This window comes from Peromyscus maniculatus, chromosome X (assembly GCF_049852395.1).
Source record: "Peromyscus maniculatus bairdii isolate BWxNUB_F1_BW_parent chromosome X, HU_Pman_BW_mat_3.1, whole genome shotgun sequence".
Taxonomy (NCBI): Eukaryota; Metazoa; Chordata; class Mammalia; order Rodentia; family Cricetidae; genus Peromyscus; species Peromyscus maniculatus.
Genome location: NC_134875.1, coordinates 128534740 through 128678918, shown reverse-complemented (window position 1 = coordinate 128678918; position 144179 = coordinate 128534740). Strand labels below are relative to the sequence as shown.

The 144179-nt window shown below is 39.7% G+C and overlaps 1 protein-coding gene and 1 long non-coding RNA gene across 2 annotated transcripts; one reads left to right on the top strand and one right to left on the bottom strand.

Annotated features, from left to right (window-relative positions):
- The first annotated feature begins 36729 nt into the window (after nt 1-36729).
- LOC121825674 (uncharacterized) lies at nt 36730-128010 on the top strand. The gene is made up of 15 exons (XR_006068034.2): nt 36730-37236; nt 61125-61270; nt 61392-61463; nt 63026-63215; nt 63309-63500; nt 70031-70145; nt 71808-71906; nt 76725-76808; nt 80950-81019; nt 82447-82614; nt 84551-84638; nt 104355-104427; nt 107954-108041; nt 112842-113057; nt 127835-128010. It is a non-coding gene; the product is annotated as an uncharacterized LOC121825674 (long non-coding RNA).
- Ppp1r2c (PPP1R2 family member C) lies at nt 108488-109372 on the bottom strand. The gene has a single exon (XM_006976876.3). The coding sequence runs from the start codon at nt 109270-109272 to the stop codon at nt 108721-108723; it is 552 nt and encodes a 183-aa protein (XP_006976938.1). The 5' UTR covers nt 109273-109372; the 3' UTR covers nt 108488-108720.
- Nucleotides 128011-144179: the final 16169 nt, after the last annotated feature.

The window sequence follows — 144179 nt, the reverse complement described above, 5'->3', positions numbered from 1 at the left end:
AGATTAAAACTACAAGTGTCCTGCTTTGTTGACTCCCATGAGAGGTCTTCCCCTTTCTGAACAGAGATGGAGGAGGAGTGGATTGGGGGGGGTAGATGGGAGGTGGTGGGGATGGAACAGGAGGAGAGGAGGGAGGGGAAACTGTGGTTGGTATGTAAAACTAAATGAAAAAAATTGATAAAAATCTAAAGATGTCCATAAAAACATTTTAAGTGGGGAATGTCATGAGGATAAATAAAAATGAGGTAGATTTAAAAATATGCAAAGGGCTTGAATAAACAGGATTCCAAAGAAGATGCACAAATGGCAAATAAATGCATGAACAGATGTTTCATATCATTAACCCCTAGGGAAATGAAAATCAAAACAACAATGAGAGCTTACCTCACACCTCTTAGGATGGCCATCAGAGTAAAACAGGGAGGAGATGACGGTTGAAATGACAGTTAGTGGACAGAAAGTATAGGAATTAGAACACTGTATACTATTTATTAGAATGTGAAATGGTGCTGTCAGTATGAAAAGCAGTATGGGGGATTAGAGAGATGGCTCAGCTGTTAAAACTGCTTGCTCTTCTTCCAGAGGACCTGAGTTTGGTTCTTATAGAAAATGATAGTATGAACGTTTCATGGTATTTGTTGACTGAAAGGTTTTTATTGTAGATATGACGGGGAGAACAGCCTTACCCTTTCTGAGGAGTGGATGGGGGTGGGTTAGGGGAGGAGAGGATGGAGCAGAAGAAGGGGAAGGAGAGGGAACTGTGGTTAGTATGTACAATGAATTAAAAAATAACACTAAATTAGGAAATAAAAAAAACCTTATGTAATGACTTAAAATGTACATGTTTGATAACTGGTATTGTGGTTTGAGAGTAAAATGCCCATCTCTGGCTCCAATGTTGGAACACTGGATCCCTAGCTGGTGCTATGGAACCTTTAGAAAATGGAGCCTCACTGAAGAAAGTCCACCACTGGCTTACAGCCCAGACCCACTTCCTCTTCCCTCTCTGTCTCCTGAGTATTGACAATACAGTGGGAGTAGCCAGCCTCCTGCTCCTGCCTGCCTTTTCTGTCTGCTCTCTTGTCTTCACCATGGTGAACTCCATCCCTTGGGAAGTAGAAAGCAAACTCCCCTCATCTCCTAAGAGCTATTTTTTTGTTAAATATATTTATCTAAATATATTTCTTTATTTATTTTACATCCCTGCCACAGTTTCCCCTCCTACCTCTCCTCCCAGTCCCTTCCCCATCCTCCCTGTTCCCACTCCCAATCCATTCCTCCTCTGTTTCTGTTTAGGAAAGGGCAGGCCTCCCAGGGCTATAAACCAAACATGGCATAACAAGTTATAATAAAACTAGGTGCAACCCTCATACTAAGGCTGGACATAGGAGGAAAAGGGTCCCAAAGTCAGACCAAAGAGTCAGAGACAGCCCCTTCTCCCACTGTTAGTAATACCACTGGAATCCCAAGCTACAGAACTGTAACATAGATGCAGAAGATGTAGGTCAGACCCACACAGGCTCCCTGATTGTTGGTCCAGTCTCTGTGAGTCCCTATAGGCCCTGGTTAGTTGATTCTGTGGGCTTTCTTATGATGTCCTTGACCCCTCTAACTCCTACAATCTTTTCTCCCCCCTCTTCTGCAGGATTCCAAGAACTCTACCTAATTTTGGCTGTGGGTCTGCATCTGTTTCCATCAGTTGCTGGATGACGCCTCTCTGATGACAGTTGAGTTAGGCACGGGAGATGGCCAGTTCAGGCTACATATCTGCTATTGCTAGGAGTCTAAGCTGGGATCTTCCTTGTGGATTCCTGGGCATTTTATAAAAGTAACAGAAAAGAAACCAAGACAATCTGAATTTAACTTTAAAGGCCAATGAAACTGTGTAGTGGATTGTGTGCTGCTACAATGCCACATAGTAGTATAATGCTAATCTGTCATTCTGTTTCTTGTGGTTTTGACACATGCAGAGAACAAGACAATATGAAGGCAGAACAGAGATATTTGAAGATGCTGATGTTACATGATGAATTCATTCAGGTCCAATGAATAGCTGACAGTCACTGGAAGCTGAAAGAGGCAAATACAAGATACTTTTCTACAGCTTTGGGAGAGAGCACGGCACTTCTCTGATCGTGGCTTGACACTAATTTCAGACTACTGCCTTCTAGGGTGGTGAAGGACTATGTACGTGTTCTATTTTAACCCACAGGTTTGTGATCATTTGTTACAATAGTCACAAGGTAGGAATAACATCTATTTTTTGTTCTTTTCTGTATCTCTCAGATTTGTAGTTTGATATATGTCATTAATTTTAGGAAATCTCAGGCATTATTTTACACTATCTTCAACTATTTCTCTTGAGTTCTTTTTTTCCTTTTCCTTGTGGAATTTCATTACAGATTTGTTAAACCATTTACTACTGGCATTTAGTCTTGCATCCTCTATTTTGCTTGCTAATTTTTTCAGTTTGTTTTATATTTCAGTTGAAACCTATTATCAAGATCACTAATATTTCTTTGCCTGTTTTGGGTCTAATTAGTAAGCACTTCAAAGACCATCTTCATCCCAGCTACATTGTTTTTTATTTTATTAAAAATTTTAAAATATTTTAAAAGCTTACATGCAATGATTTTTATAACATTTCAAAGTCCTAATAACATAATAGACTGATAATAAAATATAAGGTCTTCAAAATAATTTTTAAAATATTTTAATAGTATTAGTGTGTGTACATGATGCATGGGTGTAGGGGGGCTGCACATGCTGTCGTATATGTGTAGAGGTCAGAGTACCACTTTGTGGAGTCAGTGCTCTTTTTGTATACTTTTACAAGGATTCTGGAGCTCAAGTTCAGGTCGACTTGTACAGCAAGCATCCCTGCCTACTGAGGTATATCATTGGCCTTTAATTACCCTTTCCTCAAGAGAAGTAATTCTTTTTTATAAGCATTGTAAAGATGAAATGAGTATTGAATTAATCCAATAACAAACACTATTTTCCCATAAATATATTAGAATACCCGACAAAAGCAACTTACAGGAGAACAAATTTAATCTGACTCATAGTTTGAGAGGGAATAGTCCATTGTGGAAGGGAAGGCATGGAGGTGGAGTAGCTTCCCAGCTGTGGCAGCCATGAGTGTGATATAACTGCTTGTATTGTGCACAACAGACAAGAAGCAGAGAGTTGGAGCAGACGTTGAACTTACCTATAACACTTTAGGCCTGTGCCTAAATTGCTGTGCCCACCAGCCAAGCTCCATGCTCAAAAGGTTCCACAAGCCCTCAAAGGAGATCCACCTTCTGGGAAGCAAGTTTCCAATACATGAGCAACACAAGTGGAGATCTCATATTCAAATCATAACATTCACTCTCTGTCCCCAACAGCCTCATGGTTGTCTCATAATGCAACCAGCACTTCAAATGTCCCCATAGATTTACAGTTTCAGTACTGTTTAGAAGTCCAGAGTCTTTTCTGGAACTCAAGGTAATTTCTTATCTGTGAGCCCTGGGTAAATAAAAATCAAATCCCATACTTCCAGTATACAATGGCACAGGGAGAACATTCTAATCTTAAAAGGAAGAATTGGGGCATAGCAAGAGAAAAATCAAACCAGAAAAAGCCCCAAACCCAGCACGGCAGATGCCAAATCCTGCAGCTCTGCATCTGGCAGGCATCTGGAGCTTGTGGAGGAAACATCTGACCTGCAGTGGGCTTGAGTAACCCTATCTGTTTTGCCTTGAAACCTACAAATGGTTGACTTCACTCAGTTCCTGCGGCTTTCTTTGGCATCTCCAATATCTTGGGGTCTTCACTGCAACTCAGGTGTCATCTTCAAACCTTCATGCAACAGCATCTCAAGGCCTCCGTGAAGGTCAGTAGTCTGACCCTGCCACATGTTGCCTGACCTGAGACACTTCCTTAAAACTTTGTATGTGCCTCTGTGACTCTAGCTCTTCCATTCTATGTGCTCACAAAACCAGCACCACATGAAGGATACAAAGCTCTCTTGCCAGCTTGAAATATACCTTGGCCCCCTCAACCATAGCTAAGAGGATTGTGAGTGCTACCTGCCCTTTGGAACTGGAGGAAACATTTTCCTAGACAGTTCTGAATGAGAAGACCACTCTAGAGGCTATGTCTTCTCAGGTTCTCTCTTTATAAATGAAACTTTTCAAATTCATCTACATTTTCTTTGCCTACAACTTTCAGTGAGTGAAATCATACCTCTAGGCACCTTTTTAGCCTTGGAGCAAATTGCCTAGTTTCTCTTTGATGGCACCAATCAGACAATTACAGCCCTTTGTCTACATCCACTCTGTCCTCATCTTTTGCAGAGTTCATGGCTCTGTTCTTCATCAAGTGCCACAGTTTTCAAGACTTTTTGATTCAGCCTTTACTCTCTCTTACTATAAATCTGATTAAGAGCTCCAAGTCTGATTGCTCTGCTATCTTGAAGTGTTCTCCACCAAACAGCTTAGGCCACCACTTGTGAATTCAGCATTCCTCAGTCATTCAGGACACAAGCAGAACAAAAGCAGATTCCTTGTCAGGGTATAGTAGGAAGGCCAGCTTTCTGAGCAGCCTTTGCTATTGTGTTTTATAAGCATTCTGCACATCCCACCAGGATGGCCCATTAAGCTCTGCTTTCATCATTCCAAGGCTATCTTGAAGCTACACAACCTCATCCAGTTCCTCTCACAAACTAGTCATGAAGACCTAGACATCACATGGTCAGGTTTATCATAGCAGTCACCTCTCACTTCAGTTGCAGAGATTTTTATTCTTATATATCATACACTTCTCCCCCCACCTCATGTCCTCTTCTCGTGATTTTTTTATAACCTACCAACTTCAATTTAGTTACCCACATACTCAGAGGTGTGGGAAAATCCACTGGCGCATGGTCAACTTACCAGCTGCCAAATCCCAAAGAAAACTGACTCTCCCTTGCCCAACAGGTACCTCCTGCCAATAGCTCCTCAGAGGTGGAGCTTTGTGAGCCGCTCTCCATCCAATCATTCTGGAATATGTTGATCCGATTCCCATTTTCTAAATCACATAATACATGGTGGGAACTAAGAGAGGAAGGATGGATTCTCACTCATAAGCACAGCAATACAGTCCGTTCATTCTGACAGGGAAAGCGCTGTGGCAGGATGAGCCTGCAGCTGTGTTCACTGGTAATATTACATTTTTTTCCCACCTACCATCTCCATTATTTTTTCTACTAAATTCTAGTATCAGACCATTGTGGCTTACTCCTGTAAGCTCAGCACTTGCGAGGGTGAGGCAGGACGATCATGAGTTCAAGGCCAGCCTGAGCTTTATAGTGAAAACTATATATATAATGTCATATATTTAAATGTTTATATAAATATAATGATATATATATATATATATATATATATATATATATATATATATATATATATATATATATAACAAAGCTAACTGTCTTTTTTGACACTGTGTCTGTCATTTGCTTTTGTTTTGGGGGTGCTGGTATCAGAATCTAGTGCCTCAACATATGCTAGGCAAACACTACCATTGAGCTATATCTTGGACCCTTTCTTTTCAATTGATCACAATATTTTCCCTGTTACTTCCTAATTTGTTCATCTTATATTTGTTGTTGTTTTGCCTTTTGAAATGCCTCTGAATTAATTGAAAATGGAATATGTTATGCAATCAAATAGTAGATACAAAGACAATTATCTTCTGCTTGAGGGTGAGCATGCCATTCCTTCTGCTTTGCCTGCAGCATAAGAGATCACAGGAATGTAATAATGAGATGGGCTTTTTGGACTGAAGTTTACTTTCCACTGAGTTTGGGTCGCCTCTTTGCCATGCTTTCTTAATTCCCCGAGTTCTATCAAATTTTGATTTTTATATGGCAAACTGTTAATGTGGTGGTGGTAGATATATGAAAATAATGTTTTCACACCCTGATCAACACTCAGCAGGCATTATGAAGCCAGGCCAGAGGACTTGGCCTTCAGAAGTACTTGAGCCTGTCCTGACAAGTACCCAGGGACAGGTCGGGTTCCACTCCTTTCTCCCAGTGAACTCTGCTTTCTACCACCAGGTTGCAGTTTGTGTATTCAAGAGAGAAAGGCTTTCATCTGTTATGGGAGGTAGTATGTCCTAGTTTGCTGTCCAATCTGTGATAAACACCATGAGCAAAAGCACCTTGGGAAAGAAAGGATTTATTTCGGCTTACACTTCTACATCACACTCCATCGCTGAGGGAAGTCATGACAGGAACATACAGGAAGGGACTGAAGGGACTATGGGGGAGCGCTGCTTACTAGTTTACTCCCAGGCTCATGTTCAGATACCTTTATTATACTTCCCAGGACCCCTCCCAGGGGTGGTGCCTCCCATAGTGGCCTGGGCCCTCTCACATCAATCATTCATCAGGAAATCGCCCCATGAACTTGCCCATAGACCAATCTGAGGATGGCATTTTCTCAGTCCAGTTGAGGTTTCCTCTAGTTTGCTTGCTCGTGTCAAGTCAAACAAACCAAATAAAAACCACAACAACAAAAATACAACACATAGGAGCTATTTCCTGCCTGCCAGTCAGTCCTCCATGTGGACACTTTCTCTCCTATAAGCACGCACTGGGATACTGAAGAAAAAAACCCCAGCAAGGTGTGAACTTTGTGATGCCCCCTTGTCTCAGGACTTTATACTCTTACAGTTGCCCACATTCAACCTTTCACAGTTTAACCCTTCAAACTTATGGCTAAATTCCCTTCCTGGCTTATAATACCTTTGGTAGCTCCTGTGCCTGGTAAACAAATGCAATTTCTCTCTGTGAGCAACTTTCTCTTTCTCTAGGTTCCAGGTTATTCTTCTAGTGCCTTCAAAAGAAGTCACTAATTTGGAATTTGTTTATTGGGGAAAATTATAAAGGCCACTCCACGTAGTTAAAAGGAAGATTTATTTAGTGGATGACTTACAAATGAAAGAATGGATAGGTCGCGGGGGTCTGGGGAAGGTGTATAGCAATCCAGCGGTGTTCTCTGGAGCTCTGCACAATCAATCTCCACCATCCAGGGTCCAGGCGCAGAAAGAGGGCCCAGAGCGAGCGCTTACCCATCCAGCTCCTAGGTTTCCAGCACCTCCCCTCGCCCCGCCTCGTAGGCGTGACAGTTGCCAGAGTCTCAATGGGGGTTGGAGCTTCCAGATCCAAGCTGGAATGGCTACCCACTACATTTGTTTCTCTTTCTCTTATCATTGTTGAAAAGATGGAAGCAATGTTTTTCCATACCCAAGCTCAATTTTGTAGTGGGTAGTCATTCCAGTTTTGATCTGAAAGTTCCAACCCCCATTGAGGCTTTGGCAACTGTCACGCCTACAAGGCAGGGCCAGGGGAGGCACCTGGAGATCCAAGAGCTGGATGGGCGAGCGCTCTCTCTGTTCCTGGACCCGGGACGGCAGAGGCTGACCAAGCAGAGCTCCAGAGAACACCGCTGGACTGTGATAAACCTTTCCCAGACCCCCCGCAACCTACCTATCCCTTCATTTGTAAGTTACTCACTAAATACATCTTCCTTTTAACTACGTGGAGTGGCCTTAATAATTTCACCAATACAATTTTGTAGATGAAATTTTTCATACATTGACTCAGAGACCTAGATTTCGTCCTCTTGTGTCTACCAGGACTTCTATATAATATGTCTTTTATTTAGGATAGTGGTTCTCAACCTTCCTAATGTGGTGATCCTTTAATAAAGTTATTCATGTTATGATGAACTCCAACCATAAAATTGTTTTTACTGCTACATCATAACTGTAATTTTGCTACATTTATGAATGATAATACAAATGTCTGATATGCAGGATACCTGATATGTGACCTACAGGTTGAGAACCACTGGGTCATGATAAGTTACAGTGCTTTGAATAAAAATGGCCCCCATAGGTTCATATATTTGAATGCTTGATCCTTGGCTGTTGGAACTGTTTTGGGAAGGTGTAGCCTTGTTAGAGGAGCTGTGTCATTGGGTGTGGGCTTCGGATCTTCCAAAGCTCTTGTCCTCCAACTTTCAAACCAGATCTAAGTTCTCTGCTACTGTGCTAGCACCATGACTGCCTGCCAGCTGCCACTCTCCATGACATGAAGATCATGGACTAATTCTCTGAAAGTGTAAGCAAACCCCAATTAAATATTTTCTTTCATAAGTTGCCTTTGTCATGGTGTCTCTTGATAGCAATAGAAAAGTAACTAAGATTTAAGTCTTTGATGTTAATTTATTGTATATCATAATGTGTTCTCTCCAGGAAACAGACTCCCACATGGAAATTCATTTGCAAGAATGTTTGTTTGTTTGTTTGTTTGTTTGTTTATTTCTAGACAGGGTCTCATGTACCCCAGGTTGGCCTTTAATTCACTTTGTAGCCAAGGATGACCTTGAACTCCTGAACCTTTGATCCCCATCTTCTGAGTGGTAGAATTACATATGTGTGCCAGCACCTGGGGTTTATGCAGTGCTGGGGTTTGAGGCAAAGCATCATGTATACTATACAGGTATTCTAGCAACTGAGTTACATCCCCAGACCCACATTAACCCCATCATGATTTTTGCATGTGTGTTGTATGCATATATATGTATTTATGGATATACAAGCACGTGTACAGGTGCATGAGCACATGTAGGACAGAGGTTGACATAAGTTATCTTCTTCAGTCACTATCCACAATATTTTTTGAGATGTGATCTCTTATTGAACTTGAAACTCACTGACTAGGCAAGACTAGATGGCCGGGTAGTCCCAAAGTTCCTCTGGTTTCTACTTTCCCTGCAGTAGGATTACAGGCATGGGCCACCATGCCTACTGTTTTGTGTGAATGCTGGATATCTGAACTCAGGTCCACATGCTTGTGTGGTAGATACTTTTTCCACAGATTGAGCCATGTCTCTAGGCCTTCAAGTATCTTCCGCTTGTTGGTTTTGAATCAAAACTCTGGAAAGAGAAGATAAGATATAAAGCTGGGCAAGAGAAAAAGATTGCTTGTCATAGACGTGTGTGTGTGTGTGTGTGTGTGTGTGTGTGTGTGTGTGTATGTGTGTGTGTTTCCTTTTTATTTATTTTGTGTGCTTACTTTAAAAATGTTTTATGCAATATATTTTGATCATGTTTTTCTCTCCCCCCAATTCTCCCATTATTCTCTCTGCTTCTTTGTTACAGACTCTTAACAGTGAATCAAGTTATGCCATGGAAAGCTCTAGAACAGAAATGGCCCTGAAGAAATGTCTCTTGTGCAGTGAGAGGAAAGTTTTACATTTCCTCATTGTGTATGAAATGATCTCAAGTTATATGTTGTCAAGGCAGCTAAGGATAGTATATAAAGAGGACTGAGAGCTAAGGACTTCTATCTAATAGCAGCTGGAAGAAAAGTCCTTAAGAGTATCTGAGTTATACATCAGTTTCCACTACATCATATCAAAGAAAATAGCTTCTTTGTTTGTCTATTGGTGGCTTAGTCTAGGGCTTTTCATGTGCTAGTTAAGCACATACCACTGAACTCAAACACCAGCCCTCTTTTGTTTTTTATTTTGAGGCATGGTCTTGCTCTGCTGCTTAGGCTGGTCTTGAACTTGCCCGGTATCACAGGTAGGTCTTGATATTGTTATCCCATACCAGCCAGATAATAAGTATATTTTCATGCTGTCAAGTTATTCTTCACTAATGTTGCTCTAGGAGGGGTATATGTAACTTCAAGTATATTAATTTTATCATCTGCAAAGTAGTAATAATTAAAATATTTACTCAACAAAGTTATTATGAGAAATTAATGAGTAAAATACCTATTCTGAGAGGGGTGCCTGATTATATACAAAACACTAACTGTCTGTTAGCTCTTATTTGTGTGGTTTTTATTTGGGATTGGGAACACTAGTGCCTATTTCTCAACACTCAAGCAACCTGTAGAGGTGTTTTCACTAAAAATACAGATTTCTTGGGAGCTAATAATATATCTTAAGGAGCTAGGGCACTAAGACTGGCAACCAGAGTTCATTCCTCATAGCCCACACTGTAGAAGGAGAGAACTGACTCCTGAAAAGCGGTCCTCTGACCTCCCTGTGTACATATATTTGAACACATACCATAAGTAAATTCTTATAAAAATCATTAAAAATAAAAACATTTCTAATTTTATTTAAGTAATCCTGTGTTACTACCACTAATATTTCTTATTTTGTGGATTATTAGCTCATATTCTTTTACTACTTAGTGTTAATACATAAAGTTTTTCTTATGGATTCATGAGATTAAAACAACATTAAGAATATTCATCATTTATTAGCATATAAGTCGTATTTTCAGTTTGATAGTTATCTTTTAGCTTGCTTAAGGTAGAATATTATATTTTCTATATTTGATATAGTGGGCCTAATTACTAGACTAATATCAAAATTATACTAATGATGAAAACTATTGTAATCCTATTTTTAGTGATAACTAACCCCTGTTGAGTATTTAGCATCTTAATGTGATAGAAAGCACTCATTCATGCATGCATTACCTTAATCTTAATTGAGAGCTCTAGTAGCATGTTACCAAATGGTGAAGTGTAACAGTATTTCTATAATCTGTGAGTATATAATGTGCAACAAAATACCCATGGTAAAATAGTTTGAGGGCATGCACCTGTGTGTATGTTAATTCTCACCATAAATATTCCAGGTAAGATTGTGTCTATTCAATAGACAAGAAAACCAAACACTAGTGAGATTAAATAAATTATTCTAAGTGCTAAAGGGAGGAGCATAGATTGAAATTCAGGTTTGATAGTAGCCAAAGCAGCATTTCCCAGTGTATATTTCCTGAAGTATTATCAGCTGACATAGTACCTGCATAGATGTGTTCTGTGTCCTGCTCTTCTCCCCCCCCCCATACACACACACACACACACACACACACACACACACACACACACACACACACACACAATCTATGGTGGTTTGAATGAGATGCCCTCCATGGTCTCAGACATTTGAACGCTTGGTCTCTAGCTGCGACTGCTGCTTGGGGAGGATTAGAATGGATGGCTTTCTTGGAAGAAGTATGTCAGTGGGGGTGGGCTTTGAGGTTTCCTCCCCAAGTTGCTTTTGGTAGTGATGTATATCACAGCAAAGAAACCTTAACAAAAGCACTGCATTATATTACTAAATCTCTCAACAAGAGTGGGTGATCAATGTCTAGCTCTACAGGATTCATTATCAATAAAAATGAACACACACACACACACACACACACACACACACAGTGTGGGGGTTTCAAATTAGCTAGCAATTCAAAGTATGAAAGAAAAGTTATTATACTAGATAACAAAATAATAGGGTTTAATAATCTGGAAAAATGGACAGATGTAAATAAGATAAAAAATCTGACAAGGGTAAATGAAAAGTCCCTCAGTGTGGTTAAAACAGAAATCAATGGCATGAGTACAATTTAGGAAGAAGTTTGATTTCATGGTAGTTTATATGAGGAAGCCTGGGAATTTAATTGATTATAAACCCAATAGTAAAAACAATTGAAATGCCTTCAATAACAAGGGAATTATTATTTTAAACCTATACTAGAACACTGCAGTACAGTTAGAAGTTGGGGAGGCCTCCCAGAATAAGATATTCTTTCCAGTAAGTGGCAATCACTGGAAAAAGAGAGGGTAACCTGGACAGAAATATTTCAGGAAGAGAAATACACAGGCGAGTGTTAGAAGCATCCAAGGAAAACAAGGATGGCAGTTCCAGGATAGTTTTAGGTGGCAACTGTACTGAATGGGAGGCTGAACAGTCCTTTCCAATTTGGAAAATTTTAACAGACTTCTAAACTTGACCTGGGCCTCCATGGTGGGCTAAAATATAAAAAACAGAATTCACAGAATTCCTTCACTGACACCCAAACTGGCAGTGAAATATTCTGAAATTTCCCCTCTCTCCCTTTGGTCCTACAGGTAACAAGCATGGCCTGTGCCTCCAGGAAGACATGGAATTCAGTGTTTATGTTCCTCTCACAGTGGGTGCCAACTTGACCCAGAAAGGACCAGAAAGATCCAGGAAACGTCTTAGCCAGCATCTGACTGCAGGCCTATTAACACTTTGCTTATGGCTGGGGTATCTGAAGGTAGAGAGATGTCATCAAGCACAGTGGCCTTCTTGTTTGGGGACTCATTCTCCAGGACTAGGCAGATCTGAGTGAGATGAAACAGTGGTGTGCAAATGCCAAGGCTGGGGCGATAATTATAGAAACCTTTTCATTCTGCTTGAATGGAAGCCAAGGCACGGCCCTGCCAGGAGGAGAGTGTGAAGCTGCAGACGTGGCACTGGAAAAGCAAGTTGGCTTTTGCAGACAGGATGAGCCATCAGAGGTGTGGCAGTGTGCTGCATCTCCATTTCATGTTAGTGGGCACCCCCAATGCCCACAGTGCCCACTTCCTGTCTTCTAGCTCACATGGTCTATTTGTTCTATTTGTTGCTAAGCAGGCTGCAACAAAAACTGGTGGCTTTGTCAGGGAGACTCAATTTTTACTCAATATCCCAGTTACCCCTGTTTCCATGAGTCTTCTTGCCCCATCTCGGACTTCTCATTTTCCCAACCACTGGATTAGGTTCATTTTCTTAACATTCCAGATTTAGAATATGATTAATCAGAACTGTTGTAGAATATTATTTTAAGATGTTACTTTTGTTTATGCTGTGGAACATTTGTTTAATGATACAAAGATGTGTTGCATTCTTTTATGTAGAATTTGTTTTAACTCTGTGAAGCTGTGTTAGTATGACTGTCTAAAACACCTGATTGGTCTAATAAGGAGCTGATCCAATAGCAAGGCAGGAGAAAAGATAGGTGGGGCTGGCAGGCAGAGAGAATGTATAGAAGGAGAAATCTGGGGGAAAGAAGGAAGATCAAAGAGCAAGAAAAGAAGGGGCCAGCCACTCAGCTACACAATCAGCAACAGAGTAAGAAAGAAAGAAAAGTTCTACAGAAATAGAAAGGTCAAAGCCCAGAGGCAAAACTTAAGTAAATAAAAGCTGCCACGAAACAAGCCAAGCTAAGGCCAAGCATTTGTAGTTAAGAATGAGCCTCTCTGTGTGTGATTTATTTGGAAGCTGGTTGGTGGACTCCTCCAAAAGAGTAAAGAGTAAAACAACAACAAGAACCCTGAAAGTCCATGATTCAGGCATGTGCACAAAAAGTAACCTGGCTTTCCAGGTAAATATTATGGCTTTGAGTGAGGATAGATTTATTTTGCCTGAAGTATCCATTCATAAATGATAATTAGAAATTTATCTATCTATACTTTGAGTCTTCATAACTTTAACAAGAACCTCAGGACATGTTGCCTTAGTCCTGATTGAATCACCAAGCAAGGCAGTTGGAGACAAGAGGAGAAGGAAAGATGGGATTGACATGGGAGCAATAACCATAAAAGAGGAAGTAAGAGTGAGGGTGTATGTGAAGTGATTTTTTTTAAATGGAAATATGTCATCCAAAAGCAGCTTCTTTTACTGGAATTTTTGCTTTATACAATAGAAAAGCAAAAGTACAGTTTTATGTAACAGATATAACAGGGAAAGTAGAACAGTGACCCTGTGAAAATTACAGCATTAAAAGTAATAAGTCTGCCGTTGACAATAAATTACACAGATGCCATGCCATGCTATCTTGACTGTAAAGGTGATGTTTCTGCAGCTATTCCTGTATTCCCTCTCCTGCTCTTACTGCATTTTCCACATTATGTTTTCACAAAGACTTTTTCTAAATTTTGAGTATTTCTGAGGCTTTTTCCCTATAAAACCCAAGTCAGGTTCTTCTTCCCCAAAAAAGGCTCATGTTCCAGGTATGGTTACATGCTCAGTGTTGGTTACTGTTCTATTGCTATGAAGAGACACAGTGACCAAGGTAGCTTATGATAGAAAGCCTTTAATTGGGTACTGGGGGCTTGCTTACAGTTTCAGAGGGTGAACCCATGAACATCATGGTGGGGAGCATGGTATCAGGCAGTCAGGCATGATGCTGGAAAAATAGCTGAAAGCCTACACATGATTCATAAGTAGGAGCCAGCTGGCCAGCCAGAGAGAGACAGAAAGCTATAGACAGAGAGAGACAGAGACAGAGAGACAGGGAGAGATACACAGAGAAACAGAGGGAAAAAGGGAAACAGAGAGACAGAGTTCAAAATTTTCTACAAGTCGCCCACAATGACTGTTCTTTCAGTAGGTCCCACCTCTTAAAGCTCCCATCATCTTCTAGTAGTGCGATAGCTAGATGCCCAAGCCTTTATCACATTAGCCTTTGAGACACATATATGACCCAAAGTCTAGAAGACTATATAAAGGAACTAGCATAAGAAATATGAGAAACTTTGTTCAGAGTAAAACATATTTCAGGAAGAGAATATCTTGAGAGTCTTAATAAAACCTCTTTCAGCCGGGCGGTGGTGGCGCATGCCTTTAATCCCAGCACTCGGGAGGCAGAGCCAGGTGGATCTCTGTGAGTTCGAGGCCAGCCTGGGCTACCAAGTGAGCTCCAGTGAAAGGCGCAAAGCTACACAGAGAAACCCTGTCTCGAAAAACCAAAAAAAAAACAAAACAAACAAACAAAAAAAAAAACCTCTTTCAATATTACTTTGGCTGCTTAATAGAGACAAGATGATAGTAGAATGGCTAAGAGAGAGATATCATTGATTGTTTATTCTCTCTTTGTAGATTTTCAAGATCTTTTGTCTTCACCTCATACTAGTTAAGCTTCCTGGCTGCTTGCAAAGCACTTCCTCCTCTAAGATAAGATCCAGTGGAAGTGGCTAAATGCACTCAACATGTAAAAATTTTCGACTCTATAATAGATCTGCTTGAGGGAGATCTGTGTCTTCATACAGAAAAATTAGCCATGATCTACCAATGCATTGACTCATGGAATTATTATGGGGAACATTTCTGAATTTGTTCTATACTAAATATTTTAATGTTTTTTATGTAATAAGAAGCTTTGCACACGTCCATTATTCTTATTATCACACCTTTTAAAGCATTCCATTTTCACTTATTTAATTCCATAGTTATTGATTCAGAAAATGGATAGTATGTAACATTGTAGGCTCATTATTTTTCATGAACTTAATGCACTCATAAATCACTGAATGTCTTCTGTCATTGACAGATTCTTGTGCCCACATTATTGTAGAATATTGATCCCACAATGACTTTGTGATGAAATCCAGGTTCCCCCCACCAGGCCTTTCTATTGATGTTTTATACAATATCATTTACATGTATACATATATATATATATGTATATATATTATGCATATATAGAGAAATATATATATTGTAACAAAATATTTCTTGAGTCCATACCATATGCCAGACACTGTGCTAGTCCCTAGAAATGAATGCATAATTGCAATGATCCTGTCCTATAAAACAGCTTCTAACCTTGATTGCTGATTTATAGCTTATTTTATTTCTCTTTAGTTCACTAACACATGTCAGTTCAGTGGAGTGATTTAATATAAACTATTCAACAAAGAAAAAAATTTATTGAAACTGGAGTTTAAGTAAATCAGTGTTAAACAGCCCTTCCTAACTTTTCCCTATTAGTTATACAGTAAAGTATAACAAATGCAAATGTTGATAGATGGTGATATTTTTCTACCAGGACAGAAAGAGTTTAAAATAGAAAGCAAGTTCAAGTTTTTAATCCTGGTCCCACACATTGGAGCCAGGGGTTGAATTTAGAATCCTTAACAAGATACGATAAATTCTCTCTAAAGTATTATACAGAACCCAGTTCTCTGAATCAGTAATATAGGACAGTGGTAAGATTGTTACCAGTCCACTCTCCCCTTAAATTGGACTAGGTCTTTCTTTTCTCTTTCGCTGAGAATATTCTAGAAGTAGAAGTTCTGCTCCATTTTCCTTAAGGAGATACAATTTAATAGTCATAATAAGAATTTGGCCATGTTGTGATGACCAGTAAAAAGTTACTGGTATATTTTGAACTAAGATAATCTTACTCTCTGAACTTTAGATATGACTAAGATGACTTTTGCTTCTTTTTCCCACAAGGACAGAAAATCATAGCAATACTGGATAAGAAAATAGCTGAAACTTTGTGTGAGACTTGCTTTGTTTTGTTATTAGTCTCTAAGATTGGATGATACTGGCAGACTTTGAGATATTTCAGTTCAGATCTTACTGAAATATGAGTTTGAAGTTTAATGGAGAACTTATAAAAATAAACAGAGAAGGAAGAGAAAGAGTTTATGCTGACTGGAGGTGATTTGCCATTTGGGAATGTTTGATAGAGAAATGGAGCTGTTTCTTAGACCATCTGAGGTATTTTCACAAAGAGAACAAGGATAGAGGATGAGTTTTAAGTGAAAATCTGCCAGTGTTACCAGCTTTCAGGCATTTGGAGAAGCAGTAGTTTAATATGATATTGATACATCACTGAGAATGGTTGGTTATCAGGCCACTGAGTTATTTTTAAGCTAATTCTTAAGTCTGATGGGCATCAAAGGGTGTTTACCAGTAATTTACATAGACATATAACTTTATGGATCCATAGCCAGAAAACTAGTCAAACCTGAATCAGGGTCTTTCCCCTCACAGACTTATTTCATGCTATATTCCCCAGAGATGAATGAAATGTAATCATTATTTAGGTGAAAAACATCAGCTCTTATTTTACATAATGCTGCATAAGATTTCTTCCCCCACCCCAGCCCCAGAAAAACCATGGATCAGGGGTCTGTGGATCAGCTGGCTGAGCTTTCTGGTCTGGGTCATCTGAAGCACTCCTATGAGAGGTCAGTGGGCTGATTATTAAGAGCTGGCTGGTCTGTGATGACTTTGCTTGAAATGGCTTTCCTAAATGTGGTCTCTTCCCCAGGAAATGGAGTCAGTCTTTCCTACTGTCTCTTAGATTCAAGAGAGTGAGCAGTCTTCTGAAATCTAGACTTAGAACTGCAACTCACTGTTTCAGTACATTTACTGGGATGTAAGCTAGTCCTAAGGCTAGTATGGTTTCTCTGGATGGTGATCTAAATGCCACCTCTTAATGAGTGCCTTCAAGTCACATGGCAAAATTCATAAATTCAGACGGGCTTTGAATCTTACGTATCACTTTTTTCCAACCAGTCTACCTTGGAGTCAGAAGCTAAAAAATTGAAAGATAGGCTAGATGTAATGGTATAAAGCCTTGGGAGGCTGATTCAGAAGGTTTATGAGTTTGAGGCTAACCTGGGCTGCATAGAGAGAAACATTGACTCTAAAATTGAAAGGGAGATATTAGATTAAGGAAGTGCTTCCAAACCTGGAAAGAATTAAGGTATTCTTATGCAGTGAAGAATATATATCTATATCTATGTATAGATATATATTCTTTGTAGATTATCATGGATTTTCATGCGAGCATATAATGCACTTTGATCATATCCCCTCTTCATCTTCCTCTCTCTTACCCCTCTTCTTTCCATTAGTCTTTGTTTCCCTAGACAGTTTTGTGTCTACTTCACGTCATGTGTACATACATGATTTTCTGGATCTATAAAGTCTAGGGACCACAAATGAAACAAAACATGCATTATTTGTCTGAGAGACACTTGTTTGTTAAATTCAACTATCTCCAGCTGCATCCACTTTCCTGCAAACAAAATAACTTCGTTCTTCTTTCTGCTGAAAACATTCCACTGTGCATGTGTCCTAGTCTGCTGTCTACTGCTGTGATAAAACACTAAAACAAACTTGGGAGTGGAAAGCATGTCTTCATATTAAATTTTCCTTTAAGTGAAAGGAAGTCAGGGCAGGAATTGGGAGTCAGGATCTGAAGCAGAGATAATGGAGGGGCGCTGCTTACTGGCTTGTTTACCATGGCTTGCTCAGCCTACTTTCTTACAGCTGCCATGACTACTAGCCCAGGAATGTCACCACCCACTGTGGCCCGGGCCTCCCACATCAATCACTAATCAAGAATCTTTCCCACAGGCTTGCCTACAGGCCAATGGGATGGAAGTATTTGCTCAGCTGAATGCCTTCTTCCTAGATAACTCTAGTTTGTGTCAAGTTGAAAATAAAATAATAACCAGAACAGCACAGGAACCACATTTTCTTTATCTATTTCTTTGTTGATGGGCACCTAATCTTTCCCATTTGAATCAGTGGATCTTCTAATTTCATAAATGTATAGTTTGGGAATAAAACAAACCCTTTTAATTAGTGCTTTTAACAGTGAATGGCAAGGTGACAGAGACTAACTTCTCAGAACACATTTTTATAATCTTGGGAAGAGGATGAAAGTGATTTCTTCCTGCTGCTCCTCATGGCAAACGACTTAAATCGAAGAGCCAGGCTGCAGCATGAGCCGTTGTGCTAACAGGTTGGGTTTTCTTTGAGCATTTGACTAAGAAACCCTGATTATTTTCAAGGACCCTCTCAGACTAGATTCTTCCAAACACTGCTTGGGTAAATAGAATGTGCACTGTTTTAAGAGTACAAGTAATGGGGGCTGCAGGATGGCTCAGCAGTTAAGAGCAGGAGTTGCTGCTCCTGCAAGGACCCAGATTTGGTTCCCAGCACCCACAAGGTAGCTCACAAACACCAATCTGTAACTCCACTGTTAGGGAATATGACACCTTATTCTGGCCTGTGTGGGTAAACAACACACACATGCTGCATACACACATTATGTTGGCAAAACACTCATAAAATACAATTAATTAAATAAAACAAGAGTACAAGAAATGTAGGAACTACGATAGTATGATTATAATTCTGGTCTTAGTACTATGTCTTTTTTATTTACTGCGCACTGATTTCCTCAACCATTTAATGCAAATGTTTAAACTTGCCCTGGGCCGGTGAGATTGCTCAGCACACTTGCCCCCAAACCTTACAATGTGAGTTCAATCCCTGGAACCCAGGTGATGGAAGGAGAAAATTGACTCCCACACAGACATCAAGGCGTGTATCTTCCCCCTTCAATAAATAAATAAATAAATACATACATACATAAATAGATAGATAGATAAATAAATAAATAAATAAATAAATAAATAAATAAATAAATAAATAAATAGAACTATTAAAAAAACTTTCCCCACATAAAGGCTGAATTTACAAGTTAAATCATATTATAAAATTACATCACAGATTTGTGAGATATTAAATCAATATTTTGAGCAGATGCTTTCAGTGTCACAACTTTGGGGTTTCACATAAATTTTGAGGGATTTATAAGAAAATCACTGGGAATGCACCTACAGTTGTTACAGCAAGAACACTTCCACTTAGTACTCTGATGTGGAGACCCAGAAATCCCGGAAACAAGCAAAGTGCCCCAATTGAAGGGTTCAGGTTAGTAAATTACAGTTGCCATGGGTATTGAAAGGACAGGCAGCAGTGGGAAAGGATGAGGCATAGAATTTTTATACATTATGATAGTTTCCCTGTCAGTAAATGAAAAGACATTTAGCAAAATAATACTCTAAGTAAAATTACACTTTTGAATTAAATATGAATATGAAAATATGGAGGAAAATATGGCTAACATATTAGTGATTATCTCCATTTAGGGACAGGAATGAATTTTATTTTCTCCTTTTTGCTTAACTCTGCTTTCTGTATAAACTACTTTTATATAATAACTTCTATTTTTTTTCCTTATTACAAAAGATTTACAAAATAGAATTTATCAATGTAAGGCATTTTTATGCTTGAATCTTGAATCAGAATGCTATAAAATGGGAACTCAAATTCAAAACTTGCATCTCTAAGAGCTTTTCCAACGACATTTGTCCTTGTCACAGACAAAACACTTTTCTATTTATGTTTACAGCACTGAAAAATACACAGTATCTTATAGCCCAGGGAGGGAGATTTATAATAAAGCTATTCATCTTAGTGTATAAGTAAACCTGCAAATCATTTAACAGACCCATATTAAGTGTAAACCTCAAAGCAGCAGATGTATCAAGCAAACAATAAAATTTAAGTATGCCTGAAATATCTGCAAATGTTTCTCTGTATAAGCATGGATGGCTCACTAAACTCTCTATTCCACAGTCATCTTAATGTTCATTCCATACCTATTTATTGAATATTATCAGCTGAGCCTGGTTTCATCGTTCTAGAAAATCAGGTTGCCAATGGCTTTCTCTTCTTTGCAGACACTGATTCTTTCATGTATTCAATATTGAGCAAGCAGAAGACATTTGCCCCTCTTTCTAATAAATTTGTTTTCAGGTTAAATGGGGGGGGAACTTCTGCATTGAATGAATTTTTAAATGTTATTTATCTTTCAAGGAGATTTACTAGCTTTATTGGAGTCATGCAGCTTTATAGATGAAGTGGAGAGGCTACATATTTCCACTTCAGAATATAATTAAGGTAAGCCTGAACCTGTCATCTTCTATAACCAGGCAAGGCTTCCAGTAGTGGGACTGGGACAGCAACTCAGCTACACAAAACTTTTGACCTACTACCTGTGCTACCTCCAAGACATGCTGGGGCAATGCTGGCTCAGAGCTTGTGGGAGTGGCCAACCAGTGATGGGTCTAACTTGAGGCCCACTCCATGCAAGGAAGCCCAATGTAAGACACTACTGCCACGATGGTCAGGAACTGGGAGCTGGATAGCCCAGAGACCAAGGGTAGAACCATACACAACTGTAGATGTAACTGTCTTGTTAAATAAGAAACACAGAGCCAATGCAGAGATAAAAGCCCAAGAGGTCAGAGCTAAGAGCTAAAAACCTTACCCTTCACTGCTACTGCTGTCCTCTTCAGCCAAGAGACCTACTTCCTGTGTGCTTGTTCTTTTTATTGACTTTCTATTTTATCTTTTCATTGGTTGTAAACCCAACCACATGACCTCCTTGTCACTGCCCATCTATACAGACCTCCAGATCTTCTACGGTTGGTATTGAGATTAAAGGCATGTGTTTCCATGCTGGCTGTATCCTTGAACACACAGCAATTTGTCTAGCTCTGCCTCCCAAGTGCTGAGATTAAAGGCGTGCACCACCACCACCCAGCTTCTGCCATGGTTTGCTATTAGCTCTGACTCCCAGGCAACTTTATTTATTAACATACAAATAAAATCACATTTCAGTACAAATAAAATATCACCATACATAACAGGTAACAACAACAACAAAAATTTAATGAAAAGATTCCTAATGATATGCTATACTCAAAGATTGGTGCCTAGCCCAATGGTCATCAGAGAGGCTTCCTCGGGCAGTTGATGGGAGCAGATGCAGAGATTCACAGCCAAACATTAGGCAGACCTCAGGGAACCGCACTGGAAGAGGGGGAGGAAGGATTGTAGGAGGCAGAGGAGTTGAGGACACCACGAGAACACAGCCCACAGACTCAATTAAGCAAGGCTCATAGGGGCTCACAGAAACTGAAGTGGCAATCACAGAACCTGCATGGGTCTATACTAGGCCCTCTGCATACATGCTGTGTTGTTTAGCTTGAGGTGTTTGTTGGACTCATAACAATGGAAGTGGAGGGTGTCTCTAACTCTTTTACTGCTCATGGGACCCTCTTCTTCCTAGTGGGTTGCTTTGTCCAGTCTTGATATAAGGGTTTGTGTCTAGTCTTATTGCATCTTTATATGTCATATTTGGCTGATATCACTGGGGGACCTGCTCTTTTCTAAAGGGAAACAGGGGAGCAGTGGATCTGGAGGAAAGTAGAGGTAGGAGGATTGGGAGGAGTAGAAAGAGGTGAGGCTGTAGTAAGGATGTATTGTATGAGAGAAGAATGGAAAACAATAATCACAAGAAAAGATATGAAAGAAGTGGAACTATTTGGCAGGAGAAGAAAGGAATGGTGGAAGCAGTGAGATGGGACAAAAGAAGGTCATCAAGAAGTGTGAATACAAGCAAAGCAAATAACACACATGTACAGAACTGTCATAATGAAGCCTGTTATGCTACAAACTATATATAACAAAGAAAAAATAGAGAAAGCATATGAAGAAGGCTCAACTCCTATTTAATTTAGGGGAAGAAGTGACTAAGCTTAGCCTCCAGAAAACTTGCCTCAGAGGTCAGAGGGATGCTGAGAGCATCTTGCTCACACAAAGCCACCATGATTTTATACAGATGGAAACTTAAGTTCAGTGGGTGTAAAAGACTTCATTTTTAGAAACAGACTGTGGTTTAAGATTGAAACATTAGCTGGAATTTGATGAAAAATAACTATAGAGTAGTGTTCTTTCAGAGGATAAAACAAGAAAGGACAAAGACCAGAAAAGGGCATTCATTACCTATAAGAGAGACTAAGATTTAAGAATACAAGTTAGTATTTACCTAAGGCCAAAAGAGAGAAAAAAAAACCTCCACCTTATTTTCAAAGATGGAAGTCTTGAATGTAATATACTAAACTGATAGAGAGAATAGATAAGTAGCCTTAGATAATGGGTCACCTCTGTTCCTTAGGAGAATATAAAAAAGTTAAATATTAAAATCAAATGAACAATTGTAAAATACTTTATGTTGGGTATACTGGAGTTTTACCAGTTGTGTAGGTATTTTTAAGATTATGATTTTAAAAAGGGAGACAACATAATTGAGTATATTTCTGACTCTGACAATTGCTGTGCTACTAGGTCTACTTCTGGGCAGGTTAGAGTAGGTTATTCCTTAATAAAATAATGTACTTTTAAACCCCAGAATTCTCTCTCTTGATTCAGTTGCCTATAGATCTTTACTGATCTTAGAACTTAAAAAAAACATAAATTTTCCTTTTCCCTTTTTCTACCTCCTTTATGGATACCTGCTAAAATCCTAAGTATGTTTTTACCAGACTTACTTGAGAATCCTGTTTCTCTCAAATGCCCCACCTCCTATGCCCCTAAACTGCTTCTCCATGACTGACCCTGCAGTAGACATTAACCCAAAAGGCAGAAAGGCATGGCTTTCTTCCTCTTCTCTAGCTCCCTCCTTCAAGCAGTGGCCAAGATTTTCAGTTACTCTGCTTTGTGATTTCCTGTGAAATTCTGAGAAAATTATCCTTGAGCTTTCTTTTGGCTCTGTTTTCAAATTCTTTTATCAATGAGACTAATAATCCATTAAAGAGAATTGTGATTCACAGTAGCAAGCTAGGCTTCAGTTAAAACAACAGCTACAGTTAATGCTTTGCTTAAAGGCCTTATGAGAGACCTGGAGACAGAGACATCCAGCTAAGCCATGTTTGGCTTCTTGATATGCAGAAATTAAGAAATAACAAGTGTTTATTGTTTTAGTTGCTAAACTTCAAAGTAATTTGATATACAGCAATAGAAAATGAATATTTGCCTGATAAAACATGTAGTGCTAAGACTCTTTAAAAATGAAAGACTATGATTTTTCAACCTAAGTCCAGGAGCAATAGTAGGTTCTCCATTGAACATTGCATTCCAGCTGGCACAGTTAGCAGTGAAAACGTTTTGAAAAGCATTTTGGTTGGAAAAAAATTAAAGAAACACTCCTTGTGGGTGTTTGTGTGTGTGTAAACCAATGAGTTTAATTAGGGTTACTTACAGGAACATGGCCAGTAAATAACCAGTGAATACACCACTGAAGAAAATGTCTCTATCTCCCCTATCAACTATTAACAGCCTCTAGATCCACAAGAAGGGGTGGGACTTTGAGAGCTCCTCCCATCTAGCTATTGTTAACTGTCTTACTCCTCAGGGAGGGGTGGGGCCTCCATATGCCCTTCCCTTTAGCTAACATTTACTGCCTATAAATCCTTAGGGAGGGGTAGTGCCTACTGTTAACTACCTAAAAATCATTAAAGAAGGGTAGTCTTCATTCTATGATGGAATATTGACAGGCCTAATCTTATGCAGGTAACCACAGTTGCTCAGAGTCCAAGCAACATAACAACAGCCATTTCATGGCTGAAAAACTGTTTCATAATATTTTACTCCTTCTTCTCCTCTTGCATTCTTTCTGTCCCTTCTTCCATTATGTTGCCTGAGTGTTGGAGTGGAAAAACTACTCTTAACAAGATCATCTGTGTAGGAAATCCAATTACATCTACAAAAAAATACTACTTCAGGCATCACACATGCACATGATAAGCAGACATAAGTGAGGGAAAATATCGATAAGCATGAGAATAGAATAAACATATTTTTAAAAGATTACATCTTGTGTCATACACAAAAACTTATCTTACTGTGGATACTAGGCCTAAATATAAAAGCTGTAGAAAACCTTAGTGATCTTGGATTGGATCATATATATAATGTCAAAACATGATCTATTAAAACTTATAGATTGAAACTTGCTTTTTTTCAATTTGTTTTATTTTTATTTTATGTGCATGGGTATTTTGCCTGCATGTTTGTCTACACATCATGTGTGTGCAGTGCTCTGAGAGGCCAGAACAGGGCATCAGATCCCCTTGAACTAGAGTTACAGACAGTTGGCTATAAGGATGTTGGGCATCAAACCCAGCTCCTTTGCAAGAGAAATGAGTCCTCATGACCACTGAGCTGTAGCTGGAAGTTTTCTCCAGCCCTGCCCTGTCCCAAGGTCCCACAACCATTTATAAAATAATCATTTAGAGGCTTAATATTATTTATAACTGTTTGGCCAGTAGCTCAGGCTTATTATTAACTAGCTCTTACATTTAAATTAATCCATAATTTTTATATATGTTTAGCCACATGGCTTGGTACCTCTTTGCAGTTCTGTCTTGTCATCTTGTTTTTCTATGTCTGGCTGGTGACTCCTGATTTTGTCCTTCCTCTTCCCAGCATTTTCCTAGTCTGTTCACCCTGCCTGTACTTCTTGCCTGGCTATTGGCCAGTCAGCGTTTTATTAAATCAGTGTAGAAGAGCATTATCCCATAGCATTCAGCAAGAGAAGTGAGTCCTCTTGACTACTGAGCCACTTCTCCATCCCTAAACTTTTGCTTTTTAGAAAACATTGTCACAGATTAAAAGACAAGTCATGCATGGAGCTGCACACTTGTAATCCCAGGACTCAGGAGGCTGAGGCAGGAGAATTGATAGTTTGAGGTCAGCCTTTGCTACATAGTGAAAACTTGTCTCAAAATGATAGAGAGAAGGAGAGAAAGAGAGACAGAGAGACATTGAGAGTGAGCTTTCAAAACTCAATTAAAAAATGGGCAAAAGATTTTCATAGGCACTTTATCAAATGTACTACTGTGACTTGAAAGAAAGTGGACCACATAGGCCCATAAACATTGGCCCTATTAGGAGCTATGGCCTTGTTGGAGTAGGTGGGTGTTGTTGGAGGAAGTGTGTCACTGGGGACAGGCTTTAAGGTCTCAAATGTTCTAGTCTGGCCAGTGTGGCATTCTCTTCCTATTGCCTGTTGAGCCAGATATAGAACTCTCAGCTCACTCTTCAGTACCATGTCTGCCTGCATGCCAACAATTAAATGTTTTCCTTTACAAGTTACCATGGTCATGGTGTCTCTTCACAGCAATAGAAACCCTAACTAAGGCAGAAGTATTACCGGGGACAAGGGTATTGCTCTGATAGGCCTGACCATGGTTTTGTTTGGAGGAATGTGTACTTTAGGACTTTGGATTAGAAAAGTAGTTGAACACTTTTTGTAAAGCTCAATGGCGATTGAATTGGACCACTAGACACATGGAAGACAGTGGTACTGAGGGTGATTTGAACTGTGGGGGACTGGCTCAAGAGGTTTTAGAGAAGAAGAATATTTTAATGTGGCCTAGAGACCATTCCTGTGACAAGAATGTGTCTGTTTTTTGCCCTTGTCTAAAAAGTCTGCCTGAGGCTAATTGGAAGAGTTTTAGATTAATGATATTGGCAGAGGAAATTTCAAAACAGCCTGATATTGACTCTGTTGTGTGGTTTTTAGTTTTCACTCTTATGAAGATCTATAATGAAAAGAATCAAGCTGAGCATTATATATATATATATATATATATATATATATATATATATATATATATATATATAGTTCAAGGAGAAAAGGGGCATCAGGAAGTGGAATGGAGATAAATCCTATGTTCAAGAAGATAAACAGATTAAAGAAAAGTCTGATATTAGATGGAATAAATGGGGTGGTGACCTCAGGACAAGAGCCCACCCAGCTAAGCTTCCAACTTGGGAAAAGGAATTAAAGAAAAGCTTAGAAGTAGATGTGGTGGTTAAAGCCTTTAATCCCAGCACTCTGGAGGTAGAGGCAGGTGGATCTCCAAGTTTGAGGCCAGCCTGATCTACAGTATGAGTTCTAGGACAGCCAAGCTTAGGTAGTGAAGGAAACCATTGAGAACAGAAAGCTGATAAAGATGTAATTGAATGAGGGGGCCATATTCCAGCCCCAGTAAGCAGCAGAACTTGGCACCTTCGGCCACATGGTTGGTTCTGGCTTTAAAGTCAAGGATAGAAAACAGGTTTTATAGAATCTCCTTTTCTAACTAAGGAAAGCTGCTGAGGCCAGGCATGTGTCAGGGGGTGTCCCTGCAAGGAGGTCTAGAGAGGCCATTGTGTGAAGCTGTGAATGTGAAACCTGGATTGCCTTGGACACCCCAGGATGTTAAAGATGCCAGAGTCATGGTATCATGGTATAACTGCCAAGGAAAGCTGCTAACAGGGAGTGGAAACAGCCCAAGAGATAGAAGTATGTTGCAGTCAACAAAGCTGAAAGGAGCTGGAGATCTGAAGAGTGTTTTGACATCAGAGATGGAGATGCAGAGTTTGGAATTTGCCCAGCTGGTTTTCAGTCTTCCTTTGGTCCAGTGTTTCCTCACTATGTTCCCCTTTGGAACAATAATATATAATCTGTGCCATTGTGTGTTGAAGGTATGTGATCTCATTTTCATTTTGATTTTACAGGGGACTACAGTTAAGAGATTGCCATGAGTCTCAGAAGAGACTTTAGACTTTGGACCTTTTAACATGGTTGAGACTGTGATAGACTATGGGGACTTTTGAAGTTGGACTAAATGCAGTTTTGCATTATGATATGACTATAAGCCTATGGGGGCTAGGGAGTGGAATGTGGTGGTTTGAAAGAAAATGGCCCCCATAAGCCCATAGGATGTGATACTATATTAGGAAATGAGGCTTTGTTGGAATAGGTATGGCTTTGTTGGAGAAGGCATGTCACTAGGGGGTGGGCTTTGAGGTATCAGATGTTCAAGCCAGGCCCAGTGTGGCAGTCACTTCTTATTGCCTGTGGATCTAGCTATTAAACTCTCAGCTACCTCTCCAGCACCATGTCTGTCTATATGCCGACATGTTTTCTGCCATGACAATAATGAACTGAAAGTGGACCACCCCAATTAAATATTTTCCTTTATAAGAGTTGCCATGGTCATGGTGTCCCTTTAAACAAATAGAAACCCTAACTAAGACATTGTTTGCTAGTGCCAATTGAGTACACAAAAAGATGATTAGCATAACTAATCATTAAGAAAGTGTAAGTTACACTAAATGAGATACTGCTACACATTTATTAACATGAAATTCCACAGACTGACTATGTACTATTGCTGAGAATACAGAACAATAAAACCATTAGGGAAAATGTATTTGTAGTTTTTTTAAAATCTATAGGCCTACCATATGATCTACTTATTTAACAAAGAAAATGAACTTCAATATCCATAGCAACTTTTATGATAGCTCTGAACTAGAAGCAACTCAAATGTCCACCATAAGTGAATGTGCCAACAAAATGAGTATATTAGTTCCTTTTCTGTTGCTGTGATAAAGCACTATGACCAAAAGCAACTTAAAGAAGAGTTTATTACAGTTTAGAGTTCCAGAGAAATAACAGTTCATCATGGCAGTGAGGCATAGGGAAAAGGGGGAAGCACGGAGGCAGGAAGTTGTGAGCTCACATCTTTAAATACAAGCACGAAGCAGAGAAGTCAAACCGAAAGTGCAGAGAGACTTCCAATGCTCAAAGTTCACTTTCAGTGACATAATTCTTTTCACACATGCTAAACCTCCTCAAACAATGTCTCCAATAGGGGACCAAGTTTTCAAATGTCTGAGTCTGTCAGGGAATTCTCATTCAAACCACTATAATGGTATGCCCATACAATGGAAAACTACTACTAATAAAAAGAACAGTATATGTCACATGCAAAGATGGGGATAAAACTGTTACACTGAGTGAAAGAATCCAGACCACCTCCTCCCACCAAAGACTATAGTATGCATGTTTCTGTTTATATATATGTTGGTTAAGCAGCGGCCGCTGCCCGCGGTGGCCATGCCAATGGAGGAAAGTGCTGGAGGAGAGTGTTGGATGTATCGGTGACTGAAGAGTCACAATCCATGGTTACCTTTGGGGAGAGAGAGAGAGAGAGAGAGAGAGAGAGAGAGAGAGAGAGAGAGAGAGAGAGAGAGAGAGAGAGACTGTGTGGAGGAGGGAGAATACGGAAGGAGAGAGTGTGGAAAAGAGAGGGCACAGAGAGGGCAAGCCCGCTTTTAAGGTTGGGGCACTGTCGCAGGCTGGTGACGTAATTAAGGACATAATCCTTACATCCCAGACTTTCGCTTATTATAAAAAAAAAAAAGCAGGTAGATGGGAATAGGGGTGTCGTTTCCCTCAAAAGCTGCTTCTAGCTGACTGTTGGACGTTGGTTGGCTCTTGGGGGAATGGAGAAGGGGAGTCTTTTGAGGTAGACAGGCATTGTGGGATACTGTCTGCCATCGGTTTGCTCTGGAGACATGTATCCCTCTTGACTGTGGCTGAACCTTCTGTCTGACAAGATGCTGGTGACATAGAAAAAAGCTTAGCGAGAAAAGAATCATTATTATTTTATGTTGGTAGATCTGGCCTGTCCAGATGGATTTTGAAACATGTTAAGCTTTATCAGAGACAGATTATTTTAAAGCACCTGTTTCCTTTACTAGTTTGGTATCCAGGAGACAGGTGATCAATTGTTAAAAGCATCTCACAGTAATAGATGTTTACATTAAAGTCTTTTTTGTAGCACCCAGACACTTTTAGGTCTGGGAGTGTAAATACCTTTTAGCTGTTACAGTTTCTTACTTGATGATCTTTGGACTCTGGTTCTGTAGTGGTCCTGTATCATTGGCTGAACAGTGAATTAGAACAGGGAACTGGGAAGAGAAAAGCTTGTGGTACATGAGAATTTATTTTTTTTGGAATTAGGGACAAGGCAAAGATCAGGGCCCTGTCTGTATGCACGTGAGAAACACAGGCCGTGGATCTGGAATGAGACAATGAGCTCTTATCTTAGCTGGAAATCTTTTTTTCATTAAGTAACTCTGAAAGTGCAATTAAATCTGGTGAGGTAGGTAAGGCTGTCCTCTGTACCTGACAATAGAGAAAGAAGAGGTGACATCCCAAAACTCCCAGGACTGAGTCAATGGCTCTGGTGTCCAGAAGGAAAGAAACGATCGCTTCCCTGCTGCATTCTGGGTTCCCTGCCATGTCTGTAGCCAAGCCTAGGTCTGTTGGAGGTCTTAGCTTGATGAACCCATGGGTCTTGGCGCCTGGGGGCAGTCAGCTGACTCTTTGTATTTCTAGGTGGCACTTTTAACAAGGCTGTTGATGGCCTGGCAGGGCACTCACTAGCCCATGGCCTTTTTCCTCACTTAAAACAGGGACCCAACAGCTTCTGGGAGTGAGCGAGTGCCAGCATTTTGCAATTTTGTTTTCGGGCTTTTATCTCTTCCCTGGCACACCTTAAATGTCATAGATGACTCTTTTGCCTGTGGGGTCAGGAGCCTTGCTTTCCAGATGCTTAAGTTTTAGTCGGGGAGGTCTGGGGAATAAGGGACAGATTTACTCCATGTCCTGAATTTTTTTCCCTGATGATTGCTGGCTTAAGGACAGCTTTTGGAAGATCTGCCAGGAGGCAGACTATAAACTGATCTTTTTGGAAGACTTGTCTGAAGCTATAAGTTGATTTTTGGCTTAAGAGCTGTCCTGACTACTGTAAACTTATTTGTATGGATCTTAGCTGCTACCAGACCTGTCTGTGTTTCTCAAGGCATTTGAGAATGAGTGGGTGGAGTTAAGGTGAGTTAGGGCTAAAGTCAGTAGAAGCCGCCCAAGCCCGCCCATTGGAGCCCGACCACTGCCAGCAGAAGTTAGACAGAAAAGGTTGCACATGGCAAAGGCAGAAATGGGGAGGGAGAAGGGTTGAGAGCTTTAGCAGAAAGCTTGGGGATAAAGTAACCTTTATTTGCCTGTTCACTGGCAGAAGTTCCCGCGAAGCTGTTATGTGGCCAGATTTATTGGTACCTGCCCCTATCCATCAATGTAAGTGGTAAATGTATCCACCCCTTTGTCCCATGGCTGTAGCCAAGAGGAAAATAAAAATTAAAATAACAAACTGGGATTAGACTCCAATCTCGGGTGTCCCCGAGGAGTAAAGAGAGATCTATGAATCAGCTCAAGTTACCCATCCTCTTTGTCAAGGGATGGGAAGGGCTGCTGCAGTTGTGCTGCAGTTGGTCCATGGTAGACCCAAGACAGCATTTACCCCCTTGTCAGGAGCAAAAATGTGCCATTATCAGCACAGCCTGAGGACAACCCCTGGGGTATCCATCGCAAAGAATATAGCTCAGACTACAGCAGCAAGAACGGCAGACTCACTGTGGTGAAGAATCATGGCGGTAGCAGTAATGGTAGCTGTGTGGGGGTCCAGCAGAGGTGAGGGATGCATGTGTACTCCCGGTCTCACAGTCTCGATGGATGGGGGAGGAGGTGGCAAGCAGCAGCGGTCACAGCAGGTCCTCAGTGGTCTATCCAAGTCTGAATTTCACCAAATGTTGGTTAAGCAGTGGTGCTTGTGGCTGGCCATGCTGATGGAGGAGAGTGCGGGAGGAGAGTGCTGGACGTATTGGTGACGGAAGAGTCACAAGCCATGGTTACCTTTCTAGAGCTTTATTGAAAGAAAGACAGAGAGAGACCGCACAGAGGGAGGAGAATACAGAAGGAGAGAGTGTGGAAAAGAGGGCACAGAGAAGGCACGCCTGCTTTTTAGGCTGGGATGCTGTCACAGGCTGGTGACGTAATTAAGGACATAATCCTTACAATATCACTCTAAAATATTCCAATCTTTCTAATCTAAGCATAGTAACCTATATAAACTATGACAGAGACTGTTTGGGAGGTGGGCATGAGTAAACTTTGGGGGGTGATGTATCACAAGTACAGACGTGTCAAAATTTATCAAAGCATACACTTGCAACATGTGCAGCTTGTGATATGCCAATTATATCTCAAAAGAAGCTATGGGTAATTAAGGAAAGGGGAATCAGACCAGAATGATTATAGCTTACATGAAAAGACAATTAAAATAATGAAATGAGAAATTATATGCTCAAGGACTTAGGGGAAAGCAGCATACAATGTGAACTAATGTTATTAACTGTGCTTATTCCTGATCAGTTTTATTAAGCGTTGATGAAATTCCTGAACACAAGCTTCAACAAGATTTTTCGTGGAGGATGGAGAGCATATCTACAATGATCACACAGTATATGGTAGTTTTAAATCTTTTAAGCCTTGTTTGGCAAAAATCAGGAGGATATGACACATGCTCAATCATTCTCCCTCCCCATCTTCTGGCTTCTGTTTTAACCCCGATTACCTTCTGGCTGTTCTAGGATAATATCTGAGAGCATTATTAGATTCATTATTTATTCAACATACATAACACAGCTATTTAAATATTTAATGCTCAGGTGCATATCCCACTGAAGTTAAAATAAAACACATTAAGTCGAAGTTCCATTTTTAAAAGGTTTATATAATAAGTCAAACCAGAAAAGAAGGGAAAGTTTGGCTTTCAGCCTCAGAATCTAGAAAAATATCATTACCTTGTGCAATCAAATGTTTGAGATCAAGCAGTTTTGTAAGACACCTTGTGAAAGCTTAATTATTTGAGTACCAATTTATGAATTTAGGGATGAAATGGTTTATGTCCCATATTGTTGAGTCATAGGAATCAATATTTTGCTATTAACAGGCAAGCTGTCACATCAACAAATCTGAAAACTCCTATTTAACAGCTCAAGGAAAAAGCCTTCTCCAAAGGCATACCCAAACCAACTCTCCCTTTGCTGCATTTTGGTCTCCTAATCTGGATTAGCAAGACTCTTAACTACATTTGTTCTGGTGAGCACATGGATCCTTGGTCTACACCTGTGTAGGGGAGTTGGACATCTTGCGTTGTTCAATTTATCATATCCCTACTCCTCATCCTGAGGCTCCAAATGTGATAAAACAAACTCTCCTGGAAAGACAGAGCCCATAACTTTTGAGGTTAGAGTGGAAACAAGGACCCTGATACTAGAATAGCTACTTGCCTAAGGGCTTAGCATTCTCAGGGAGGTGCTTGTATCTGTATTATCTGGGGTTTGCTTTTCTGAATCCTACAGTAAGAAGAGCAATTACAGTTATTAAGTGGAGAGAGAAGGGAATGTTACTAAGATGAAGAGATCTTTGGTTGTCATGCTATACTGAGACCTACTTTGAGCAAAGCCACTCAGTAGTCGCTCATTAAATCAACATTGACACAATCAGTGTTAGGCATCGGGCATTGTGCAAAGGGTCATCCAACCTTGAAGGTGAAGTCCTTCACCTGAAGAGAAAGAATGTGTAAGCATAGCGTATTTCATGTGTGAACCGATGGGTAAAATATGATTTGCATACAACCACTTTAGAAATTACTCTACTGTGTAAAGCACTGTGTATATGTGCAAATGTATGTCTCATGCATGTCTTTTAGGAGTTCTTTGTTAGACCACAGTATTGGTAAGTTGGGCAGCATGCATCAAAGTTGGTCATGTAGCACCTCCATCAGAATAACAGGAAATTGCTTGGGTAAATAAAAAGGAGTCATGGGACCCATACTGGTAAATAAATGACAATCTCTGAGAGATGGGGCATAGGAATCTGCACAGCAACTCAGTTCCTGGATAACTCCTCACACATTAAGTGTGAAAATGTGCTGCTGTATAGGCAGGTAAGGAGAATGACTTCAGTGTTTATAACGTGAAGGTGACCTCTCAGATTCCACAGCAGTACAGATAGATGGCTTCCCCACACTCCCAAAAGACATATGCTAATACATTGGTATCCACTAGTGTTGGTTACAGAGCTTCCATGGATGCCCAAACCTGAGGGTGCTAATGTCCCTTATATAAAATGGCATAGCCAGGCTGGCAAGATGGCTCAACAGGTAAAGGTTCTTTCCACCAAGATGGAAGACATGAGTTTGATCCCTGAACTCCACATGGTAGAAAGAGATTTCTACTGGTTTCTGAAATCCTTGAAATTTGTCTTCTGATCTCCACACTTACACACATTTGTGCCCATGGTGTCTCTGTCTCTCTTTCTCTCATACACACACATATAATATAAATAAATAAAAATAAAATGGCATAGTAATTGTGCAGCACACATATATATCCTTGCTCTGCATTTATATATTGAATAGCAAGAGTGTAAGTGTTTTATAAATAGTTGTTATTCTTAATTGCTCAAGGGATACTGAAATTTTTAAAAAAGGATTCTATATATTTTTTCCACAAGTAATTTCAATCCACAATTGGTTGAACCCATGGATGTGTACCCCATAAGTTATGGACGGCTAACTGCAAAAGCTTCATTAGTGCTGTATCCAGACTAGGGAGGGGCCAGTCTGGTCAACAGAAAGGGGCAGTGGGGAAAGAGGTCTAGAATTTGGGAAATTATCACTTGCATCTCCCTCTGCTTCTCCTGTGCACTGGTTTTGCACTATCAAAAGGGTCACTTCTCTGATTGCTGTTCTTTCCCTAATGCAAGGCAGAAATCACATAAGTAGACTTTTCTTATCTCCAATGTAAAGCTATGCCTTTTCCTGCCTGTCTGATTAGGTCATTATGAGGTGCCAGTGAAGTAGTGATGGCAGTGGCTTGAAAAGAACAGAGGTGCTTTTCAAGGTCAAGGTCGTCTTATTCCTCCATTACCATTTCTTCTTCACAGAGTATCTGAAAGCAAGTAATGGCCTACCTATTTGGCTAGGAGGAAGAGGACTTAGCTGGCTTTCTCTTACTGTAATTCCCCCACTGTGCATTCTCCTTCCTCAAGCAACCTCTGGAATGCATGGGAGCCACAATGGTGTGATTCCTGGAGCAAGGGCCATATTGAGAGGCCTACTGTCTCTGCCTCCTTTGACATTTAATTCCTCTTTAAATTGAGGAAATCTGTGTGTTCAAACCATTGGAATTATTATCCAGTGTTTATACTGGGCATTAGGAAACAGTGACTTGTTGCCATAGAAACAAGGTTTCTTTTGAGTGTTTTTTTTTTCCCCAGCTCTGCCACCCTTTGTTGTCACAAGGACAAAAGAATACTGCATTTGTTATCTATGGCCACATAATAAATTACTCCAAATTGTAATAGTTACAAATAACAAATATTTATCATCTCCCAGCTGCTTGTGTGGTTTGACAATCTAGGGCCTACTGGACTGGATTCTGAGTTAAGTTTCTCAAAAGGCTGCAATCAAGACACTGTGTTATCCATCAGATGGCCCACAGAGTCATCTGGGGAAGAATCAGCTTCCAAGCCCACTTGGCCCACAGTTGCCTGTATTCAAGTTTGGTTGTGGGGGACTACTGGACTGAGAATGTTTCAAGATGGTTCTTATCTCCTCAACACATGACACATCCACAGAGAACTTTATGGTTTGTCAGTTTACTTCTCTTGGAATCAGGAGGAAGGGAGAGAAGGAGAGAGACAGAGAGGACAATTTGTACCTAATCTCTAAAGGAATCCCCCATGATTTTACATATCAAACTAAATGTTTCCTGACACACAGTGGCTCAAATTAACTAGGGGATGGGGACTGTAGTCGCATCAAAATGATACAGCTGCAACTAATAAGAAACTTGTTTTGAATTTGAATCTTCTTTCTCCGTGACCTGGTGATAGGATCCAAGCCTCCCTAGTGATGCTGGGTCTCAGGAGTAGCTGCAGCTCCCTGTTGGCCTGAGATCACGAGGGAAAACAGCTCACACTCCACACTAGAATTTACAGGGTACCATTGCTAGGATGAGAAGGATTATAGGCTACATGTATTTGAGGTATTTCCATATACAATATTTTTAACTCACAGTGGCTTGACTTATCAGCATGGAAATTCATCATAAGTGGGGAAGCACCTGTAATGAAAAACAAACCACCATGTCTAGCCCATACTCATGGGGAGAAGATTATATAAGGTAAATGAATATTAGGAGGCAGGAACCATTGAGGGCCTTCTAATGAGAACATTTCTTCTGAGGTCAGTTAGGAGTTTGCCAATTAATGAACAATATTTGTTGCATATCTTCTCTGTATAGAAGACAGTCAAGTGTTCAAACAGTACAGAATGTTCTCAAGGTCCAAGGTTCTATCTCATACTCTTTTTTACAGGAGATCTATATTTATTAAATTCTTTACTGCAACAGTTATTTTATGAGGAATGTAAAAGTTACCTGAATATATCAAATGCCTTAGTCTATGTAATTATATTGGGAACATAGGTACTATGTAGAATGTAAAGAGGCAGCAACTTAGAGCCTGACAGTGATTACTGAGGAGTCAAGGAGTTTCCTGATTCAATTGCTAGTAGCTTTGAGAATAAGTTCATTTTTCTTTCTCAATCAATGTATCTAAATACTCAGAATTTCATAGGGTTACTATAGAGGTGAGAGGACAGTACATATTGGGAAGGAGAAGCTGTAAGCCAGTCACACAGCAATTATTCAGTACATTCCATGTTATAATACAATTCATTGAGATTGGGTTGCTTGCTTTTTTGAGACAAGGTGTTACAGGCTTGCCTTGAATTCACTCTATTAGCTCAAGCTAACCTTGAGTTTATGGACATCCTCCTGCCTCAAGTGCTGGGATTACAAGCCTAGTTTCATTGCTTTGAATTTACTGAGATCACCAAGTAAGAAGGAGGTCAATACTTTAGGAACCTGAACATTGGGCTTCTTTTGTCGTGAGTTTGAATTCCCTATACTATGATACTATACCTACTTTATTTCCTCATTATAGCAAGAATTTACTTATGCTTTAAGGTTTTCTAAGAATGTATTTCACTCTTTACCATCACACATGATACCTCTTGGGAGCCAACACTTACATTTTGACACATTCCTTTGCAAAACCTACCATTATCATTTTATGGTGACCCTTTTTCAGGTAAATATGATGTATTAGACAAGGAATTTCTGACTCCACAAAACTTGGGAGTGATTTATGTCCAATGACAGGCTAAAATGAGCTAGTTTCCCTTGCTGATATAAAACAAGTATTGGGAATTTTGACCATCCTTGTACCTGACTCTGCTCACTTAAAAAGTGATTTGTTCTGATTCACTTCTCTATATATTCTGACTTTCCCATTATTTTCTCATGAGCAGACATCACTCCATTTTTCTTAAGCCAATTGTCCAGGGTCAAGTCTCTAGGAGTCACTGGCAAATGCTTTTTTAGTGTATTTTAATGAGGTTTTCATTATTCTCTATAGCAGAGTTAATACCTACAATCTCTATTGAGTTTATCTCTGTTTCAGTCTTGGGATTTTTCACTGTGCTTCCTACACTACCCTCATCCTTTGACCTACATCTTAGGTCATCTAGAGTGGGCAGGACAGAATAAAGGGCCCCTATTGTGATGCGCCTTCATGTAGCTTAGCAGTCAAGTGTAGAAGTTCTTTGGGGCTCTGGTTAGCTTGATACCTTTAGTTACCTAGGACACATGAAAAAACATGTGTTTTAGTTGATAGCTTGAGGGCTTAAGAGATAATAGATGTTTCTCAGCTTCTGCTAGTTACCAGTACCTAAATAACATAGCTGTGTATGACAAGACCTGGTTAAAAGGAAACTAACTAGGCATCAGCTGGCTACTGTTGTAGACAAATACTTGCTGTGGTTTTTAATGTCTTCACCATGACTCAGGGTGAATTTTAATCTCAATTCTGAGATATTGAGAGGATGTAAATTAACAAAGTAAGGTGCCTGAAAAGTAGATTTTTGAGAGGTATAATGGTTTCTTTCATGCTGGTGTGATCAAATTATCTGATAGGAACAACATAAGGGAGAAAGGTCCTTTAGGCTCACCGTTTTAGAGGAACTTCAGCCCATCATGGTAAGGAAGGTATCATGATCGTGGGCCTTTATAGTGGAGACGTCTCACTTCATGATGGATGAGGAAGCAGAGTGAACAGGTTAGAATAGAGGTAAGTATAACCACAAAGACCTTCAGCTTACATAGCCTTAAATAGTACTACAAGGCATTTAAATAATGGAACTGGTGGATAGTTCAGGTTCAAAGCATAGCTCGTGGTAATTACAGTTGAATGGGACCATAGGGGTGGAGGCTTATTCTACTGTGACTTCATCAGAAGAGCTAGAACAGTACTAAGATGTCCTGCCAGCCTTGATATATGACCTTCTGCATCATTCTGAGACTCTGGAAATTTCCCATCAGCAAGAAGGACTTGATCAGATGTGCCATACAACTTTGAACTTCTCAGGCTTCAGAAACATGGGCTGAATAGACCTTTATTCTTTATAAATTACTCATATGGCAATGTTGTTAAACCAACATAGAACAGATTAAGACAATATTTTTCCAGGTCAACTGAACTAGGCTTTCACCCAGACACTTTAGAACACTTAGTATTGAGAATTTCTGAGAAGATTAAATTCAGCCTCTTCTTTATTCTGAAAGAGGTGCACCTTGTGTAGAAACAAATCAAGAGGCTGAATGCCAAAGGACTCAACAAATTATTGAATGCCTACCACTTGCCGAGCTGAATCCAATAGTTTACCTGGTTAGTTCATGTAGTGCCTAAAAGAATTTTGTGAATTATGTGTTACTATCCCATACTTTAGATGAGAACAGTGAAGTCCAGAAAGGCTAAAAAATTCTACATACATGGTTGATAGAGGATTTATTCTCATATATGTGTGAATCTAAAACTTTACTCCAATTATGTTGATCTCAAGAGCACTGTACTGGTGACCAGCTACAAGACATACTAAGTTAGTAAAATATTTTGGTCCTTAGGTTTTAATTACATAAATCATTATAACAACCTTGTGAGGTATTTTAGTGTTTATTATTATTGTTATTATTTTATTTTATTATTATTTCTATTTTATGTACAGAGAAACTGACACATGGGATTCTCATTATTACAGTAGTTTTGTATGATAATATCAGTGCTGAAGGCAGGTAGTATGAATCAAGTTTCAGTAATTATTCCTAACCTATATTTACCAATTACATTAGTCAGCTTTCTATCACTGCAACAAATAATGTGAGATAAACAACTTTGAAAGGGGAATTGTCTGTTTATACTCACTGTTTATTGCTTTGGACCTTTGGTAGTATAGTACATCATGACAATGGGAGGTTCTGGTGGAGGATGCTAATGAATTCACTGCCGCCAAAAAGGGAAGAGTGACGGGGTGGAGGGAGTTGGCAAACAGAAACCCCAATCCAGAACACACCTTCCAGTGGTCCCACAATCTCCCAATAGTACCATAGATTGGCAATTAAGACTTTAGCCTTTGAAGGGTATTTAAATATATTTGATTAATCAAGTTAGTTACAAATCTCTATGCTTCAGTTATCTACTAATATATAACAAACCACCCACAAAACTTAGTAGATGGACTCATTTTAGTTTGTTCAAATTTTATAATCAGGAATTCACTAAGTATTCAGTTGAATATTAGGGTAACTAGGGTGGGAAGATGTATTCCCAAGGGGATTTTCCTTGGAAATCTGCCTATACCACCTTGATTCTTGATCTGCGTGTACACCTTTATGTAGCATTTCAGCTTTTATGGAATTTAACCTTTTTTTAACCAAAAGGGCCAAAAACTGTTTAATGGATAAGATAGGGACTAGACATACTTTTAAGAGGACTGTAGAACAAACAATAGTTCCAATTTTTTTACAGCTATTCTGAAGACTGTATGTGATATTTTTCATCTTTTTTATGTTTATATAATCTTTGTCATTTTCTTTTTATTTATTTATTATTGAAAATAGTGTTTTCTCTGAAAATATATCCTGATTATAGTTTCCCCTCCCTCTACTATTCCTAGTTCCTTCCCTCCTCTCTGGATCCACTCCCTTTCTGTCTCTCATTGGAAAAGAGCAGGCCTCTAAGAGATAACAACAAAACATGACAAAATAAAATATAACAAGATGAAGCAAAAACTTTCATATTGAAGTTGGACATGGCAACCCAACAGGAGAAAAAGAGTCCCCAAAGCATGCAAAAGAATCAAAGATCTACATGTTCTCATAGTCATGAGTCCCATAAAAACACTAACTAAGCTAGTAGATATAAGGCCCTGGTAGAGACCCATGTAGGCTCTGTACTTACTGCTTCAGTCACTGTGAACTCAAATGCATCTTGCTTAGTTGATTCGGAGGGCTGTGTCATCCTGGCGTCTTCCATCCCCTTTGGCTCTTACAATCTTACTGCCTCCTCTCCCACGGGTTTCACTGAGCTCTGAGGGTAGGGATTTGATGGAGACCTCCAATTTAGACTCTCTCTCTGCAAAATGTCTGGCTGTGGGTCTCTGCATCTGTTTCCATCTGCTGCTGGAAGCTTCTCTAGTGACGGCTGGATAAGGAATCATTTTATTGACTTTTTTTAGACCAGTTGTGTTTGATTTTATGCTAGGCCTCTAGGATATCTCGTCTCTGGTTCCTAGTTACCCCAGCAGTGTCAGGTACAGATTCCATCTCGTGGAGTGGGCCTTAAATTAGATCAGACATCAGTTAGGTACTCCCACAAGTTCTGTGCCCCCATTGCCCTGGCATATTTTGCAATCTGGACAGATCAAACCTTGTAGGTAAGAGTTTGGTGGCTGGATTCATGTCCTCATTTCTCTTTCAGTAGCTTGCAGAGTAACTTCTTGAACTAAAGAAACTACAAAGGGGTGGGGTGGGGGAGGTGAAAGCTCCATGTAGGAACCAGCTTGACTTCTCCATGTTCAATGAATTATGGGGATGTTGTCCTAGGCACTGGGGCCCCACGATCAGTTTGCATAGAGCAGCACTTTGTCTTGACCTCCTTGGCCAACAACTCAATTGAATGCAAGCCAGTTCTTCCACTGGAAGCTTTGACTGGGCTACAAGAGGTAGCCAGTAGAGACTCTGTATTTCCTATTACTAGGAATCCTCACTAGGATCACCTTCATAGATTATAGGAACTTTCCACTATAATAGATTTCCACACTATTCTCCAAATTTCCCCCAATTCCAACCATCTCTCCCCACACTCCCTTCATCCTATCTCCCCTCCAACTTGAACCCTCCTATTCTTGGCCCCACCTGCCCCAATCTACCCATAAAATCTATTTTATTTCCCCTTCCCAGGGAGATCCATGTGCCCCACCCCCAACCCTCTTGTCTTTACCTAACCTTTCTGGGTAAGAACTAGCTTAGTTATTTATTTAATGGCTCATATCCACTTATAAGTGAATACATACTGTATTTGAGTTCCCTCACTCAGGATGATTTCTCTAGTTCCATCCATTTGCTTGCAAATTTCATGATGTAATTTTTTAAATAGCTGAGTAATAATACTTCATTGTGTATATGTACCACATTTTCCTTACCCATTCTTTGGTTAAAGAACATCTAGATTGTTTCCAGTTTCTAGCTATTATGAACCAAGCTGCTAGTGGTAGTGTCCTTGTGGTAGGATGGATTGTCTTTTGGGTATATGGTATAGATGGGTCTTGACGTAGATTGATTTCCAATTTTCTGAGGAACTGACATATTGAATTCCATAGTGGTTGTACAAGTTTGAACACCCACCACCAATGGAAGGATGTTCTTCTTGCTCCACATCCTTACCAGCATGAACTGTCACTTGTGTTATTGGTCTTAGCCATTCTGACAGGTATAAGATTAAATCTCAGAGTCATTTTGATTTGCATTTCCCTGATGGCTGAGGATGTTGAGCATTTCTTTAAGTGTTTCTCAGACATTTGAGATTCCTCTATTGCGAACTCTGTTTAGATCTGTACCTCATTTTTAAATTAGATTATTTGGTTTTTGATATCTAGTTTCTTAAGTTCTTTATGTATTTTAGATATTAGTCCTCTATCAGATGTGGAGTTGGTAAAAATCTTTCCCCATTCTATAGACTGCCAATTTGTCTGATTGATGGTGTCCTTTGCCTTACAGAAGCTTTTCAGTTTCATGAGGTCCCATTTATTAATTGTTTATCTTAGTGCTTGGATTATTAATGTTCTGTTCAGAAAGTCAATTCCTGTGCCAATGAGTTCAAGGAGATTCCCCAATTTCTTTTCTATGGAGTCCAACGTATCTGGTTTTATGTTGAGGTCTTTGATCTGCTTTAGTTTGAGTTTTGTGCAGGGTGATAAATGTAAGCAGAACTTTAGTTTGACAAGCACCATGTGTTGAAGATGCTGGTTTTTTTTCCAGTGTGTATTCTGACTATCAAAAATAAGGTGTCCATAGGTGTGTGAATTTATTTCTGGGTCTTTAATTCCATTACATTGACCCACCTGTCTGTTTCTATGCCAGTACCATATGGTTTTTATTACTATAGCTCTGTTGTACAGCTTGAAACCAGGGATAGTGATACATCTAGCAGTTCTTTTATTGTTCAGGATTGTTTTTACTTTCCTAGATTCTTTTGTTTTGTTTTTCCACGTGAAGTTGAGAATTGTCTGCTGTGGGATATCTTTCTGTATGCTGTAATTATTTGTGGCTCCCATTGGATAATAAATAAAGCTGTTTGACCCATGGTAAGGCAGAATAAGGTTAGGCAGTACATTCAAACTGAAGACAGAGACGAAGAAGGGTGAGTCAGGAGAAGCTGCAAGCCACCGCCAAGAAAGCCAGATGTGAGAGAACAGGTAATGCCATGAAGCCATGTGGCAAAACATAGATTATTAGAAATGGGCTGAATTATGTTATAAGAGCTAGTTAATAATGAGCCTGAGCCATAGGCCTTACAGTTTGAAATTAATATAGGCCTCTGTGTGTTTATTAGCAGCTGTGGGACCACAGGTGGGATAGATGCATCAGGAGAAACCTCTGGTAATAATTGTCCTTTCAAGATCTGTAAAGAATTGTGTTGGGATTTTGAATGTGGATTGTTTTGAATCTGTAGATTACTTTTGATAGGATTGTCATTTTTACTGTGTTAATCCTGCCAATCCATGAGCGTGGGAGATCTTTCCATCTTTTGATATCTTCTTCAAATTCTTTCTTCAAAGGCTTAAAGTTCTTGTGATACAGGTCTTTTACTTGCTTAGAGTTACCCCAAGGTATTTTATACCATTTGTGGCTATTGTAAAGGGTGTTGTTTCTCTGATTTCTTTCTCAGCCCATTTATTATTTGTATATAGGAGATCTACTGATTTTTTAAATTAATCTTGTATTCCACCACATTACTGAAGGTGTTCTAATCAGCTGTAGAATCCCTGGTAGAATTTTGGGGGTCACTTTTGTATATAATCATATCATCTGCAAATATTGAAAGTTTGACTTCTTCCTTTCTAATTTGTGCCCCTTTCATGTCTATTAAAAATAAAGTTATAGCTAGAGCAATAAGACAACTAAAGTACTATATTGAATAGATATGGAAAGAGTGGATAGCCTTGTCTTGTTCTTCATTTATTGTACAGGATTCTGTTGGCTATCCTGGATTTTTTATTTCTCCATATGAAGTTGAGTATTGTTCTTTTGAGGCTTGTGAAGAATTGTGATGGGATTTTGATGGGGATTGCATTGAATCTGTAGATTGTTTTTGGTAAGAATTCCATTTTTACTATGTTAATCCTACCTATAAATGAACATGGGATAAATTTCCATTTTCTGATATCTACTTCAATTTCTTTCTTCAAAGACTTCAAGTTTTTGTCATAAAAGTCTTTCACTTGCTTTGTTAAAGTTATCCCTGATGTTTTTATCAGTTTATTTGTCATTTGTTTTTAGGAGTGCTACTGATTTTTATGAGTTAATCTTGTATCTTGCCACTTCACTGGAAGTGTTTATCAGCTGTAGGAGTTTGCTGATAAAATTTTTGGTCAATTATGTAAAGTATCATATCATCTGCAAATAACAATACTTTGACTTTTTCCTTTCCAAATTGTATTCCCTTATCTCCTTCAGTGGTCTCATTGTACTAGCTAGAACTTCAAATACTACATTGAATAGATATGGAAAGATTGGACAGCCTTGTCTTGTTCCTGATTTTAATGGAATTGCTTTGAAGTTTTTCTCTACGTAATTTGATGTTAGCTATAGGTTTGCTGTAAATTCCTTTTATTATGTTTAGGTATGTCCCTTGCATCTCTAATCTCTCCAGGACTTTTATCATGAAGGAGTGTTGGATTTTGTCAAAATCCTTTTCTGCATATGAGATGATCATGTGTTTTTGTTTTTCAGTTTGTTTACGAGGTGGATTACATTCACAGATTTTTATATATATCAAACCATCCCTGCTTCTCTGGGATGAAGCTTGCCTGATCATGGTAGAAGATCTTTTTGATGTGTTCTTGTATTCACTTTGCAAGTATTTTACTGAATATTTTTGCATCTGTGATCATAAGGAAATTTGTCTGTAATTCTCTTTCTTTGTTGAATCTTTATGTGGTTTGGATATCAGGGTAAATGTGACCTCATGGAATAAGTTTGGCAATGGTTTTTTTTTTATTTTTTTATTTTTTGGTTTTTTCGAGACAGGGTTTCTCTTGTGTAGCTTTGCGCCTTTTCCTGGAACTCACTTGGTAGCCCAGGCTGGCCTCGAACTCACAGAGATCCGCCTGCCTCTGCCTCCCGAGTGCTGGGATTAAAGGCGCGCGCCACCACCGCCCGGCAGTAACGTTTTTTATCATGTGGAATAATTGGAAGAGTATTGGTATTAACTGTTCTTTGAACGTCTGGTAGAATTCGTCCCTAAAACCATCTGTCCCTACATTTTTTGGTTGGGAGACTTTTAATAGCTGCTTCTATTTCACTAGGGGTTACAGCTCTTTTTACATTGTTTATCTGATCTTGATTTAACTTTGGTAAGTGATACCTATCAAGAAAATTATCCATCTATCTTAGCTTTTCCAATTTGGAGGGGCATGAGTTTTTTGTTTTTTTTAAGTATGTCCTTATGATTCTCTGAATTTCCTTGGTGTCTTTATATGTCCCCCTTTTTGCTTCTTATTTTGTTAATTTGAATATTCTTTATCTGTCTTTTAGTTCATTTGGATAAGGTTTATCAAAGAAGCAACTCTTTATTTATTCCTTACTTTGTTTCTAGTTTATTGATCTCAGCCCCCATTTTGTATATTTCTGCTGTCCACTCTTCTTGGGTGTGCTTGCTTCTTTTTGTTCTAGAACTTTCAGGTATATTGTTAGTTGCTAGTATGAGATCTCTTCTGTTTCTTTTCTTTCTTTTCTTTTCTTTTCTTTTTCTTTTTCTCTTTTTATTAAATATAGGCACTTAGTGCACCTCTTAGCACCACTTTCATTGTGTGCCGTAAGTTTGGGTATGCTGTATATTTTTTGTTGAATTCTAGAAAGTCTTTAATCCCTTCCTTTATTTCTATCTTGACCTATTTTTTTTCATTCAGTAGAGAGTTTTTCAGTTTCCATGAGTTTGTAAACTTTCTGCTGTTTGTTATTGATATTCAGCTTCAATCTGTGGTCGACTGATAAGATGCAGGGAGCTATTTCAATTTCCTCTTGAGACTTGGTTTACGTCTGAGTATGTGGTCAATTTTGGAGAAAGTTCCATGAGGTGCTGAGAAGAAGGCATGTTCTTTTGTGTTTGTGTGAAATGTTTTGTAAATATCTGTTAGATCCATTTGGCTTATAATGTCTGTTTCATCCAGTATTCTCTGTTTAGGTTGTGTCTGGGTGACCCGTATATCAGTGAGAGTAGGGTATTGAAATTTCCCACTATCATTGTGTGATGGTCAATATATGGTGGTCTCAGAGTAGTTAGATTCCTATCCTAGTGGTTAGATTCCAAAATACAGCAATATGATGTTGCTAGGTCTCTTGATTTGATTTTACACATGGTGTGACTCTTTCAGAATAAAGAAGCAGCTGAATTTAATCTTCTCAGCAATGCTCAACACAAAGTGTTCTTCAGTGTTAGGGTTAAGGCCTAGGCAGTTGCCTTTAAGGATTACCTGGAAGAATACACGTGTCACTTCTTCCATAGTTTAATGGTTCAAAGTATTCACAGAGCCTATCTATCCCATTTTACAAGGAAGAAGAGGCTCCATCTTTTGTTGAAGTGGTGACAAGGTCACTTTGTAGAACACATAGTGTAGGCCATTGTAAGGTAATGCAGTCTGCCTTACTCTCCCATCCAGCATAATCAGTCATTGTTTAGAAATGTAAATGTCACAAACAGAATCAAGCTCATAAAGAAATTGCTATTTTTGCTTCTGCTGCTTCCTCTGCTTCTGCAGCTTCTGCTGCTGCTTCTGCTGCTTCCTCTGCTTCTGCTGCTTCTGCTTCTGCTGAATCCTTGTTAATGAAAATGCTACTCCTACTGTCTCTCATCTCTGCCTGTCTTTCTGTCTGTCTCTTCTTCTTTTCTTCTTCCTCCTCCTCCACTGCTGCTGCTGCTGCTGAAGCAGAAGCAGAAGTAGAAGCAGCAGCAGCAGAAGCAGTGCTGTGTCATCTATTTTAGCACTATAATTTAAGAACGTGTCCTTACATAATATATAAAGGCATGCTTTGTACATTAAGACTGCAACAAAGCAATCCAATAGTGTTTCTTAATTGAATGAATATTCCTAATTGTCCATGCCCAAGGAAATTATTTAGCAAAAGAGATTTGAGCTTAACCAAGATTTGAAATTATTTTTCACTCAGTGTAGGAGATATTGAGGGCAAGGGTCTAGATGAGAAAAAACCTGTTTAGGGGACTAGATATTATACATAAGCCACAAACATAAATCTTTTGTCATCTTGACTTTCTTAACACAGTCAAGTCTGCTGATCACTTTGGATACACATCTACAGAATCAGGGTGTGAAGATATGCTTTGATTATTGAGCATGTTGAGTATAGATTCATTCTATCAATTACTTTTCTCATCACTGTGACAAAATACCTGAGAAAAAAAGAACGTAAAGGGAGGAAATATTTATTTTCTTCCAAGGTTTCAGAGGTTTTAATCCACCATGGTGCAGAAAGTATGGTCCAGAAGGTCTGTCTATTCTTGCTGTGGTGGAACAGGAAGCAGAGAGAAGGATCATAAGCAGTCAAGGAAGAGTATGGTTCCCACAGCCATAACCCCATGGCCTACCTACTCTAATGATGTTCCTCTTCTTCTCTTTGCCATCTCCAAATAATGTCATAGTTTTATGAATCTGTTAAAGAAGTATTCAGCTCATGAGGATCTGAGCCCTCAGGATCTAATCACATCACTGACACACACATAAGTAGGTTTCACTAATCCCCTAGGCTTTCTTAATCCAATCAAGTTGATAATCAAAATTCACTATCATTCCAATTATGCCTGAAGGTAGACCACATTTGAAAGAATATATCAATCTAGATCTGGAAAACTGATCCCTGTGAGTGGCTCACATGGCTTGGATTCAATGGAAAAATGACTCTACACCTTGTGGTCATTTCTGTTGTGTGCATTTCTGTCTATTGATTGCACATTGCTGTGTCTCTCTCTAGAATCCATGACTCATTTTTTTGTTTGTTTGTTTTTTGCTTTTTGAGACAGCATTTCACTGTGTACCTTTGCGCCTTTCTTGGAACTCACTCTGTATCCCAGGCTGGCCTTGAACTCACAGAGATCCACCTGGCTCTGCCTCCTGAGTGCTGGGATTAAAGGCATGTGCCACCACCGCCCAGTGAACCATGACTCTTAATAATGCTTTCAATCTTCATTTCTTCAAAACATCCAGTGGTTATGTTTCTTAGAATCATCAGGTATTCATCAAAATAGCAAGCATAAGCTTTCTAAATAGCATACTGCTATAATTTATATTTTGTTTACTCTTCCTTATCTGATCTCCTAACATACTTATCTTTTTATGCTGTCTTTTCAACATATTCATACTAACTACATCTGTCACAATCACAAGAAAAGGGGGTACATAGCTTATTTAACATACTGGGTATCTGTCTTCAAGCCATTACTACTATTGGAATTATGCTTCTTCAAAAATGTGACAATATTACCAAGACATTGTAAGACCTAGAAATTCCTAAGAACAAATAGCCTAGGTCATCTATGTCCCAAACTTTAGCTATCTCACATGAAGGATCAAAGCATACCACTTCCTCTAAGCCTCTGATGAAAAATTAAAATCTTTACTATGCATTCACATAAGATATCTTTGAACAAAACATGCTCTACAAGCTTTCCTCACTACCCTTACTGTTTTTTCCTTATATGCAATTATAAGAATGAGTTTGAGGAACTGTAAAAAACAACATGTCTTAACAGCACACACACACACACACACACACACACACACACACACACACACAGCACCCCTTTTCTGAAATATGCTAAACTTCTTGGTGTTCTTCATGAAAGGAGGGTATTAAGGATTCAATCTTATCCAATATTAATTCAGCTGATCTTTAACAATCATAATAAGGACCAAATAATCTCACTCATCAAAGATTTATTTAGATATAGTATGCTTGTTTCCATCCTAAACTTGGCTATTGTTTATACATTTTTATTCTGAGTGTGGTTAGAGGCTTTGATGAATTCTGATATAGGGACCAACAGAAGATGACATTATTGAAAAAGTTAAGTAAATACTTAAAGATGGTCTCAGCAAATATCATTGTGAATAAGGTAAATCAAAAATCATAATGTCCATAATTTAATTGATATCATGACGGCTGGCATATACCCTACTCAATACATGTTTCAGATCAAGTCCCATGAATTAGACCTTGAGACAGATTTACACGTGGGTCTGATGGGAAGTCCTTTGGGAATTAACAAAAATGGGGGAATGAAGGAAGAAAGAACAGACAGCAAATCTATTGAATTGAGAAGTAAGTTCAACAAATGATTCAACTGACCTTATAGGGATCTGATGACCTGAAATGAACCAAAATAATTTTCATAAGTTGAAGGTAGCATGTAGAATCTTTATACATTCAGATATATTTATCATTGAAGGTCATTTCCCCACAGGAAAAGACTATGGCCTTGCATAAAGCATAGTTCTTTGCCCAAAGATAATTTTTAGAATGGATTAATATCAGAAAGCTGTCAGTTCTCAACATTCCCCCACACTGAGAGAATAAGTACTTGATCTTGAAGGTAACATTTTAGCAACACACCAGTGCATCCACTCTCATGTTCATAATATGTAAAGCAAGAATCCTGGAAACAATGAAGGGAATTTGGCTCTGTACTCTTTTGAATATCTATGGAGGTTTTATTCTATAGGCAGTTCCTTTTCTGAGCTATTTTGTGATATACTGAAAAAGACATTGCAGGAATGTCAAGCAGTTGTTGATTTCTCAGACTATCAGTGCATTTTCATGAATATATATTACTTTTTCATGCAAACTCATGCTTCATCTTGGGGGAAAATAATGCCACATAGTTCTGAGACACTGATTGCTTTCTACTAAAAAAAGAAATGTGATCTGCACAGCCAAAATATCCCACAAATTGAAAACAGAAGACCTTGTTATCATTGCAGGCATCAAACCTTTTGTGAATCCCTCTATTGTATCTTAACAATTTAAAATCAGTACTAATTTTCCTAACATACAGATCATTCAGTTACCTGTTTATTTGTACTTACTTAGTTCTAAAGGGCTTACTATGTGTGAAACACTATGCTAAATGATCCACAAATCCTAATTCGCTTCATCCTCATGACCACATATTTATGTAAAATCATTTCATCTATTTTACTTATTAGCAAGTCAAGGTATAAAGAAGGTTAAGGGCTTCTTACAGTTGGCAAGCAGTGGATAGGGCTGTGATTTCAAGCTATATAGTCTGCTTCTGGAGCCTGATTTTTACCCTAATGCTACATTACCTCTAAAAAGTCATATGCTGGTACCATGTGTCTTCTGGCACTATATGAAAATATAAATGTGAATTCTTAGAGGTGAGTGTTCTCTTCATTATTCGTTGATGCTAATCAACAATATGGTGATTGTATGAGGTTCCAGACAGTAGTGTCTCTTAGATTTGTGTTAATATATGTATTCTGGAAGGCAGGAAAAGATGGTGATATCAGTAAAAGTGTAAGCAGAAAGCTCATAGACAATATGTATTTATTGTGTGTGCTTGTAACTGCTCATGTGGAAATCAGAGAACAGCTTATGGGAGCTGCTTCTCTCCTTCCACAGTGTGGGTTTCCAGGACGGACCTCTGGATATATACCTATCTGGCTTGGCAGTAAGCACCTTTCTTTATACACTGAGCCATTTCACTGGCCCAGATAAAAGTTTTATACATATGGAATTTATATTATTACTACATAGAATAACATAAACTTCCTATGGATGAAATACATTGTCTTATATTATAGTATTCTAAGAAGCATATTATCATGCTGAAATTGCATCATAGATTAACATGAAGTCCATACTGAAATCAAAGACGTTTTATGTAATCTAAAATTATTCTATATGTAGAAATACACCTTAAAGCATTTCTATACAATTCATATTAATCAGGAGACCCTATCAACATAATCTACTACTCCATGTGATGCTTTTAAGAAATTTTGCTCAAAATCACAATCCATTTATCTAGACCATAACCTGGTAAGAATTTCTATTTTTCATCATGCACAATTCCTTTGCAAAATATCTTAGAGTTCTTTCCCAATTTCATTCCTTTTTAATGTTTTTTTTTTCAAGACAGGGTCTCATACTATAGCTCAGACTGGCCTGGAACTTACTATGTAGCCCAGGTTGGCCTGAAACTCACAGCAATCCTTATGCCTCAGTCTCACATGCTCTGGTAGTTTAGGCATTAGCCAACACACCTAGCTTCTTTTCTAATTTCATCTTAGTTGAATTTTTTGACACAGGGTCTCACTATGTAGCCCTGCCTGGCCTGGAACTCACAGATAGCTCCCTGCCACTGCCTCCCAAGTTCGGGGACTAAAAGCGTGCACCACCATGCCTGGCTTTCCCAATTTCATCTTCAATATTGTAAATGTTCTCCAATTATTTCTACAAATACTGCTAGTTGCATTCATATCAATGGGGATGCCTGATTTATTTATCTCATGTCATGGTGTTTGAAAAATAACTATCTTAGGACTATCTTAGAACTCCCAACACAGACTTCTACAACCCAAACTGAAGGATTTTTCATTACTCTCAGACCACTGTCTCAGCTTCACACTATAAAGTACAAGTTATTTCCCTTCAGGACCAGAGGTCTGCCTGGGAGCTGGGGCTCACCAGAGAGGAAAGCATATTGCTAGCCCGGAAAAAAGATCCAAATTCAAGAACCCAAGAAGCCAAGTATGTTTCCAGTTGGGTACAGGAGGCTTTTGAACCATTGTAAAGTCAGAGATCCCAAGATCAAATCATTTTCAATCAAAGATGACCTGTAGTTTGAAAAGAAAAAGTGAGAGAATTGAGCTTTACTTATGTATAGAGTCAGAAAAGTTTGCTGAACTCAATCTGCTATATAGCAGAACTGCACAGAAATAGGACCAGAGCCTTCTGTTTTAAAAAGTCACTCTTAACCTACATCATGTTACCAAGTACTCAGTCCACCTTGTTTAAGGATTTTTGTTTGATTGCTTTTTGAGACAAGGTCTCATTCCATACCCCAGGCAGGCCCTTAACTTGAAATCCCTCTGCCTAAGGGATTAGTTTCCTGAGTATTGGGGTTACAGGTGTGTGCCACCACACCTGGCACACTTTATCCAAATTTGATGCTCATGTCATATGTCAAAAACTGCTACTCCTTTTCTCAAATAGTATCTCTTTCTCCCTTAATTCTTTTATTTAGTGCTCCTCATCATCTTATACACTATGTATTTTGCTTACTTGATTATTGCTCTTCTTCTAATATAATGTAAGCTCCATGAGTGTAAGACAGTTTATTTAGCTCATTGATGTATCTACACCTCCTAAGAATATGCCTTTGGAAGCAACAAGTGCCAGCTAGTGTTTGAATGAATAAACAAACTCATTAACGAATGCATGTTTACACTGTGAATATCAGGTGGCTAATATCACGTCTGTTTTAATTGTACTATCTATGTTATGAATTTGTATTTTGTCACTTTGTGGTTTTGCTCATTTTTCATTGGTAAATCTATTTATACATATTTAAAAGAAACCTGTATTAGCAACTTTTCATATCTAGTGTTCAGTGTTCAGTCCTTATATGTATTAGTTAGGTTTCTGTTGCTGTGATAACCACCATGACCAAAACTATCTTAGAGGAGGAAGTGATTTATTTCATCTTACAACTCCCAGATAACAATCCATCATGGAGGGAAATCAGAGCAGGAACTCAAGGCAGGAACCTGGAGTCATGCTGCTTACTGGCTTTGCTCCCATGGCTTGCTCCCCATGGCTTGCTCAGTCTGCTTTCTTATATAACCCAGGACCACCTGCCCAGGGGTTGAACAGTTCACACTGGACTTGGCCCTCCTATACCAATCAAGAAAATGCCCCATGGGCTTAACCCCAGGCCAATCTGACTGAGGTAGTTCACCTGTTAAAATTCCTTCTTCCCAGATAATAACACAGCAACAACAACTAACCAGCACACTATATACTTAAATAACACAGCAAAAATTGTAAAGAGGTGATTTCTTCCTCATAAACGGCATGGTTCAGATTTAGAAAACAGTTGAGAGACCATCACAAAAGAGAGGGTGGAAGAATATAAGCCAGAGGCTGGGAGGAGCACCCTGAAATTGTCTTCTGGATGCAGCACATTACACTCTTGAATTCACAGCAGCTGTGACCACCTGCACAAGCTGGGTCTGTCAATTTTGGGAATGGGGTGAGGGACTTATGCAGCTCCACCCCTCCCTTAGGGGTTATTGCCAGTTAATGGTCACTGGGGGAGGGGAATCGTTTCCTTCAGTGGAATAGTCACTGCTAAGTTTACCCAGGCTCCCATAAATAAGCCCTACCCATACTCACATAAGCAACCCTAATTAAACTCAATGGACAACACACACACACACACACACACACATACACACACACACACACACACACACACACACACACACACACAAGAAAACAAAACAAAATATAAAACACCACCAACAAAAAACCCCCAAACAAAAGATGTTGAAGCATTAACAGGTTTGCTGAAAAGAAGAGTAGGGTTTAGTAAGAGTGGGGTTGTGATGAGGGTAAAGCGGGGGTGAAATGACTGAAGTACCTTACATACATGTGTGAAGCTGACAAAAACTTACAAATCCAGGCTGGAGAAATGGCTCAGTTAAGGAAGAGCACTGACCACAACCTCAAAGGGCCTGGTTCCAATTTCCAGCACCCACGTGGCAGCTCACCACCGTCTAAGTTCAGTTTCAGGGCGTCTGATGACCTCATCTGGCTTCAACAGGTACTTCCTACATGTTGTGCTCAGACACGTGTTTGGGCAGAATATCCATATTCATAAAATTAAAAGAAAATTGAAAAGTAGATAATTGACTAGTGAGATTATCAGAAGGGGCTCCTGTTGGTGGAGGTCCTCTGATTTCATTGCTACATTTAATATTTCAAGCTCCCTTTCTCCCCCTGAACCCCAGCTTGGGCATCAAGAATGACATAGAAGGAGAAATAGCATGTGGGCTATTGAATAGCATTTTCACAGAAGCATAAAGCACTATTACTGAAGCAGCCTTCCCTTCCCCTGCCTATTAGTATGACTCAAAAAAAATTGCCATGGCTTTAAGAATCCATCTTTTAAATAAGGTCTCATTTCTATGAAATTGTAGCTATTGCAAAGTGCATTCCGAGGTTTCTATAGTAGTATGTATTTTCCCCCTTAGGTTGATGGGCATAACTATTAGGCAGTTGTTGAATGCACAGAAAAATCTATTGTTGTGGGGGTGATTTCCCTATCAATTGTTTTATCCCAAATTGTTTGAATGGTGCTATTTCTGTGTTTCAAATGCTTGCTAAGTTCTTTTTTATTTTGTTTTTATAGCTATTTATTTGATTACTTCAGAAAGTCGAGGACAATGCGTTCAAATATAGAAGGAATAGTGCCATTTTAATGGCACTTTATAAATAGGCTTTTTGAACTGTAGTTTTAGAGGCAGGAGTTTAGTGGTTTATAATGGTCACCCTCCATCCACTAACTATTCTTGCATGGACCATAGATAACATATACAGCAATTCTCAATTCCTTCCTGTAGCCACAAAAGAACTATTCTGGACCTTAAACCTCAGAAATACGAGGAAGAAATTTATCTGCTGCTACGGGGACAGAAGGAAAGAAAGATGCTTTGGTTACTATTGGAAGGATGGATTGCTGATGGAGAGATTTCCTCTTTCTCTCTCTCCCTTATTAGATGCACAAAATGTTTTTTTTTTTTTTTGCCAGATTCTGTGAGTAAAGACAGAAAACATCAGCCACAACAGAACTAGATTCCTTCATAGTTTTCGCCAATATACAGAGTCTTTCTGCAGCTAAGATTCACTCTTTAGTATGTGTGTCATATTATCACGGTGTTCCTGTTCTTTGGATTCTCATATTGCCTAGATCCCATCCCACGGCACTCACTACTGTTTAGCAGGACTGTCAGGGGATTTTAGGTAACTGAAATCATGCCCTCAAAGGTGTCTTACTCTTTCTTTGCTTCCCAGCCTCCATGATACCAGTGGCTTTATTTACAATGAACCAATGGACTGCTTGCTGTGATGCGACCTTGGTGCAGGCACAAAGACAACAGGGCCAAGTGATCATGGATTGAGACCCCTGGAATTGTAAGCCCAAATAAATCTTTCTTCCTTATAATTATCTTGGGTATTTGTTAAAACACAATAAATTGACTAATCCATGCATAAAATGGAAACAAAATAATTTATATCATCATGCCATCACTTTTTAGGTCTGTGAGGCTGGTTCATGTTTAGTGGTAATCTTCTGTCTTCTGTCCCTTTGAGAGTACCTATGAAACAGGGAGCAAGTTCAGAATTTACCTAGACTGTTGCACTTCCTCTTTTTCAGTATTTCTCATGGAGGGTATGGGATTTAAGTTTTCATCTAACTCCTAGCCTACCACAGTCATTATTATAATCATAAAACTACTTACAGAAAAAAGCATGGGCTGGGCATAGTCATGAATGACTTTAACTACAGAACTTGGGAGGCAGAGACAGGCCTTTCTCTCTGTCTCTGTAGTTTTGAGGCCAGGCTGGTGTACCTAGCAAGTTCCAGTCCAGCCAGAAATACATAGTGAGACCTTGTCTCAAAAAAATAAAAACGAAAGAAGGAAAGAAGCAACCTAAAACTATGTACTAAGGTCTTAGCATGTACAATGATTTATAATAACATGCTTCTTCTTTATTACTGTTTAATTGCTTCTAACATGTGTATCACAAATTTTCATTGGATGTTCTTTTATCAAACATTTCAACTGGGTGTCCACTAGAATGCCTTGGCACTTCATAGTAACATTTTAGAATCCTTTCTGCTGCTGAAATGAATCTCACATTTCCTGGGCATCAGGACTCCAGCACCTCTAAGCTTTTTCACACTAACAACAGGGCCTGTAGCTTAAGTTCATTAAAATCAGGGAAAGAGAGAATCTGCTCAGATGACAGAAGTCACAGTTATATGCGCCCTCATTGTGGAAGTGGCAGCCCCGTCATCTTTCTCATATTCTGTTGGTTGAAAGAAAGTCATGTGTCCCTCCCACACTTAAGTGAAGGGACTCACACAAAAAAGTGAAATTCAGAGGTTCCTCAGAGACAAGGAAAAAAATTTAAACTCTACTAATGGAAACTGAAAGTCAACACAGTGCCCAAAGTATTCTATACCCAATTAACTTTAGTACATCCTTATTTAAATGCTACTGTGACTTAGATACTAAAGTGTCTTTCTGAAAAGCTCATATGTGGAAGGCTTGATTTTCAGGCAGTGATGATTGGATTCTGAAGAGTGCTGATGTAGTAATCCATTAATTAGGTCATGCATTAAAGGGCCATCAGGGGTTAGGACTTAGGTCGATGAATTAGGTATTTCAAGACACCACTAGTAGGAAACAGAGAAAGCTAACTAGGGATAGCATGGGCTTCTGGAGGCTTAAAGCTCACCTACAGTGACACACTCTCCAACAATGCCACACATCTGTTCCTTCTCAAACAGTTCTACCAACTTGGGACCAAATATTCAAATATGTGAGCCCATGGGAGTCATTCTCACTAAAACCACCACAGTCAGGTTCACAGTAGAAGACATGAATTTCTTCCTTTGGAACATTTCGTAAGTACAGATAGAAAACTGTTTGTTATCTCTAAAGCATTTCTTATGTTATGACACCAGTGGGCCTATCTTGCTATGCTGTTCATGACTGTAGGCCCTTTGGTTCACAGCTATGGAGGACTGTTGTGCTATTGAGCTTGATTATCAACTTGATGCAGCCTAAAGTCACCTGAGCAAAGATTCTCATTTGAGGAATTTCACAAATAACATTAGCCTGAAAGTATGTCTTTGGGGGGGGGGGGTTATCTTGTTAATTGATGTAGAAAGGCCAAGCCCCCTTTAGGAGGCACCATTCCCTGTCAAGATGCTCCTGACTTATGTAAATGAGCTAAGCATTCATGAATTAGCCAGTGAGCAGTGCTTCACCCACGGTGGCTGCTTCAAGCTCCTACCTTGAGGTCTTTCCGTGACTTCTCCCATTGATGTACCTAGAGTGTAAGACAAGTAAATCCTTTCCTCCTCTAAATTACTTTTGGTCAGAGTGTGTTATCACAGCAATAGAAAGAAACTGGAAAAACAATGTTGACCTTTCTTTCCCAGTAGCCTACAAAGCTGCTTACGGTACTATGCAAGCTAGCCACAAGGAGGATATTTGCAGATAAATTCCAGATTGATTTTCCCATGTTCTGTGATCAAAGTGTATTGTATAGTAGGCAATGGGTTCTTATACACAAATCTTTGAAAGGCCTAAAATAGCTAACCATGGCCTGAAGCCTCTGAAAATATGTCCCAAAATAAATCCTTCTTTCCATAAGTTGGCTTTTCATATATCTTAGCACTGCAATGGAAGTCTAACACATCTACCAACTTCCAGCATCTATGTTTCTGTGCTTGATGCTTTATCTTGTGATAAAGACCACTCTGGTTTAAACTAAATTTTGAAATACACCCCCCCATGCCGGCTATGGTTAGCTTTCTACCAATGACTCATGAGAACTGACATCAATAATCAGGCTCTTCTGCTCATTTTTAAAAGAATAAGGGATGTATGTCCTACACTGCCCCCAGAGTTAGGGAGGACTGTTCTTCAGTCACTCACAGTAATAAGTAGATGGGTAACACATTCTTAGATGGCTGCCTAGTCAGCCCTGTCTCTCTTCCTCTACCACTCTACTGGTGTTTCTTGGGATCACCTATGAAATATACTATTTGCCCTTAGATTCCTATTTCTAAGCTTGATTCTGGGGACATAAAACTAAGATACTTTTAATGTAAGTTTAATGTAAGATACTTGCAATTTTCACGGCCCTTGTGTACCTAACTTTTTCTTTTAGGTCACCAACCAGTTCCCAAATCATGACACAGAGACTTATTGTTAGTTTTCAATGCTTGGCCTAGTTTAGGCATGTTTCTGGCTACCTCTTTTAACTGAAATTAACCTGTTTCTTTTCATCTTTTGCCTTGGAGCTTTTTACCTTTTCTTACTTTCTTGCTGTCTCTACATTTGGGCCGCTGATATCTACCTGAGTTCTCGCCCTGGATGTCTCCTTTATTCTTTCCTCTTCCTTCTTCTCTCTCCCTGTCAGCTCTGCCTATCTTATCTCCTGCCTAGCTATTGGCCATTCAGCTATTTATTAGACCAATCAGGTACCTTAGGGAGGCAAGATGAAACAGATGAAACACATCTTTACATAATTAAATACACATCCTTACATCATTAAACAAATGCAACATAAACAAAAGTAACACACCTTTACACAGTTAAAGTAATATTCTGCAGCATAAACAAATGTAATACATCTTTGCCTCATTAATATATTCTACAATGCTCTTGTAATAAGATACAGCTTCAAAACAAGGCACTTACTGGAAATATCATTTCCCAAATTTTGTGATGAAAAACAGTAGTTGGTTTCATGTAAGAATATTTCTCTGCCTCTGGTCACACTCTTCAAACTTGGTTCTCTACTTTGTTAAAAGTGGGTTCTTGGAGTTGTCCTGTGACAGCTGGAGCTACTGTGGACTTTACCTAATAAAGCCAGTATTGAAAGCCAACTTGGGCCATAGCAGTGGCAGGGCATTTCACTGATGAGTAGGTTTGGCAGCTCTGCTAGGCTTTCATCTCTGATAATTCTCCCCAACCTTTAATGTAATGAGTTCCTAGTGCTTAGAAGCTTTGGCTAGAAGCTTCAAGGGATCAAACTAACCTCAGTGAGAATCCTTGACACTTGCTGGTAATTCTTTCTGCTTCCAAAACTTTGTAAGAGCAATCAATCCCTGGGTTCTGGGGGTCTTAGTATAGGTTTATGCAAGACACAGAGCCTAAGAAAGAGATTTACATACAGGAGATTTATAAAGGTGTTTGATCAAACCAGTTCTTAAAGGGGAGGGAGAAGAGCCTGATTGTCAGATTGGGTATAGGGGAAACTTGGTTAGAACAAAGACTTCAGCCGTAGTTGGAGTCCTTCAGGAACACCTTAAATTAAGGGAGCAGAGGGAGCTCTTTGTTCACTCATGATGATCATGGATACACATTCCTGGGAAGAAGTCTGTCCTTGTTCAAAGCAGCTTCCTTTAGCTTAGGATGGAAGTAGGCAAAGTATGACCTATCGACCCATATACTGCCAGCTATCTTTGTATAAATAAAAACTTTTTATTGGAACCCAAGCATATTGATTTAATTATATATTGTCTCTAATTGCTTTCAGTACACACTGGTAGACTTCAGTACCTGTGGTAGGGACTGAATTGCCTTCGAAACATAAAGTTATGACTACCTGGTAGCCTGTTACCCTCCAAAAATTATGGTGACTCTAGGCACAGGGCAATTTGCTGAGAAGAATGGGAAGAATGGCTTGAACTTTCTGGTCACCCAACATCCTTGGCAACTGCAGGACCCTGTGTCTCAATCCTGAGGATTAGCTCATCCACTACAGGAAATCAACACCACACAAAGCCAGGAAAAAAGATTCTGTCTCTGGATGGAACTAGAAAAAATCATCCTGAGTGAGGTAACCCAAACCCAGAAAGACAGTCATGGTATGTACTCACTCATAAGTGGATTCTAGATATAAAATAAAGAACAATCAGACCACAACCCATAGAACCATAGAGGCTATATATATAGCATGGAGGTCCCTAGGACAACTGTGGCTTATAATAAATTTCAGTTTTACTCAATTATTGAAAAAAATAGCCAAATGAATGGAAACACATGAACTATGAACCAAAGGCTGAGGGGCCCCGAGCTGGATCAGGCCCTCTGAATAGGTGAGACAGTTGATTGGCTTGATCAGTTTGGGAGGCAACTAGGCAGTGGAACCAAGTCCTGTGCTCATTGCATGAGTTGGCTGTTTGAAACCTGGGGCTTATGCAGGGACGCTTGGCTCAATCTGGGAGGAAGGAACTGGACCTCCCTGAACTGAGTCTACCAGGTTGATTGCAGTCCTCGGGGGGAGGACTTGTCCTGGAGGAGGTGGGAATGGGGGGTAGGCTGGGGGGAAGGGGAGGGTGTGGGAGGGGGGAGAATAGGGGAACCCATGGCTGATATGTAGAACTGAATGGTATTGTAAAATTATATATATATATATATATATATATATATATATATATATATATATATATATCCATGCACAAGAAAAAAAAGATTCTGTCTCCTGACATTATAGACTGTTCTGAAGTATAATAGTTCATATATCCTTTCTGAAGATGTTTCAAAATACCAGGCACTCTTACCTACACTCATTCCAAAGCAGTGGCTATCTTAAAAACATATCCTGTGTTATTTTTCTACTGCATTCTCTATCTTAGTGTCCTTCCTCTCTTTCCCCTATTTTCCAGGACTTGCTATAGGCAACAGAGAGCTTTTTGCCTCAGGCAACAGACAAGCTAGGCTAAGATCTAGGAAGGCACATGTTTAGATTTAGACGAGAACCTTGAGTAGGGTTAGACTAGTGAGATGTTCAGAGCACTAAGGACATCCACTAGCTCACTTCATACTCAAAGCCAGGGCCATTTTCAGAGATCCCTTCTGATCACCCTACTGTACCTGTTGGGGGTGAGGTCACCCTGAAGTATTAATATGCCTTTCCCTGTTGTTCCCATTTGTTCACAACCCACACAGAATGCTGGACTGTCTTCCCGAGGCTCCTGTTCCAGAGCCAGCAAGCATGTTTATTATATATGATACTTGTTTTACCTACCCTGGGGCACTCTTGTTGATCTTCCAAGGCATTGTAGTTCTTCTTGTGAGTTATGAAACCACCAAGGGAAAAAGAGTAGCTCTAGCCAAGATACAATTTTAAGAAGACACACAATATAAAATGGAGAAAAAAGACCCTTGGGCTGTTCTGTGGTTCCGAAGCAGAGCTCTCAAATAGTGAAATAAGAAGGCCACATATAAAGAAGCAGGCAAACTTGGTTTTGCTGAGAGGACTCTTTTTCTTGAGTTAATTTCAAGAGGGCGCGAGGCGCTGAGTGAGTCATAGAATAAGTAGGGCAGAGTTTGTCTTTCAGGGAATGGAATATTGTAGGGGTGTAGCCATGGTCCCTGGAGACTGCTCAGCAGGCTCAGCTTCTCAAAGTCTACGCTCAGTCAGGCTTGTCCGTGTGAACTTGATTTTGTTCCTTTTATGTGTGTGTTCATTACTTTTCTCTTTACTATGAGCAAATATCTGATAAGAAAGAAACTAATGGAGCAAGTATTTGTCTTGGCTCATGGTCTGAGAGAGATTTCTGTCCGTCACAGTGGAGAAGGAACAGCAGTTGGAATAACTTATGGCTCTGGTGGTTGCAGGAACACCGTGGGCAACAGCCAGTAAGCAGAGACAGCCATCTGGCCAGAGGCAGGGCCAGAGGATAATATCTAAGACTCCCTCCCATTGAACCCACATCCTTCATCTATGCCTGTGTCCTAAAGGTTTTTAACTCTCCAACGTGTACTACAGGTTGGAAACCAAGTGTTCAAACACGGGAGCTTATAAAGAGGGCATTTCACATTGAAACCATAACAATGTGCCTGCCACACGTTTGAGTTTTCAAAGGAAGTACATCTATGCATTTTGGATATAGTTTGTGGCTGGGTTTATGGCTGACAGGGTCCCCCAAACCTAAAACTATGCCAAGCTGTGGAGTAGACAAAATAGAAATTTAGATGTTATGAGTTTAAAGCTACAGAATAGGCTGTTATTACCAGTGGGCACAAAGTGAGTGATGAGACCAGTGCCTGAGGCCATAGTGGAATGTGCTAGAGAAAGAATTCAAAGACGTGAAGACCCTGACAGGCAAGTGAAAACTAGCCCAGGTCAGTAGCAGGTATCAAAGTTTGCTATCCATGGCTGGCTATTTATGCAACAGGACGATGCCAAAACCACATTTTCATGTTACTTAAAGGACACTGATTGTTCTAATGTCAATAAATGCATTGTGTCTTTCGGCATGAGACATAATTGTGCCTTGGTATGTCTGAGGAACTGATTTCAAGGCACCCTAGTGATACAAAAATCTATGAGTACTTATATCTCATAAAAAATAGTGTAGTATTTATATAGATCCTACAAACACCTATAAACTTATATCATCTCTAACATAACTAATACAATGTAGAGGCTACATCAATGTTGGTTACATTATATTGTCCAGGAAATAATGATAGCAGAAAAAGTCTTTACATTTTCAGCACAGATGAAACTTAATTGGTTAATTAATTAAAATTTTCCTGAACGTTTTAGATCCTTGGTTGATAGAATCTGCTGACATGGAACTTGCAGCTATGTAGAGCGGTGAGTGGAGTTATTTTGTGGCAATTACTGGCAGCAGAAGCCAACTGTTTTTCATGTGCCAACTGATGATCTATCTAACAGGGAAGCTGTAGAAGGTAAGACAAATAAATAATTATTGGATGGGTTAGACTCACGGGTACCCAACTTTCCTGGAAGATCTGGAACCTTTTGGCCTGTCGACGTCATTTCTGGTGCTCTGTGTATTTATCCTTTCAGACAAAAGCACTATGATACCTGAGAGCTGGCAAAGACTATGATTGAGGTAAAGCACCATGGGAGCAGATTGGGGTGAGCTGAAGCAGGGTTCCCATTCTACTTGTCATTAATAAGTTCATTGGTTGAATATTACAGAGTAATTTCTACCTTTAAATGTCCATAATCAACATGTGTAAGTGTTCAGAGTTTTCATAACTTTTGTTTGTTTGTTTTTTGAGACAGAGTTTCTCTGTGTAGCTTTGCGCCTTTCCTGGAACTCACTCTGTAACCCAGGCTGGCTTCGAACTCAGAGATCCACCTGCCTCTGCCTCCCAAGTGCTGGGATTCAAGGTGTTCTCCACCACCACCTGGCTCATAACTCTTTTTAAAATGACTGAGTTTTTAATATCTATATGTGTATTGTAAAATAAAGCTAAAATAAAGATCTCTTTTTGGTTATATATGTACCACATAAAATTATCCAATATTTCCATGCTTTGATTGGACAAGGTGTTTAGAGTTATAGTGTTCAATCAGTATATGTCTTTTATTATTGTTTTTCTCAAGCAGGGTCTAGTGCACCCCCACCCCTGCTCCAGGGACATCATTCTGATCCTCTTTCTTCTTTTTAGAACTGAGTATATAGGGCTGTGTCACTATGTCCAGTTCAGTGTATGATCTTAGCATTTCTTCTCTACAATCAATGGTTAACTTGTATGCAACTTGGCTTTAATGTTAAATGCATTGTGTGGCCTTCTACTTGTTTGGAAAAAAGTGTTAGTCTTTATGAGATGTAGTCTGTCTGTGTCTTCTGGACATTAGTACCCAATATTTTATGTAAGAGAATGAGAATTTGCTAAAACAGTTTTATAGCTTTTTTCTCCTCCTCAAAAGTCCTCAAATTTTCTATCCTAGTGGCCCCTACTTGATGAAAATTATATCACATTTTATTTTGTTTTATTACTTTGAACATACTCTTTTTCATTTTTTATACTCTGGGTTTTTTAACTGCCCATCACTTTTCAAACTGTTGATAAAGGCAGTAGGTGTTTTTACCTAATCACCAAGATTATCCACTTCAAAATCATACATTTTGTCAAAATGAATGTACATAATTAAGGAAATTCATCATAGATCTCCCAAATGTCTATGTTTAATATCAACCTGTTGTGTTAGAGACTAGCTGTAAAATTGTCACTCTGGAATTTTTTTTTTTCATTGTGGGTTTTCTTGAATATCAAGTAGATTCATTATATATTTGGTTTGGGTAAATCATATTCTAAAGTTATCTTTACATTTTTTTTTTTTACAAATGTGTGTTGTTTCAGATCTCTTCAATCCTTGCCTGTCTTAAAAATCTTTATTTGGTTTCCAATCATGATATTGGAATAATTCTCTGAACTATAAAATACTATACTGAAAAAAAAAAGTTCTTTCAAAACCTTGAGACACTATCTTCTATTAATTAGCCTTTCTAATGTTATGTATAATTAGATATTTTTACTTCCATTAATCATTAACTTAACCACATACCTGCCAAAAGTTGTTAGGCATTTCTTGTTATCATTCTGAATTTTTAGTTATGTGTTTCTCAATTTGATCTTTTCTGCGCTTCACATGTGGGAGGACCTTTAACGTTGAAAATATGATTTTAGAGCCAGCCAGGAGGTGAGAAACCCGCGGACACGCACCATCAATGCTGCCACCAACTGAACTCCATTCCCACAGAACATACTCCACTGCCCACCCACACCTACCCCAGCATTCTCCCAGTGGACAGCCCTCTCCTGCAACATCTGCAGACCCTATAGGCACAAGCACCACCCACACCAGTTGGAAGAACAAGTAAGTGACTGCTCTCCCATCTGTACTGTCCCAACCTCCAGGCTCAAAGCCCCAAGCCACTTCACATGCCCCTCCACCTCCATCTCAACCCAGCAGGCAGCTAGCAGATAAGAGACCTTCAGGCAGGCTGCAGCACCACCGCTGACACCCATTGGACCTTGTGACCTGAAAGACCCACTCCGCAGCCCAAGACCACCAAGCCCATCCTCCCCCAACCCCCGCCAGCTGTCCCCCACAGCATCCGCAACCTCTAGAGGCACAAGGAACAGCTGCACCAGTTGGAAGGTCAGGTGAGTACCAGATCTCCCAGCTAAACTGCCCCAATCTCTAGGCCCTGAACCCTAGGGCACATCCTGTGCCCATCCCCCTCCCATCTCAACCCACCAAGGCAGCTGGGTCCTGCCCCCAACTCTGGTGGAACCCCACTGCTCTGCTGCAGACCCCAGCAGGCAGCCAGCAGGGCAGAGACCTGCAGGCAGGCTGCACCACCAGCACTGCTGCCACCCAGTGGACTCGGTTCCCACAAGATCCACTCCACCGCCAACGACACCTATCCCAGCATCCTCCACTGGACAGCCCTCTCTTCCAACATCAGCAGACCCTAGAGGCACAATCGCCACCCACACCAATTGGAAGTATACCAGCCCTTATAGGCACAAGCACCTCTTATGCCAATTTGAAGAACAGATGGGTAAATGTCTGTGTAAGAATACTTTCAACAACATAAAGAGCAATATGGCACCACCAGAACTCAGTGGTCCTACAACAGCAAGACCTGAACATACCAACACAGATGAAGCAGTAGAAAATGACCTTAAAAATGACTTTATGAAGGTGATAGAGCCCCTTAAAGAGGAAATGAAAAATTCCATTAAAGAAATTGAGGAAAAGACAAACAGAAAATTGGAAGAAATCTATAAATACCAAAAAGAAAGCCAGGAAAAACAAAAACAAAAACAAAAACAAAAACAAAAACAACCAAACAGGTGAAGGAAACAGTTTAAGACTTGAAAACTGAAATAGGGGCAATAAAGAAAACACAAACTAAGTGAATCCAGAAGCAGAAAATCTGAGTAAACAAACAGGAACAACAGATGCAAGCATAACCAACAGAATACAAGAAATGGAAGAGAGAATCTCAGGCAAGCAGGAAATGATAGAGGAAATAGATTCATCGGTCAAAGAAAATGTTAAATCAAAAAAAATTCTTAACACAAAACATCCAGGAAATCTGAGACATTATGAAAAGACCAAAACTAAGAATAATTGGGATAGAAGAAGGAGAATTCCAGCTCAAAGGCACAGAAAATATATTCAACAAAATCATAGAAGAAAACTTCCCCAACCCAAAAAAGGACATACCTATGAAGGTATAAGAAGCTTACAGAACACTAAATAAACTGGACCAGAAAAAAAGTCCCCTCATCACATAATAATCAAAACTCTAAGATACAGAAGAAAGAAAGAATATTAAGAGCTATAAAGGAAAAAGGCCAAATTAACCTATAAAGGCAGACATATCAGAATTACACCTGATTTCTCAATGGAGAATCCAAAAGCCAGAAGGTCCTAGACAGATGTTTTGCAGACACTAAGAAACAATGAATGCCAGCCCAGACTACTATAGCCAGCAAACCTTTCAGTCACCATAGATGGAGAAAACAAGATATTGCATGACAAGTCCAGATTTAAACAATACCTATCCACAAATCCAGCCCTACAGAAAGTACTAGAAGGAAAACTCCAACCCAAGAAAGTTGGCTGCATTCATGAAACAGAGGCAACAGATATCTCACACCAGCAAAACCCAAGGAATGGAAACACACACACACACTACTACCACCACCACCACCACCAAAACTGAAAGTAACAGAAATTGACAATCACTGGTAATTAATATCCCTTAATTTCAATGGACTAATTTGCCTATAAAAAGACATAGGCTAACAGAATGGATATGAAAACAGGATCCACCCTTCTGCTGCATACAAGAAACACACCTCAACTTCAAAGACAGATACTCTTACCTCAGAGTAAAGGGTTGGGAAAATACTTTCCAATCAAATGGACCCAAGAACCAAGCTGGTATAGCTATCCTAATATCTAACAAAGTAGACTTCAAGCTAAAATTAACAGAGATGGAGAAAGACATTTTATATTCATCAAAGGAGACATACATCAAGATGAAGTCCTAATTCTGAACATTTACGCCCCAAATTCAAGGGCACCCACATTTGTAAAAGAAACATTTCTAAAGATTAAATCACACGTTAATAGTGGGAGATTTCAACACTCTACTCTCACCAATGGACAGGTCTGCCAGACAGAAATTAACAGAGAAATAAGGGAACTAAGAGAAGTTATGACTCAAATGGATTTAATAGACATCTACAGAACATTTCAACCAAACACAGAAGAATACACCTTCTCAGCACCTCATGGAACCTTCTCTAAAATTGACCACATGCTAGGTCACAAAGCAAATCTCAACAGATACAAAAAATTGGAATGACCCCTTATATCTTATTGGATCACCATGGGTTAAAGTTAGAATTCGACAACAATGTACACTACAGAAAGCTTATAAACTCATGAAAACTGAATAACTCTCAACTGAATTACCACTGCATCAAGGAAGAAATAAGAAAGAAATTAAAGACTTCCTAGATTTCAGTGAAAATGAATGTACAACATAACTAAACTTAAGGGACACAATGAAAGCAGTGCTAAGAGGAAAGTTCATAGCATTAAATGCCTACATAAGGAATTTGGAGAAATCTCACACTAGTGACTTAACAGCACACTTGAAAGCTCTAGAACAAAAAAGAAGTATACACCTAGGAGGAGTAGATGGCAGAAAATGATCAAACTCAAGGCTGAAATAAACAAAATAGAAACAAAGAGAACAATACAAAGAATCAAGGAAACAAAGAGTTGGTACTTGGAGAAAATCCACAAAATAGAAAAACCCTTATCCAAACTAACCAAAGAGCAGACAGAGAAGATCCAAATTAATAAATTCAGAAGTGAGAAGGGAATATAACAACAGACACTGAGGAAATCCAGAGAATCATTAGATTATACTTCAAAAAGCTATACTCCACAAAATTGGAAAATCTAAAAGAAATGGACAATTTTCTTGATAGGTACCATATAACAAAACTAAATCAAGACCAGATAAATTATTTAAATAGACCTATAACCCCTAAGGAAATAGAAGCAGTCATAAAAAATCTACCAAGCAAAAAACGCCCAGGACCAGACAATTTTAGGGCAGAATTCTACAAGAATTTCAAAGAAGAGCTAATACCAATACTTCTCAAATTGTTTGACACAATAGAAACAGAAGGAACATTGCCTTTTTAAGAGGCTATAGTTACCCTGGTACCCAAACCACACAAAGGTCCAGCAAAGAAAGAGAATTACAGACCAATCTCTGTTATATGAACATTGATGCAAAAATATTCAAAAAATACTGGCAAACCAAATCCAAGAACACATAAAAATATAATCCACCATGATCAAGTCGTCTTTATCCCAGAGATGCAAGGGTGATTCAACATATGAGATTAATTGACAATTAATCCACCATATAAACAAACTGAAAGAAAAAAATCCACATAATCATCTCATTAGATGCTGAAAAGGTTTTTGACAAAATCCAACACCCCTTCATGATAAAGGTCTTGGAGACATCAAGGATACAAGGAACATAGCTAAACATAATAAAAGCTATATACATCAAGCCTACAGCCAACATCAAATTAAATGGAGAGAAACTCAAAGCAATTCACTAAAATCAGGAACAAGACTAGGCTGTTCACTCTTTCCATATCTATTTAATATAGTACTCAAAGTTCTAGCTAGGGCAATAAGACAACTAAAGGAGATTAATGGAATACAAATTAGAAATGAAGAAGTCAAACTTTCAATATTTGCAGATGATATGATTATATACAAAAGTGGCCCCAAAAAATTCTACCAGGGATCTCCTACAGCCAATATACACCTTCTGTAATGTGGTAGGATACAAGACTAACTAAAAAAAAATCAGTAGCCCTCCTATATACAAATGATAAATGGGCTGAGAAAGAAATCAGGGAAACAAATCCCTTTATATAATAGCCACAAATAATATGAAATATCTTGGGATAACTCTAACCAAACAAGTGAAAGACCTGTATGACAGACTTTAAGTCTTTGAAGAAAGAAATTGCAGATATCAGAAAATGGAAAGATCTCCCATACTCATGAATTGGTAGGATTAACATAGTGAAAATGGCAATCTTACCAAAAGCTATCTACAGATTCAATGCAAGGCCCATCAAAATCCCAACACAATTCTTCACAGACCTCAAAAGAACAATACTCAACTTTGTATGGAAAAACAAAAAACCTATTATAGCTAAAACAATCCTGTACAATAAAGGAACTTTTGGAGGCATCACAATCCCTGGCTTCAAGCTCTACTATAGAGCTGTAGTAATAAAAACAGCTTGGTACTGGCATAAAAACAGACACAAGGAACCAAATCGAAGATCATGATAGAAATCCATATACCTATGAACATCTGATTTTTGATAAAGGAGTCAAAATTATTCAGTGGAAAAGGAAAGCATCTTCAACAAATGGTACTGGAATAACTGGATGTGGACATGTAGAAGAATATAAATAGAACCATATCCATTACCTTGCACAAAACTCAAGTCCAAAGAGGATCAAAGACCTCAACATAAATCCAATTACACTGAACCTGATAGAAGAGAAAGTGGGACCTAGCCTTTAACACATTGGCACAGGAGACTACTTCCTGAATATAACAACAGTAGCATAGACACTGAGATGGACAACTAATAAATGGGACCTCCTGAAACTGAAAAGCTTCTGTAAGGCAAAGAATCTGGTTAATAAGACAAAATGACAGCTTACAGGATGGGAATGTATCTTTGCCAACCTCATATATGACAGAAGGCTGGCCTCCCAAATACATAAGGAACTCAAGAAACTAGACTTCAAAATACCAAATAATCCAATTAAAAAATTGGGTACAGATCGAAACAGAGCATTCGCAACAGAATTTCAAATGTCCTAACTAAATGTAAAGAATTGTTCAACATATTTAGTCATCAAGGAAATGCAAATCCAAATGACTTTGAGATACCATCTTACACCTGTCAGAATGGCTAAAATCAAAAACACTGATGACAGCTTTTGTTGGAGAGGATGTAGAGTAAGGAGAACACTCTCCCACTGCTAGTGGGAGTGCAAACTAGTACAGCCACTTTGGATATCAATATGGTGTTTTCAAAAAACTGGAAATCAGTCTACCTCAAGACCCACCTATATGAATCTTGGGCATATACCCAAACAATGCTCAATCATACCACAAAGATACTTGCTCAACTGTGTTCATAGCAGCATTATTCATAATAGTCAGAACCTGGAAACAACCTAGATGCCCCTCAACTGAAGAATGGATAAAGAAAATGTGGTACATTTACACAATGGAATATTACTCAGCTGTAAAAAACAATGACTTCATGAAATTTGCAGGCAAATGGATGGAACTAGAGAAAAATATCATCCTGAGTGAGGTAACCCAGTCCCAGAAAGACAAACATGGTATGCACTCAATCACAAGTGTATACTGGGAGTAAAGTACAAGATAACCAAACTGCAGTCCACAGCCTCAGATAGGCTAGACAACAAAGAAGGCCCAAAGAGGTTTGCATGTATTTCCCTGGGAGGGAGAAGAGATCTCCTGCGTAAACTGGGGGTGGGAGGAGATGGGGAAATGGGAACTTGAAGGAGCGGGTTGGGTAGGCTGGGCATGAAAGCCAGGTTGAGGGCAGGACTGAGGGTGAGAGTAAAGAAAGACATCTTCATAGGGGAGGGGGACATTTCAGGGTTAGGGAGAAACCTGGTGCCAGGGAAACTCCCAGGAATCCACAAGGATGACCCCAGCTAAGTCTCCCAGAAATAGTGGAGAGGGTGCCTAATTGTCATAAGATACCCTTTACCCAGTAACTGGTAGAAAGTAGATGCAGAGATCCATAGCCAAGCACTGGACAGATCTCTGGGAGTCCTCCTGAAGAAAAGGAGGAGGGATCAAAAAGTCAGGGTGCTCAAGGTCATGAGGGAGGAACCCACAGAGACAGCTGACCTGAGCTGGGGGAGGGAGCACATGGACTCTGGATAACAGTCAGGGAGCTTGCATGGACCTAGACCCTCTGCATGTATGTGACAGTTGTGTAGCTTGGTCTGTTTGTTTGTAAGACTCCTAGCAGTGAGATCAGGACCTGTGCCAGGCACTTAGCTGGCTTTTGGAGCCTGTTCCCCATGCTGGATTACCTTGTCCAGCCTTGATGCAGCGGGGAGGAACTGGGTCCTGCCACAACTTGATGTACCATGCTTTGTTCAAGCCCATGGTAAGCCTGCCCTATTTCTGAAGGGATATAGAGGAGGAGTGGATGGAGAGGGGGGATAGATGAGAGTGGGAGGAAATGGAAGGAGAGGAGGGAGGGGGAACTGTGGTTGGTATGTAAAATAAATGAAAAAAATGTTAAATAAAAAAAAGCAATCAGGCTGAGCAAGCCATGGGGAGCAAGCCAGTAAGCATCACCCCTCCATGGACTCTACATCAGCTCCTACCTCCAGATTCCTGCCCTGTTTGAGTTCCTATCTTGACTTCCTTTGATGATGAACCCTGATATGGAAGTGCAAGCCAAATAAATCCTTTGTTCCCCAAGTTGCTTTTTGGTCATGGTGTTTCATTGCAGCAATAGAAACCCTGACTAAGACAACTTTTAACACAGGCACTAAGATCAACAATTAATAAATGGGACTTGATGAAACTGAAAAGCTTCTCAGCATGCACAGGGCCTTCACAGATCTGCACCAGGTCCTCTGTGCATGTATTACGGCTTCCAGGTTAGTGTTTTTGTGGGATTCCTTGAGTGTGCGAACAAGTGGCTCTCTGCTTATTACACTGTCTCTTGGGCTCTGTTTTCCTTTTCCTTCTGTTTGTCTTGTCCAACGCTGACATGTTCGTTTTTGTTTTATATTATCATATTTTATTTTGTTGCTATCCCTTAGAATCCTGTTCTTTTCTAATGAGAGACAGAGAAGGGGTGGATCCAGACAGGAGGGGATCTGAGCAGGAACTAGGAGTGTGTGGGGGGGACCATAATCAGGACATATTGTGAGAAAAAAGTGTTTTCAATAAAAGGAATAAAGAAAAGTTTAAAAAAAGAAAATATGATTTTATTAAATTCTGGTAAACATTAATCCATTGTTTCTTTGATTGTTTCCTTCCCTCAATTTTCTTGCTCCATTTTTATGAAACTCTGATTAAAGAGATATTCGACTTATTGGACAAACTAGTCTGTGTCTCTTAATTTTCTTTTATATTTTCTATCCCTTTTCTCAAATTAAATGAACTCTTCTTTAAATTTTCAAGGCTATATCTTTATCTTTCCTTGTTCCTTTTCATGAATTCTATTTTATATGCAATATTTCTTAAATATCTATAAGGATTTTGTGTTTTCTGTAACTTACCCTTTTATCAGTATCTGCTATGATAGTCTAAGATCTTGAAATGTATTAACATAGTCTGGTAAATAGGCCTACTGTGCTTAGCAATTTCTTTCCAGAACCACATTCACCATTTATTTTGTGAACATATTCTGAGCACCTTGAACACTGAAGGCACAATACCAGACACTGATAAAAAAAAAGGAGCTTATAGTCTATTGTAGTGCTTTTGTAATTTTTATTTTTAAATTCTTGCTTGCTTCACCTTTTTATAGTAAACTCTTTGCATATCTCTGAAGAAAAATTTGTCAAGGGATAATTTTAGTCATTTGTTTAGAAAAACAACAGAAACACTGAACTTAAAGAAATGTTTTGGCATGGCTGGGAAGATGGCTCAGTCCATATAATGCTTACTACACAAGCATGCAGACCCCAATTCGAGCACCAGAATACACAGAATTCAAAAGCTGGGCATAGTAGCACATGCTTTTAATCTCAGTATGGAGAGGCAGAGACACACAACTCCCTAAGACTCATTGGCCAGCCCACCTAGCCTACTCAATTTTAAGTTGCAGGCCAGTGTTTGACCTTGTTTATAAGGTAGAGACTGACACCTATGCATTCAAGACTGCATGCACCAGTACACACACACACACACACACACACACGCACGCACGCACGCACGCACGCACGCACGCACGCACATGCACACCACATACACACATACTTTAGCAAACTTCATTATAGTCATATTGGTCAATGCATAATTGGTCTCATGAGCTGGACATGTTTCTTGAAATTCTATGGTCTGAATGAATGTATTAAAGCTATGTAGCCATTTCTCCCTTTTCCATGCTTATGGATCTCTATAAGAAAGGTACAAAATAATATATCTAATATATTGTATACTTCTGAACCCACATTCAGCACACTCCTCTGCATACTGCTTGCCAAACAGTTTTTGAAACTCTTGTGTTCAATCAGATATCCAGGATATTTAATCTCAACTAGATGAACCCAAAAATATAGTAACAGATGCCACCATTACTATCCTCCTAGGAAAGAATATATTATAACAGAAAGAGCACACCCTTGGCAACACACAGATCTGAGGTCATATGAGACAGATGAAGAAGATCCACCTCTCTTGGATACCAAGTAGGTATTAAATACCAGGAAATCACTATTAATATCTTTTAACAATAAGTATTAAGATTATTGATAAATTCTCTTTGGTTTTTCTTGTGTTCTTTTGGATGGGATCATACTTTGTAGCCCAGGCTGGTCATGAACTCATTGCAATTTTCCTCCTTTAGCTTCCTAAATGCTAGAATTACAGGATGATTCACTACACATAGCCTGTTCCTTAAACTTATATTCGTAATCACTCATGACGTTCATTTTTCTGTAATCAAGCAAAGATCAGTTGTGGGATGTGATAATTTGACGCCTTAGTTAGCATCTGTTGGACTCTTGCTTGCTGCCCTGGCTGTCTTGAGCAAAATGGCTGTCAGTCAAACAGCCAACTGGACAACGCTTTATGCTACTACCAGCCATCTGGAACACTCCACTGACACCCTGAGAAAACTATAGTACAATTGCAGCTGATTAGGCTTGCTCCTGAAGGCACAGCCTTAGCCAGGGATTCTTGAAACAGTTTGCATCAAACTTTTTCCTATCATAAATTTTGACAAGCTCTAGATGACCCTGCAATTATTTCTACCTAGGCCAGAAGGGGGGTACTTCCTCTGAGGGCCTCACAGAGTGCTAAGAGTTTCGATTACGATTTGTACAAACTATAAAGCTACCAACTATTTCTTCCTGAGTACAGCAAAAAGATCCTCTCTGCAGCCAGCCGATTGGCTCCAGTGTCCTGTATATCACCTCCTAGATGAGTCCTCTCAGTAACCTTAATGTCTGAGCTGGATTTTCATGTTTTCACTTCTTCATGAAGTGGGAATTAATCATTATAATATCTGCAGTTGAATCTACTGGTTATCCACAGACCAAAGACTATTGGAAAGTCTGTAACTATTAATCTCACTACAAGAGCTGAAAGACAGTTTATGTACAGGCATCTTCTTTGCTGGGGATACTTCTTAACTCTCTCTCTCTCTCTCTCTCTCTCTCTCTCTCTCTCTCTCCTCTCCTCTCCTCTCCTCTCCTCTCCCCCTCTCTCCTCCCTCCCTTTCTCTCTCCCTCTCCCTCCATCTATCTAGATTTCTCAGCCATCTAACTCTGTGCTCTCCTCTATAGCATGTTTAGTATCCCTTTGTACTTCGATCAACACTGGCCTCACTTCTTCCTTCTGCTTTGTTAATACTGAAGCAACCTGTGTTTTCCATAAAGTCTAGAACACTTTTATTTGCAACCTTCAGCATCATTGGAGGCCTTGTTAAAGCATCAATTGTTGGTCTCACTCCAAGCTTCTCTTTTAGAGGGCCTTAATGGTGCCTGAAAACCTGAATTTTTAACATGCTAGTAGTCTCAATACCATTCTTTGAAAACCCTTAAAATTCATCATCTCAAAACTACATTAAGGAAGCAGGCAGGTAGTTACCTACTTTCAGCTGCAGAGTCCCATGAGTGACATTGCTTTCTGCACATTCTTCCCATCATTTGTGTCCTCTGATCCAAGTAGCATTTTTGCACTAACTTTTTTGTGTTAATCAAGCGATTTGAACAAACAAACTTCTACTCCCCGCCCCAGATACATCACCCACTGCAGACTGAAGAAACAGTTCCACCCAAGTCCAAGAAGCAATGAGTTTAATTGAGTTGACTTTGTAGTAGCATGGGCACTTCTGGATGATTACAGCACTGAAAAAAGTGCCCCTTCACATGCATGCTATCAACCACTATTTGTCTTTAGGGATATGTGAGTCCCTGAGCTCCTACCTGAGGGGCTTGTTAATTGCTGAGGTAAGGGACATTTTCTTCAGTGGTGTGGCCACCCATAAGTTGCTTATAATCCTGTAAGTGACTCCCACACATGCTTATATAAGTAACTCCAGTTAAATTCACTGGTTCATTGGACTAGACTTGAATGGAATTATTTCTTTGGTATCTTGTTGGTGCCATATCTGACATAAGTACATATTTACTCACATATCTCCATAAAAGTTAGTACAATACTCGGTGCCCAATGGGAGGCCCTGAAGACTCAAAGATGCATTTGAGAGGAGCACTTGAACTGTCTGTGGAAGGAGTGAGTGATAAAATATGCAATGGGAGATAATCTGTCCAGGGGGGTGTATCCTGGAGGTCATACCAATGTGGCCACCATTCCCCCAGTAGTATGGGATGACACACCTAACTTTTGCAGTGAATAAAATGGTATGCAACTAAGGCTGCTCCATCAGAAGGCAGTCTGTCTATAGAGGGCATTCCCTGGTGACATGGAGTAACAAACTTTGATGGATGGTGTCTACCATGAGGACAGAGATGTTCCCCAAATGACTGGCCATAGAATATATTATAATTCCTGAAGTTATCATGTGTGGGATGGTATCATAATCAGACTGTGGCATCAGTTGTGTGGGTATTGCTTTGGGTGATAATACATACACTGAGGCTGAGCTTTCTCCCCCAGAAGAATTCACTCACATGAAGGAGTGACTGTAAAAGAGAATTAACACAGATGTTAAACTTGCACTTGCCTGTGGATTGGCAGGAAAAGTGGAAAGCCAGAAAGATGAGGTATTGTTTTGTTGTCTCTTGTGACTAAAGGCTTAAAAAGAAGAGGACAAATTATATCTCTACTAAATCGTCTCCTCGGGGATCCATGAACTTAGAACCTATGGGAAGAGAAGAAGGAAGAAAGTCAGGTAGAAGTGATAGAAGAAAGTCCATGTCCAACCCTTAATTCAGTGGAAGAGAAAACTCAGTGAGACGGTATACAGTTGAGGACCTCAGTAATGGCACGCAAGAGGGAACTATTGTAATCAGGGAGTACCCTGCTTTTGAACTGCTTAAATTGTGGGAAGATTTTTGAAAAAAAAAAAAGCATGAAAGAGGCCTTTACAGCTTGCCTTGGGAGACTGATAGTCATAGATGGGAGAAGTCTGAGTGTTGTGGAAGTACAGAAACAGTAGCATAAGGGTTCACTTCATCCTTCAGACAAAAGCTGCTTAATCTGAGCAATAGAAGGTAAATCAACTGTGATGGATAGACTCACATGAGCTATTAGGTACATTTGTTCTTCACCACCTGAGGTCTTCAAGAATGTAAGGCACTGGAGGACAGTAGAGGAAGGACAGGAATCACTGTAGAAACTGGACACGAGGGAGACAGTGTTTGATGTCCAGTTCACTAGGCCAGATAACACTGTGCTTACAGGAGAGTTAGGAAAGAGGTTGATTCAATGGGAACCTTATGACTGGTATATAGATATAACAATTTTTCTAAGCTCCATGGTAGCACATGAGCTATACAAGGGGGGAGAGGCTCTGGTAGAGCTGAATGATTTAGATAGGCAGGTAAACTGGGTTCAAAAAGTGCTAAAGAACACAGAAGGAGAATAGAAAAAGAAAAAGCAGACAAATGGATTCTATCTAGGTCATTCAAAGGCCAATGTGGTATGATCTGTGTCTGGCCAAAGTTTCTAGGGAACAGTTGACAGAAAGCCAAGTTACGTGCAAATGAGGAATTGGACCGCTTATTGATGGATAGTGTAAATGCTAAAAAGGATGCAAATGAAGAAGACTAAGTTTGTCCTGGGTGTAAGAAGTTATCACCCTATAGTAACTTGTTTACAATCCGTCTTTCAATAAAGTGCACGGGGCGGTGGGGGGGAGGGGGGCGATGATTGGTCACCAAGTCTGCTGCCATCACAGCACTTGAATGTGGCTTGATGGAGGGATGGCAGCTTCAGTCATAGCCCCTGCCCAGGACCTGCCATGCTTGAAATGTCAGCTCATTAGTAATTGTTGCAGACATGGCAGACAGGATCCCAGCCCTGTCCCCTCTTGGCCTTGTGCCAGGCTGAGCAGCTTACACTCACTCCATGAAATATGTCAGAGGTACAAAGTGGAACGAAGCATGAGGACCCAATGGCAGCACCCCAGGGTGAGGAAGTAGGACAGCTAGTGGAGAACAAGTGCAGATTGTAAAGGGCTGAGACAATGCTCTCTATCTATACCATTGTTCCTGAAGCAGGATAGAAATGCAAGGAAAAGGCTAGTGCTATGGGAAGTTAAAAGCCCCACATCCTGGAGTTTGTTTGAAGCTTCTCACCAGCTAAGAATCAAGAGTTCCAGTACAATTAGTAACACTGACTATATATATATTGCTAAAATATAAATAACATTCTTTTCACAAAGAACTAGTTTATGTCAAAGTGATAATGAACCAGGCTTAAGGTCATCTGAATGTGTATGACCTTGGATAAGGCCTCATTCCTTTTCTGGGAATCTTAAACAAGATTATTAACTCCCTGCGTAGTTTACTGTAGGTACCCTGCTTTCCTTCATCCTTGTGATCTTATCAATTATAATCCCATAAAGCACCCTCTGGGACCACCCTCTGATCTCATTTAGGTTACTTATCAACTCTTTGAAGAAAAATAGCTTCAAAACCCACCAGAATTCTCTATCTGACAATTCTAAAGACAATGAAGCGCACTTCTCTCCTAGAAAGGCCACACCAATGTTCTTGGTTTCTTCCTGAACATCGTCATCTTTGCTCCATTCCCCTTTTGATTATAATTACATTCAAATACCTTTATTAAATGACATCTCTGATTCATACCGGCTTGTCCTAAAGTTCTTTTCTGCATGGAAGCCACAAGTCTTAGTTTAGCCCAAGTTGAAGTCCCTAAAATATTAGGGGAACTCTTCACGCTGCTGCAGGTGACAGAGTGTGCACCCTTCCCCTGTCCCTCTTGATAGTGCCCAACATACATCTTCTGAGGGACTAACTGATATAAACGACTAAATGTTTTCATGCTGTATTAGACATGCTAACATTTTTCTTCAGTGTCCCGTTAGCTGCTGACTTCTGAGACCAATTGGAAATTGCTTGGAATGAAGAGTGGTTGGCCTTCAGAGATCCTACACTCCGGTAAGTGGTTTTACGTTACAGACGATCTGATGATGGCCTCTGAGAGATTTACAGATTTAGAAAAGCATCAAAAGATGTGAAAGCACACCCAAAGGAGGAACAATATGCAGTTAACACAGGGGGCAAGGTTCAGGCATGGCTGTGAATTTTGTTTTTGCTGGGGGAGAGGTTATAGTTGGGTAAGAAACAGAAGATACCTGACAAATTGAAAAACCCTTTAAAAACCTGTGCTTGTAAACATTAGGACAATGGTTAAAGAGTTGGAATGAAGACAGTTGCAGAATAATAAGTGAATATGACTCACACAAAAGAATCCCAGTTCCAGGGCTATGATAGCTCCCTAGAATCCTTGCTGGGTGTAGGACGAGGGGGTGCCTCTGAGTCTGCTAAAATAATAGAGGCCCATTGCCACTGATGTTAGTTGCCCACAAGAACTAGATGGTAAGACTCCATTGCTGAAGAGGTCATATTCTTTGGTCACAGGACAAGGGAAAATCAAACTGTAGCCAGGATGGAAGTTTCTCCCATGCTAGCTACCTCACATAGTGCAAGATGGTGCTGCTATACAGACTGATGAAGGAAAATTGGCATTGACCATCTCTATCTAGCTGTGAACCCTGGGAGCTATCAACATGCTAAGCAAGATGAAATAATACAACTACTAGGAGCACAAGCTGGGAGATGATAAATATTTGTTATTTGTAACTATTACAATTTGGAGTAATTTATTATGTGGCCATAGATAACAAATGCAGTATTCTTTTGTCCTTGTGACAACAAAGGGTGGCAGAGCTGGGGGAAAAAAAAACACTCAAAAGAAATCTTGTTTCTATGGCAACAAGTCACTGTTTCCTATGCCCAGTATAAACACTGGATAATAATTCCAATGGTTTGAACACACAGATTTCCTCAATTTAAAGAGGAATTAAATGTCAAAGGAGGCAGAGACAGTAGGCCTCTCAATATGGCCCTTGCTCCAGGAATCACACCATTGTGGCTCCCATGCATTCCAGAGGTTGCTTGAGGAAGGAGAATGCACAGTGGGGGAATTACAGTAAGAGAAAGCCAGCTAAGTCCTCCTCCTCCTAGCCAAATAGGTAGGCCATTACTTGCTTTCAGATACTCTGTGAAGAAGAAATGGTAATGGAGGAATAAGACGACCTTGACCTTGAAAAGCACCTCTGTTCTTTTCAAGCCCCTGCCATCACTACTTCACTGGCACCTCATAATGACCTAATCAGACAGGCAGGAAAAGGCATAGCTTTACATTGGAGATAAGAAAAGTCTACTTATGTGATTTCTGCCTTGCATTAGGGAAAGAACAGCAATCAGAGAAGTGACCCTTTTGACAGTGCAAAACCAGTGCACAGGAGAAGCAGAGGGAGATGCAAGCTGTGAAGCCTGAGAGCTATAAACATGCTAAGCAAGATGAAATAAGACAACTACTTTCCAATTAGACTGGAGGCCCACTCCATGAATTCATGTCTAGTACTGTAAACCTAGTCAAAAGCCTGTGGCTTCATATGTCATAGGTCCTAGGAAGGAAACTCTTGTGATTGTTTTCATCAATGTACACTATGTCAATTTGCATTCTAAATGTTTATGTTTGTGCTTAGAGAGGACTTCTGCTGTCAGCTGCTTCCTAACAGTGGGTGGGGGCTGCTGTCAAGACTCATACTGGTCAAAGCACTGAGAATAACTGATTCGTGAATACCTAGCCATAAAGTAGGCACCTTTATCACTCCCACCAATATTCAGAGAACATCCCAGAAGGGAGGGCAGAAGGAAAGTCAAAACTAGAAGGAAGGGAGGAATGTTGTGTCACACTGTCCTCTGGGCATGACTTGACCTTTGCCTTTCAAGAAACCTTCACAATACTGGGGCCTATTAGAATTTCATCATAGAGGAGGGAGGGGTTCAACAGGCACTGGATAGGAGGGGGATTCACAAGGCCTCCTGGCTCCTTGGGGATATGCAAGCAGTTAACTGTTGCTGTGCAGAGGGGCTCACAAGGCCCCACCCTTCCCTCAGGATCTATGAGCAGTTAACAGTTTACAGTTACTGGGGGGGATGGACTCATGCAGAAGCAGTTAACAGTTGCCAACAGGAGGTTATACATCTCCAAACTTCCTTGAGGATACAGAAACAATTAACAATTTCTGGGTGGGGGCTCACAAGGCCCCACCCTTCCTTGAGGATGTATACAAAATTACAGTGACTGGGTTGGGAGGGGAACTCATTAGTCTCTCCTCAAAGATATAGAAGCAATTAACTGGTGGGGAGACTTTCCTTTGATGGCACAGTTCCCTGTAAGTAGCCCTTTACTACTTGAAGGTTGAAGAGGTAGAGTTAAGTGTAACCATTTCAAAATGAGTCTGCTCTATGTGCCCTATCCAGAGTTAGGAGATGTTAGGTCACATCTGTCCTGGAAAAGGTAATGCACCAAACTTCTTTATATCTAAATATCGAGAAAAAAGTAAAAAAAAAGTATAAAAAGTAAAAGCATAATATCTGTGACAAACAGATACCTTGCTATTTTACTTTAGGTGTTATTCTTCATGATTTACTTGAGAACCAGCAACTTTTTCTAAAAGAGGTAGAGTAAATATTTTGAGTCTACGAGATCTCCAGACTATTGCAAGGATTCAACTCTGTCTTTGTAGAACATTAGACATAGAAATGAGTTTTGGCTGTATTTCACTACCACATAGTTCAAGAAATAATCACTGAATTATCTTTGTTGTTTTTTGTAGGAAGGACTAAAATAGGACCCTAGAAAGGGGTGATTAGAATGTTAGTCTTAGATCAGAAATAAACATTTGAGGATGAGATCAGAATCTCTTAGGGAAAGGGTATGGAAAAGAGTGGCTGGGTCTGTAAGAAACTATCCTATTTTGACTGACCATGCTTCTTGTCACCATTAGGTTTACGTCTCAGTTGGAAACTATGCTCTTCTTTAAGTCTGTGAGGTGCCGGTCTGTAGGGAAAGGAAGCCATATTCACAGATACAGTATGCAGCTCCAAAGGATGGAACAAGAGGTCTCTGAAAATAAGAGACCTCAATCACATGCCCCTGCCTGTGATAGCAACAGGAGAAAGCCTGAAGAAAGTAATAGCAGTAACTCTAAAGATTTCAAAGGGGTGTCTAGAGAGATGGCTCAATAGTTAAGAGCCCCGGCTGCTCGTCCAAAGGACACAGATTTAGTTCACAGCACCCACATGGTGATGCGCATGCATCTTAAACTTCAGTTCCAAGAGATCCAGCACCCATGCTGGACTCTGTGGCCATCACACTCATGTAGCACACTGACATACATGCAGGCTAAACACTCATACACGTAAAAATAAATATAAACATATTTTAATTTTTTTAAAAAGACTTCAAATAGAAGTTCATTTTGAACTTCTATTACTTGAATTATCTCCCTTTTCTATGGAGTCTTTAAAAATATCCATTGCATTAGGTTCTCTAGTGTGAGTTGTTGGTTTCTCAAATTCCATGCAATCCTAGCTTGTATATGTGAACTTAGAAAGGTGGAGGCAGGTTGGTTTTTGAGGAAGAAAAGAATAGTTTGTATTGATTTTTCCTGATGCTGTGTCAATCTTCTTTTCTGCTTGAGATGGAAGGCAGAGTATCTTTGGGGGAGCTTTACTTTACAAGATGAAAAGACAGAAATAGGGAGGCAGGTTGAACACAGTCTCTATTGTCAAAACAAGCATGGATTTATTACGAGATACTCGAGAAGCACTGCAGGACTTCAGACCTTCCCATCCCTCTAATGCAATAGCTTTTCTAGTGGAAAGCAAAGGCGTCTCCATTCCCAAGGATGTGAGAGTGCCACATCTGTTACAACTATTAGGGTGATGGTGTTTCCATCTGAGTTCCACCTTTTCCCCATACCAACTTTTGAGCTTTGGGTTCCAAATTTCTACTTATCAGAGGCTTCTCAGCTGTCTCTTTTCCGGTGCATTCTCCTGTGTTCTGACCTGAAGCGTCCACTAGAAATTCACCTGTCAAAGTGCCACCTAAGTGTCTAGTCTTGCAGCATTTTGTCAAAACTCTCTGGTCAGTCGTTAGCCTGTATCCTTTTTACAACTGCATACATCTTATAGATGCATTTATTCCCTTGTACGTCTTTAGCGTCATTTCATTGGGGTTTTGAAAGAAGAGGCCAAGCCTGCTCCTCTGAAGGAACCTGACTGAAATTTAGGTAAAGCTTATTTCTACTGAAGTCTGTTCTATGGCAAAGAGATTTATTGGAAAGAGCCAGGTCATTTAAACTTATTGTTATATAGTGGGTCCATATTTCTAATTCTGCTCCCAGAAGTTTCCTTGGTATTCTCAGCATCAGAATGCTGGCTGGCATACACTATTGGTAAATTACACGTGATGCAAATTGAACAATTATATGCAAATGTTAATTGTTATTAAACTACCTATACTACACAATTAAAATCGATGTGTACATGTTTACAAAGTTTCCTGTTTATCAAATATTTACATATATCTCAGTGGAGTCATATTTCAACCCTTTATGGTAGATGTATCAGCCTAAACTGCACACTGCACAGTCTCAGAGTGGCTACTTAATTTGCTGAAAACTATCCAAATCTTCTGTAACCTACTTCCCTTTCCTGGTACTTAATATTTTGTAACTGGAAACTTAAAATAATAATAGTAACTTCCTCAAAAAGTGATGCTAAGAAAGTATAGTGTTTTTACTTCTTAGACCAGGGTGTAGCCCAGAGCAACTATCCCAGAACTCTTAGGTAGCAGCAGCAGTAGTAATCATGTTTTATCATTGTCCCTTTAGACACAGGTGACACAAGCACAGAGTCAGTCAAATCACTCTTCGATTCAATTAATAGGAAACAGATCCTTGACATAAATATGTGTTCTTACTCCTAATAAAGTTCTTTCCAATAGTCCTTGTTTCAGCATGCATAAGAAGATTAAAGAGCCAGCAGAGGCCATTTAAGTTGGGGATTAGCACATAAAGCTCTCTCCTCTTCTTAAGCACTAACCAAAGATGTGATGCTGTGAAAACTGTGCAGATAGAAGTGTGTGTGTCAGGGGTATCTCTATACAATGGATCTTCAGTATTTTCTATCTATACTTCCTCAGCATTAGACTATTAAGTCTTTCCTTGATATGTCACAGTTAGTAAGCAAACATTTGTCCCAGGTAAAAGAGCTCATTCATTTTTGCATTCACAGTACAGTATACACAAACTTTATATAAAAATTCAAACTCAGAAATGTGTGCCAAAAGTTATTTAAAGGGGCATTAAGTGGCAATACTAAACTTATGTATATACTTCCAGATTCTTGCATGTTGGGGACAATAAATTTATGAAAGTGAGACTGTCACTGTGCATGCTTCTTTAGAAAACTCATACCACTCGTTTTCTTTGTATGTCAAAAGAGCTCAGCCACCAACAGATCAATAAATAAAGTTTTTTTTTTAATAAACAGAAAGATAAAAACAGCCAGAAGCCTAGGTGCTTATGAATCTGCTGAGACCTGTTATCTTTAGCAGTAGTTACTCTCCTTTCTGATCCTGAAATGAGGTTTGAGGACACAGCTTCTAGCATGCCATTATGGTTATGTTTTTCATTCTGTTCCTTCTATTCCCAAGGTGGATATATACTACAGAGTACCTTTCACAGTCTTTCTGAAGCTGCAGAGCTGTGGCATAGAAGCTTTCTAGGATATGGAAGTTTGGTTTGTATCAGGAAGAAAATAGATGCGATATACATGTTTGGATACTTCATGAATATTAATGATAGTGCATGAAAATAACCAGGTAATATTAATAGTATATATATAAATTACTGTTATTCTTTTCCATTTTAATTTTTCCACTGTCACAGAGAGGAGATAATTTTACAATAGAAGAAATAGAAAATGAAAAAGCAGATTTTTCTTCCTTATCACAAGGTGCCAGAGGGGCATAGATTAGAGCCGTGCACTTAGTACATTAAGACAAGGCTCTAATCTTCAAGCTTCAATGGACTTCGAAGGTAACAAAGAAAAGTTTCTACCTCATGATGATAACAGGGAATGTGGCTGTCTATATTTTTAAGTGCATCTGATTGGCCTTTAAGAATGTGGCTAATGTGTATTTTGTCAGGCAGACTTTGGCTTGTCCTTGTGTAGGCTCTGACCATCCCTACTGACTAACATCTGATAAACTAGGACCAAAAATCCTGATATGTTTAAGATTTAAATAAAGAGATCTTGTTGGTCTTGCAAGATCCTGCCTATTCAGAAGGTCCATGTCAAGAGGTGGAGTTGGAAGGATGCTGTGAAGAGAATTTCTAAGTGTAGCCAAGCTTACGGGCAGTGGAGTGTTCTACCTTCTGCTCATTTCACATTTCTGGCTACCTCCTAGCATTTGCTGTCTATACTGCCAAGAACAAGCCAAGAGCCAGACATGGCTTTGAAAGAGCAGCAGCCACAGTGCCCATCAGGTAGTCCCTCTCTGAGGCCTGGGCACAGAGGAGTTGATTTGTACTAGTTTAAGTCCAATTCCACACCTGTTGCTGGTTGGTTTTCCCAGTGAATTGGGTGCTAAGTTGGACATTGACAAACAAAGGATAATTAGGAGGGGTAACTCGGCCAGCAACCCCAGGAATAGGGAAGGGAAAGAAAATGCCTGAGGAAAAGGAGTCAGACTGTGCTGATGCCACAATAAGGCCCCTCAGCCAGCTAAACAGGGAGCGTTGAAGCCAGAATACTTTCAGAATTGTCTCAAGTTAGGCCCAAATGAACAGACCCCCTAGACTCAGACTTTGAGCAGTTTTTGAGTTTGGACCATATGAGAGACTGATCTTAAGTCAAATGTATCCCATTAGCTGAGGTATTCATGGAGAGCTGGGGGGGAACAAATGAGGACTATATGCCACATGTACTCTCTAGGAAGCTGTGATCCAAAAGGCATCTAGATGGTGGGTCACAGTGGTCACAAAGTCGTTTGATCACAGTTGAGTCTCAGTTCAAACACAAAGCTTGACTTCTGGCATGAAGGACATGCTGATTTGTCTCTTGAATCTTGCCTTTCTGTAGAAATTGCCCTTGTTTGACTCAGCTGGTTGTCATCAATGCTAGAAGCCCATACTGAGCTCCTCCAGAACAGTGCTAACAAGAATATTGAGTTTACCCCATGTAGACTGGATGTTTACTGCGTTAGGACCATTCATGTATTACTTCATGAGCTCAAACAAATTCCATGACAGAGATGAGTTAGCATGCCAAAATTGAAGAAGCTAAGAGAACAAAGTCCGTGAGACTACCTACCCTAAGTGCTTCCTTTTCTGACACTCAGGAAGTTGGGTGGTTCAGAGATGGTAAGCCACTTGCATGGCCCACAGGTAATTGAGAATATATGACTGGCATAGCTCTATAGGGAAATAGGAGAGCCTCTGTAGTGCTACTCTGGGCTGCTATTGCTTATGAAAACTAAGGAATTCCTTTCAGCCTCTTGTGGAAAGTTTTACTTTCCATTAGAAATTGAATAGTTCTGACCAGTTTCAAACTTTGATGAGGCCTCAAGGTAACAGAAAAAGAGAAGCCCACTATATTTTGCAGGGTGTAAGGGGCTACTTTTCTCCCTTCTAGAAAACTCCATTCACTCTCAATGTGTCATTTAGCTTTTCTAGAGTGACTCCACAAATAATGTGAGAATTCTCTTCTCCCTGTGTCCCTTCACTTGTGTTTTCCTGCATTTGCTTTCTCTGCAGAGATGAGGGAGCAGAGCACTTGGCTGATGGTGTTTATTCCTGACATTTTCTCTTCCTGGCCACAGTTCCTGATTCAGGAGAACTACAGGTAACCATATTACTGTTTTTTTGTAGAACAATGAGTCATCTTTTTCCTCATGACTAAGTCATGGTCCTTTTGACCAACCAGATGGGTTTAACTGCAGAGTAAAACTGGTTTCACATCCATGGGCCAGGAATGTACTGATTCTCAGGGTTACCCAGAAAAAGGCCTACCCTCAGAGTCTATAGTGTGACTGGGTCTCACGCCTGAAAAGAGGAGAAGTCCATTGCCCCCAGGCTAGACCTTTGGGGTGAGCATTACACCTGTGGTAGGACTACAGTAAATCATGCCTTCTGTCTTCTTAAACTCAACACTGTATACATCCTCAGAAACTACTCTGATTACCAGACCCTAATCTTGAAATATCATCAAATCTCTCCTCACCATGTAAGTGGTCTCCAGTTCTAGCTCTTTGCCTGATTATTCATTACTAAGTAGATTTCTTCTTTAACCTAGGTTTACATTTCATGCTTTGTTTTTTATTTTTTTCACCTTCACTAGACTATTCTCAATGTTTAGGTTAAACTCTGTGTCTCTGAGTATACATTTTCTATGTTTCTACTGAGTGTACCCTAATTAAATATAGTTATGTTGTATCTTCTTTTAAAATTTTATCTGAGTGCTTGTAGTAACTGTTAATTTCAGGTAATTGTTTGTGTGGTTTTGTCAACCGGTGCCTTTGTTAGCCTATGGGTATGTTTTTATATTTTTGTTATCAGTATGTATGTTTCTCTGTGCCTCCTTTAGATATATGTTATGAAATGTTTATATGATAAAGTGCCACCCCACTCCTTAAAAGAGGTTTGATTCAGTTTAGTGTATAAGAAAAAAATGTACATGTAATCTTAGTCCAAGGACCCTTTAATTTATTAATTTAAACAATTATCCCCCTATGAAAAATTACTTAAATTAAAAAAAAATGAATAAAAGAGATTAATATGACTGTTTTAGTTTCATTTCTGCTGCTGTAACAAAATACCCAGACAACAAACAACTTAGGGGAGGAAGAGTTCGTTTGTGCTTGTAATTCCAGGTTTCAGTTCATCACAGGAAGGAAGTCAGAGCAGAAGGAACTTGAAAGTTGACAACTAAAACTAACCAAGCTCCATCCCTTGTCAACCTAACACTCAAACACATCACTTTAAGTCATAAATTTCCATGTGTTTGGCTCTAAATTTGCACTTTTCCCTTAACATAAAACACAATTCAAGCTGGGAGTGGTGGCGCATGCCTTTAATTCCAGCACTTGGGAGGCAGAGGTAGGTGGATCTCTGTGAGTTCAAGGCCAAGCCAGCCTGGTCTACAGAGAAGAGTTCCACGACAGCCAGGGCTGTTATACAGAGAAACTCTGTCTGAAAAAAAAAAAGTCCAAATTTAAAATTCCAAAGTCTCCATAAAAGTCCAATATCTCTTAATTAAGAGTCCAGTGGGCTCTTATAAAACCAGAAACAATTTATATACTTTCAACATATGATAACAGAGTAGCATTACTTTTTTAAATTAACCTTTACTTTAACAAAACTACTTGGATTAGTTAATTCTACACAGCTGTTTTGAAATACCTGACAAAAAATTAAAGAAGGCATTGTTTATTTTGGCTTACAGTTTCAGAGAGTTTATTCCATTGTGGTTTTGACCCATGGACTTGGGTAGAACATAATGGCAGCAAGAACATATGCAGAGAAAGGTTGCTTACCTCATGATGTAGTGGCAGCAGTCAGAGACAGGAAGTGACCATTGACAAAACAATGGAAGGACCTGCCCTAGTAAACTACATCTTCCAGTTAGGCCCCACTTTTTACATTTTTCTTTACTTATGAGATTGTTATAAGTGAGGGCTCAGTGAAACCACCAAACTGGACACCCCATGAGAAGAAAGAAAAGTTTACTGGCAGAATAAACTGCTTGCCAGATGCCTCTGAGAATAAAGGACAGCAATTTAGCAGGAAAGCAAGCAGGTTTGAGGTAACAGTCAGCAAGGTGAAGGTCTTTGAGATAATACAGGCTGTTTGGGAAACAAGATGCCTTTGCCCAAGTATTTGACCACTGTGGTTGGGAGATAAGGGAGGTATTGGTTTTCCTGGTAAACAGAAACTTGCCTTAGGAGATCTGATTTCCTGATTAACAAAAACCCACCTTTCAAGGAATGCTAAGTTAGGCTTCTGTTTACCCAATAACAACCCTTCTATTTACATAGTCAGAGCCCTTCTGTTTAGGACATTGTCACTAGCACTGATACTTTTGAGATCCACTTTGTACCCAACATTCCAGCCTTTTGTTATGATAAAGGAGCAATAATAGCCCTCAGGATACTTTCTGCTGTTTGGGGATTTGAGCCTGGGAGTCTGGAATGCTGGTCCAAAGCAGGGACTCAAGCACTCAAGCCAGCAGGCAATGAGAAGGAACCTCTGGTTTACTGCCTGTCAGGTTATTTCACTAATTCTCTCTTGAAGGAATCTGGAGAGGAAGTAGTAATTATTATGAGAAAGATAGAGAGCTGTGGGCTGAGTAGTGGAAGGAGCCAGGGCCCCAGAGACGACTATAGGGAGAATTCAGCGCTGGAGTCAGGTCCTGGAGGCGCTAACAGTTTCTCAAGCCAGGGTGTGTAAGTTTGTAATCCTCTCTTTCACTTGTCCAGATAGTAGCAAACTTCTTCATTGAGGAAGGGAAAAGTGCCTCTTTTTTGACAGTTTACTAGTCCAGCGCTTGCTGGTTTTGTAGGACCACCGAGGCTAGGGGGATGAGTTGGTTTTGGAGCAGTTGCAGGGCTGAAGATGATTCCTGGATTTAATCTACTAGCTGAGCAGATATGTGCTGAGACAGATATAGACTATGGACAGAGGGAAAAGTTAAGAAGCTCAGTGGGATTTTTATACTGGGCATATATTTGAAACTTCCAGGCCTGTCATGTAGTCTTGGTAGCTGAGAGGGTGGGAAAGAGCTCCATGAGCAGGGGAAGGAAAGAGCCCACCATTAGGGATAGGCAGTAGACAGGAGACAGCATCCTTAGGGATGGGGGCAAGTGGGAGAGGTTAAGATTTAGTGATGCCATTGACAGACAGAACTACTTATCCGACAAGTGATCCCGAGCCTGTGTGAACTGTGACCTATGGGTCCAAGTTACGAACTCCTAAAGCTTAGCTGCCATTAGTGTGGTGAGGATGACAAAATATGAACCCAAACAGTGTGTGTTGAGAGCCTGTTAGTGAGAGGCTTTCAAATAAAGCCAGTTTCCTGGTGAAATGGTTTAGGTGATAGGATCAGTAGGAGGCTGAGGGAGGACACAATAAACGTGTTCACAGAGGAAGAGAGTCAAAGAAGGTAAGCAGTCATGGAGGGGGGCTGCTTCCAGAGGGGGTAAATTTTCCCAGAGAAAAGGATGTATGTACATTAACTCAAATTTTTTTTTTTTTTTTTCTGGTTTTTCGAGACAGGGTTTCTCTGTGTAGCTTTGCGCCTTTCGTGGGACTCACTTGGTAGTCCAGGCTGGCCTCGAACTCACAGAGATCCACCTGGCTCTGCCTCCCGAGTGCTGGGATTAAAGGCGTGCGCCACCACCGCCCGGCACATTAACTCAAATTTGAGTTAAGGCTAGAGGTAGGAGTTGAATCTAAGGAAGGTGAACTTCAGAAGATGGTTTTGATGAATGAGTCTTAATACATCCATTAGCCCTTTCTACCTTTCCTGAGGACTAGAGGTGGTAGGAAATGTGGCGATACCACTGTACGCTTTAGTCCCTTGTAACTGAGTGATTTAAAGATGAATGCTCTGCCATTATCTGGTTGTATGGATCTAGGAAGTCCAAATCTGGTTAAAATACCATTCACGAGGTGGAAGCAGACCACTTCTTTAGTTTCAGCCCTAATAGGGAAAACTTCTTTCCATCCTAAGGAAGTGTCTACCATTGAAAAATGAGATTTATGATTTTTGTTTAGACATATGTGTGGGAAGTCAATCTGCCAGTCTTTGCCTGGAGGATTACCCTGAAACTGATGTGGGTTGAAGAAATGAGGGGGTTGCAAGCCTTCTTTGGGAGGTTTGGGTGCAGGTGGAACATCCCTGAGATAGCCTTAAGGAGGTCAGAAAGGCTGGATAGAAGAAGAGAAGTTGGAGGAAGCAGTAGAGAGGTCAAGAACCAATGTGAAAGGATTTGAGACTAGCTGTCAGGAATGATTTTGCTCAAGCATCAAGGACACAGTACCTGTTCTGTAATATGGATGGAGCCAGCCTTGAGGGCCCACAACAACCCCCATATCCTGGGGGGAAGGGGCTGTCATTGGGACTCAGAGTAGGTAGGAGTTAAGCTTGGCAGAGCCAAGAGGAAAATAGAGGAAGGAAGGCAGAGATATTGGCTGGCCTCTCCAGCAGTCCTGTCAGCAAAAGCATTTCCCAAAATTATGCCATTAGTAGGGGCCTGATGACCTTGACAGTGGATAACTGCTATCTTCTTAGGAAGATAAGAGGCTTCTAGTAGCTTTAGAATTAGAGGTCCATTGGTAATATATGTACCCTTGATGGTGAGGAAGTCCCTCTCCTGCCAAATTGAGTAGGATGTGGAATACATATTTAGAATCTGGGTATATGTTGATGGCTTGATTCCATGCTATGGTGAGGACCTTAGTGAGGGCCATGAGCTCTTCCTTCTGAGAAGTAGTGCCTGGCGGTAATGGGGCAAACGCTACAACTTGGTCAGCAAAGACTATGACATAACCTGTTTGGCAGAAGCCAGTCGAGCTAGAGATAAGGATCAATCTATGAACAAAGGATAGTCAGGACATAACAGGGGAAGTAGAAAACTGGATTTTTGTAAATAAGGGTTTCAAAGGATTCTAGGTAGGAATGGGTAAGGATAGTTAGTGGCTGTAGGAAGAAGTGTAGCAGGCTTGAGAGAGCTGGAATCAAGTAAGAAAGGAGGATTTTCTCTGTGAAAATGTCGAAGCTTAAAAGGGGACAAAGGATAGAGGCTCTTATGTGATAGGAGCTCTTTGAGCTGGTCTGATGAGAGGACAGAGGGAGAGCAACCAAAATTGAGCATAGAGGCCTCCTGGGCCAATAAGGAGGCCACCGCTAGTGCCTATGGGCAAGGTTGCCATCTCTCAACAATTTTATCTAGCTTTTTGGAAAGATAGGCAACAGGAGCAAAGGTAGGTCCTCTAATTTGTCCTCAAACTCCCAGGGTCATTCCCCAGTTTTCAGTAGTATAAAGGATAATGGGTTGGTCAAGGTCTAGGAGAGCCAGAGCAGGGTCTGTAAGAGTGCACCTTGAGGTGAGAGAAGGCAGATGTGACAGGCTAAGTAGGCTCTACAGGCTCAAATGGGGGGGCATTAGCTGCTTTATAGAGGGGGCAGGCAAGAAAAGAAATTTGGGGAATCCATCAGGCTGAGGAAGGAGATAGTTTCTTCCTTGGTGGTTAGAGGTGTGAGGGACCTCAGGTACTGTCTGCAATCAAACTTGAGCTTTCAGTTCTTAGGGGAAAAAAGAAAGCCTCGATACTTGACCCAAAGGGTAGAAAGTTGGGCTTTCTAGAAAGGGGAGACTCTGTATCTTTTGTTAACTAGAAAGTTAGGAAGTTGAGCGGTATGCGGTTGTGACAGCGATAGCAAGATGCTGCAAAGAAAAAGGTCATCTGCATTTTGGATTAAAAGGTTGGAAGATGGGTCAAGAGAAAGGAGATCAGTGACTAGAGCCTAGTGAAAGAAATGGGGGCTATCTCAGAAGCCCTGAGGTTCAAGAGTCCATGTGAGCTGAGAGGTTGAGGTTGAGGTCCTCCTGGGTAAAGACAAAGAGGTCATATGACTCTGGATATAAAGGAATGATGAAGAAAGCACCTTTAAGGTCTAAAGCTGTGAAGTGAGAGGTGGATGAGGGAATCTGAGGAAGCAGAGTGTAGTGGTTAGGCACCACTGGGTGGCTAGGAGGAACAGGCACATTAATAATCTTGAGGTCCTGGACTAGGTAGTAGAGATCATCAGGCTATAGAACTGACAAGATAGGGGTGTTGTAGAGTGAGTGGAAGGACTTGAGAATACCACTATTAAGAAGGCATTGTTTTAAGGTTTTAAGCCTTGTCTGTGTCTTAAAGAGAAAGATGGTATTGAGAGCAACAGGGTTAGGAGGTAGAGTCCTGGAGGAGGATCATAACAGGGGAATGATGGGAAGCCATTGCAGGAGAGAAGCTGTCCCGTACTTCAGGGTCACTGAGGAAATCTGGAAGGGGATAGGGTGAAGCATTAGTGCCAGTCAGTGGACAAGGAGGCTCTTCAGAGGTTAGAGAGGGAAAATTCCTGAAAGAATTGAATTAAAAGAAAAGGTAATACATAATTTAGCCATGATATCCCTGCCCATTATTTTTTATTAGATTTTTTTTCATTTATTTTACATTCTAACCACAGTTTCCTCTCCCTCCTCTCTTCTGATTTCCTCCCTTGACCTCCTATATATTGTCCCTCCCATCTGTTCAGAAAGGGGCAGGTCTCCCATGAGAGTCAACAAAGTATGTCATATCACATTGAGGCAGGACCAAGCTCCTCCCCTGCATCAAGTCTGGGCAAGGCATTCCTGCATGGGGAATAGGTTCCAAAAAGCTAGTTCATGTGCCAGGGAAAGGTCCTGATCCTATTGCTAGAGGCCCCACAAACAGACTAAGCTGCACAACTGTTACCCACACTCAGAGGGCCTCCATCTCCTTGCCCATTATTATAGGGTTGAATAACTAGGCATAACAAAGAATGATTGAGTGATCAAGTGGTCCCAGAGGGAACAGGAGGAAAGGGCCTGTAGCCCTGGGATGGTTAGGCCAGCTGTCAACACCCATCATAAAGATCTATGAAGAATAAGTTTGACCAGAGGAAGCAGGAAGTATAGACCAAGTGTCTTAGTTAGGGTTTCTATTGCTGTGAAGAGACACCATTGACGTCAGCAACTCTTACAAAGGAAAGCATTTCACTGGAGCTGGCTTACAGTTTCACAGGTTTAGTCTGTTATTGGCAGGAAGCATGGCAGTGTGCTGGCATATATGGTGCTGGAGAAGGAGCTGAGAGTTCTACATCTTGATCTGCTGGCAGCAGAAGGAGACTGTGTGCCTCACTGGTTATAGCTTGAGCATATGAGACATCAAAGCCTGTTCTCACAGTGACACACTTCCTCCAACAAGGCCACACTTACTCCAATAATCACACCTTCTAATAGTGTCACTTCCTATGGGCCAAGCATTCAAACACATGAATCTATGAGGGCCATACCTATTCAAACCACCATACAAGTAACCCCCAAATCTACTAAAAATGACAGAGACTTACCATTTGTATGGACAAAGTTACCATAGGCTCATCATGATAATATATCATCAATATTGTTAGGGGCTGAGGCAGTGTCAATCTTTGGCTGCTAAGCCCTGAAGAGACAAAAAATTCTCCTGTGGAGGACGAACTTGGGGGACTGATCTACCTTGGCAAGGCAAAGAAGAGCATTCTACCCTTCAGTGTCCTGCCTGTTTACAATTTGGGTAGGTTCTAGGCCATACATGAGGTGAAGGGCAGCTCTTTGCCAAGTGACCAGTGCTGCCACACTTGAAGCAAGTTCCATGTGCAGTCTTGGTGCCCTACCTTTTTAGAAGTGGCCTCAGGGCTGCTGCTAGAAGCTAGCATTTCATGGGGAGCTCTTTCCCACACATTAAAGACCTTAAATGCCATATTCCACAGAGCTTTCTTAGAGGTTTGAGGGCCATCATCTAGTAAGGGTGAGCCTTACAATTTATAGTTTTTGAATTGAAGATCCCTTTGTTTCAAAATAAACTTTAAACCATAAATATTTCCTGATTTTTTAAATTTTTACTTTTATAAAATATCACAGTTTCTTATATAACCCAGTTTCTCCAAACTACTAAACCTTAGCAAACTTAGAAAGACCTTAGTGGTCAGTTTAAGTCAGTTTTTGTTAGCCTGAATAGACCACCATAACCTTACAAAAAACCATACTTATCCAAAATATCTTAGAGGCCTGTTGTTACATTCTTAGTGTAGGGAAAATAGCATAAAGCAAACCATCTTGAAGGCCTGAAGTCGCCTCTTTAGTCTAATAAAAATCTATTTTCCCAAACAAGAGTTGAATTCAAGTTACATATATGCTATGCTGTAGCAAATTAAGATTACCTATGTATGGATTTTTAATTATCTTTTTGTAGGAAGTTTTAAGCTAATTTTTCTTCTCAGAATTTTACAGAGTTTTAAACTATACTCTCTCTGGTTTTACAAATCCTGAGATAAAGAAAGTTTACATTTCAACAAAAGCTTCAAAGATACCCAGGACTTTTAATAGGATTTCTTTTTTTATATTATTAATTTTATTTTATTTTACAATATAATTTAATTCTACATATCAGCCACGGATTCCCTTATTCTCCCCCCTCCTTCCGCCCTCCCCTTCCCCCCAGCCCATCCCCCATTCCCATCTCCTCCAGGGCAAAGCCTCCCCCAAGGACTGAGATCAACCTGGTAGACTCAGTCCAGGCAGATGCAGTCTCCTCCTCCCAGGCTGAACCAAGCGTCCCTGCATAGGCTCCAGGTTTCAAACAACCAACTCATGCACTGAGCACAGGACCCGGTCCCACTGCCTGGATGCTTCCCAAACAGATCAAGCCAATCAACTGTCTCACCTATTCAGAGGGCCTGATCCAGTTGGGAGCCCCTCAGCCATTGGTTCATAGTTCATGTGTTTCCATTTGTTTGGCTATTTGTCCCTGTGCTTTATCCAACCTTGGTTTCAACAATTCTCGTTCATATAAACCCTCCTCTTTCTCGCCAATTGGACTCCCAGAGCTCCACCTGGGGCCTAGCTGTGGATGTCTGCATCCAGTTTCCTCAGTCCTTGGATGGGGTTTCTAGCATGACAATTAGGGTGTTTGGCCATCCTATCACCAGAGTAGGTCAGTTCAGGCTGTCTCTCAACCATTGCCAGCAGTCTATTGTGGGTGCATCTTTGTGGATTTCTGTGGGCCTCTCTAGCACTTTGCTTCTTCCTATTCTCATGTGGTCTTCATTTACCATGGTCTCCTATTCCTTGTTCTCCCTCTCTGTTCTTGATCCAGCTGGGATCTCCCGCTTCCCCAAGCTCTCTTTCCCTCAACCCTCGCCCTTCATTACCCCCACTCATGTCCAGGCTCTTCATGTAGATCTCATCCATTTCTCCATCATTGGGCAATCCCTGTGTCTTTCTTGGTGTCCTGTTTTCCAGGTAGCCTCCCTGGTGATGTGAGTAGCAGTCCAGTCATCCTTGTTCCACATCTAGTATCCTCCTATGAGTGAGTACATACCATGTTTGTCTTTCTGAGTCTGGGTTACCTCACTCAGGATGATGTTTTTCTAGATCCATCCATTTGCCTGCAAACCTCATGATGTTGTTGTTTTTCTCTGCTGAGTAGTATTCCATTGTGTATATGTGCCTTAATTTATTTATTCATTCTTCAGCTGAAGGGCATCTAGGTTATTTCCAGGTTTTGCCTATTACAAACAATGCTGATATGAACATAGCCGAGCAAGTGCTCTTGTGGTATGATTGAGCATTTTTTGGGTATATGCCCAAGAGTGGTATAGCTGGATCTTGGGGGAGATTGATTCCCAATTTAGAATAGGATTTCTTAAATCACACCCCTCTTATAGATTTTGAGATAAAGGAAGTTTGCATTTCAACAAATGCCTTGAACGTATCCATAATCCTGACTAGGAGAACATTTTAGTAAACCAAACCAAGAAAAGGGGGCGGTACTCAGAGCTAAGCATCTGTGATTACGTTTAGTAATTTTCCTTTCATAAAGAAATTTCTCTTGATTAAAAATATTTAAATACCATGTGATAAGCAGCAGTAACCTCTATTGAGAATAGTTTACCTCTTAGCTGTTCTCAAGTTCGTAGTCTCCTTTCTTGCACTGTCCCATTGTTCACCTGCCCCCTGCCACAGAGCCAGGGGGCCAGCTTGATCCAGGACAGAGACTTTTAGACAAACGTGCTTGGATCTAAAGTGGGCAGGCCAAATCCCATCCAGAGCCAGCTTTTTAGTAGAGGAGAACAATATGTGACAATTTCTAATATTCTTCATATCCAAAAGACATTTGAATCTCTGTAATACTGAGCCCAGTGATGGGGGGCGGGGAGAAGAAAGCAGAGAGCAAAAAAGGTCTAGAAATAAGGCCAGAGCAGAGAGCAAAGAAGGCACAGAGATAAGGGATTTTCACATGTCACAATCCATGAGAGTTTGGAAATCAAATATGCCATTTTCTGGTCATTGACACTGATTGTCAGGCTTGTTTTGAGGCCAAACTGTATTGTAGTGAAAAAGAAGGTCGTGCAGCTTAATGGTATCTCTTAAGTCCAAGCAGGGAACCTTACTTTAGGAGACAGGCAACAGTAAATGAAGAGTTCAGTTTTTAAATGGGAAGAGCCTATGATCAGTTAAAGCAGTGGTTCTCAACTTGTGGGTAATGATCCCCTTGGGGTCGAATGACCCTTTCATAGGGGATTTTGTATCAGATATCCTGCATATAAGATATTTACATTATGATTAAAATCAGTAGCAAAATGACAGTTATTAAGTAGCAACAGAAATCATTTACAGTTGGGGTCACCACAACATGAGGAACTGTATTAAAGGGTCACAGCATTAGGAAGGTTGAGCACCAATGAGCTGGAGGGAGGAAGATATCCTTTAGCGAAAGAAAGAGAATGAGCAAACAGGACACTGAGTGGGTGTCACAGTAAAGGGTGCAGTAGGATGGATTTTAATCCAGATGCATGCCTAGGGATCCAGATTTCTCAGAGAGATGCCTATGACCACAGTGGAGAAGCATCCCTAACCACATTATGGGGCATCCAGGATGGCATAGGGAGGCTGCCTGGCATAGTGGTATTGAAGCAAGCTCCAGGCGTAGCCTGTTGGTGCTCCATCTTCTTTGGCTGTGGCGTCGGGGCAGCGGCTGGAAGCTGAGAGTTCTATCGCGGAAAGCCCTTCCTTCCTTTCCATCCATTGTATTCTTCCCACACATTACAGTTTACAGTTCTGTGTCACTGTCCACCACTGAAAGGAGTCGGGGGAGGGACACAAGCAGGGCTAAACTCAGAGGCAGGAGCTGATGCAGAGCCCATGGAGGAGTACTTTTTACTGGATTTACTCCTCATGGTCTGTTCAGGCAGCTTTCTTAAAACACTCAGGACCACCAACCCAGGGATGGTGCTGATCACAATGATCTGATACCACCCACATCAATCCTTAGTCAAGAAAATGCCCCACAACTAAAATTTAGGGACGTTTGTTCTTGAAGACTATTGTAATTGATGTTCTGAATATCCAGCAGCCTTGATTAGAGGCCAAACCAAGGAGATTAAGGAGTCTAAGAGGATAGCCAATAGTTTTTCTCTGCTCTGTTATGGTTAGCTTTAATTGTCAACTGACACAACCTAGATGCACCCGAGAAAAGAGACCCAGTGAGGGACGTTCTTTATTGGGTTAACCTGTGTGCTTGTCTGGAAAGGGCATTTTCTCAGTTGAGGTTCCCTCTTTTCAAATGATTCTAGCTTGTAATAAATTGACATAAAACTAGGCACCATGGCTCGTTTTTTTCCTTACTTTGTTCTTCTTTTGATTTTATTTTTGAGATTATAAGTACAATATTTCCCTCTTTCCTCCTCTCCCTTCAAACCATGTACATCTTCCCTCTCTTTCAAATTCATAGCATCTTTACACACACACACACACACACACACACACACACACACACACACACACACACACACACACACACCACATATTCCTAAATATAATCTGTTTGGCCCATATAATGCAACTTTTATGTATTTTTAAGGGATACCCTTAGCACTGGACAACCATTTGGTGTGCTCTTCCCTGGGGAAGACCACCTCTCCCTACTGCCAGCTTTCCTCAGTTGCCTATAATTCTTTGTGTAGGGTTGAGGTCTCATGGGCTTTGCCCCATCCAGTGGCATTTCAACTGGTGTTGTACTTGTTCAGCTCACATTTGGGCAGTCATTGTTGGAGACTTTATGGGTACAGTTTCTGATATTACTAGGAGGTACAATCTCCTAGCAAACACCTTTGTCCTCTGGCTCTTAAAATCTTTTCACCCCTTATTCCACAATGTTCCCAGGGCATTAGATGAAGGAATGTTTTATAGATGTAACCATTGGAGCTGGGCTCCACAACTCTGCATTTTGATCAGTTGTATTTTTCTGCAGCAATCTCTTATCTGTAGCAAATAGAAGTTTCCTTGATGAGGGGTGAAGTGCTCATCTGTGAGTATAAAGACAACTGTTTATAGCTTGTTGTTAGGGATTAACTGGCACAGCTCTTAACTGTGGATGTGATGTGACTAGCTGTTAAGGTCTTGCTGCCTTAACTTTCCTGTGAGACAATAAATCATGAGGTGCTTTTTGTCAAGGTGTTTTGTTGTAACAAAAGGATATAGAATATGCTCCAGAGTTAGCTATCTCCTGTGGGACCAGAGGATATGCCTCAAGAGGGTCCTACAGCTTTAGGAAGTCACTTTTCCTCTATTATGAGAGAAGGCTTGGAACTCCCAGAGGTTAATCTCTATGTTAGTTACTTTTCTGTTGCTGTAACAAAATACCATGTCCAAAAGCAACTTACAGAAGAAAGATTTTTGTCTTAAGGTACCAGAAGTTTAGAGTTCATGATGGTGATGAAGGCAAATTATCAAGTGGTAGGAGCAGTAATCTGTGAGGTCACATCTCAATCACACACATGAAACAAAAAGAAAAAATGTGGATAGGGCTATAAAACCTCAAAGTCCACACTCAGTGATCTACTTCCTTCATCAAGGCTGAATTCCCAAGGGTTCCATAAGCAATGCCAGCAACTGGGGAACAAGTGTTCAAATACATGAGCCTATGTAGGATATTTCTCATTCAAACCACCACATTCAGCCCCTTAGCTCCTGTGGGAGCATAGCCTTGTCATAATGCAAATTATTTAGTCTAACTTCAAAAGTACAATGTCTCTTCTGAGACTCAAGTAAATCTCTTAACTGTGATTCCTTAAAACACTGAAAAATAAATTACATACTTCCAACATACAATGGCACAGAAAATACATTAGTGTTCCAAAAATAAGGAAGGGGTATGGTAAGAATAGATTGCACCAAAGCGAGAATGAAACTTCACAAAACAAATACCAGGTTCTTTAGGTCCAGGTCTGGTATCTGGGGCTTTAGTTTCAAAAGGTTCAGATGGCTTCACTCCTTCAGCTTTGGTTATGCCACATTCGTCTCTTTCTTGGGCTGGTTCCACTCCCTATATACAGCTCTCTTTGGCAGAGGTCTCACAAATCTGCCATCTCCAACATCTTGGTAATCTTTACCACAACCCGGGCTTTACTTTCACAGCTTCACAGAATGGCCTCTTTGGGCCTTCTTAAAGACAAAAAACAAAAGACAAAACCTCCACATCCTGGTGACACATGACCTGATCTTAGTAGCTCTCTGTAACCATGGAGGAAAGATCTATGATCCCTAAATCTTTCTTGCTATTAAAATTAATACCATGTTGATAATACTGTCTGGGTAGGTTGCCAGGTTGGGATGAATCTTTGGTCCCCTTGGACCATGTTAGCAGCTGTTTATATATACTGAACTGAAATTTCCCTCAGCAGGTACTTTCTAGAAGGAAGGAACCCCACATACAAGTTGGAGGCTTAGCTATGTAGGTTCTTGAGCAATAGACCTCTCTATAACAATACTCATCACCTTCAAAATTACAGCTTCCTTTTCAAGTACATAACTTGAAAACTCTATTTCCTGGTGTTCTTTTTCATGTTAGATCTGCCTAAGACTAATCAACAATAACCATTCAACAGACATAAATGTTATGCTGTCTTGAAATTTTCCCTGCTGAAGAAATTGATCCTTTATTTTAATTTATCCATAGACAAGGTTTTAGGACACAGGCAGAATGCAGCTGCATTATTTGCCAAAATATCATATGACTGACCTCTCCCTCAATTTCTGATGTCTTTGTTCTCCTCTGCAAGCTCATGAGTTGAGCCTCCACTGTCTGCTCTCCATAGTACTGTCTTTCAGGTTCCTATTAGAATAGGTCACTAACCTCTGCTTGCAACATTCATTTACTTTTCTAGTCCAAAGTTGCAAAGTCTTCCACATTAAAACATATGATGTTCTTCATAGCAACAACCCCACAATCTCTGGTATCAACTTCAGTATTAATTATTTTTTTGTTGTTGTTGTTGCTGGGATAAAGTACGATGACCAAAAGTAACTCATAGAAGGGTTTGTTTTTGACTTTATTTCCGGGTTAGAGTGAATAATGGTGGGGAAGACATAGCTGCAGGAAATTGAGAGATCACATCTCAACCCTACACAGTAATCAGAGAGAAAGAAAGCAGGAAATGAAGTTGACAGTCTGTCAGCCCTCGAAGTCCACCCACAGAGATAGACTTCCTCCAGATAGATTACACACCAATGAGTTCTGTAACCTCCCCAATCAATGCCACCAGTTGGGGACCAAGTATTCAAATGCTTGAGCCTATATGGGTATGGGACATTTCCCGTTAAAATCACCATAGTCTTTAACCAACATGTATTCTATAAAAAGAAAGATCACTACAAAGGAAACACATCCTTCATGTTTCCAAGCAAAAACACACAATCAACAGGAGAAAACACCTGCTGTCCTAGCAGATAACACAAATGATAAAGAAAAACTGAAGGAGCCAAAGGGTTCCTCTGATGTCTCTAAGAGTAGCCACCTAAGGAACCTCACCAGACTATTATAACAAAAAGAGGTTTGGACCACCTACATGCATTAGGAAAGTGTAACTGTGATAGGGTTAATTATCAACTTGACAAAGCCTAGAACCATCTCTTAGCATGTCTACGAAGGATTATCTTGATTAACTTAAGAGAGATTACAAGGTCCTTCTTGATTGTGGGTGGGACCAGCCAAGGAACAGGAGATCCAGAACTGTACAAATAGAAAGAGAAAACTGAGTAGCAGCACACATTCACTGCTCTTTTCTTCTGACCGTGGATGCAATATGATCAACGGTCTCAGGCACCTGCTGCCTTAATGTCCCCATTATGACAGATGTTAACATGGAAATGTGAGCTAAAATAAATCCTTCCTCTGTTATGTTACTTTGGTCAGAGTATTTTATCGCAGCAACAGGAAAGGAAACTAGGATAATAATGGAAAATAAATACAAATATTACAAAGTAGAACTGTATTCGCCCCCAACCAGAATTCTTAAACAGACCTGGTTCATCTTGGGGCATAAAACTGTTAAATCCCTATAGACAGTCATTGAAGTAATCAGATTTAGCCACTTCAAAGAACCTTACTATGTCCTTGAAACACTTAGGTGTCAGATAACAGAATCAGCATGCACCAGACTCATGTCTTACAAAGTCCAGAGCTCATTGTAATACCTTGACACACTTGAAATCCTGCTACCTCACTGTCAGATCGAAACCTTGAGGACTATCTCCCGTCCTGTTATACAGAAACTACATACATTCCCCACACTTTTAAAGTAGATCTAGACAATTCTCTATTTTCCAACCTTCAGGCCAGCTGCTCCTGGGTAGAAATGGTTTTATGGTGGCAGGCCAAAGGCTTTCAAGTCATACACTATTAAATATCATAGATACTAAGCCCTTTCTAAGTAGTCATATGCCAGCCCGCAAATCAGAACTAGCTGCCTTCTCTAGGACTTTCCAACTGGAGACAGGGATGAATGGGAGTTGATATTTGCACAGATTTTCCTAAGGCTCTGTTTAAGCCACATTCATGCAGTCATCTGGAGGCTAGGAGTCTTCTCACTGCCCTCAGTACTAAACATGCTCTCTGAGGCTTTGAGTCTCCAGAAACCATTAGACTTCCAATCCGGGTGTTCCCTGTACATTTCCAAGCTGACCCAAAGGACCACTCTGACATAGGTGAGACTAACAAGCAAGGGGATTACAAGTTAAACAAGCAGCTTGGCTCCTACTTCAAGCTGCTCAGCTCCTATCCCTATGCTAACCACCATTGTACATGCTCTATACATTCCTCAAGAAACTGGAGAGGCCTTAGAGCTGGGATTTACAACTACCACAGGGGTTTGGTTATAGAGCTCAGACCAGAAGCTGTTATTACAACCAGTTCATCCCCTATGAAGTCTTTTATGATAGACTTTTTCTCCAGACAGGCCTCTTCCTAGATCCAGACACTCCTTACATACCTCAGTATGTTATGTTACAAGTAAGTACACAGTCATGGCTGTCACTATTACCAAGATAAGTACAGCTTGACTCTACCTTTCTGGGATCACCTTTCCACATTAACCTCCCTCAAAATCCACCCACAGACTCTAAGCCTGTGCTTCTCAACCTTTCCAATGCTGGAACCCATTAAGACAGTTCCTCAAGTTGTGGAGAGCCCAAACCATAAAATTATTTTTTTTTTGCTACCTCTTGACTGTAATTTTGCCACTGTTATGAATCAAAGTGTAAATATCTGTGTTTTTCAATAGTCTTAGGCAATACCTGTGAAAGTGTCATTTGACTAAAAAGGGGTCGTGACCCACAGGTTGAGAACAACTGATCTAAGTTCCCTGGCCCAGACTCATTTGTCCAGATTTATGACCATTCTTCCCCTTGAAGTTCCAACAACATAGTTCTGGTAGCTTCTTGGAAATCTCCATCTTCTGTTCCAGCAAGACAGAGGTGAAATAATCCACCCCTAAACTCCTCTAGACTCTAATCAGTAGCCAAGATTCTTTCACTTTTCTGAGCTCTACAATATAGCTTTTAACTACATATTTACTATTTAATAATTTCATACTTCTAGATAATATGTTTGTTATACCCATGCCCCGTTTCTCCTCCAACACTTTCAAGGCACTCCTTTCTACAGTTCCTTCTTAAATTCATGTCAACTTTTATAGCTCCCTGAGTGCAATTAGAGCTGTCTGTGTATGCAATAATGTGGGGCCATCCACTGGAATGTGGGCAACATACCAGGGGCCATACCAGAAAAGACACGGATTTTCCTTCTCCCAATGGCCACCAACTGTCAGTAGCTCCTCAGCAGGGGTGCGGGCCTCACGAGTCCCTCCTCTATCCATGCTGGAATGTTGATTGGCTTCAGATTGTACAGTTCTTGTGAAGGCAGTCATGGCTACTGTGAGTTCATGTACGCAATGGTCTGTCATGCCCAGAAGACACTGTTTTTCAGCAGTTGTCCCAAACCTCTGTCTTTTGCAATCTTTTCACCTTTTCTTCTGTGATGTTCTCTGAGCCTTTGATGTGGGCATGTGATGTAGATGTTGTATTTAGAGCTGAGTACTCAATGGCCACTTGTTCACTGCACGTTTACAGATGTGAGTCTCCATAGTAAGTGCTGTCCAGTGTAAAAGTCACTTGGAGCTGGAAGGCTCTGTGATACAATTTCATAAGCTATCTCCTCTTAGCCCCAGTAAATCCAGTGCGACCCAACCTAGTTTACAGAATTCATCTTAGAGCCCTTCCTCAGGGAGACTCCTTTGACTATTCCTAGATGGTTATCATCACTTCTCCACATTTATAATCCCTGTTTCTATTTCTATATTAAAAACCGAATAAGTGGCCAGGCGGTGGTGGCGCACGCCTTTAATCCCAGCACTCGGGAGGCAGAGCCAGGCAGATCTCTGTGAGTTCGAGGCCAGCCTGGTCTCCAAAGTGAGTTCTAGGAAAGGTGCAAAGCTACACAGAGAAACCCTGTCTCGAAAAACAAAACAAAACAAAACAAAAAACCCGAATAAGTGGTGGTACTTGATTTGTCAGGAGCTGTCTCATTGGTTTTTGTTGTTGTTGTTGTTGTTGTTTTTTTGATTCAATTCCTCTCAAGAAACCAACCTTCCTTGTCAAAACATGACTCCTTTACCTTTGTCAAGTCTAAGATATTCAAACAGTTCTTCATAGAGAGTCTAAAGGACATTAAACTCCAGATAGTTACCTCATGGATATCATCATACATTACCAACTACATCCAATAGCCCTTACTTACATCTTGATCTCCAAGCAATAGTGTAGCCTTGAACTTCCTATAGTCACCACCCTCCTCTCCTATCAAAAATGCAGTTCCAGCCTTCTATGCCTTTTGTTGATTTGAATGAGAATGTCTTCCATAGACGCATGTATTTGAACTCTTGGTCAATGCTTAGGGGTACTATCATGATGTGTGCCCTTAGTTGAAGAAGTATGTCACTTGTAGTGAGGTTTGAGAGCCTAAGGCCTTACTTTCTCCACTTTCAATTTTCTTTTCTCTCTTTACTTTGTGTTGGAGTTGGAGCTGTGAGCCCCCAGCTTCTTACCCCACTGGCCTGCCTGTTGCTTGCTGCTATGCCTCCCTGCCATGATGGAGCCTTTTGAAAGTGTAAGCCCAAATAAACTCTTCATTCTGTTGGTTGACTTTGTCACAGTGCTTTATCACAGCAATGTAAAAGTAACAAATAAATGACTTGTGATACTTTGAGTCTATGGCACATTAGCAACACTTACCAGGGCCGTGGTTCCCTGCTTCAGCTCTGAAACAATTCCAGAAAAAAGATCTTCTGCCATTGTCAGCTATTTAGTCTTGCTGATATGTCAAGGGGGAAAAGGTACAGGCAGTAGACTTAAAACAATAAACCAGAATGTAGAGTGTGACTAGTGATTTCCACTACCTTATACAAACAATGAGAGTCTATCTCTAATTGACTTATGGTGCTTCAGTCCAAGGGGCTAGTCTAGAAAGGATGTTACAAAATATACTACTTAACAATATGGTGAAATGCCTACTTCTTATCTATTCAAATATAACTCCACTCAAATGACCCTACACTAATAGCTCATGAGATAAGACCAAGCCACTTCTCTTGACTATGAGGTAAGGGCTTCACTCCCTCTGAGGAATATTTTTTTCTTAGAATTCACCCACAGTGCTTCTGTTTCTCCACAACATGCATTTATTATTAAAGCATGACGTGCTGGGAATGATAAGCACAAGGTACAAGGAGAAAGTATTTGCCAGACCAGACTGATAGAAAAGTTTTTTTTTTCTTTTTAAGAGAAGTTACTTGGTTTTATCTCTTGGGCTGTTTGTGTAGAGTCTGGTGTTGGCTGAGGTCAGGCTTTCTACAAGAGGACATACTCTACTGGAAGGCTTTTCTAAGTTCAAAGCACAAGAACTGTCTCCAAACAAGAAGCACTATATTTGGGATTTTAGTTAATATGTGTTCCATATATACAAAGGAGGTAGCATGTGGCTACAGGCAAACAGAGGTTCCCAGGGCTTTCTAACCCCAGGGCGATATTTTGATTTCCCTTGTTTCTAAGACAGAGAACCTTGGTCAGTAAGTTGAAGCAGTTGGACTAAAGGGTCAAAAAGTTTCTTTCTACTTCCACTTTCTAAAACTTGCAGTTGAAGTCAAATAGTAATTAGGAGAAGAAGTTCAGAAGGCAAAAGTGAGAATTAGAAATGTGCTGTGAATATAAAGTGCCATGTGCTACTGTAAATGATGATGTGAATCTTCCCTGTGATTTGGATGAGACAGAATTAATGCCTTTCTTTCCCAAACTTGACTGTGTCCTAGAAATTTCAATGTGTTTGAAAATTAAACTGTAGTTTGGCTTTACATCTAAGTCCCACTTAGTGTCCTCCCATTTTATCTTCTGCTTTTCAGGCTTAGGGATGATGAAATACATCAAGGACATCCTCAAAGAGAAGATTACGTGAAGCAATTGTCACTGCTTTGAGTAAGCACTGTTACCTTTTGAGACTACCCACTCTTCACTTTGCCTTCACCTGTATCCATGAACGTTCATGATGCTGAAGCTTCAGTAGTCTCAGAGACCAAATTGTGTTTTACTAATCCCGAGTTGATTGTGGGATCCAATTTAACGGGGGGGGGACACGTTCAAGCTCATCCTCTCAGCTTCACTTTGCAACATGGACTGTGCTCAGAGACTTCAGACCCATGGGTACAGATCCTGTATATAAAAGGTTCTCTGTCCAGTGAGAAAAGAGAAGTAACTTTAGAAATGCCTAACACTGTCAATGGAAATGATCAGCAGATTAAGAGATAAACAGAAATGTGTACATGTGAGGAGAACAATAACATCAACCACCTACTGAATATTTATAAAAGCCACATGTTTTACTAACACCTTTTCATGTAGTCATTCCAAAAGCCATCCACAGAAGGCATTATAATTGTTATCCTCATGCAGCTGTGAGGAAACAAGGTCCAACTGGTGAAGTGCTTTCTTTTCCTTGAGTGATTCAGTTAACCTGTTGCAGAGCCTGGATTTCAACTCAGATTCTTTGAGTCTGAAACATTTACTGCCCATTGTACTTTTCGGCCTCTCCCAGGACAGGAACTTGGTATTCTAACGTGGGTGTCTGAGTTTGTACTGAATGCAGAAGACTGCATGAAATACTCAGTGTAAACAAGAAGGTGTATATTCTGAGCAAAGGGAGTGGCCCTAGTAAAGCAGGAGATGTGGGAAAGCCCTGTAACTCGGTGGAGAATACTTACCATACCAAGGGGAAAAACTAGAGAAATTTTTTCTTAAGGATGGGGACATAATGAGTATTGCTGAGATCTGACTGCATACTCATGGAAATATCTTTTTAAATATTTTAATGATGTTTATTTATTTAAAAATATATGTATATGTGCATGTGTGCCCACATGTCATGGTACACATATGGAAGTTAGAGCATAACTCACAGGACTGGATTTTCTCCTCTGACCATGTGGGTTTCAAAGATCAAACTCAGAAACCTGTGTGCTGTCCTTAAATTAGACGTAATGTATTTTTGCAAACAGTTGTACTCACAAAGCATACATAGAGAGAATCACTGAGATCTGTCCCACCTAATGGAGCTTGGTAAATAAAACATCATATTGTAGTACTTGATTACGTGGGAGACTCCTCTAGGAAGCTTATTAAGTTTAAGGATGCTGGATCTAGGACCCCGACACACTGAGTTAGGAGGTCTTGGGATATGGTCTGAGAATTTGGACTTCTTAGCAGCCTCTGGGTAAGGCAGATACAGCTGGTCAGTGGGGTCACTGTGTGTCTGGCACTGGGGTAGTGCCAGTTGTCACTGTGTTGAGTACAAAATCAGGAATTTGGTGTTTGAATATTACAGTCGTCAGCTTTCTGGAACCCAGTGTACTGTCTCTAGCATTGTCTTCCTTACATTGGTTGGTTCACGGCCATGCCTTCAGTTAGGATGATCTAGGGAAGAGAAGTCTGGTCAGGCCACTCCTGCTTAAAAAAATGGTGTCTCCCATTGATTGTTTTTGTGTGCTATATGGGTTAGACCATTCACTTGCTTCATACTTGTATATGGAATGCCAATCTTTCCAGATCTACCTGTCCATACTTGGTTAAACTCTGTTTCTGGACACTCTCCTCAAAAACAATTCCAAAGCAAGGCCTTTCAAGACCTTGGGCAATATCCTTCCAGGACCCCTGTAAGCACTTTTGTACAGGGTGGACATGGCTGAGCACACCAGATAACTGAGACTCCTTCAATGGAGGCACACACTGTAAGTAGCTTGATGTTCTCATTGAACTTGTATTCCTCCTGACTTGGCTAGGATTAACTATCACACTTGCCTTTGGGGTGATGGTTATTGTATGCTTTCTTAGAGTCAGAGCTATTAAGGGTGAAACTCAGTCATAAGTAACATAAGAAAATGCTCACATACATTAATAACACAGAAGAGACTTGTGTATGTTTTAGAATTTTTCTATCCGAGTATTATAAACCACAAAAGTGACCGTCTTGTCTCCAGAAAGAGTGTATTTTTTAACAGAACACTTTCCCAAAAGGACACTCCTCCCACTGATGCATTTTGATCTATCCTGATTTAATTTAAAGTTTGAAGATGGGGTCTGACCTTATCTATCAGTGGCTGAGCCATTGTCTCATGGAAATGCAGTTGAAATTCATTAGTAGGGCAGACTGTATATTATAACTTAGAAGCTCTTGGTTATCACTGATGCTTGCAATTGCTATGGAAACCAAGTTCATATGCACCTTTTAAAGAGTCTGCTTTAAAACAGTGGAGGGGAAGATGAAAGAAAGCTGGTTCCTTGGAAGAATAAACTGTTTAGTACCCAGTATGCATAGGCAGGTTCAGTAGTGCAAAAATGCTCTGCCTACACAATGATAACAACTCTTGTATTTTTAAAGCACTAATAATGTATAATATTATATTAGAGAACCATGTTTATGCTGGTGGATAGGAATACCTGAAGTGTCTTTTCCTATGCATACATATAAACACAGACACCACACACTAGCACACACAATTTTTTCAATTTCCACCAGATCTTTGCAGCCTTTATTCTGAAGCCATTTGAAGGCCACATGCAGGCAACTACATGAAAATCAGCCTTTTCTGCTTATTCTAGAATGGATGTTGACAGTGAATGTTCCATCCATCCATGTGTGACCTGACCGTTCCAATTACAGATTTTATAAATAGTAGTATTAATTTGTTTAAGATGTCTATAAGAAATGCATGATAGTATTCCTCATCAAATTTCGATTTTAGAGGTTCTTTTCTCCGTGTCTGTGCCCACATATTTTCCTGATCATTGATGTAGTACTGTGTTGTGGAAACAAGAAAGCAAGCATCACCTTGTGCAAAGGGAATTTTCCAGTATACACATCCTGTTGACATCCTGTATTAATCTGTTCAGCATTCTTATCTCTCTGCCATTCCCCAAATTAGCAAATGTTTCCCCCTATACCCTTGTATTGCCTATCCTGTAGCCCAGTGGGAGCTGCACCATCCTCTTCTTTGGAGTAGAAGCATGTCCTCAAACTGCTTTCCCTGTCTTTTTTATTTTACTTTTTTAATATTTACTCTTATTTTATGTGTATGGGTGTTTTATCTGCATGTATGTCTATGCACCATATGTATGCAGTTAATTTTGAGGCCAGAAGATGGCATTGGATCCTCTGGAACTGGAGTTACGATGGGCACCTGGAACTGAACCTGGGTCCTCTGCAAGGGCAGCAAATTTTATTAATGGCTGAATGTGTCTTAAGCCCTGTATTTTCTTTATAGTTATGTGTATGTGTGTTGAGCAGAGGGAGTGTGTATGAGGACAGAAGAGAGCATTGAGTCTCCTGGAAATGGAGTTACAGATAGTTGTGAGCAACCCATTGTGGGTGCTAGAAACTCCACTTGGGCTCTCTGCAAGAGCAATATGTGCTCTTAACCATCTCTTCAACCATCTTTGTTTTCATCTTCAGATCAACAGGAACTTTTAAGACAGCATTCTTCTTCTGAAAATGGATCCTCATTCTCTAGTCATCTGGAAACCATTTCTCATGCAAATAGGTATGTAATAACAACCATAGTGCTTTAATATTTGAAACCATTTGAGAAACAAGCAGGCTCCCTCCCTGCCAGACCCCATTTTCTCTCCCTATTCCTGGCAACCACCCCGGACAAATGTCACTGCTTGGTAAGTATGTGCTCACTTTTTAGAAATGTGCCTTTGTACCATTGATTCTCTCCCTGTACCTTGCTCACCAGTCATGACACAAACTTCTAGAGATAGGGGAACCAATGTGGCTATAAAAGGGGCGTTATTGCTTTTTTGTAATATATTCATTACCACTTCCAGAATATTACCAAGTAGATAAGGGGTACACAGGTTTTTCCCCCTGAATTCTTTCCCACAACTAATTTCCAATCTAAAATGAGCTCAACACAATTTTCAGTTTAAAAAAAGAACCCGATGACAATTTGGCGCAGGAAATAAAGCACAGCCACAACAGACAGACATTTCAGCCAGTTTAATGTTTTCTAACATTATCATTTAGTTCCTGCAAGACCATTAAACACAATTAAACAGTTACACGGACAAGTAGTGTCACACTAAGAGCATGGGTTCTAAGAAGCAAGAAGCAGCGATGGATAGGCAAAGACAGCGGCAACCGCAGATGTTATACGCGTTTATGATGGAATTTCTAGATGTTAAATTGTCGGAGCTTCTTCTGTAGTAGTCTTTTCTTCAAAAACTTGAATGGAGATGTGGTTGGATATCATCTTCTTCTACTTCAGACTGGAGCTCCTCCAATATGAGTTGTCTGGCCAATTTGATGTTCAGTCCTTCGTTGTAATGTAACTTTCTTTTCAACTCAAATTGCCGTTGTCGCTCTTGTTTGTCCAGGAAGAATTTGCTGCTATGCGCACTGCTGCTTTCTTGCTCCTCACCCTGATAGCTGGTCCCAAAGGTGTCACTGGCTGCGAGCTTCTTCGCTAAGGTATCAGCAGTGGTCATGGCTTCCTTTCCTTGAACTTCACTCGTGTTGTCTTCTCCGTCATGTGGCACACTGGCGAAGGGATTGCCGGGCTCATTCGTTTTCATTAAGTCATAGTCTTTGTAGGATGGATAGTGGGTTGCTAGTATGTTGGATTCGTCCCACTTCTGCGATTTCTTACGTTGCAAATCCTGAGCGCCAGGTCTTCCTGATGGTTGGGTGGAATCCTCCACCGAAGATGTTGAACTCTTGTTTTTGAGTATCCCCTTGATGGGCCGGTGTGAGGTGGTGGAGGTTGCCATGCCTGGGAAGCTGAGGGCCAAGTTAGAATTGGGCCGACGCAGCCACTTGTCCGCACTCCGCACTCAAGCAGGAGCTAGATCTGTCTGGCGGATAGGCCCTCAGCACCCCAGTAGCAGCGCCAGGGTTGGGCATGTCACAAAGGACACAGTGAGATAAGTCACAATGCACCCTGCTTTCGTCACTGCAGCAGCTGTGGCTTTGCGGCCCTCTCTGGTCGCCATCTTGGATTTTTCTTTCTTTTTTTAAGAAATGTAATAGGAAAATACCCATTTGTGTCATATGAATGAGAATCATTACTATTTGGGGGCTCCTCTACACTCTGTGCACAGTGAAGCTATGTGAAACATCTTTCTTACTAACATCTAAAATTCACTACTTAAATTGGAAAGATGCCCATCCATATGTCCCTCTCCATATAAATATATGTACCCTGTCCCTCCCATCTTTGTCTATGTCTCAGAGAATAGCCACACCAACAACTGCTTAGACCAGTCGGGAGCCTAGTTGCATCTCTATGTCCAGATGAAATGGCTCGCTTTTGTTCTAGTCCTCTGATGCTGGCCTACATATTTTAAGAAACTCATTTGATCTCTTCTACTGCCATCCCGTTTTAAGTCACCACCACATTTTGGGGTGACTGTCACCTCAGCCTTTGAATTAGATCCTGGATAGACCTCCCTGCTGCTTTCCAATCTCTCGTCCACCCTCTCACCCCAGAAATCTTGAAATCCTTTCACCTTCTTCAATCACTTGTGTAATATCTTTCAAATCAAGACCTGTTCCCAGAAAAAAGCTTGCTCACGCATCCATCTAAATCAGTAGTTCTTAACCTGTGAGTTGTGACCCCTTTGGTATCAAATGACCCTTTCACAAGGGTCACCTAAGACTATTGGAAAACACAGATATTTGCATTATGATTCGTGACAGTAGCAAAATTACAGTTATGGAATAACAATGAAAATAATTTTATGTTTGGGGGTCACTACAGCATGTGGAACTGGTTCTGACACCCTGGATATGTGACCAAATTTCTCATGCTGAATATACTAGATAATTCGTCAATCTGACCTACTTTAAGGAAGAGTCCTGGAAGTTCAGTCTATCAAGAGCACCCTTACTCCTGCTGTTTCTTATTAATATTCCAACCGTTGACTCTCCCCATCTAGCCTTTTGCTATGAACCCCAATTTGTCATGTCAGAGATAAGTTCCATTTATCTTTCCCTCTGGATTCTACTGTAGTGGCACTCAAATTTGTTTACAAAATTCAGTACTGAATATAGTCTCCCTTACTGTCTTTATTAGGCACGATGCATTTTTTTCCCTTTAACAGTTATGGTGCCAGTGACTTGGATAGGATCAATTGTACCATTAGAAAGTTGGACCTCTTGCTCTGAACTGCATTGGACACCTCTGCCTTCATGTCTAGCTGTACTGATTAAGGAACCCATACCCTGGGTGAGTCTAACTCCTGAGCTCTGTATAATAGTGTGCCAAACCATCTTGCAGATACATTCTGATTGTTATGATTTGGGGTAAGAATGTGCTTTGAAGCTGGGATAGAGTCCTGGTCTTCTTTTGAAAGGTATTTATGGCTGTTTTCTGTTACCAGATCTTAATGACACAGACTAAGAAAGGTATAAAGAACAAAAGGTTTGATTCATGGTTCTGAAGGCTGGGAAGTTCAAGACTGAGCAGCACTATCTGGCAACGCTATTCTGCAGATTTTGAAATCCCTGGTAAATATCAGAGAGAAAGACACAGCTCCATATCTTGGGTTCCTTTTCTCTTTCTGTAAAATCATACTCTTACTGAATTAAGGTCCTAACCTAACAGCATCATTTAATCTTAATTGCCTCCCAAAGGCTCCACCTCTAAACACCATCATAATTGGATTCAGTTCTTACTCTTTTCATATTTTACACACTAACTATTTTATTTCAATATGAGTTTGGGTGGGACTATTCAAGCCAGGATATTCTAGGCTAAAGTTCTTCTTATTGGCTTTTTGTATGGGTTGTCCTAGCTACTGGGACTGCCCCTGAGCTGGAAAATTCTTCCTGGCTCTTATTCTATGTCCATGTGAGTATTACACCTGACTCTGTAGAATAGAATTCTTTTCTTAAAAAATTAAATGTTACATGTATGAGTGTTTTGTCTATATATACATCTGTACAACATGTGTACCTGGTACCCATGAAGGCCAGAAAGAGGGCATCAGATTCTCTGGAACTGGAGTTATAGACAGTTGTGAGCTGCCATGTGGGTGCTGGGAATTGAACCTGTGTCCTCTGAAAGTGCAGCAAGTGGTCTCAACTGTTGAGCCATCTCTCCAGCAATATTTTCCTGGTAACTTTTGAAATCTTTCTTTCCTTTCTGTTTCATCCTACTTCTCCTATAAGAATTTCCCAATCGGCTCTCCAAACCCCTGATAACTATGTGTTTTTTCAAATCTGACTATTTCATTTCTTACTGGCATGATTTTGCTAAGATAACTTGTAACCTTAGTTGTCTCTATGTCCTCTTCCTTCCCTTCATCTTGGATCCTCTATTCCCGTTGTCACATTCGTTCATTATTCCAGCTCCCTTGAATCCTTGAATCCTAGATATCCCATTTCAATCGCCTACCTCTTTCAACTCTGACCAACCCACATTGTCTGTCGTGCCAGAAACAATAAGCTGAAGGCATGAGGAAGGGCTGTTAAAGTTATTACCAGACTATAATTGATATAAAAATTCAAATAAAATACATGTGCAGTGATAGAGACCGAAAAATAGTAGGAACATTCTCAGAGAGAGCATCTGAGCCCTGAGAGGGAATGGGGTCGTTTTGTGATGGTTTAAAAAAGTTGCTTAGTCTTAGCCTGTGAGCCATTTGTATAGCTTCTTATCTGGGCCAATAAGAAGTGGTATGCTATGTCCAGAAGACACTGTTTCATGATCTGTCTTACACACTCACTGCAGCTGGGGTGGCAAAGTACACAAGCTCTGCAATAGATTCTGCCTGTCAACATTTCATCATGGATGGAGGAAGGGCTCACGAGGCCTTCTCCGAGGGCTATTGGCCCTGGGCAGAAGGGGTGTCACTTTCTGTTGTAACGTAACCACTGATAAGTTGCCCATGCTCCAGGAAATAATCTCTGACCCAAGCTCATACATGCAGCCTAATTTAAATTCAGTAGATTTTACACACACACAGAGAGAGAGAGAGAGAGAGAGAGAGAGAGAGAGAGAGAGAGAGAGAGAGAGAGAGAGAGAAGGGGGGATGAGAGGATAAAAGTAGAAAGGGGACTTGTTAGGAAGCAGGGTTTGGTGATGGAAGAAGGGAGGGTGAGGCAGGATGAATGAGGCAGGATAATTGGGGACAGGAAAGATGGAATTTCATTATATCCATGTATGGAACTGTCAAAGAACAAAAGTAAGTATTTTAAACATAGAATATTTTTTAAATTTTTGGAAAGAAATTAAAAATGGTATAAAAGGAAGGTAAAGTTCACTAGTGAATTTCTACATGGATACAACAAAATAAGTTACTGGATATTTAGGGTAAATAAAGTAAATCTTTTTCAGTTGCCTTTAGGACCCACCAAAGTAGAACTTTGGCTGGAGCTCATCAACTTCAAATGAGAAGTAACACTTTCCATAAGGAGCTCCTTGGCTCATACTCTTCCAGCCCAGAAGCCTCAGGTTTCACTGGACAGTTGTACCATCAGAGACCTTCAGTTGCCCAGGCTGCTAGGCCAACTGACATCAGCACCAGGGTCAACAGAGATCAAGGGAAGCAAGGTGAGAGTCCCTATCTCTATCTCTGGACCATCTTTTAAAACATCATAAAAGCAGAAGGCCTTAAGATCAAAATATTTACCAGATAACTAATAGAAAAGTTTTAAGAAAGAGTATATAGTCAAGTATGATGGCATATGCCTTTAATCCCTGCACTTGGGAGGCAGGCATATATCTGTGAGTTCAATACCAGCCTGCTCTAGATAGTGATTTCTAGGCAATCAAGACCTAGTAGTGAGAATTTGTCTTGGAAAGTAATTATCATAATCACCATCATCATTGATATATACTGTGAGAGATAGAAACACAGTGAGCAATTTCTCAGAGAAAGAATTTATAATTGAGAATAAATAGGGTGATTTTATATTTGTTGAGATATGTTGCTTAGTTTTATCTTTAAGCCATTTGCATGGTGTACATTTGAATACATAGGAAGTAATATATTTTTAGGGGGCATATTTTTAAATATAATACTTTTATTCACTGAGAATTTCATATAGTTTATTTTGCTCATATTCATCCCCACTACCCCCACAAACTCCTCCCTCATTCACTGCTAACCCCTTCCCTTCTTTTGTTGTTGTGGTGGTGGTGGTGGTAGTGGTGGTTGTAGTTAATAACCTACAAAGTCCAATTTTTGATGCCCAAATACTCATGGGGCCCTCTATAGTAATTTAATCCACAAACCAGGAGTTACAATCTTAAATAAAATGGACTTTCCCTCTCCCAGAAGCCATTAACTGTCAATAATTCTTCAGTTCTGAGTAGCATCTTGTGAGGTCCTCTTCCCTTCCTATTAGAATCTTGACTGGCTTGATCTCAAATAGATCTTGTGCAGGTAACACAGCTGCTATGAGTTTCTAAATACAGCATGGTTCTGTCATGTCCAGAAGACATTATTATGCTCTGGCTCTACCTATCTCTGCTCTTACAATATTTCTGACTCTCTTCTACAGTGGTCCCTGAGCCTTCATGATGGAGAGAGCGGACAATATAATGTGCCATTGTAGCTGAGCAATCTAATGATACTTACTTTCTGTGCTTTGACCAGTTGTGAGTTTCTGAGTTAACTATCATCCACTGCACACACAAAAACCTTCTTCGACGATCTGAAGGCTTCATTAATTTACAGGTCTAGAAATACAAAGTTAGAAGGTAATTTGATACTCTATCAGTCTAGTAGGCTAATAATAGGTGTATCTTTACCCTTTGAAGCTATTAGCTTACAAACTTTGCCATGGACCAAGGGTCCTTGGCTGTACCAGACATGTATTTCTTCCCATGGAACAGGCCTTAAATCCAATCAGAAAGTCATTGACTGCCCCCATGACATTTGTGTCACTATCACACACATATTTGTGTGTCATGTTTGTTCATCAGGGTTGAAGCTGGGTAAGACTGTTGGTGACAGTTTTCCTCTAGCAGACTACATAATATCTTCTCGATCTGTAAACCTAGCTCTTGTCACTATAAACTCGATTTCTCCCTAACCTATGACTGAAGTGTGTGGTGTGTTCAGCAATAGAGTCATTAGATAGTCTATTTTATGATTGACACAATTTGCCCTTCCTGAGATTTGGCTTTTGGGTCATTAGGAGTTAGGTTTTAATTAGGTACCACAAGTCCCTGGGTGAGGCTCCAAGCAGGTAGGGTCTGATAGTTATAACCCCAGAACTTGGGAGGTTGATACACTAACATTATGCCAGGTCACTTTGGGCTATATAGTGAGCCTGCGTTTCAATATATAAATTTTAAAAATCTAACAAAGAAATAACTGTGTATGATGACTAGCTTTGTTCATTGTCCTACTATGCCTATATGAAAACAGTTTCCAAAATATTTGGTAGTGTGAAAACTTAGAGTTACACTAAAGTAAATCAATAGTGGATGTTATTAAATATCTAGATAATTTCTAAATGAGATGAACTACTAAAATACTAATTACCGAACCTAAATTTGGGTTTATATACTTTGAGTTTAATAATTTTATATAGTATAGAGAAGTGAGTATATTGGGGCCTATTAATTATCATGAAAAATTATATTATGTGGGAATTGCATTTACCTATAAGAGATAAAATATGTATTCATAAAATTTGCTAGTCTGCTTGTATAGGATGCTGCTATAACTTTATAATTATCTCCTCCCTAGTTTTCTCTGCAAAGGAAGAGTTACTTATAGTTAAAAATTATAATCAAGATATGTAATTAAAACTTCTAGAACTAATAAGGGTGAAGGAGAAATGACTGTACATAAATATTCAAGGAAGGTAAGATATGTTTTTAATAAGGAAAAGTATACAGAGTAAAAAGAATGTGTTTTCATTAAGGAAAAAAAAACAGGGCAATTTTGTCCTAAAGTAAGACTACAGTTGTTTCAAAATAATGAAGAGAAGAAGAGAAGGATGAAAAATGAATGGATATAAGAAAGTTGTAGAGTGTTTTTAGATACAGAATTTCAGGTTTGATCAATTAATGTTTGATCATTGGATGAATTTCATTGTAAGAGACTTTTATCATTTTTTAAGAGCTCAATAACAAGACAGATATTGTGGCTCACAATTGTACTACTAGCCCAAGGTAGGCTGAGGCAAGAGGATTTTGGTGAGCTTCAGGCCAGCGTGGGTTGTAGTATGAGACCCTTTCTCAAAGCATCAATAAGAAAAGAGCTCAATAATATATTAATGCAAATCTAAAATTTGATTTTTCAGTGTGAAAAGAACACAATTTATTGTATTATTACAACAAGTTTTTCTTGTAATATATTATTGAGCTCTTTTGTTGTGGTTGCGCAATTCCTCTCGGAAACAGTGAGTTCTTTGTCTTATGTAAATAACTTCCTTAACTCTAGAAAGCTTGTCAAGCTAGTTGCCCTTTGGACTAAAAATTCTTGGTTTCCAGACAATAAGCTCTGCTTTTCCCTTGTTTTCAAAGAAATTTCATTAGGTGCTTGCCTGATTATTTTTACAAGCTATCAAGTTTCTTCCACCAAATAAGAAAAGGGGCTTATACTGTTTGAAGGAAGGGAAGAATGTCTACTATTGCCTTTAACAAGAAGGATAATTGAAGAAATGGGGAGATTGACCAGTAAAACAGGTTATTTGGATGAGGAGTCACATCCAACTTCTTTTCCCCATTGCAAGACCCATGTGACAGACTTTATCCAGACTCTAACAATCCCCTTTGGAATACTCTTTCTTATGCTCTTTGACAAGTGTCATGGTCTTGACTATTTTTCTCTTTATCAGCACATATCTGTTTCACTTACTACTGCCTCCATTGTCATATCCTTTTATCCTTTGCATTTTGTGTTATTGTTTGGTTGTTGTTTGCTTTGTTTTGTTTTTGAGACTACATCTCACTAAATAGTTCTGGCTGCACAGAATTCCCTCTGTAGTTCATGCTGGCCTGGAACTCATGATCCTCCTGCCTCCACTGCCTAATTCTTGGGATTTCAAGTATCTATTGCCATACCCAACTCTACCTTATCTTTATTACATAATGCTGCATGTGGTACATGGTAGGTATTACAAAACTATTCACCGAGTAAATAAATGAATAAATGAGCGCTAAATAATAGGTAATAGGAAATTGGGGGAAATGAGACTTTTGGCAATCAATACAGGAACTCTAGAGCCCTTACAGTCAGTTACAGATTTTTCAGTTAGTCACAGGATATACATGGAAATGGGGATTTGTTACAAAGAGTGACTTTGCTACATTTCCTGTCCTTCACAGGCCTCATTTTTCATAAGGAGTAACATACTTTGAAACAAAGAAAAGAAATTAAGATACAGTTTCACATTTTCCCCTACAGGTAGTATTCACAAGATTTTTTCCCTTCTGATAATATTTTGCTTCTTCTTCTCTCCCTCAAGGTCTTTCTGCATTTTGGAGCACAAAAGCAAATGCATGAAAGAACCATAAAACTTTTACAAGGGTCTTAAGTACCTCAAGTTCAAGTTGGCCTATATTCTCCAAAGTCCTACTAACTTAGGAACTCTGCAATTACTTTCAAACTCTCTTATTCATCCAAGAGGAAGAATGCCCTGATACCAAATTCTTTGAAAAGGCATATTGCTGTAGAGAGGCTTTCAGGGACTCAAGCTGATATTCAAGGCTATAGGAAAACCCTATGGTATGGCAGAAAAAAATATAAAAAACAGCCTTCATTGTTTAGAAATACTCTAGGCTACTCTTTAACACAGCCTAACTGAGAGGCATCTCAGACAAGAACCCAAGCAGTTTGTATCCCTGGTTTCATAGGCACAGTGGGCTAGTGCAGCTTTAGCTATGTTTTATAGTGTCACTTGAGAAGGTAGTCAACAGGCCTTTCAGTTGCACATAATTTTAAGATAACCCATTTTAGCCCATTTTTAGGTAGTTATGCAGCTGAGACTTTATGGTTATAGCTTTGACATTTCCAGGAATCACAAGTTCACAGCAAACTTCTTGTTCCTCAGGTTTTTAGAATCTGTCCACTCCCTCTTCTAACATGATCCCTGAGCCTTAGGCCTTTGAGACTGGACTCCTCATCTTGATTGGTTGTAGTTTTCTGTAATGTTCTCCATCTGTTACTAAGAGAAGTTTCCTTGATGAGGGGTAGGATGACACTGTGGAAATAAGGATAAATTTTTAGATTGTCATTAGGGATTATTTTGGTCTGGTAAAGTGGCAGTTGTAGGTTCTCATCTATGACTCATGACTTCACTAGTCCTGTATAGTTGGCTAGGTTTCCAGTACCAGACATGATTTCTCTCTTTTTGAGAGTGTCTTATATCCAATTAGAGAGCTGTTGGTGACTACCAAGGTATACATGCTACTACTGCACCCTTAGGGTTATCATGTTATGTTCGTCATTGTGTAGTTCATAGGCATCACAGCTGGGCAGGCCTGTTGATTGCTTACCTCCTTTGGAAGCATGCATGGTACTTTCTGGTACCATGAAAGGTAGTCTCCTTAGAGCGGTTCAAATCAGAGGTCTCTGGGCCCTTGGTCTGAAGTACATGGATGATACCAACAGACATGCTGATGTGGACAGAGAAAGTTCACAAGGCCCCAACCCCATACAAAGAACTACAGACAACTAATGAAGGTCAAGAGTGGCAGAAAAGCACACCAATTTGTTATCCAATGCAAAATGGTGATCCCTGAAAACTTATACATATTGTGAGACCAAAATGAGCCATCTTAGAAATAAGACCAAAATGCTTTCACCCTAAAATTAAGGCCTAAGATTTCTCCTTTTGGGAATAGGCCATTAGTTACTGAAACCAGTCAGTTCAGATTCCAGAAACCAGGAAGTGTAAAAGTACAGAGTCACAAGATAGTCACGAGGTAATGCCTGCCAGACTATGGAATGTCCTTTCCCTGGTTTCCAGGGTAACTGACCACAGAAATGCCCCCACCTGAGGACAGCCAATGAGAAATGGTGGCGGGCAACCACTCCCTTAGAAGTAATTTCTAAAAGTCCCTAGAAGCGAGCCAATCAGAATTGTATTCATACTAGCACCCCTAAATGATGTAACCTTGTGACTTTTCCCTTTAAAAACTGAGCTTGCAGACAGGTGGGAGCTTCCTCCAGCCTCCACTGCATTGGATGTATTGGACGAAGTCCCTGCCTAGGCTTGTATTGCTTTTGGATATTCAGAATTAAACCATGCTTTTGCATTCCGGCATGCTCGTCTTTGGTGGTCTCTCTGGGGGTCACAATCTGGGCACAACACATATAAGTAACATTATATAGACTGGACATGTTGTATGTACATGTTTAGGAATATACATGTACATATAAATGTAATAATAAGGAAAGAAGAGCCCACTAATTTGAAAGACACAAAAGAGGGGTTTATAGGAGGGGTTGGAGGGAGGAAAAGGGAGGCAGGAATGATGTAATTATATCATAATCTCAAAAAGTAAAAAGAAAATTAAAATTAAAATATAATTCACTTACTATTTGTTATTTTTTATTTAATCAAAGTCTTTCTAAGAAAACCCCAAATTTTGAGTTCCTGACATCAAACAAACTATTCTCAACCAGCAAACACAGAGGGCTTATATCTCATTACCATAAGCCTGAAAGTTAGGCAAAAATGCCCATCTTTCCAGCATACTTCCTTTTATTTTTTCCATTTTATGTTTTCTTCTTTTCCTGTGACAGGGTCTCACTATGTAACTCAAGCTGGCCCTGAACACACCATGTTTCTCTGGCTAGCCTCAAACTGGTACCTTCTCGCCTCAGCCTCCCAGGTGTCATCTGGCCTGGCTTCAATATAGTTCCTTACACAATTCACTGTTACTACCCTATGAGGAGAGCCGAGCAACTGTCTACATTTTAGGTATTTTAGGTACTTTTCTGTTGTGATTAAACACCATGACCAATACAACTTAAAAGAGAAAGTTTATTTTGACTTATGGTTCCAAAAAGTTAGAGTCCATAACATCAGGGCAGAGATAGCAGGCAAGCTTGGCAGCTGGAGCAGGATGCTGTGAACTCACATCTTGAACTGCAAGGAAACATCAGAGAAATCAAACTCTCAAAGCCCACCTCTAGTGACACACTTCTTTCAGCAAGGTCCTGTCTCCTAAATCTTCTTAAATAGTGCCATCAACTGGGGACCAAACAGTCAACTCCATGAACCTCAGGGGGATATTCTCACTGAAATCACAACAGGCGATTTACCCCTAAATGTGTATGAGTTAAATTTTAAAAGATGTTTCATGGTTAGGAGAATCAAGGGGAATTCAACCTTTTACTCTTGATTCTGCTTAGTTATATATAACATGCTTTTTACCAATTGTTGTGTATAGACACTAAAAATTTAGATTCCATAAAGTATTATTTTGAGACTATATGTGGTTCAGTGGTAGACCACTTGCCTAGTGCATGAGACCCTGGGGTTCATCCCTAGTAGTATATATGCACAAAAAATTCTTAATTTTGTTTGGAAGGCAGTCTTTAAGAGCCTTATCATCTAAATTCTTTGGTGTCTATCTGAGAATGCTGAAAATAAGGGAAACCAAGCTACTGTACCCATATCCTTTCAGATTTCTGTGGCAAAGCATTCTGATGTTCTCTATTGAAACCATGGAGGGGTGGCAGGAGTCAAAAAATGTAGCACATATCTCATATTTGAACTAAGTATCTCCACACCTCTGCTTCCTTAACCTACATTAGTCTCTGGTAGTGCTGACACTTTGAAAGATGGAAAGGAACAGCAGGATCACCATCCTTCAGAGGGATTAAGAAAATACGGCATCTGTCTTCTGAATAGCAAGTTAAAGCAGAAGGTATAAGTTTAGCTTGAGGCACAAGGGGATGATTTTTAGGGCTAGGAATCCATAGGCCAGCTGACTACATTTTCTAGTTCTGGATGAGCCATAGTCAAATTAGAAAAGCAATAATGGGAGCCAGGGCAGCAAACCTCAATTTTGCCAGCAACACTGTGATTACTGGAGGCAGCCCTTTAAAGATGACATTATAGACAGAATTATTTCCCATGTGAACAAATTTGGGTAGGTAGGAAACATACACACCATAGGGCCATGGGACATAATGTGTAATCTAGTCTATTACAGAAACAAATTTTTGTGTTATTATATACCTATATATTTTATAAAGAGTATCATAAAAACAGCAAGACAGTATAATAGAAAAAGAAATGAAACGCTACTAGTCCTTCTTTTTATGATGTTTCACACAATAAAAGAAACATAACTCACAGAATTGTCATATTCTTCGAAGATGCAGTAAATATATTGTTAGCTTAGCATCTCCATGACTTGCTAACAAGATGTTGTGTACAGGGAGGTGGGGCAAGAAAGCTGTCATTAAACTTTCATCGATGATTTATAATAGTTGTGACTACTACATGCAAAGAGTGTCAGCTGGCAATTGATTCTGCCTGATGTAACCCGACAGGGTTTTCTTCCTTTCTGACAACCAGTCCAGAAAGGAAGGTTAACACATTTCAGCTCTAACAAGCAGAGGTAAACCTAGCAGCAGAATTGGGCTTTCTCTTAGTCATGCCTATGTGTTGGAAGTGTTTAAACTGATCCAGCAAAACAGTTCCCAGCAGCCAGACACTGTGGCAGAAAGGAAGGAATAAAAGAAAATAGAGCTGTTGTCCATCATCAAATGCATAGATGATGGGGCCTTCCCCAGTGTGATGGTTAGAATGAAAATAGCTCCCATAGGCCCATAGAGAGGTGTGACCTTATTGGAGTAGGTGTGTCCTTGTTGGAGGAAGTGTGTCATTGGGGGATGTGTATTGAGGTTTTAGATACTCAAACCAGATCCAGTGGCTCACTGTCTCTTCCTGCTGCCTGGGGATCCAGATGTAGAACTCTCAGCTACCTCTCCAGCACCATGTCTGCCTGCATACTGCCATGCTTCTCTCCATGATGATAATGCACTAAACTTCTGAATAGTAAGCTACCCAATTAAACATTTTCCTTTATAAGAGTTGCCATGGTTATGGTGTCTCCAGAGCAATAGAAACTCTAGCTAAGACACCCAGAGTGTCTGAGTTGCAAGGAGGTGGCTTCTAACAAGTTCCCAGGTGCTGCTGCTTGCCTCTCCCTAATCCAGGGGCCACACTGAGAACCACTGGAGTAGAAGGCTACCCTGCTTCTTTTGGTAGGTAGCTCAGACAAATCTGTGTCACAGCTGAAGACAAACCATTGTCTGTAAGACATCTGGGCAGAGAAGGATGAGGGAGAGGAATTCATTCTATCAGAGGCACCAGAAGGTCTTTATATAGGAGATGACATTTGATCTAAGCTCTGGGTAGAGAAAGATTCCTGTCTGGGGAGAATGACCAGGGAAGGGCCTTCAGGTAGAGGAGAGGTGAAGGTGGCCTGTGGAGGCTGAGAAGGAATGGTCTTTAAGGTCAATCCTAGTATGCTGAGTCTTCAGCAGGATGGCCACTCCATTGTCTTCATGAAGGGGCCCACTAGTCTTTGCTTAATCACAGATTCACATTGGTCCCTGGGGTGATTGTAGCTGTAGGAGAAAAAATGAAAGATGTGAGCAGGACAGATTCCCTTGTGTTCCCTCCAACTCACTCTCTACGGTTGAGTGGCATGAATGTACCCTGCTGACGCATTTTGTTTTCAGTTGAGAAGACTTGATTTTGCAAGAAAGCTTGGTTATTCCTGCTTCAAATAATCAGATTCTAACTGATTCTAATTAATTCAGTCCAAACTGAACTGTCTTGGGCATCTGTTATGGCCTCTCTGAACCTCAGTTTACTTATCTGTAAGTTGGAATTATATTATTTATGAGATACATTGCAGGGGTATAATGAGAAAGTTACTTATAAACTGTGGAGCTTATAAGAGGTACTCATCCAGTGATTGTCAAGATTCACTCTCAAGTATGCTTTTCTGCTTTCAAAGCTCAAATATTTAGAGAATCGACTTGAGTGAGTTACCGTTGTAAAAGAACCTGGGATAAATGGCTTGCTGGAAATTGACTCTACTGAAAACACAAATAAATGTGCATACACATGGAAATTAATACAACAGCAGCTGTCTATTCCTTCCAAGTAGCCATCTTTCCTTTCTTACAGTGTATAGCCACCCAGCAAAGAAATAATTTCATGTCCTAGTTTCTTTTATAGCTGTATGACCATGAGACTAAATTACAGACAGATAAATATTCTGAGTCTTTACAGAGAACTAACTCATCTCAAAAGGCCATTCTTTCATCATACGTTTTCCTGCTGCTCAGCTCACATGTGTGTGTAATGACCAGAGCTCCAACAGCCACCTTGGACTAGCAGGCATTATAAAAGATAAGAACCCCAAACTGGGAAGAGAAAATAGAATGAAAGGAATCTTTGTTCCTGGCAACAATGTGCAGCTGCTATTTCAACCATCTCCTGCCTAGCTTGATTCCTTGTAAGTGAGAGGAACTCTTATGTGACATATTCTACTGCTATTTTCTTCTATGTATGACTGGATTTTGCTTTACCTGCTACACAAGACTTTAATTATCTAGTGCTGGTGGTCTCCTTAGTCCACTGTTGTTGCATTGCCACATGTGTCAAATTGGTTTCTTGGGATGCTGTGGCAGCCTCAAGTCCCATTCTCCAAATGCGCTAAAAACATTCGCAATGTCAGAGATGCCCCTTCCAGATACAGAGATGAGGTAAGTTACCTCACATTCCCCTGTGTCGAAGCAATCATTAGACTACCCAGCAACTCTGTTTCATCCCTGGATTCAGCAGTGTTTCTCTCCTTCCTTCCCATCACCTAAAGGTCTCTTTAAAGATCCAGTGTCATCATGTTTCTCCTACTCTTCCTTCAGAGGCTGGTTGAAAAGTAGATGCTGATGAGCTGCTCATTCTGTAAACACTATATTCCCCATGAGATTATCATAGCAGCACCTTGCACACAGCTATCAATGATTCCAATGGACTGCACAGTGGTAGGATTTGAGGCACCTGGTAGTGTTTGTTGGACATATTCTTTCACACAGTGCAATTTTCTCGTCACCTCTGGCATTTTGTCTCCTAGCTCAATTCCTGAAGGGGAGCCTGGTAATGTTTTTTTTCTGAGCATGCTTCATCTAACTTCATCTAACAGCACTGTATCTTAGAGGTTCTCACTGCCCAGTTTTCACAACGGCTTCAACTGACACTAGAAAGTACCTCACATTTCAGGGTCAAATTTCGAACTTCTCAGTATACTTTATGTCCTCTGTGCTTCCTAATGTACACAGTAGGAACCTAATAGATCTTCTAATTAATAAACAATGGTGAATTGTTTATTAGCCATTGAATGGTAACAGCTGAAGACTGCCTTGTTCTAATTGAAAGTGTCCCTGCAGTGAATGATATTAGCCCACATCCTAATGTTAAATATTTTCTTCGGATGATTGTATTTAAAATAATATATTTTACAATTCATTTTTTGAGAAATATGCACTTAAAAGGTACAAAATAGAATACTACTTCATAGCACAGGCAATACATCGTTCTCTATCATTAGAATCAGTTGTGCCCTGAATTATTCCATTTCCCATTTCTCCCTGCAATTATACTTCCAAAATATTTTAGATATAAAACTCTCTTTCATTTTGCTTTTTCATGAGGATGTATTGAGTATGACAGGACCTGTCATCATCTAATGAGAAATGGCTTTTGAGCCACTCCTGACTGTTATTAAGATGACATTTCCCCTCTGAGCATTAATAAAAACTGTGCTGCATGGACTTGAAAGTGGAACAGGAGAAGACCATAGAGAAAACAATCATCCAAGGAGAGGAGAAAAAAAATGAGTTTAGGAATTTTGACTGAGGCTGGTAACATTTTCAAAGTGTCTCAAATTTTTTTCTTAAAGAAAACTGGAGAAAAGGGACACACAAAGCAAACTGAGATTTGGTGTGTCTTGGGGCTTACTTTTTCTTATTACTTTTCAGTAGGCTTCTAATAGCAGTGACCCAATCTTGTCATGAAGAAACAACTCCCTCTGTTTTCTCCCATCAAGAAAACTCTAGGACAGAAAGTCACTTCTAGATTGGTTTCAAACTATAGGGGGAAATCACTAATATGACATGCATACATAAGTAATGTGGTGCTGCAAAATTGAGCCTGAACATGATACTGTCACCAAGGTGTGATGCATTAAAAAAACCACCATGGAGTAATGAATGCTTAAAAGCACTCTTTTTCCTGTTTGACAGCATAAGGAAAAGGTTCAAGGTGTTCTTCTGGTCTTTCAAATTGGACTACCAGTTTGATTTACAGTTTGATTTTCTAACAAATCTTTAGGTATGTGCCCGGAGTCATGAGGATGAGGGCAGGGATGAATATGAAAACATAACTGAAAATCTGTCACAGCTGATACTTGAATCTTGGAGATGAGTGCAGTTGCACATAAGGGATTGCAGTTTTCTGTGGCTCTCTCTGCCGGTGACTTAATGCTGATTAGAAGCTTTTCTTCAAAAGGCAGCTCGTCTCTTTGGTGGCATGCCTGTACTTGAAGGATGAAAGTTGTTCAAATTTTTGGAGACATGGAAATAAGGACCTGTTTTTCAGTTACTGACTTCATTACTGCTCTGGCAATCTTTATGTCCATTTCACTTGGAAGGAATCAATTCTCAAACTTGAACACACACACACACACACACACACACACACACACACACACACACACACACCAGCGAATCACCTGGAGGTTCTGTGAAAGTACTTGGCTTCAGATTAAGGCCAGTACTTCTGGTGTATGAAGTAAGTTTGAATAGTAGTATGATTTATGACCTGTATGTTTTACTGTGTGTTCATGGCTTTTATGCCATGGTGATCAAAATACATAACAGAAAATATATACATTTCCAGGAGGATACATTTATTTTGAATAATGATTTCAAAAGCTTGTAGTTGGGGGGTCAGAAGCACTGTGGAGCAGCAGTTGGCATCAGTAGGCATTGCTGTCCCCATGGCAACAAAGAATGGCCAGAACTAGAGGGGATTATAACATATAACCTTCAAAGGTCCTTCATAGTGACATACTTTCTCTGACAGCTAGGCTCCAGTTCCTCTTTTTCTTTTTTTTATTAATTTTTTTCATTTATTTTACATACCAATCACAATTTCCCCTCCCTCTCTTCCTTTTCCCTCCCCCCACCTCCCATCTATCGCCCCACATCCACTCCTCCTCTGTTCAGATAGGAGTCAACAAAGCATGTCATATTACTTTGAGGCAGGACCAAGCTCCTCCTACTGCATCAAGGCTGGGGGAGGCATTCCAGCATGGGGAATAGGTTCCAAAAAGCCAGTTCATCACCTGTTCTTAAGGACTCCAGAGACCCCCAAATATCTTCATCTACTATGAAAAGACATGAGCCTTTGATGACCATTCCAGATTCGGACTATAGTTTATCTAAAACGTTTTGGCATCCTAACTTTTGTTACTAATTATATCTTAGGTAATTCATTACTGATCCTAATTCAATCATCAAGATATTCCTTCACTATAACTGCATCTATAACAGCTATGTCTAGAATATAGTTCTATCTATATTATTGTGTCTGCCTTTATTTCTTTCTATATCTGTGAGTGGAATGAATGAATTCAAGGTTATCCCCATAAAAAGTTACTCTCCTTAACATCTAGCTTCTGACAAAGTGTCTTGCATGGAAGAGACAAAGAAAAATTCCTACCAGGAAATTGCACAAGGACACAATTATGCCTCTGAGAATGTGTTACAGTTTTGAGTGTCATGTAACTTTAGTGGAGAAAGAATCTGGAATTGCTAACATAGTTTATAATATGCCTGATATTTGCTTGAACAGTCTTAGAGCTCAGAAACTTTTCACATTCTAAGTCACCATATTATCTCCTCTGAGAGTGTGTAATCTCAGCTCTCTGGAGGCTGAGGTGGGGTGACTAAGTTCAAAGCCAGCATGGGCTACATAGCAAGACTCTGTCTTAAAAAATCCATCAATTGACTAGGCCAACAAAGAAAAAAAAAGACATTCTTTTTATGGGTAATTATCACCTAGTGAGAGATGGCTCAGTGGCAAGAGCACTTTTAGAGCATCCAGGTTTGAATTCCAATGCCCACATAGTGAAAAAGAACCACCTGTAACTGCAGTTTCCAGGGGAATCTGATGTCCTCTTCTGGACTCCTTGGGTCGTATGCATGCACATGGTGCTCAGACAGACACGCAGGCAAAAAGACTCTTAAATAAGTAAATATTTTATTGTTTTGGTTGTGGGCCTAGCCTTGAATGACTCAGCCATCTTTCCAGTCCAATAAATATTTTTTAAAATAAATACAAGTATGTGAGACTCACATAAATACAATAAACTTAAATGCTAAAGTGTTGTTAATGAATCCCAAAGAATTCTTCCCCAAGAGGAAAGGAGTGAGGATGGACAATGATATCAATCCTGGTTATTTATTTATTATTTAAATTATAAAGTGTTTGAGTTTTTTTTCCTCTTTTCCTTCCAACTACTTCTGTGTCCCTTCCACTTCCTCTTAAATTCATGATTTTTTTCTTATTTAATTATCTTTATTACACACACACACACACACACACACACACACACACACACACACACAACTCACACTTCATAGCAATATATTAAAATACAAACAGGAATTTTGGAGGCTAACCAGGGATGCTGATTCTAAAATCTATGTATAAAAAATGAGTAAGAGTGGTCAGGCAAATTCTGATAGCATAATGTTATCTAACTCCACCAGATACCTGAATATATCCCAAGTCTACTGTACACATGAAGTATATTAGTGCATGAGTACACCTTGATGTTTGAACACACAGTAAAACATACAGGTCATAAATCATACTACTATTCAAACTTAGTCCATACACTAGAAGTACTGGCCAGTTTGTCTTCTCTTCCAGGGACATTTTCAATTTTTTTGGGAGGGGGATTATTGTTTGTTTGCTTTGTTTCAATTATTATGGAATTAATTAAACTGTTTTCCAATGATTTTAAAACCTAAGATGTAGAAGAAGAATAGTTTCAAGTGAAGTAAGAAGGCAGAGTTAAAACAGGAAAAGCATTGTGTGGGCCTTATGAAACTCAGTGCATGGGAAGCCTTGTTATCATACATATGCGGAATATTACATTTTGAGTAAATTTTAGTAAATGATTTAAATTGAACTGTGTTTTATTTTCTTCTAAAATATGTCTAAGTGATCTGAATTATTTTAACTGAATTCTCTAGGAATGTTGTTAGAAACTGTATTTTCTCACTATTTCTCTTTTTATACTGTTTTCCTGTTTGTTTCACACAGTGGGATCCTTGCCATGAATGCCTTCTTCAGTGAAACTCTTTCTGATAGAAATAAAGCTATATCCTCAAGAAACAGTTGACATGCAGAATCAAAACAAACAGCACACGAGTGAAAAGCAAATCAAATGAAGTCTGTATTATATTACTTTGTCTTAAAGAATAACATTAAACTAATTTAATGAATATGTATGCAAAGGAAGAATTAATCAACTCTATGCTCCCTTCTAAACTTGTGTTTAATTTTGTGCTTTAGATGGAGTTTATTTTGTTTAATTCATACTCATGCAAGTTACTATTTCTTTATTTTTGTGTGTGTGTACATGTGAGGTCATCTGCATATGTGTATGCAGGTAAAAAGTCCATGTGTATTGTTTTTCTTCAGCTGCCATCTAACTTGCTTTGTGAATCAGGATCTCTCACTGGCCTGGGCCTTATCAATTTGGCTAGGATGGCCAGCAATTTCGAAGGGTCCTCCTGGCTCCAGTTCACCAGCACTGCCATCATGTGTATTCAAATAAAAGAGGTCTGGGGATAGAATTCAGTATCTGTGTTCACTTAGCTTGCATGTGCTGTGGGATGTTCTGTATGGCAAATGTGTTGCTCTGATTGGTCAATAAATAAAACACTGATTGGCCCGTGGCTAGGCAGGAAGTATAGGCGGGACTAACAGAGAGGAGAAAAGAAAGAACAGGAAGGCAGAAGGAGTCACTACCAGCCACCGCCATGACAAGCAGCATGTGAAGATGTCGGTAAGCCACGAGCCTCATGGCAGGGTATAGATTTATGGAAATGGATTAGTTTAAAATATAAGAACAGTTAGCAAGAAGCCTGCCACGGCCATACAGTTTGTAGGCAATATAAGTCTCTGTGTTTACTTGGTTGGGTCTGAGCGGCTGTGGGACTGGCAGGTGACAGAGATTTGTCCTGACTGTGGGCAAGGCAGGAAAACTCTAGCTACATGCATGAGTATCAAAATCAAGACTCCATGTTTGTGTGGCAAGCACCTCACTAAATCATCTCCCCAGCCACTGAAACATAATTTTTAAACAGGATATACCTATTGCTTTGCAATTGGCTAGTTTTTCTATTTGTGACCACTACTGTAAGTCTGTTTGTAAAGCCCGAGTCCTTTTCCTTCCTTCCTTCCTTCCTTCCTTCCTTCCTTCCTTCCTTCCTTCCTTCCTTCCTTCCTTCCTTCCTTCCTTCCTTTTCTTCCCTCATTTCCTTCTTTTTAAAAAAAACTAGTTTTTCCTTATGACTTAATAAGCCCTGCTATAGAGACACAGCCATTTTGGTCAGTGTAAAATTATCTTCTTTTATGTTTTTGAGTGTTTGTTTTAGCTTTTTTGTCTTTGGGGGACAAAGCATCATTGTGTGGCACAGGCTGACCTCAAACTCATGATCCTCTCTTGCCTCAGAATTCCAAATGCTGAGATTAAGAGTATGTGCCACTAATCCTGTGTTAAAATATCTTTTGTAGATTTGAATTCTATTTTGTGATCCAACAGACTACTTTTATTAAGTTGAAGATTGGTGTCAATCAGAGTATTTTCACTGGATACTGGAATGTGCATGATGATGGGATCAAGTGTGTTTCTATCTGGATCAGATATGTTGTAAAATCCGTAACAGTACCTGATACTTGGTAAGGAAGCCTTTGCAGGGACTTAGTAAATTATCAGACTAACCCTGTAAGTAAAAGGACTCTAGGTATGCATTTTGTGAATCAGAAGAGGAAAATGCTTAACCATATTTGTTCTGTACTGGTTATCCTCTAGTGAACCAGTCTGTGGTGTTTGACCCTATCTGGAGAGAAAAATCAGGTCAAGTCATTCTAGATGGTCTAGGATACCTAGAATTTTGAGGTTGTTCAGCCAAGTAAAAGAACAAATATCTCTTTACTCTGGGAGGAATTAGCTATAAAGAGACACCAAAGGTTGGAACTTGTTGGGATGCAATTCTACACCTTTTCAGATGCAAATTACTGTGTCCGGTAAACCAGAGAAGATATGTTGAAATCTACCTTGGACTTTGCAGCTTAACAAAAGGCCTATTTTCAAAACATTGCCGCATGTAGTATGAGTCTGGGTAGATATCCTTTGTTGGTCCTTGAAGTCGATTTAAGTGTTCCTGCAGTCTAATAAAGTGAAGACTATAAGGGTGGAGGAGGCTAGGTCCTGTACTCATCTTTGCAGCAAAGACTCTGGAAATGCAAACAAATGATCTAATTACTTACTGGGAGCTTCCCCGCAAGTACAAAAACAATAAATGCTAATATCTTCTTGCTAGAGCTATAGGAAACACCAACTGAGACATTGTTAGCAGCACTAGCCCAGTGCCTGGTACATATCAGTTTATTAACCAGGTTAGCTATCGCAGTGCCTGGCACTTACCAGTATTCTTACTGATGAGAATAAAACATTATTCCAACATTAATATATTTGTTTTATTATAAATTTTTTACACTAGTTTGTTGGACAGAATGTAGCCAAATTGTGATTCAGTTTCTCTGCTCCAATTTGACTATGGCTCCTATTTTCAGCTGAATGTCCAATAATTTGATGGCTAACATACAAGAGAGAATTATTTAACATTTGTGCATTTGTATTTTCTTACCATCCAAACTTCACTCTATTTGGCAAATCTGAGCAAAGTAATACTAAAGACATCCTCTGGCTTCTCACTGCCTTCAAAAGAGGTTTCAGGATTAACTTCCTACCTGGGCTACATAATGAGGCTGTGTCTCAAAAAAGAATCGACTTTCAGTTCCACTTTAACAAGTCCGTTTGGAGTCATTACAGTTTCCACAGTTAAGTACTTCTGAAACACACATTCTTTAATTGACAGATTGTTTCGGCTTCTTCGGAGCTATTGCCATTTATAATGCGAAACAATCTGAATATTCAGCTGTCATGAAATTAATATGTATATATGGTAGAAAAGTTACTGCACTAAGGCTTTCAACTTAGAAAAGCAAATACTTCAAATCTGTCATAATGTGACTATGTGGTTAGAAGGCATAGCATTTTTGATATATAATTTAGTAGTTGTAAGTCTGCTTTTCCTTAAAATAGAATGAGTTGTTAGCCTTGTTATTGTCTCCCAAACATGTATTATTCCTTCATTACTACAGATATTGTAAGAGATGAATGAACTTGGCCTCCAGATAATTCTCTCTAGTCTTTTGGGCTAGGTCTTTCTATACAGTAACATGAAATAAATGAGCCAACAAACAAATAAAAACCATGTATAATAGAAATGAGATTCATTTTATCCTTTCTAACATCCATTTTCTAGGCAGAAGCCTGAGTGATATTTTTAAAAAGTAGAGCCTATTATGTCATCCCCTCGCTCAAAAGGTTTTATTGTCTTTTTAATAAATCTGAGGAAAGAATCTCAATTCCTTCTCTGACAGATCTTATGTTATCTGGGTCCTGCTCTGGTTGGTTCCCAGGCCATCTCTCCATCACCCTCTGGCAGTTTCTCCAAATGCACATTTTTCTTCAACTACAGGATTCTGCTGTTATTATTCTAGATTTAGAATGTTTTGTCCCTGCTCATTTGCAGTGTAGGGCTTTTAAATCTCAGTTCAACTGTGTCTTTCTCAGTAAGGCCTTCCTTACTACCCTAGGAGACAGGCACATTTTAGCCGTGGAGTTTTTAGTATAACACTCATTGGCACTCCAATTATCTTCTCCATTGACTCATTTGCTATCTACCTTTTCTACCAACATGAAGGCAATAACTTAGGCATTTTCTTCATTGGTACATCTCCAGTGCCCAAGTCGAACACTGGAACAAAATAATCACTCAATAAACACAAGAATTATATTGTTGTAGGCTTTCCGGTCTAAGAAATGAGACCCCAAGGCTTTTTATTTTATTTTGCCAGGATGCAGTTTATTGTGTACTTACAATGTCTCTTCAGGATTATGCTTTTAAAGGCAGAGCCCCTAATTTAATGGAGCAAAGTTTTTTTTTTTTTTAATATAATTTTGGCTTTGTTTCCTATATATGGTGGCTTATTCTCTGACTGGGTGCTTTAAACTACTAGGCAGTGGAGTTGAGGATGACTAGAATGTGGAAGAAGGGACAGGAAGGGGGTTACGGCTTACATGTGGTGGATCAGTTCCATGTCCACACAAGGACACTGCCTAGCTCATGCAGCTGCTTCCTGTGTTTTTTCCCCTTGATTCTTGGGGAACTCTACACAAGGTGTTAATGCCTCCGAGAGGAAGTATCTCTCTTAGGAATCTGGTAAATACGCTATTATCTAGAGGCAGTTTCTCACCTAAGTTCTCCCTTTGTTTAGACATGGGATGCTAGATCAAATGTCTAGATAAGTGAGTGTACTTGATTCATCATTAAAATGAAGATATATCAGGATCTTTCAAACTAGAATGAGAAAATAATAGATAATTGCTATTTTTAATATTTCAAAAGGGGTGATGGCAATCTTATATTTTGTTGATAGACTGTGTAGAGAGCAAATACAATAGCAAGCAATTTAAGGCCTTGTCTAGAATGCTATTAGTTCAGAGCAATTAACACTTTTATGTCTCTTATAAGATAGGTGAACAGTCAAGGATAATTTAATTTTCTAGTAAAAGTCTTTCAAGTGGGGAAACAAAAGAATGGCTTATTTGAGACTGAATGGCATTGAAGGAAGTGACCTTTATGCATTTTATCCAGTTCAAAATTCTGTGATTCTTAGAGTATAATTCAAAATTCATAGTTGTAAGCTCCAGAGCCCATCACAGCCAGTTATACCAGAAGTGGGGCATAATTAAAGGAGTAGATACCTCACAGAATCTCCAAGATGACAAGCAGTAATGTTGAAATATGTTTGGGGACAGTGAGATCATAATGATACTAACGTTTTTAAGACTGTGGGTATTTTACTTGAATAATTTTAGGAAAAGTTTTATTTATTGTGTGTGTGTATGCACATGTGTCTGCAGGTAGAGATCAAAAGTTAACATGGGTCCATAGGAGCCTTTTTTTTATACATGTGATGGGGATTTGAATGGATCCTCATGATTGTGTGGCAAGTACTTTCTCCACTGAGTCTTCTCCTCAGCCCTGAGACTGAAGTTTGTAGACAGAATTGATTGGTACATGAGGCCTATAATTTAGATGTTGAGTGTTTCCCAAAGACCCCTTTGTTAATGGCTTGGTCCCAAGAGTGAATCTGCTAGAAGGTGGTGGAACATCAAGGAGGTGGGACCTAGTAATAGCTAGGGCATTAGGTCCTGACCCTGTCCTCTCATTTTGGTTTATGTCATGTAGTGAACAGTTTCCCTCAGCTACATGCACTCTCAACCATTGCCATCTATCAGACTTACCACAGTCCTAAAAGCAAGGACCTACCCAATCATGGACTAAAACCTCTAAACATGAAACTATAAGAATTTTCTCTTTATAAAATAACAATTGGGGCGGTGATGGCGCACGCCTTTAATCCCAGCACTTGGGAGGCAGAGGCAGGCGGATCTCTGTGAGTTCGAGGCCAGCCTGGGCTACCAAGTGAGTTCCAGGAAAGGCGCAAAGCTACACAGAGAAACCCTGTCTCGAAAAAAACCAAAAAAAAAAAAAATAAAATAAATAACAATTGTAGGTATTTTTGTTATAGTGATGGAAAGCTAACACAGGCATATGTAATATTTACCCTAACAGGGAATGGAAAAAACTAACCTTCGCATCTTTGCCAAAGACCAACGTGCTGAATGATGAGTGTTATTTTTCAATTCAAGGCAATGTTAAATCTTTAAAAGCCCCCACTAGACTCACTTCCTCTCCTAGATTATGTTATGGCTCTAAAATCAAATAGACATTGATGGTATAAATATATTTGCTCTTTCACCCTCCTACTTCCATATATTTCCAACTCTCTTGGATACTGACTCAAAAAGAAAAGTCTAGCTTTTTTTTCTCTCTCAGGGAATTAAAGATCTCTAATTTCTTTCCTTCCTCTGTCTCCCTCTTTTTCTCCTATTAAAAGAAACAGTTTGTAATCTAAATAGTAGTGCCCTGATGTCATTCACACATTTTTTCTAAACTTTGTCTGTGCCCAGGCCTCACTAATATCCTTCAAGGAGAACTTGTCTGTTGCAGCCAAGAGGCAAAATTAGAGCCTAGATGAGTAGTGCTTTTATTTTATTAAACTTGAAACTTTTAGATGGGCCAAATAAGTTTTGACCCAGAAAACACACTATTACAGAAACAAACAAAAGCCCTCCACAAATGTTCAAAATATATTTTTTCTAATTGTATATTTCTTTGAACAATTGTCAGTTCCTGCAATCTTCAAAACTGAATATTAAGCTTCCTTCTCCTTAGATTTTTGGCCCTAGGCCAATTTTCTTCCTTCCTTCCTTCCTTCCTTCCTTCCTTCCTTCCTTCCTTCCTTCCTTCCTTCCTTCCTTCCTTCCTTCCTTCCTTCCTTTCTTTCTTTCTTTCTTTTATAGTTTCATACATGTATACATGGAATTGTGATCATATTCACCTATTAGCCTGCCTTATCATCCTCTCACTCATGCCCAAACTCTTCTTGCTAACTAGTCCCTCCTATTTTCATGTCTTTTCTTGTCTGTGATCTGCTGAGTTTCATTAGGATTGCTTGTACTAGCATGGAGAGGGAGGTTATTTGCTAGATACTGGGCAACCTAGCAGTAGCTATACCACTGAAGAAATGACTCTTCCTCCCCTGTCAACCGTTAGCTGCCAGTAACACCTCAGAGAGGGGTGGAGCCTCATGAGCCTTCCCCCATCCATGATAGACTATCAAAAGGCCTAATCTTATGCAGGTAATCATAGCTGCTATGTATTCATGACCTCATGATCACAATGACCATGTCACATCTAGAAGCTGAGTTTCTTAAAACTTCCCCCACACTCTGGTTCTTACATTCTTTCTTCATGTCTTACCCCAGATCATGCCTGGGTCTTATACAAAGTTTCATGAATGTCCCATTTTTGGATGAGCACTCAACAGCTACTTAGTCTCAGTACAATGACCCATTATGAGTCTGTGAATTAACCATTGCCCACTGCAAAAAGAAATTGCTCTAACCATGACTGACAGAAGCACTAATCTATGCATATAAACAAATATTTAGAAGGCAGACTGACTACATGTCTGTTTAGCAAAATAAAAATGATAGATTACCTAGCCTGTGATCACTTCATCCATAGGTTTTTTTAAAATCAGACTTACAGTACTAGCCGTTTTTTATTATGGAGTGGGCCTTGAATTCAATAAAACCACAATTGGTTGCCCCTGAAACAATCATGCAGCTATTACACTACTGAACATATGTTGCATGGCATGACAGTATTATAACATGCAAGATCCACAGTTAGGCATGGTCAAGGCTTTCATTATCATCTAAATTGCCTCTTACTTGACATCTTCATGTCTATGTTTAAAATAGTCTCAGATGTAATCTATTCTCAGATATAATCATTTCAAAGCCCAAATCATGATCTCTCATTCCTAGATTCATCCCACTTTAACCTATGGCCCCATTCCTTATAATAATACAAATTAATAATACGAAATAAATAAAACCACAGTAAAGCCTAAAGTCATTTTGAAATCTTTCCGCATTTCCTATTTATTCATCACTTCTTTGTCGTTTTTTTTTATATTTTAGAGAGCCCACCACCCTGCTCCCAAATAAATCACCCATGGAGGCTTATTCTTAATTATAAATGTCTGTCCTTAGCTTGGCTTATTGCTAGCCAGCTTTACTTAAATTATCCCAACTGGCTTTTGCCTCTGGGCTTTTCCCATTCTTTTACTTCTGTAAATCTAACTCTTACTCCATGGCTTGCTGGTTGTGTAGTTGGATGACTGGCCCCTGGAGTCCTGCTCCTTCTCTGGCATCTCCTTCCTTCTCTCAGATTTCTTCTATTTCTTCTCTCTGCCTGCCAGCCCTGCCTATCCTTTCTCCTGCCTTGCCATTGGCTGTTCAGCTCTTTATTAGACCATCACTTGTTTTAGACAGGCACAGAAACACGGCTTCACAGAGTTAAACAAATGCAACAGAAACAAAAGTAACACACCTTAAAATAACATTCCCCAACACCCTTTACTACCATTACAACTTTGAGACTGTTGCCTTCGATGTATAATCTCTTCATCTCAATTCCTACCACTATCTCTCCAGTCCAAATGCCATCATCTCTAAATTTAACAGTCTCCTAAATGATTTTTTGCTTCAATTTTTTATTTTTTCTAGTAAATTTTCTATCAAAGAGTCTGAGTGAGTCATTTTTTTTAAATGAAAGTCTGATCATGTCAACTAAGTTTATTCTTCCCAAGTTACCTCTAACCAAAGGCTGTTTGGTTCAGACAGATCTGACAGCCATGCTTGCAGTTTCAAATGAGTGAGTCTATTAAGCATGTAGCAAGCAAATGTAAAAAAACAAATAGAAGTACTAGATATATTGAAGCAGCAAAACATCATCAAATCAGGAGCTTTCAACATTTAGGAGAGATAACAAATTACAGGAGAGCAAGCAAAGGTAATATCACAGAGTCAAGGGCTTATGGCATCCACCAGAAATTGACTAGGGAAGAAGCAGTCATGGTGGAGTCCCTGATTAAGATCTCTCTGATTACTTTACAGCTTTTCATTTCTACTACAGATACTTTTACACCATGAGATAAATAATAATAAATAAATAATAGCAACCTCTTTTCGAAATGGTTTACTTTTTAGCTGTGCTCAAGGATACAGTATTTTAATGCCTGTATTGGTAGGGTTCTTGTTTTCTTTGCTGTTGGGGCTTTTGTTTGTTTGTTTTTCATTTGGGAAGAGGGAATATTAGTTGGCCTGTAGGCATGCCTGTGGGATATTTTCTTAATTAGTGACTGATAGGGAGGGCCCAGCCTACTGTGGGTGGTACCATCCCTAGGCTGGTGGTCTTAGGTTCTATAAGAAAACAGGCTGAGCAAGCCATGGAGATCAAGCCAGTAAGCAGCATCCCTCCATGGCCTCTGTGACAGCTCCTGCCTCCAGGATCCTGCATTGAGTTCCTTCTCTGACTACCATGGATAATCAGCTAGATGAAATGAAGTCTTGTCTCCCCAAATTGCTTCAGTCATAGTCTTTATTACAGCAATAGAAACCTTTAGTGAACTAAACCCTTAGCTGTGAGCTGCTTTTCTTTCTCCCTGTTACAGAGTAAGTGGGCTAGCCTGCCTTAGGACAGAGAGTTAGAAGAGAAACATGAATTAAGTATGTTGGTGTCCTGTCCAAGAGAGCATTTTTCATTTCAAGATTCTGCTTTCAACAGGGTTGAACAGCACTTGGCAGTTTATTAATGGAATGTTTAATTCAGCTTTATAATTTTCAAAATGAAAACCATAATCTTCACACCCTTATACAGACTGAACCCAGGATTTCTTTACTTATCTTTGCCCATGAGCCTTCTAGATTGCCCTGTTCTAACCACAGTAGCTTTCTTTCTTGCCCACCAATGGACCATTTTGCCTTAAGACTTTCGCAAAGACATCTAACCCCTTCTCCTAGGATAGACATCTAACCATTCCTTTGTCACATCTTAACTGAGTTATAACTTTCCCAGGGAATACTCCAACTTCCCCATTTGCTTCATGTCCTCATGGTATGTGATTCATAATAACTTCCACTTTCTTTCAAATCTACAGTGGATATTTGACTTGTTTTGTTTTGTTTTTCTCTTGTGGCCCGACACTCGCCATTCTTCTAAGTTCAGAAATTCCTTACTATATGTATTTTGGGGTCAATATCTTTGAGAACAACTACTCTTAGTATGGCTACAGTCAAACTGTGATTCGCAAACTCAGACTGTGCTACAGGGTCAATTCAGTGTGCTGAACAGTAGAACTAAACATCTGTACCACATCTCTACTGAACTGAACAAATGTTCACCAGATGGGAGTGTCAGAACCTGAAGCAAAAGGCTCCAGAGACACCAGGGACGTTTTGGCTGCCTTAACTTTGCTTCTAAACTTCTAAACTTTTCTTCCTTCCTCGAATTTCTTGGCTGTGGCCTCCCTCCTTTTCCAAAGCTTATTATGGAAAATTGTGTTTTAGTTACATGGCCTCCCACTTACAGGACACTCGTGATTACAGTAAGTTCACCCAGGTTACCTGGGTTGGTCTCTATACCTCAAACTTTCATTTAATCACACCTGCAAAGTTCTTTAGCCATATAATTTAGTATGTACAAAGGTTTCCAAGATTAGGACATGGACATGGTAGGAGTCATTGTTTAACCTGCCATACTGCTTATTAATTGTCTGTTAGCTAGAGACCACAGTCTTTCTCTTTTATTAGATTTTCTGCTCCAAGATAGCAAGATTTCTATCTGTTTTTGTTCATTGGTATGCTCAGCAGTCTCTTTGCCCTATAGCAGACATTTAGAAGGTATTTTCTAATGAGCGAATATGTTTTGTTATATCGTTTTGAAAGATGACCATTCTTGTATGAATTACTTTAGAAAAAAATATTTATTGAACTAGAATCAGAATAGTACACTTTAATTTCTCATTTATTGATTATTAATCACTCAACATCAACACCAATGTTATATAATCTTAACTTATCTGTGTGGAGGGTATGATTCATGGCCCCCAGCAAACTCCTGAAGCTGGAACTAGTACCTTATGTAAACTGTTTTAGTTTTTCTTATGCATATATATGTGGGACAAATTTTAAGAGACAGAAATTAATGACAATATAATAAAACAGAACAATTATAATAATATCCTGAAATAAAATGTAATTGAATAATCATTCTTTCTCTTCCTTTCCTTTCTCTCCCCTTGCTTTTTCAGAATATCTTATTTAAAATAGAACAATTATAACCATGTATTAAAGTTTTCTTCCTCCTTCCACTTCTTTCTCTCTTTTTCTTTCTCACTCAACCTCTTTCTCTTGCTTCCTCTCTCTTTCTCAAAATATCCCATTCAGTTTTTTTTTTTTTACTTCAAGAAGGCATTGCACAGCATCTCTCCAGTGTAGTCAAGTTATCAAGAACACCAGTATTAAATGACATATGGGTAAAAATGCCAACAGTCAGCCTTATAACAAAATGGTTGCTAAGTGTTGGGAGAGTATAAGGATATGCTGATAAAGGGTGATTCCCACTTGAAACATCAGGCAAGAGAGAGCAGATGCCTCATGATTTTTTTTTGCTCTGCCTAAAGGAACTCACAATGTATGGACGTTTATTTTATATTCAATTTTCTATTTGCTATTTTCAGATGTCAGCTGACTACACATAAGTAAAACTATGGAAAATGAAACTAGATAAAATTTGCTGCTGTGTTTAATAAGTATTTAACAAATGATTTATGTAAATTTAGATCTGTGAGGTAAGGTGTTCCAAATTGTATTTCACAGAAAAGGGAACAGAAATCTGGGAAGCAGAAATTTATTTTCTTCAGAATATTGTATGAGAGAGAGGCCTACTCACGATTTGAACTGAGAATGTGCTGTACTGGTCAGCTCAGGGACCATCATTGCCAGCCTTCCTGGCAGGAATGAAGATACTTTAAAGAGCCAATTTTGCCTCAACCTACTTTTGACTATCAGGCTACTGCAACAGTATCCCCTCCCCCAGTAAAATTTTGCCAGAAATCCCAAGATGGGAAGAAAAAGGTTGGTGCCTTGGTGCAGTCAGAGTGATAGCTTGTGTAGTAGGAGATTTCACACAGTTCTGCCAACTTTTAGACCACCTTCCAGAAGAAATTAGAGCCCAGACAATGACGATGGGCAGGGCCATACCTTGACTAGTACTGCTTGGTTGTGCACAACTCTTGTCATCTATTTAAACCTTCACATTGAACCTGAAGATGGTCTTCATGGGGTGGCATCATTGGATCTCTTTGTTGCTCTTCCCAATGTGACCTGACCACACTAAATTAATCTGCTTTTCTTTTTACTATTACACTGCCTGCTTACTGAGGATGTAATAAAATGTATTACATTAGCTTATTGAGGATGTGTGACCAAGACTATATTGTTAGAGCTGTCAGGGCCCAGAGTCTGACTCAAATAACTCTGGTTAATGCCTTCTCAAAATACCACAGATCAAATAAGAAAATCAATTTAATTTTCTACCAGCTACTATACACACGAAATCCCAACACTTAGGAAACTGAGGCAGAATTCTTGGCTAAGCCTGTGTCTCAAAAACACAACAAAGTTTTATTTTCTCACAGTTCAGAGGGCAGATGTCTAGGAGCAGGATTGGTTTCTAATGAAGTCTTCCTTCTTGGCTTGCAAATGGTTGCTTTTCCCTGGCCTCTTTTGTAAAAGCAGAGAGAGAGAGTATTATGTGGTGTGTCTTGCTCTGATGATGGTGTTGGTCCAGTGGCCTGGGCCAACACCATCATCATTTAATGCTACCTCTTTAGAGGCCCATCTCTCCAAACACAGATGACATTTGAAAGATCATAGCACAGTCTAACCAAGCTCAACAAATCCAACAAGATCACACACTGCACTTAATGTCATTCCTGTCACTTGCAAATTGTGACACTGAAAGTTACTTTTTTTAACCTTTATTGTCATATATTCATTTTTACATGGTATTGGGTTTCATAAGGCATTTTTGTAAAAGTATATAATGAACTTTTTGAACGTCTTTCCCCTTTCTGTCCTCTCACTCCTCCAATTAATTCCTTCATTCATTCCTCTAGACAGTCACTTCATTCACATCACACAGGCAGCTGGGATGCCTCTTGGTATTCACCTGAAGGACAATAAACTAACATTTACAGAGACACTTCTTTGCATGTCAATGTCATTGCAGCACTGTTTACAGAGGCCAACTTCTAGAATCAGCCCAGGTCTGTCAACAGATGATTGACTAAAGAAAATGTGGTATATACACAATGGAGTTTTATTCAGCCATAAAGGATGGATGAAATTTTGTCATTTTTTTAAAGGGTGCAATTCGAGATCCATTAAGCAAAACAAGTTAAACTCAAAAATGTTTTCTCTTATTATGGATCCTAGATTTTACATAAAATTGTTTTTACTTTCATTATTTAGTTGCAGTCTTCCTTAAAATGGAGGAGATATTCCCCTTTAACAATTGTTCTTACTGGACTATACAATGAATGTGGTCACACAATACATCTAAAGAACCAATAAATGGCAGAGACTTGCCAGTTCTTTAAATAGTGGTAGAATAGTTAAGAATCTGAATGTACTTTTTGTAACATTCACGAATAATCACCAAGCAGAGGAAAAAAATCTATATGAGACTACAAAAATGATGTCACGTAAGAAAGATTATAGATATTTGGGACTTCTTTTTCTTGAGATAGTCTCATGTAGCCCAGGCAGGTCTTGAACTCCTTCTCCTCCTGCTTCCACTTCTTAAGTGCTGGAGTTTCTGGCAGGAACTGCTGTACCCGACTGAAATCTTAAAGAATAGATATTTTTAGGACCTAAATGCTGTCCACTTTTTCCTTACGGCGGCTAGAACAGCTAATTTGACCCAGTAACCACATTACTAAATAACTCAAAGCTAACAGACACAGTATAATGATTTATCCGTTTCATCTTTCCCTCTAAGTATTTGTCAGGAAAAGCATCCTAGAGAACTTAGTTCTATCTGAGTCCCCTGAGATAGAAAGCCATAATTCTATTATATAGAGCAAACGTCTTAGTACAGAAATGAATCATAAAAAATGATAGTTTGAAGAGTCCTGGCAGAAGGTCCCTTAATCTTACTAGACACAGCACAGAAAGAAAGAAAAGACTGTGAACTCTGGGTGACACAACAAAATTGCCACATTCCCAGCGAGCTAAAAACAGGAATAAAAAGAGGGCTTAGGAACATCCATCGTGGTAAAAGAGGACTAGAAAGCAAACTATAGTTTGCAGAAAATTTTAAACCTTGAACATTAGGGTACATCTATAGGGGTTCACTATAGCATGTTTATGAAGGAAAAGAGCTGGAAGCAATCCATCTACCTATCAAGAGCTGAGTGACTAAATCAGTTATAGGGCACTTATGTCCTGGATCATGACAAAACAGAAAAAAAGCATAATTTACATCTTTGTTTTCCTGGATACATATGTAGAAAGAATACAGACACGTTTTGTTGAAAAACCAAACTCTATTTGGTAAAAACAAAGTTGTGTTGTTTATGTTTTACTGATAAAAATTTCTTATAGAAGCTCTGGTTACCAGCACAAGCCATGTACAAACAAAATTATGCCAGTTAATTCTAGCATGGGTGGGGGAGGGGCAACCAAAGCTCCTGAGCTATTGACAGTTGATGGCGGCCAAGAGAGGGAAAATCACTTTTCTTCAGGAATATGGCCACTAGTATGTTGTCCGTGCTGTAGTGGATGACCTCAGTACCCAAAACAGATATATTTTGTTGAAAAACTATTCTATTAGTTAAAAACAAAGTTGTATTATTTATGTTTTACTTATAAAAAATTCAACCCCCATATGGGTTAAAAATAAAAGTAGAGAGGACATGAAGTTGGTAGAGAAATATGTTGGCAGAGGGTTAGAGGGAGTTTGAGGAAGAGTAAGGAGTGGATATAATCAAGATATGATGTATATGTTTATGAGAAATTCAAAGAATGCTATCAAAATTAAATTAAAATATATACATTATGACAGAAGTGATTGATAACTTGTGCTTTTGTTTTTATGAGAGACAGTTCTATGATTTGGTGGACAAAGAATGTTATAATTTCATATTTATTATGTAGATTTTTTTTACAATAGCAGTGTTTTGTTAGTCATGAACAAATTACTATTTATGACAACTTGGTTGGAATACAATTCTAGTGAGAAAGATCTGCTGTGGCCTCTCCTCACTCTCTGCCTCCATTCCCAGGGACGAAGTAATCCCAGTGGAGTACCCCGATTTCTTCTTTCCTGCAGACCCCCTTAGATAACTCCCTCCTAGTCCATCCCCATTCCTAAGTGTCAGCTCCCAATACCTAGAAGCACATTTTACCTGGAAAAATCAGTGGCCACATCAGAGGGCAACAAAAACCAAGGAGCAAAACATCCACCCAACAAAGACAAGGCCAGATATCAGCACCTAGAATTACAGTCTTCTCAAACCCAGATGCCTAGATGCCAGTATAAAAACACAATAACACCCAGGATAATACGTCTTCACTAGAGTCCAGAAACCCTACCAGAGTAGGTCTTGAGAATTGCAACATATCTGAAGCACAATACAAAAAGACTTTAAAATAGGCTTTATGAATCTGATAGAGGTCCATAAAGAAGAAATGAATAAATACCTTAAGTAAAAAAAGGAAGAAAATTAATAAAACAATTCAAAACCTGAAAATAGAAATAGAATCAATAAAATAAACAAACTGAGCGAAATCTGGAAATGAAAAAATTAGATACTCGTACAGGTATCTGAGAGGCAAGCCACACCAACAGAATACAAGACATGGAAGAGAGAATCTCAGGCATTGAATATACAATAGAAGAAATGGATATATTGGTCAAAGAAAATGTTAAATCTAAAATGATCTTCACACAAAACATCCAGGAAATCTGGACACTATGAAAAGATCAAATCTAAGATTAGTAGGAATAGAAGAAGGAGCAGAAACCAAAAGTACATAAAATATTTTCAACAAAATCATAGAAGAAAATTTTCATAATATAAAGAAGGGGTTAGCTATAAAGATATAAGAAGCATTTAGAACACTAAATAGATTGGACCATAAAAGAAAATCCTCTCAGCACCTATTAACCCAAACAATAAATGTACTGAATAAAGTGTTGGAGGTCATGGGAATATGCAGCAGATGGCAATTAATAGTTCGGGTGTCAACCCACCAGAGGACTATCCCTCTGAGGGAGGAGTCTCACCAGTAAGGTTTACAGGATCACAGACTCTAAAAATTGGTTTCTTCTGTCTGTAATTTTTCTCATGTGCCACTACATTTCTTCCCTAAAACCAGATACGGGTGTTTTCCCACTGCTGGTGTGTTTATCTCATAAAAATATTCCATCTTTAGGCCCACATATATTGTGAGTGATCAGGGAGATGATATCTGCTTAATTTGTATAATTCTGATAACTAGAAGTAATTCTAGGATATTCTTCATACTTAGAATGACATAGGAAGATAACTGTATTCTCAGCTACAAAGACAGCTTTTCACATGTTTAACTTAGACCTCAGAGCAAATCCGAAACAGACTAGCTACCCCTGCAGAGAATATAAGGACGAGTTCCCAAGTGTCTGTTGAACTAAGGTCAGGCACAAAGCAACTTTAGTAGACATAATTTTCTCAGCAATTGACTTTCTGCATGTACTCCTAGCCTCAAGGTCTAGCCAACTAA

Coding starts and splice junctions, on each gene's coding strand:
- Ppp1r2c (XM_006976876.3), bottom strand. CDS start 109,272: ATGGCAACCTCCACCACCTCACACCGGCCCATCAAGGGGATACTCAAA.